Below are 138131 nucleotides of genomic sequence, written 5' to 3'. Positions count from 1 at the left end.
AGGAGTGCAGGGAAGAGGTGCACAAAGGGAGATGAGCAGCACGGGGAGGGAGGTGGGGAAGGAGGGAAGTGGAAAGAAGGGAGCAAAAATAGTGTTTGTTGGAGAAGCCAAGCCAATGGATGCGCGTTTCCCGTGCTCCCCTTCCCTTGCTTTCCGCACCCCTTCACACACGCAGCCGCTCCTACCCCACTCTCACACCCACTGATGGAAACCCCAGGGGTTCCCCCCGCCGGCTCTCCTGGTGTAAATCAGCAGAGTTCCCCTCAGCTCCTGTGGACTTCGCACCATTTCCACCAGCTGCAGGTCTGCCCCAGTGACACTCATTTCATGTGCAGCCACCGGGCCCCGCGGGGGCGGCCAGGACATGCCAGCTCTTGTCTCTTTTCCTCTAGAAGAGAGCTCATCCCTTTGTGTTGGCTTTGTCACCCCAGCGCAAACCCCGCAGGAGGCAGACGTGTCTGAGAGCAGAGCCCAGGCAGGAACCAGGGGCAATGGGAGGGAGCAGAGAGATGCAATGCCTTGAGCACGGCCAGGGATGGGGCTTCAGTGGAGCAGCGCTGACTTTGTGCTGCCCATTGCTTTGCTGACGGCACAGAGCAGCAGGTGAAGTGGTAACACAGTGCAGAAAGGACACGCAAAGTGGTAGAGGGAAATCCTCCAGTGTTGGAGTAGGGGAGTAAAAGAGGACATTCTTTGGTACAGAAACCTGGCCTGGCCTAGCAACCTGAGGGCCAGAGAGCAGCGCTGCGTGGAGCTCTGGATGCATGAGCCAGGGAAGTTGTCAGCCTGAGATCATGGACTGAGAGCAGAAGTCCTGGCTCCTGCTGCCACAATCCCAGTTTCACCTCTGAGGCCAGTAAACAGGGAATCCTGCTGTTTGCCCTGCTGAGCATCCCAGATGGGGCTACGAAAACTTAGTCAAAGACCCTGACAATAGCTTTTTCTTTGTAGAAGTAAATAACCATCCCTTACGCTCTCCATGTGCACCTGCACTGCTGAAGCCTCCTCACTGAATTCCCTTTATCCAACCTAAGCCCAGCTTTGCCTTCTGTGGTGCTGTGCACTTGCAAAGGCACTGCAGTAATACAAGCAATCCCTCGTCACTGCAATTCTCTCTGTGCCCCAGCAATCAACTGGCCTGAGCTAGGACTCCTGGGGTGAGCAGAGGGAGGAAAGAGGTTCATCCTGAGAGCACCCCAAGGCTGAGCTCAGCAAAAGCATCAGCCAGAATGATTTGCCTGGTGTTTGCAGCTTGTTCTTCCTCTGAACCCCTGTCCTCAGACTGCAGGCTGCCTGGGGGGGTGATGTGAGCCCTGCTGCCCCATTGTCAGAGCCCACAGCAGCTCTGGTGTTAATGTTGCATCTGCTTCCTACAAATACTGTTAGCAATGCCTCTGCAGCGTGTCCCCAGCGCTGTGCCAGGAAATGCCTCCCTGTGAATGAAGATAGAAAGGAGCACGCATTAAGGAAAAGCCAGTTCCTTTGGCTGGTACAGGTGGGATTTGCAGTTCGTTTGGTGTCTGATCCAACCATTTAGCTCCAGTTAACAGAAGCAGAGAGCCCTGGACAACAGGTCAGCCTACCAGTCAGGTCCTGTCTTAGGGCGAGACGGACTTCTGCGCTGACAGCAAAGGGAGCCTCCATGACTCTGACACTGGGAGCATGAAGTGTTAATAGGCTGAAGTTACAGGAGAAGATTTAGACCTAAAATACCTCCTAAATTCTAGCCTTGTGCATTAGCAAGATCACTGGGTAGATGGATACCATAATGCCTCACTTCTATCGCTTTGCTCCCAAACACTCCTCTCTCATTTTCCCCTCTCAGCCCTCCTGTTCCTCTGCCTTTTTCTCTTCCCACCTTCCCTCTGATTGCCGAGCAGCTTTGTGACTTTGCCATCAATAAGTCTAAAGAGCATTTGTACCACTCTGCTCCCCCTTCTCTCCTCCCTCCACTTCCAAGTCAGGCAAGCTCATCGATCAGAGGAGCTCAGGAACTATCTGGTGTTTTGTTGTCAGGATGGTAATAACATTGCAGTTGTGAATGGGCTGCTGCAGGCCTGATCATGGACACCTGCAGGGTTTGTTTAATTGCATTTAATGACAAATCCCATACAGAGGAGCATTGCCCGAGAGATTTATTATCCGCCAAAGAGGCAAAGCACAACAGCTCAAAATATAATTTGCACTGAGCATTTTTCCCCCTGCCTCCCTTTAAACCATTGCAATAAATAACCAATCGGGCAAAGTGGGCAGCACTGCTCTGAGGAGGAGGTGGAGGGCAGAGGACGGAGATTGAAACCAAAGGAAATAACAGCAATAAGGCTGCACTGTTCTTTCTCCCATCCCTGTGGTCTGCTATAGAGGAAATAGTGTTTGTCTAATTTACAGCCTGGAAGTGCAGCTGGGGATCACTCCGGGATGTTCAGCCTCGTCTAACATAGCTGGAGGCCAAGCCCTTGAGGCCCCACTCTTCCTACCTAGGTTATTTTCCCCTATGTTCTGTAGCTAAGTTTAGATCCTGTCTATCCAAACAATTACAGAGGAACTACAGCAGCCTCTCAGCACCACGGGGTTACCAGCAGCCATCGGCTTCCGATGGCTGAAAAGGACGGGACAAGCTCAAAGTGGCAGATCCCATCCTGAAAAACATCAGTGGGAAATACGGCCCTATGGAGACTGATCCTCTGTGTGCAGCCTAGACAAGAGCCTCGCACGCCCCGAGCCTGGGATGTGTCTTCTGCTAAACACATTGCTCCAGCTGAGGATGAGGAGCTCATCCCCTGCTCACCCTGAGCAGTTCCTTCTGCCTTGACCGTGCCATGAGTGTCCAGCAATAATCCATGGCAATTCCTGGACCCGGTGGATCGCCGTGCTGGGCAGCGCCAGAACAAGGAGTGGGATGTGTTCCTGTCACCTGAAACTCCAGGTTAGCACTTCCCAAAGCAGCTTCTCTCCCTCCCAAGTTTATCCATCTTTACAATTCATTCTCTCTTCTAATGGCAGAATATTGAATGGATGTGGGCAGCTTATTTCTAAACACTTCTTTCTTGCCCCCCAACCCGCTTTCATTTGAGAACACTCTGCACTGGGGCAGACGGGAAGATACACGATGGTTTAGAGGAAATTCCTTAGTTTGTAAAGTGTGAGCAAGGGGTGCACACTCACTGCTATGTTCAGGTTCAGTTTTGCCCTGTAAAGGATGGTTTGGGGGTGACGACAACCTCGTACAAGCAAACACCACCCTCTGCGGCGCCTGGGCTCTGCTCTGCTGTAGGTGGCAAGCAGCAGTTGGCGATGGCGTTAGGCAAACAGGGTGCAGGGCAGCACCTGGAGCTCGGCTTTATCTGATTTCCTGCACAAAGGCAGCAGCGCTAATACCCCTGTCAAACAAGAGCACCTGGACATCCCCGGCTATCAGCTCCAGCTATCACAAACGCCGGCGCTGCCTCGGCCGGCACCGAGCGCTGTTATCTCCTGAGCAGCACAAATCCCCGGGCTGGAACAGCCCATCTGGAGTCTGATTGAAGCGCCCGGAGAAAGCGCCCAGGTTGAAAAGGGCAAAGAGAGGAAGAGGGAGGGCGGGGGGACTGCGCTGCTCCGGCGGAGCTGCCGTGGGGCAGCAGCAGCAGCAGCAGCAGGAACAGCAGCAGCAGCAGCAGCAGCAGCAGCAGCAAACCTGCTCCTTCGGCTGAACGCGCTTTCTCCTCCTCTGAAAGGAGCCTTTCAGCACAGCAACTCCCAGAGCTGGGGCTGCTCAAGGAGGCTTTTGTTCCTTTCCTTTGGGTTTGGAGACGGGGAGGATGCTGCCCCTTGTCTGACTTCAGTGGCTGAGGTCCATCAGGCTCCCTCGGACAATGGCAGTCGGGAGGAATAATGGAAGATCCTTTCCACGGATGCGAGGCAGCATTGTCCTTTCCCACCTTATTCATGCCATATGCAAGGTATTAAGAGGGAAGAGCCGGGCAGTGGAAGCAAAGCTAAAGCTGGGATGAAAGAAAGATTGCTCATCAAAAACCTCCGAGAAAAGGCAACTGCAGTCAGGTTTTGTTTTTCTCACTTGACTCAGTCTCTCAGTGGGATTCCCGGAAACTCGGCACCATCATTATCCTCTTCTTTGCTGATTCCTTTTCTCCAGCGTTCCCGAGCCTCTATTACATTTGCTTATTTTAGACCAAAATACAACTGATAGACAGGTTGACAGAGCACTCCTGGAGGAGTTCATCACAGCGGAAGGGAAAAGGAGACCCTGCTGAGCCCTGCTATCCCTGCAAACAGCATTGCCTGATGCTTCACACGCATATCTAGCCTCCTGAGCGAGACAATGGAGCAGAAACTCCCAGGTACAGTCACCAGATTGCACGGATGATTACAGGGCGGTTTGACACCGTCTCACAAAGAACACTGCTTTCTTTTGCACTGCAAGAGGCAGCGTCCAGCCCTGAAACGAGAAACAGCACTGAAAGCGTGAGAGCAACTGAGGAAGGATAAGAGGAGGGTGTCCCGGAGGAGGAAGCGCTGCTCTCGTGGTCTGCCTCTGTGTGGAAGACTAATGATTTTGTTGTTCTGATTGATAAAGGTGACAACAAATCATAGCCTGCCATCCAGCACAGACCTGCACCCTCGCTGTGCCGTGGGGCAGCGGCCCTGCTGCCCGCAGAGAGCCCTGCCTGCGACGCAAACCTGGAGGCTGTGTATGTATTTAAGCACTTTGGTACCCTGGAGGCCGTATCCTGACTTCTGCTCCTCAGTTCCCTTCCCCTCGAAGGGATCCCACACGTGGGCTCTGAGCGGAGCAGCGGAAGTGTCTGTGAAGAAGCCAGGCTGTGGGGCTGCTGCAGCAGCCCTGAGCGGCCCTCCCGAAGCACAGCACCCACCTGAAACCCACTGTCGTGGTGTGGATTGTGTCTCAACACCACAGCAGACGTGTGGCAGGGTCAGGACGCACACACCAGCTACCGAGCGCACTGGCTCTGCTCATACCTTGATGCCTGGAGGGGACTGCATTGAAAGTCAGGCCCTTTGCTTCCAACAGGGTTTTTAAACGTGGCAAGAGCCAACGTTCCACACCACCCGGAGCCTCTATTCTCAAAGGTGCTTAGGGGTGAAAATGGAACTGCTGAAGTGCACTGAGGCCAGTGGTAAATGTGAGTGCCAAAATGTCTTTAGAACAATTTGGGTTGTCGGTGCTGTCGAGTATTTTCTTTCTTTCTTAGTTTTCTCCTAAACAGGAGATGCTCAGCATCACCCACGTCATTGTTATGATGGCATATGGAGCCTAAGTCCTTTTGGCTTGACCTTCAGCTAGGTCACTTGGGTTGAAAGCAGAACCCTCTGTGCGGAGCGGGTGCAGATGTCTCCATGGCAAAGGGAGCCCCCTGCCCCCCAGACCTCTGTGCTTCATGCTTAACAAGGACTTTACAGTCCTTGGAGCCAGTCAGTAACATCCAGGTTCTCAGTGGGTCCTAATACTTCCTTGTTGAACAGCAACTGGGCTCCCAGGTTCTATTCTCTGCCACTGACCTGTCGCAGCTTCTCGTCCCAGTGTCTGCCTTACTGGGTGCCTCTGTAAAAGGAAACGGTGACTCTTGCCCTTGAGGAGGATGGCTCGCTTGGTCCTCTTCTAGCTGGAAGTTTGTTCCTCCCTCATCCTTTTCTACTGGAGCTCCTTATTCCATCACGACTCCTGTGAGTCAGCCACAGTTACTCCGGAGAGCTGTGGTCAGGGACAGAGGTGATCACTTGCCAATGCACACAAAGGCAACACACAAAAGCAAACTGAGCCTAAGGTTTAGGTCCAAATCTGATGCTCCTCTCTCTTCCTGTTCACCTCAGAGGCAGTCTTTTGTCCCCTCCGTCTGGGAGAGGGAGGGATCCAAAGCTACTCTTTATCACCTTGGCTAATGCAGAGGCAGGAGCAGAGCAATGCTTCTCCCAGGAAACCTACTGCTGAAAGAGCTGACGGACTCTGACGGACAGATCCCTGCCCTTTGATGCTGGCTGAAAGGAAAGATCCCTGTATCCTCAGCAGGAAGGAGCCAGGCTCCCCCTCTCCCCCACTGATCTATTAAATCCACAAAACCTCAGAGGGCAGCAGTGCCACCATTAACGTTGGAATTGCCAGCCTGGTGCCTAACGTAAATGAAAGCCCATTGCCTGAGTGTGAACCCAGCCTGCCTCTTGTGCAGTCTGATCAGAATCCCTCCTCCCAGCTAGCCGCGGCCTCGTGCCCTGTACGAGCACAGGACACGTCATCCCGAGCCCTCGTGAGGAAGGTGGTTACAGGACAGAAGCCCCTGCAGCAAGTTGGGCACGGGCTCGTTGCTCCTCCTGATGCCACGGTGCCCTTTTGCACTGGTTTTAGGCTTGTTCCCTTTGTACAGCACATTCCTCATGGAGCTGCTTGAGGAGATGGCTCTGGCTTCACTGGGCCCGGCAGCCTGAAGCCATCACCCTCCGGGTGTGGAGATCAGGCAAAGCCCTAAAAGGTTGAGAAAAGCCTGGTACGGAGCTGCCTGCAAAGCTCCCATTTGTCCTCATGCTGAGGACCCCAGTGCTGCAAGTGGGGTCCCACCGAGCAGAGCAGCAGGAGCACTGCCCTTGACGTTGGCTTTCGGGGCTGTGAGCATGGCCTCGGATCCTAACTTCTCCATCTCCTTCTGGAACCCTTAGCACGGATCCAAACGTTCCCCCAGTCGGAGGGAAGGCCTCCAGTGTGGAGCAACGGATGAGGAACTCCTGAGCCTTTCATGCTAAAAACGTCCCAAACCATGTCACTGTATCATTGTCAGCGCTGTACGCTATGGTTTTGAATTGAAGCTCTGTGGCTTTGGCTGCCCTACAAGCCCAGCAAACCCGGGCTGTACATTCCGAGTTCACAGTCTCAATAAGCAGCCAGGTAAAGAGCAGGCGTTATTCCCATGTTATTGGCAGGGAAATAAGCCTGAAGATGAGAGGACCGGCCCAAGGAGTCTCTAGCAAGGGTGAGGTCTCAGCCTGGACCTCTAAAGTCCCTGTCCAATACTTCCGGTCATCCACTCACTTGCTTTTTAAGTACCCTGGGAGGAAGATGCTGCTGCTCCTGCAGCACTGCGTGATCCAGCCTGGCTGAAAGGGGCTCTGAAAGGGCAGCTGCAGACACAATGAACCCTCCTGCCACACAACCCGGCAGCCCTGTCGCAGCGGCTCATGCTTTAGTTGCTCTTCCCTCTGGCGGGGATTCCATTCCCCTCTATACCCTGGGAATACCGCCCGAGGCTTTATCTGCATCACCCTGCCCGGGAGCCTCCGGGGCTTGTGGGGGATACTGCGCAGATGAGGGATGTGAGTCCCGGCCCTGCAGGGAGAGGCTGCTCTGGCTCCTCCTCGTGCTCTTCGCTCTCTCATTGCTCTTTACCCATGGAAAAAGCCATTTTCCTCGCCTGCGTTTCTACCCTGTGATGGTTCTGAGAGCCCAGCCGAGAGCGCGGGCAGGCTCTGGAGTAAACTGGGACCTAAAAACCCTCCCTGGTGTTCCGGTGAATTCCATCCGCGTTCTACGGAGGGGAAATTCATAGGAAGCTTTCGTTAACAGATACCTCACTAAGAGTGCGAGTGCATCTCATCACCATGGCAACACCAGCGAGCCAGCAGGGAGGGGAGATGTCGCCGTGCATCCACCTGAGCAGCCCGAGTGCTGCGGGTTCACAAGCAGGGACGGAGACACAGCCCCCCGTGCACACCAACAGGCACAGGTTAAACCGGACCACGTCTGCCCCAGCTCATTGCCGGCAGCTCTTTACTTGGAACCCCAGGATCCCAGCCTGGTTTGGGTTGAAAAGGCCTCAAAGCTCATCCAGCTCCAACCCCTGCCAGGCCCTGGTCTAAAGCCCCTCTCCAGGTTTCCTGCAGCCCCTTCAGGCACTGGAGCTGCTCTCAGGTCTCCCCTTCAGGAGCCTTCTCTTCTCCAGGCTGCCCCAGCCCAGCTCTCTCAGCCTGGCTCCAGAGCAGAGCTGCTCCAGCCCTCGCAGCATCTCCATGGCCTCCTCTGGCCTCGCTCCAGCAGCTCCACGTCCCTCTTGTGTTGCTGCCCCAGAGCTGGGTCAGGGCTGCGGGGGGTTCTCCCCAGAGCGCAGCAGAGGGGCAGGATCCCCTCCCTGAGCTCCTGCTCTGGGGTGCTCCCAGCACACGGAGGGGTCTGGGCTGGGTCACGGGGAGCTTCCCCTCAGGCTGCTCCATCCTGTACCCCCCAGCCTGTGGCTGTGCTGGGACTGCCCTAACACACGGGCTGGACCTGGCCCCTGTTCACCTCCATGAGGTTCCCATGGTCCCACCTCTCCGCCTGTCCAGGTTCCTCCGGATCCCATCCCTTCCCTGCAGCATCACCGCACCGCTCGGTGCCATCAGCTGAAGAGAACACAGCTGTTGTCTTGTGACCGTGTGCGTGAATTCACACACCCGTGTGCACATCCGTGTGTGTGTATTCACACATCCGTGTGCGTGCATTCACACACCCGTGTGCACATCCGTGTGTGTGTATTCACACATCCGTGTGTGTGCATTCACACACCCGTGTGCACATCTGTGTGCGTGCATTCACACATCCGTGTGCGTGCATTCACACATCCGTGTGCACATCCATGTGCGTGCATTCACACATCCGTGTGCGTGCATTCACACACCCGTGTGCACATCTGTGTGCGTGCATTCACACATCCGTGTGCGTGCATTCACACATCCATGTGCACATCCATGTGCGTGCATTCACACATCCGTGTGTGCATTCACACATCTGTGTGCGTGCATTCACGCATCCGTGTGCACATCCGTGTGTGTGCATTCACACATCCGTGTGCGTGCATTCACACATCCGTGTGCACATCCATGTGCGTGCATTCACACATCCGTGTGTGCATTCACACATCTGTGTGCGTGCATTCACACACCCGTGTGCACATCCGTGTGTGTGCATTCACACATCCGTGTGCGTGCATTCACACACCCGTGTGCACATCCGTGTGTGTGCATTCACACATCCGTGTGTGTGCATTCACACATCCCTGTGCGTGCATTCACACATCCCTGTGCGTGCATTCACACATCCATGTGCGTGCATTCACACATCCATGTGTGTGCATTCACACATCCCTGTGCGTGCATTCACACATCCATGTGCGTGCATTCACACATCTGTGTGCACATCCCTGTGCGTGCATTCACACATCCGTGTGCGTGCATTCACACATCCCTGTGCGTGCATTCACACATCCATGTGCGTGCATTCACACATCCGTGTGCACATCCCTGTGCGTGCATTCACACATCCATGTGCGTGCATTCACACATCCATGTGCGGAGGGGATATGGGGCTGCTCCCACGCACTGCAGCACACAGGAAACCACGCTCACACCGCACGGACACACCAGAGGTGCTCCTTTCCCCGCATGGACCTGCTGCATCCCTGCGCACACCGCACACCTCCGCGCAGCTTGCGTGGAACTCTGCCATGGACATCGCGGCTCTCGGGAGCTGCTCCTGGACTTCAGCAGCTGCTGACGGGAAAACGAGTCCGTGATGCAGAAAGCAGTTTCTTAGCAACAGAAATGCTATTCCATGTCAAGGCAACACGCGTTAGCAGGATAATCCAAGGTAATTCCAGACAGGACCTAAACGGGTGAACGCACTGAATAATGATAATGACAGACGGGATAATAATAACGGGAATAACCGGGCTGGCCTTGTTTTCCTGGAACGGGGAAGAGAACACCTATAAATAGAGCCCAGCAGGAGGAACGCGGCGCCCGGGCCCCACGGAAAGCTTGGAACCGCTTCAGTCCCGTTCCTACCCTGCCCACGGGCCCTGGAGGCCGCAGCCCGGCCCGGCCCGGCCGCGCACTGCAGGGGCAGGGGCAGGGGCAGGGGCAGCCCGGGCCCCCGCTACCCCCGCCCCGGGACTACACTTCCCATGGTGCCCCGCGCGGCCCCGCGGCACCTCCCCGCCCACCGGCCCCGCCTCCTCCCCGCTGCATGCCGGGAAGCTGAGTTCCGGGGGGGCGGCGCCTGCGGAGCCGCGCGGGGCGCGGGACTCCATTTCCCATCATCCTCCTCCCGCCCCGCCCCTGCCCGGGCGGGCGCCATTTTGTTTCAGGCTCCAAACCTAAGATGGCGGCCGGGCGGAGGGAACGGGGTTTGCTGCGCTGAGGTGAGCGGGGTCCGGCCGGGCGCCCCCGGCCCCGCGGGGCTCCTTCCCGCCCCCCCCGAGGCCCGCCCGCCGCCGTCCCTCGCCCCGGGCCGAGCCGTGGGCGCGGAGGAGCCGCTGGTCCATGGCCAGGAGGTGCCCGGTGCGGTCGCCGCGGCCCCCGTCGCCATGGACCTGCGCACGGCTGTGTACAACGCGGCCCGCGATGGGAAGCTGAAGCTGCTGCAGAAGCTGCTGGGCAGCCGGAGCCGGGAGGAGCTGGAGGCGCTGACGGCAGGGCCGGGCGGCGGCGATGGCCCCGGCGGAGGGAGCACCCCGCTGCTGATCGCCGCCCGGCACGGGCACCTGGAGGTGGTGGAGTATCTGCTGGATCACTGCGGAGCCCGCGTGGAGGAGGGCGGATCCGTCAACTTCGACGGGGAGACCATCGAGGGGGCCCCGCCGCTGTGGGCAGCGTCTGCCGCCGGGCACCTGGGGGTGGTGCGCAGCCTCCTGGATCACGGGGCCTCGGTGAACCAGACCACGCTGACCAACTCCACGCCGCTGCGGGCCGCCTGCTTCGATGGGCACCTGGAGATCGTGCGTTACTTGGTCGGGGAGCGCGGGGCAGACCTGGAAGTAGCCAACCGGCACGGACACACGTGTTTGATGATCTCCTGCTACAAAGGGCACCGGGAGATTGCACGTTACTTGTTAGAGAAAGGGGCTGATGTCAACCGCCGGAGTGTGAAGGGGAACACAGCCCTGCATGACTGCGCTGAGTCCGGCAGCCTGGAGATCCTGCAGCTCCTGCTCCGCTCCAAAGCCCGCATGGAGAAGGATGGCTATGGCATGACTCCTCTGCTGGCTGCCAGCGTCACCGGGCACACCAACATTGTGGAGTACCTCATCCAAGGGGGGCTGCAGCAGGAGGAGGAGGAGGTTGCAGGGAGCCAAAACGGGACCTGTGCCTCAGGTGGGAGCCATCAGAGGTGCTGTGGCGCTGGCAAGCAGGCTCCTCAGGGCAGTGATGAAGAGGCGTGTGAGAGATGTTGTGCCTCAGCTTCCAGCCAGGATGAGCAGCAGGTCCCTAACGTGTTCTGCACTCGAGAGGCTGCTGTGGAAGCGCTGGAGTTGCTGGGTGCCACGTTTGTGGATAAGAAACGAGACCTTTTGGGAGCCCACAAGTACTGGCGAAGGGCGATGGAGCTTCGGTGCGAGGGGGGACAATACCTGCCTAAACCTGAGCCCCGGCAGCTGGTGCTGGCCTATGACTATTCCCGGGAAGTGAGTTCGCTGGAGGAGCTGGAAGCCTTGATCACTGATCCGGATGAGATGCGCATGCAGGCGCTGCTGATCAGAGAGCGCATCCTGGGGCCTTCCCACCCGGACACTTCCTATTACATCCGTTACCGAGGAGCCGTCTACGCTGACTCCGGCAACTTTGAGCGCTGCATTAACCTGTGGAAGTACGCCCTGGACATGCAGCAAGGCAACCTGGAGCCTCTCAGCCCCATGACTGCCAGCAGCTTCCTTTCCTTTGCTGAGCTTTTCTCTTATGTGCTTCAGGACCGCTCCAAAGGCACTTTAGCAACTCACCTGGGCTTCTCAGACCTCATGGGAGTACTGAGCAAAGGGGTCCGGGAGGTGGAGAGAGCTCTTGTGCATGGCAAGGACCCTGTAGTTGACTCAGCACAGTTCACCAAGACGCTGGCCATTATCCTGCACCTGGTCTTCTTGCTGGAGAAGGTGGAGTGCACCCCGGAGCAGGAGCACCAGAAGCGCCAGGCCATCTACCGCCTGCTCAAGTGCAGCCCCCGGGCCAAGAACGGCTTCACTCCCTTGCATATGGCTGTGGACAAAGATACCACAACAGTGGGACGTTATCCCGTGGGCAAATTCCCATCGCTCCACGTTGTGAACTTGCTGCTGGAGTGTGGGGCTGACCCGGACAGCCGTGACTACGACAACAACACCCCGCTGCACATTGCCGCCCGCAACAACTGCCCGCTCATCATGAGTGCCCTGATGGAGGCTGGAGCCCATATGGATGCCACCAATGCCTTCAAGCAGACTGCTTATGAGCTGCTGGATGAGAAGCTGCTCACCAAGAGCATGATGCAGCCCTTCAATTACATCACCCTCCAGTGCCTTGCTGCTCGCGCCCTGGACAAGCACAAGATTCCCTACAAGGGTTTCATCCCCGAGGAGCTGGAAGCCTTCATTGAACTGCATTAGGGTGGGAGAGCTGAAGCCTCCAGCCTCTCCCGTCGCTTCTTCCACCCCACAGAGGTCGTGCAGCCTGGGATCTTGGCCCATCCTTGCCTAGATGCTGAAGGCTGTTGCTGTGCTGAGATGGGATGTGAGCTTCGTCCTCATCTGTCACCATGAAGCTGGCGTGTGCAGGACTAGGGGAAGAGGAGGCTCGAGAGCCCATGGCTGCCCCTCAGTGTTGTCACCTTCAGGTACCAGACAGCTCCAGTGCACTGTATCCAGAGAAGGCTGCGGCCCCTGCCCTTTCCCATGCCAACCGTCTTGCCCTGAAAAGGATGGACCATGGAGATCCCCTGGGACCTGCTGCCTCTCCCCTAAGTGCTGGATTAACTGAGCATTAAGCTTTGGAGCAGCTACACCTCACACATGTGATCTAGTGCTTCCCATCCCACATACCGAGCAGATAGGAATGCAAGTGAGGAATAAAGCATCTTCCAACTAATTCTTTCCCCCCCCTTTCTCAGATTTGGGACAGTGCGAGTGGAAGAGCCGGGTGCCTTGTGCTCTGCTGAGGTAGTTGCCTTGCCTGGCAGTAGGGCTGGGTATGCTGAGGATGGTTTTTGTTTCTCCCTTGGTTGGCCAGGTAGCAAGTGGTGGTAAAGGCCTGAGATTTCAATGATTGTGCATAAAGCTGGGTTATTTTTTCTCTTTTAGAGCCAGGCCCTATCTATGCTGCAAGACTTCTTCAGTCCCGTAAGATATAGTAAGGTCAGTTCTGGTTATATAGTTTCATCAATAGATGTTGGGTTTTATGAATGGGGAGGGAAAACTGCTACCTTCAACCCAAAACATTAATGTGGTATTTAGGCTCTTAGCTTGCCCATTCTTCCAGCGTCCACTCCCTTCCCTGCACCAGGGCCCTTTAGCTCCAAGGGATCGAGGTGGATATGGCCAGGTTGCAGAGCCAAACCAGTGCACTTTGAGCCATCTCTGAGGATGGGCTTTGGCAAACCCTCCAGGGTGGGAGGTACCTGTGGTGGGCTGGTGCTTGCACGGTTGGTAAAGCAGGTGAGTGTTGGTGGCACGTTTGTATGGGGGGGTGGGGGGTCTGAAGGGAGAAGCAAGCAAGAAATGAAAGTTAAAGGTGCCTCCTTGTTCTGCTGAGATCTGTTGGTATCAATCAGTTGGGCTCTTCATTATCCCCCTCTGGAATATCCCTCCCTGGAGTGGGTTGTTAGCTTCTGCTTTTGGCTTGTGATTCTTTTTGCAACTTCCCGGAGGATGGTGCTACTTCAGCGATTGAATTGGGAATCTCCCTTGGCTACTGGTGGGGCAAACTCCCTGGGTTAGGGCCTGCACACAGGTGGTGTTTGCCTCCCTTAGCAGAGCCCTCCTTGCTGGTAAGCACTCGGTGTTGGTGAACATGATGCTGCTGCCGCAGTTGATCTTGCAGGGGGAGGGACTGGGCTTGGGCAGCCTTGGCTCAGTGCTTGGCCCTGGGCAGGCTGGAAAACACAGGTGGGGGTGAAGCAGCTGCCTCTGAGCTCTGGGAAAGGTCAAGAACTGGGAGAGCAGCACCCTGGCAACCAACCATGCACTAGATGCTACTGAAGCTTCTCTACTTGTATTTATAAGCCAGCGTATCCACATGCCTCAATAACCCAACGCTCTGCCCCTTCGAGCTGTTGTAGATCTGCCGTTCCAGTTTTGCAGTGTTAGCTATAACATGTATTTATAAAGCTCGGAGGTTTCACTTGTCTGGAGCTGTAAAGTGCAGAGTTAGTTGAGCTGCCTTCTAGTTTCCTTTTGGCTGAAACCTGAACTCAACTGCAGGAATGGAAATTGTTCATTTGTGAGCTGATGAGCGCCCTTAACTTTAAATAATAAACCAACAAATGGCTGCTAGAATGCAAGTGCCTTGGAGTTCTTGGTGGGGAGCCTCCCTTTTCACCTTGTGTCCTGAGGATGCTACACTTGTGGCTGTGGAAATACTGGGTGTGTGCAGTCAACAGACATGGTTGGTTTGTGTCACCCTCCTGGGAGAAGCCGAGCTGTACTGCAATTGCAAACCTCTCTCCTGGCAAAGGTGCTGGAGTTAGTTCCACACAAGGATTTGCATTTCCAGAACTCAGTCGTGTGTAAGAGCCTCATGGAGGCGAGAATACTTTGTGTGATGGAAAATGGCATTTTGTTCTCTTTAACACAGACAGAATGTGTAATGACATAGTGAGGACCCAGCAATACAGTGCTGATGGTGGGAGAAATCCCTGCATGAATTCAGGAGTAATTACAGTGAACAGTCCATACTTATTATGGGTGTTGTCTGGGCCAGCTCCAGTGCATGGGGCAAACCAGAGGGTTGTGGGGAGCAGGGAAACATTCTGGGGGTGGTTTTAGCTGAGTAACTCTTGGGCAGAGAGTGGAGGGTGGTTTTGCACTGGGGTGGCTGCACGCCCTCCTGTAGCACACCAGGAGCCCTTCCATCCACTGCCATGAGCAAACCATCTGCTTTTTCCTCCTTTCTTAAAACCTCCGATGTGCTTTTTCCCTCTTGGATCCTGGTGATTGTCCCTCTGGAGAATAAAGCCTCTCATTCGTGCAGATTTCTTTAGGAATGCCAAAGTGGTGAGGAATTCACTGGGCTTTTCCTGCGGGCAGTTGCTGGTGCTCTTCCGTGGATGTCTTTGGAGCCTCCTAATGCCGTAAGCTCACTGTTGACAAAGTGGCCTAGAGGCCAAAGCTGGAGGTGCCATGCCAGCACTTCCCATTTCCCAGAGAAACCGGGGAAGAACGAGGGGGTCCACAGGCCCACGTGCACTCTCCTGGTGAACACAAGGCCCTGGTGCCAAAGCTCCCTTCCAGGGTGAGCAACGGCAAAGAGGGCCCTGAAAACGGGGGAAGAGTGAACCTGCTGCTGCGGTTAAACCAGGGCTGCGGCTCCTCAGTGGAGTTTGCTCCCAACAACCTTTGGTCTTGTTGAGCTCCACACACACTAAAATCCCCCAACCCTGCAGTACCCCAAGCCTGTCTCCACTCCAAGCAGACTGGATGTGGCTCTGTTGAGGTTGTTTACAAGCTGGAACAGCTTCCAGATGCCTGCTTTTGCATGAGGCTGTATTTATAGAAAGCTGAGGAGCTGGGAAGGAGTGATGGGTATGTCTTCATGGCTTCTCCCCAGGGGAGGAGCGCAGCAACTGCAGTGTGACAGGAGTGCGGTAACACAACACCTAGAGAACAGGGGTGACGTAGAGGAGGCTAAATAGGGATGGAGAAAGAATCCAGGCACTTGGAGGACTCCAGCAGGCTCTCTATAAAGAGTAAATGGGTTAATCCATTGTCACTGGGTCCTTCCAAGTTCAAAGCTGAACTGTTTCAAAGCTGGAAGCCAACAACCGATGGCAGGTTTTAAATAGCAATATTGTATTCGTGGCGTTCTTGTTCTGCTCAGGACAGAGCGGGCTTTGATTTGTCCAAGCCTGGGCTTTTGTTCTCGCCCAGGGACGTCCAGGAGTTCAGCCTCCTTGAGGGAAGCCGAGAAACCTGTGGACAGACCCATGAGGAAGGACCTGTGGCCTCTTTAAGAGGAAATGCTGGGGGATTGAAACCCAGACTTGCCAGCTACTTCCCTGTTGCAGTTTAAGAGCAGGGACAACCAGCTCTGAGCTCCTCCATCTGGCGGTGCCCAGGAGCTTGCACTCAGGTTTGCTCGGTGCCTGGGCTTCTCCCCCATCACCCTGCAGGCACCCTCAGCCCCTTCTGAGGGGCACAAGGTACTGGAAGGCACCAAGGCAGCAATTGCAGCTCTCCCCAGAGCGGGTGGAGGGGACTGGCCCCTTACAGTTACTTGCTCTCCTCTGAGGAGCCAGGGCTCCCCTTCTGTTCTCTCCTCCCATGTCTTGGGAGCTGTATTCAGGAGGCTGCTACTCGCTTGCTGTAGGAGCCCTGTGCTTTGGCTGCCAGACCATGGTGGCTCCTCTCCATCTGAACCCACCTGGGACAGGCTTTCAGAGTGACCTGCATGGAGTCACCTCCCTGTATCCATCACGCTGGCCTTTGAGGTGTCCCCCCTGGGGAAGGACTTGGTCCTTCCTGCCAGGGTGAGCTGACTCCAGAGCTCTTCCAGTGGTGGCTTGGGGCTGACCTCTACTGACGGAGCAGGCAAACGGCTGCAGCAGAAGCTGTTGGAGGAGGAGTGCGGGGTCTGGGGCCTTGCTGCAGCTGCCTCCTGGTGTTGAAAGCTCAGGAGATACCTCCCAGGTGTAGCCTGCGGGATACCTTGCCCATTCCTGCCTTTCTCCACCCCTTCCCTATTGCTCCGCTCAGCACTTTCATTTTCTGCTCAGCACTTTTCATTTTCTGCTCAATCTGTTCATTTCCCCCCCAGAGCTTCCCCTCAAAGGAGGTTACACAGAGGTGGGGAATGTGCACAGAGCGCTCCTCTGTGCTGCCCCTGGCTCACTCCTGCTCCCACCTCGGACTTGTACAAGCAGGCGAGAATGGAGGGATGGACACGTAGCTTCTGCCTCCTCAAACCTCCTCCACATTTCCCCATCTCATTCCATCTTCATGAAGTAGTTTTCCTCCCCGCCCCTTCCAAGCTCTACTGGGCAGATCCTTCTTTCCCCTTGGGCCTGGTGTGCAATCCCACTTCTTTAACAGTTTCCTTCAATACAAACCCATTTCAGGCCATGCTGAGGGGGCACTGGGGAATTCTGTCTTTCACCACCCAAACTGCTCTCGCTGTAGTTCCCAAGGGGAACTGGGAAGTGATTCCTGCTGCCCCTCAGATGTCAGAAGCTGCTTTCCTGAACCTCCCTGGGTCTGATGGGAGCGTGTGCCATGGCCCAGCTCCCTCCACCCCCGAGGTACAGACACATCCCCTGGTTTCCCAGCTATCCCTGGCTGCCCCTTGGGGAGTTCTACAGGACAGAAGTGGAGAAATGCAAATCAATCAATTAAAATTTATTTCTAAACCCATCCAGTGGCCTCAAAATCAAGAGTTTTCTCAGTTAAAAGTGTTTTCTCATTTACTCATAAAGAAGCACAAGGAAAAGTGTCGCAGGAGGCTGCAGCCTCTTTTGTCCAACACAAAAGCAGGTCATTTTCTCCTGGGCTCCAGGAAGTGGCACTTTTAACCCACAGGGAAGTAAGAGTAGTCCCAGTCCCAGCACAATCACACATCTGGGGTTTAAAACCACGCGTGAGCAGCTCCAGCCGTGGCTGAGCTGCTGCTGCTCTCCTCAAACGCTCTGCCTGGAGCCTTCCTCAGGGCCCTCTGCACCTGGTGTGAGGGTTTCCACCTGCATCACGTTGTGGTTCCCGATCTGAACCATTCGGGCGTTCTGGATGATGAGGGGTGGGATCCCTCCTGGACCTGGCAGCACGTTGTAGTGGCCTGATGGGGGCTGGTCAGGAGGAGACCCCATGCGAGCAGGCCCGAGGCCACCTCCAGCCGGGGACCACCACTGTCGGGGTGGTTGCTCCAGCAGCGGGGGCTGTGTTGCTGAGGGAGGGATGGAGCCAAGGTTGAGGGCGGCCACGTTCTGCAGCATTCGGTGCCGCTCCTCTCGCAGCTGGAGCTTCTTTCTCTGCAGCATGTCCCACGAGTCTTTCTTCTCATTGATCCTGCTGGTGGTGAAGGTGTTCTGCACCGTCTTGGAGAAGCCAGGAGATTTCTCATCCAAGGGTGTCAGCCCTCCAAGCACAGCAGGAATCTGACCCCACTCCAAGGGGTTCTCCTGGGGTATAAAAGGGATGACTGAGTCGCCCTTGGATGGATTCATGATGGACTCCATCAGAACAGTGTTTGTCTGAAACATGCAGAGGTCGCACGGGAAGTTCTTGGTCAGCAGAAGGATGATGAAAGCAGAGTTTTCCATAGCATCCTGGAAGCAAGTCATATGGCTGCGTCCAGCAATGGCAAAGTTCTCACAGAGCGTGGCACCATTGGGCACCCCCATGTTCTCCAGCAGGTCCTTGACCCGACGGGCAACAAGCTCATCTTCACTGGCATGCAGGACAACGAAAGTGAAGAACTTCCCACCATCCAGCCCCGGTGTGGGAGCTGGTTCCGCAGTTTGGAGAGGAGGAGGCCAGGCAGGAGACGGGGATGAATGGGAGCGCAGGGGATATGGTGAGCTGGAACGAGGTCCCTCAGGAGGGGGAAGAGTTGAGGCGAAGGAATAGGTAGGAGGAGGAGGAAGTGAACGGGTTGAAATGGAAGCAGATGCAGAGTTAGGAGGAATGCCTCCTGAAACGTGGGGCTCCTCCATGGACACGTGGGCAGGACCAGTGTCCACGGCAGCCCTTGAGGCAGGAAGCCCTGTAGATGGTTGCTTTTCACCTTGCTTTTTGTCTGTGTTTTCTTTCGGTGCCTGAGGTTTTGCTGCCACTGTGTTGGAGACATCGCTGCTTTCCCCAGGTTGGTTCACAGCACCCATCGTGGGCAGCTCCATGTCAGGAACTGGGACTGTCGGATGGCACGAACGGGCCTGTGGAGCATTCATTGCTCGGAAGACTTGGGCAGGCTGAGAGCTGGGGCCGGGGCCGGAGGCTTCCTGCAGGCCATGGCTCTGCCTGTCCCCGTCAGGCTGTTGTGCCCACTCTGGGCAGGAGGCCCGGCTGTGCAGAGCAGCTGTTGGTGATGCGCTGATCTCCAAGTGGCTGGGGAAAGAGAGGTTCTCCAAGGAGCTTTCCACAGAGTGCAGACTCTTTGGGCTTGAGAGGCGTGAGAGGTCTGAGTGGATTCCTATCTGCACCGGAGAACTCCTCACCATGTACTTTGGGGTGGCTGGAAGGAGAAATCCGGCTGCATCAGAACTCAGCATCTGCTCTTTGTCACCTGAGCCCACGCTGGCAGCAGGGCCGTGTTCTCCCTTGTCCCTGGGTGGAATGCTGTGGAGTGCTCCCGGCACTTCCTTGCTGGCGTTGCGGGCTTCTCTGGCAGCCTGGCAGGCCTTCTCCATGGCTTCAGGGCTGCACAGTTTCTCCTTCCCCAGCGCCGTGTAGATCTGTGCCAGAAGCTCCATGGCACCTGCATCTAGCTTGGGAGGCTGCAAATCCTCCCCATCTTTCTGTGCTCCTGCAGCACCCAGTGTGGTCTGGTGGACATACTGGGCTGCCCGGTTATCCCTCAAGACATCCAGACAAATCCTTGCCTTCGTTTCTTGCCCCAGAGCAAGCAGAATCATGGCTTGCAACAATTTGCTGCTGGGCCTGAATACCAAGTTCAGTTTATGTTTGAGGCTCAGGAGTTTTTCTGGAGGGACACGGGATAGAATACAAAGAACGTCCTCAAAGCTGGGCTGGAGCGGGGTGCTCTGCGCCATCTCCTCAGCTGGTGGCCTGGACCAGCGACCAAGGCAGCATGGATGGAATAGGGGTTTCCCAGCACCTGAAGGGTCGTTTCTCTCCGATGCTCTGGCCACACGGCACGTACTGCACGAGCAATGGCTCTGTGCTGCTCAGGAGCTCATCCCAGAACTGGGCGTCTCTGTCTTGAGGAACCTGTGAGGAGAACACAGGACAACGTCCAGAACTGGTGATGTGGGGAGCTGGGGGGATGCTCCAGCTCCCCCTCGCAGCTTTAAAGTACTTTTGCATCTCTCCAGCGCTTGCAGGTCTGCCGGAGCTCCACACGTTATCCCAAGCCTGTTACTAAGCCATGAGCACGTTCTCTGCGTTCCAGTCACATTAATTACAACCGCTTTGAACTAATTGCTGCACTAATAACGCGCTGGGGTAAATCCAAGCGTCTGTTCTCCTCCAGGCAGCCGGCTCCAGACTCCTTGCGATGGGCAGTGAGGAATGAAGCACGCCTAGAGGAAGCCCATTCAGACTCCTCCTGCCACGAGGGCTGTAACCCACGTGCATCCTCCTCCTGGCAGCCTCACGTCACTGTGGACTCTGCCTCTCCCTCTGTCCCCGAGCCCTGTTGAACCCTCGCACTCACCTGGCCTCTGCCCAGGGCGGAACGGACCGGCAGGACTCGTCCGGAGCGGGGCCGCGGGTGCCTGGAGGGTCCCCGCTCGCAGGCGCTCCCTGCGCCCGGCCGAGTCTTCCCTATTTAAAGGGGAGCGCAGCAGCCGCCCCAGAACCGCTGCGGACGGGGAAGTTTCCCGTTCCAAAGGGCGCTTTTCTCACAGAAATCCTCCCATTGCCCAATGCGGGAGCTCAGGCCGCGCGTGAGGAACCCGGGGGCTCTTCCCATGGAAACCTCCCGAGCCCTGAAACGGCCGCACGAGGCGAGGGCGGCCCCGGGAACCCCCCGCCCCCGGCACCTCGGGGCTGCGCTTCCGCCCCTTGACTCACCGCGGAGCCGGGTCCCGGTCCTCGCCCCTCGCTCCGTCCGCGCCCCCGGCCCGGCTCCGGGGGTGCCCTGTGCGGCGGGGCCGGCTCGCCCCGGTGCCCGGGCCGGGAGCGATGCGGGCGGCCGGAGCCGGCAGGAACACGAGGAAGCGGGGAGCTGCCACCTCCTCCCCCCCCGGAAGCTTTGCATCCGGAGAAGCGGCTCTGGCCTCTAGCGCTGGGCTGAGGCGTTACCGACCGAGCCCCAGGGTCCAACCCGGCCTCGAGCCCTGCAGGGATGGGGCAGCCGCAGCTTCTCTGGGCACCCTGTGCCAGCGCCTCAGCACCCTCACAGGGAAGAGCTTCTGCCTCAGAGCTCATCTCAGTCTCCCCTCGGGCAGGTTCAAGCCATTCCCCTTGGCCTGTCCCTACATCCCTATGAAGTGATTCATTAAATGCAAGCTCGCTCCCAACTCAGGCTAAGGGAGAACACAGCAATGCCCCTTTAGACACACACACACAGACGTGGGTAGTTCTTTGGACACAGGTCATGCTTTATTCTGATGTCTGCTTGCCCTTATTCCAGCCTTGGGACAGGCATTACCCAAATAAGTTACATTAGAAATGATTACAAAGCATTGTTCACTGGGAAAATATCCAGCACTTATCAGCCCTGTTTTAATAGCAGGATATCCTGGCATTGTGGCAGAGAGACTTCTTTATGGCTGCAAAACCTGCATGGAGTTACTCACAAACAGCTCATCCCTGAAGGCAAGATAGTCCCTTGCACATTGGCATGCTTGAAGGAAAATCCCACCTCGCTCAGTGGTTCTCTATGAAAGAAAGGGTTGGATCCATAAGGAAAAGTCCCTTTTTGAGGTGGCCTCTTCTGCCATCCGGGGCTGAGCCTCTCTGGAAGCACAAGAGGCAGAAAGGAAGGTAACCTGGAACGTGGATGTTTAAAACTTGCCAGAGGAGGTCAGGCCCAGCCTCCTCTAGAGCAGCTTGCCTGAATAAAACCCAAATCCAGCATTAAAACTAAGTGGAAATCACTGCTTCTCTCCCACAGCTTGTTTCAGCAAGAGCCACCCCTTCCCACGCACCTGGGCTGACTTCAGAAGCCAAAAGGACAGGGAGGGCCCCATCTTCCCTTTCAGGGCAGCAGCAGGGTTTACAAGGAATAGCAGATCAAGGTATGGAATCAGCCCACTTGGGTTTGAGTCTCCTTCCAAACTACATCTCACTGGAGGCTCAGCGAGGGAGCAGGAGGCACTTCTGGCACATGATTAAAAGACCAAGTGATGTTCTAGCCAGGGAGCCATGGCCACAGGAGCTGGAGTTCTTCAGAGATCCTCCTCTGGTGCTTTAGTTTTTACCTCCTTTGCAGCCAGTGCCACCTCTGCATCTTCCTCTGCCTTCTCTTCCAGCTTCTCCAGCACTTCACCCTCTTCCCCTAGGATCTCGTGTGCTCCCTTTGGTTCTTCCGGGGTCTCAGCCCCCTCCTTTGATGATGTGGCCTTTTCCAGCACAGGTGATTTTATTGGAGGCACCGAATCTTTCTTCTGCTGCTTTCTGCTCCCCTGTGACATGGTAGCTACTGCCCTGAAGGGCCCCACAACCCAGTTGAGAGGAGTGTTCTGGGTTACATACTCAAAGAGCACATCTAGGGACCTTCGGGCTTCTGCCACCCGGTCCTGGCTCCGGGTCAGGGTGGTGCTGGAGAGGTCCTGGAAAGACACAGCACTGGCAAAAGATCTGTGGAGCTTGTGGATATTTCGAGTGGCCTGATGCACAGCTGCTTGGATGTTGCTGGGCAGGCCTTGGATGCTGGCTTTCAGGTTCTCATAAATGGGTTGGAGCTGCTGGGTGATGATATGCAGCATAGTTAGAGTCCGTGACTCTACCTGATGGGAAAGAGATAGAGCTCAGTTACTAGAGCAGGTGAGATGCACCAAGAGGCCTGATTAAATGCCCCCTGTAGGGATACCTCTACTTGGGAGGCAGTTCTGACTTGGTTTCCTTTGGGTTGGGTGAGGCTCCAGTCCAGCCACAGCTGACAGAGCTTCTCCTGCCCATCCAGAAGCTTCTGGCCAACCTCCCCTTTCACAGACTCAATCTGATAGGAAAAATGAGAGGAAGAGCTGGACTGCAAGCACACACAGAGCAGCACCAGTGCTTCCCTCCCAGGGAGGGAGCCGAGGTGACATGCAGCTGGTGGAGCATGTAGGAAGAGCTTCCATCTGGCCAGCAGGGCAGGAAGGCTACAGACAGGAGGAAAGAGGGAAAGGCAGGTTTGTACCAGTTTTATTGCCAGCTGGAGCTGGGAGAGAGTCTCCTGGGTGCTTTGCCTGAGGCGCTGCAGTTTGTGCAGGGAGAGGTGGTAGGCTCGGCGCCGCACTTTGGTCGACAGGGAACCCAGGCGCACAAAGTAACTCTTGTTCTGCCTCTGCTCCTCCACAGGAGCCATCCCGGGTCCCTCAGACGTGGCCAGTTTACCTGGAGGAAACAAGAAGAGAGGTGTAGCTGTGCTCCACTTGCCCAGCTGGAGGGGAAGAGGTAAGATCACCCATTGAGAATCAGAATTGAGGCTGAAGCGTGCTGTGCAAACAGGCGAGGTCTGTTGTTGCTCAGATGTTAAAGGTATATGTTGGTCCCTGCTCAACATGCTCTCTTCAGATAAGCAGACTTTAGATAGGTTGAAGCATGTACCCACGGGTTTATTTGCCTTGAGGCTGATGGGCAAGGACCAGCGAAGCAAATGCTTGCTCTGTCCCATGCCACATGGAGCTACCTGGCTGCTTCAGAAGATGAGCCCTGCAGTGTCAGGTGCTCTCTAGTCAGCTGCTCAAGGACTTGCATTTACAGGCGCCAAGCAAGCGTTTTCTCACCTAGTTCCTCCTCTGTCATGGGGAGGTAGTTATCCACCAGGTCTTCTGACATACCCAGGACAGCTTCCACACCACCTCCCACTGCTTGGCTCACTGCCTTGGCTTTGCTTATGCTGTTGGTCACCACCGAGTTGGTCATTTCCACACCCTCCTGGAGGGCCTCTTTGCCCTGCTCCAGGGCTGTGTTGATTTTGCTGGTAATGGTGCCATATGCAGCATCCAGAGCTGTACTGACTGTGGAAGTGACCGCTGATTTGGTCTTCTCAACACTGTCTTGAACAGCCCCTTTGGTCAGGTCCATGGCTTCAGTCACCTTATTGGTCACTAGGTCCTTGGCACCCTGGGCAGCCTCTACAGCAGCACTAATAGTAGAAGCAACAGCAGACTTGGTCCGTCCAACACTGTCTTCTACCATGTGCTTACTGAGGTCCACTGCTTCGGTCACCTTGTTGGTCACTAGGTCCTTGGCACCCTGGGCAGCCTCCACAGCATTGACAATAGTAGAAGCTACAGCAGACTTGGTCCGTACAACACTGTCTTCCACAATATGCTTACTGAAGTCCACTGCCTCTGTCACCTTATTAGTCACAAGGTCCTTGGCACCCTCCACTGCTTCTGTCACCTTGTTCGTCACTAGGTCCTTAGCACCCTGGGCAGCCTCCACAGCACTGACAATAGTAGAAGCTACAGCAGACTTGGTCTGTTCAATGCTGTCCTCCACCATGTGTTTACTGAGGTCCACTGCTTCAGTCACCTTGGTGGTCACTAGGTCCTTGGCACCCTGGGCAGCCTCCACTGCTTCTGTTACCTTGGTGGTCACCTTGCTGGTCACTAGGTCCTTGGCACCCTGGGCAGCCTCCACAGCATTGACAATAGTAGAAGTTACAGCAGACTTGGTCTGTTCAATGCTGTCCTCCACCATGTGTTTACTGAGGTCCACTGCTTCAGTCACCTTGGTGGTCACCAGGTCCTTGGCACCCTGGGCAGCTTCCACTGCTTCAGTCACCTTGGTGGTCACCTTGTTGGTCACTAAGTCCTTGGCACCCTGGGCAGCCTCCACTGCTTCGGTCACCTTAGTGGTCACCTTGCTGGTCACTAGGTCCTTGGCACCCTGGGCAGCCTCCACAGCATTGACAATAGTGGAAGCCACAGCAGACTTGGTCTGTTCAATGCTGTCCTCCACCACGTGTTTTGTGAGGTCCACTGCTTCGGTCACCTTGGTGGTTACAAGGTCCTTGGCACCATGAGCAGCCTCCACCGCACTGTTAATAGTGGAAGTGACCACTGACCTGGTCAGCTTGACACTGTCCCCAACAGCATTTTTAGTGAGGTCCACAGCTTCAGTCACTTTATTGGCCATTGCTTCTCTTGCCTCGCAGGCAGCATCCATAGCAGATGTCACTTTGGTGGAAACCAGCTGCTTGGTGTCTGAGATTACCTGCAACAGTGAGAGGCAGAGAAAGTGACTTTGTTTTTCCCTGAAATAGGTTTTCCCTCCCTGAAGTAGCTTTCCCATATGGCTAAGTTGTGCTTGTAGCCTTGGGGGAGAGCAGGAAGTCTGTACACTGTATTTACATGGACATGCTGAAGGCATCTCTCCAGCTTTCATGAGCTCACAGTGCCTCCTCTAGCCCATCCCAGGGCCCGAGCTGACAAAGCAGTGCTGCTGAAGTTTCTTTCTGTATCCATAACAGTTCCATCAAGCAAGAGACAAGTCACAGCTTCCCATAAGGAAAAGCCTTTCCTTTACCTTATCTGCTGGCTGTTGAAGAAAAGGCAAGTTCTCCTCCAGCTGATCCAGTCCTTTACAGGCATATTCATTTACAAGTGCAACTAGAAAATACAACAGGTATTAGTTTATTCTTCAGTTGGGAGAGGGCCTTTTTACCCTACAATGGCCAATCCAGGATACTCATGAAAGCAAGTTCCTCCCCAGATAATCTTTCTGAGGTGGGTGGCTTGTTGGAAGAGTGAACAAACCCTACAGTTAGGCAGCTTTAAGTAGTCTCCATTTTGCCTTCTCAGCTTTGTCGCTATTGGCGGCACATTGCTCCAGTTGGAGTGCAATACTTGCCCTGGCAGGTGGGATTATCAGCCTAAAGGGTTGGGATGAGACAGACTGAACTATATCCAAGGCAGACACTGCTACTACCAGTTGGGATGCTCCTAGCTTAGAGAGATGAAGAGCAGGGAGGTTTTGGCTGGTGAACTAAAGGAACCACAGACAAGAGGCCAGTCTTTGTTGTGACCACTGAGCAGCTGGCAGCTGCCGAGTGGAAGACTCGGTGCTACAATCAACTAGAACAAGGTGCTATAGGAGGTAGACACCACCCAACAGACACATGAAGTTCCCCTCCCCACCTCCTCATCTGTGTAGAGAGGGTCACTCCTCACTTACTCTGCGGCTCCAGTTGGTTCAGGATGGGCTGTGCCCCCCCAACCACGCTACCTACTGCGACAGCAGCCACGGTCTCAGCCACACTGCAGACACCGCTGAGGCAAGGATGGGTCTCCTTGGTATAGTTGTAGGCAGATGAGACCAGGTTAAAAGCAGAGTTGAGCAAGGGCAAGCTGGTGACTCGATTGACAGCACTCTAAACCCCAAGAGAAATAAATGACATTAGAGACCCAGCCTCAAGCTGGGAGTGAATACAAGCCATGGGTCTATGCAGAAAGGTCCTAAGGAGATATCCAATTCATCTCCTCATCCTTCTTAAACTCGGAGTTGAAGAGACTCATCCAAAACCTGATAGCAAGGCAGTGACAAGCCAGGGTTAAAAGTTCGTGAGCTCTGGGCTCATGAATTCTGAGTCACTCCGAGTTTCAGCACCAAACCCAGATGTGGAAATAGGGCCTGTAACAGCTCATGTGTCAGAATTACTTGAGCAGGCCCTGAAGCTCTCTTGAGCTTCTGAGCCAACCGAGTTTAGATTTAGCCACAGCTCCATAGGGTTAATCTTTGTTTTGAGGTGCTGACAGGCATTAGCTCACCAGTGGGCCTCAGCAGGGAGTTTAACTGTTGCATGTTAGAGTTCTGTCTGCCCTGGCACCTACCCCTTGCTGCTGTTCCTCAGCCTTCAGCAGGTCCTTTTTTGTGGTCTTCTGTGATGCCATAGTGAACACAGCTGCAGCTGAAAGGAGAAACAAGAGTAGGACAGCATATTCATGTAGGACAAGGACTGTGCTCTGCCACCTCCCTCAATCCCCAAACAGCCAAATACTTTCAATAACCATCCCACTTATTTAACTGCTGATAACATTTATCTGGCTTCAAAGCAGCAGGTTAGAAGTGGGCGAGAACTCTTATCTGTCTTGCATTTTGTGTGTGGTGGATTCACCCTGTCTGGATGCCCACCAAGCTGCTCCTTGGAGAGCAAATGTAAGTGAGGAACCACTGGAGGTTGTCTCACTCGATTACTGTCCTTCTACGAGAGACTGACTGGAGATGCTGAAACAGCAGTGGGCTTCTTTCACCTTATTTCACCTTTGATGTTGATAGCCCCTCTCCTCTGGAGTATCCCTTGCAAAGGGCACTGAACCAAGAGTCATTTGGTGACCCCACTCTGCCTGTGTTCATGGTGGGGACCCTCTGGCACCTTCCCTACCACTACCAGCTCCAGCCAGAGGGGCAGATGCAGCGCGGGGAAGGACATGAAGATCCTTTGAAGCTTTCCTGGTGTTCTCCTCCTGCTGCCCAGTGAAGCAGGGAATCTCTCCTCACTTCCTGTGAAACCAAGCCTCAGCAGTGCTCTCATTACATCATGCCATAAAGAACATCAAGTATAAAAATGATGCAATATCTTCAGTGGGTATTGGCTTCCCCAGCACAGATTTAGGCTGGTATCTGGACACTCCAGTATCGGGTGATAATCCAGGATTGCTTCTCATCCTTAGCCAGGCACAGAAGGGATTTCAGCATATTTGCTCTGCAGTGCTTTTCTCTCCCGTGCCAGTGAAGCCCTATTCTTAGAACCGCTGTGGCATTTTCCAATGGAAAGCCCCCAAACCAAAATTCCTCACAAACTGGATTCCCAAGCCAAGCACTGCTCCAGGCTCTGCCCCCCAAAACTTGCCATCTGGTTCAGGAGGAGGCCATTGTCTTGCTTCTTGTGCTCTTTGCCTTGTGTAAGGGTTTTATTTTCCTGTGCAAACAGGAACAGAGAGCCGGGCAAGAAGTAGTGACACAAGCACTTTTCAGGCCTGGCCCTTGGCTGGAGCCTTCTCAGGAGGGCAAATCTTGCTGCTGCTGCGTGAAGCATGCAATTCATCAGTGTTTTAATGGGGCACCGAGTGCTCCGTGTCTGCAGCAAAGGGGTCCCAGGCACTGGGACCTCCAGCATCCCAAGGGAGAGGCTTTAACAGCCCTGCAGAAGCACAGCTTGAACTCCAGCAGCCTGGCTCCAAAGCAAAGCAGGGCTTGAACAGAGTCCCAAAGTCCACAGGCTTTGCTCACTCACTGCTTATTCCTCCTGCTCTGCTTTAGGGCAAGCTGCTTGGTGTTTGGGAAGCTGAGAAGGCTGAATCAGCCTGCAGCCCTGTCACGGGGCAAAGCACAGCTATTTCCACAGCACTGCAAACAGCCCCTTTGCTGAGTAAAACACTTCTAGAAGGGTGGGAGAAACTCAGCTGCAGAGCATCTTACTGGCCTTGGTGTCAGGCACACCACAGCCAAGAAAGGAGAGGACTCTGGCTGCAGCGTAAGTCAGAAGGAACTCCTCATCTGATGGAAAAACCAGTTTGAGGTTAGAACCAACCTCTGAAGTACTAGGAGCCTATCTTAATTATGGATGCAGCCGTGTCTGATAATCCTTGCAGCACAGTCATGTTAGGGCATGGTTTGCTCTCCTCCACGTAGGAGGGATGAGGTGTGTTGCAATGCCAGTATCTGTGGGGCAGGCAAATCTTCCTGAGCCCACAGCATGGTTTTAGTTTCTCTTTTCCCTGCAGAAGTGCTGAGCAGACCTCATTTTCCCTCTGAGCCTGTAGGAAAGCACAGTGCTGGGCACTTCTGGGTGAGCTGCTTCAGGATCCGTTGAAGGAAGGCACGATTTCAAGCCAGTTTCAAGGGGGAATCCCAACAGAGAGACCCCCCCAAGTGTGGGGGGAACCACCAGGCCAGAGAGCACAAACAGCATCGCTGTTTGCTTTGGATATAAATGACAAGCAGATGGTTTCATACCATTGCTACGTGAGAAATACTAGGTCACTACTGGAGAAAGCTGAAACAGGCAGTTTCAGCGAGATGAAACTTCAGCACCCATTTCTGGCACGGCAGAATAGCTCAGCTGCTGGTCCTTGCCCAGTTTGGCACCAGTCTGAACTGGGTGAACCAGCAAGAGCAGCAGGTCCGACTGTCACAGCCAGTGCCGCGCGTTAGCCTGGCAGCAGGACAAGTCCCTTCCTGCTGGGGCTTGGTTCCTGTCACCCTGACAATGACCATCGCGCACAAAACTACTCCTTTAGCTGGGGCAAGGCTTTGCTTTTCCATGAAGATCAGATGTGAGGGTGGGCTCTTGTTGTTTAGGAAGCTTTTCTTCCTTCCAGAAGTGTTTTACCTTGGGAAAACAGACTGGCCACGGCTGCATGCCTGCTCAATAGCTTAACTGGCAATTCCTTAATGATCCTTTAGGAAAACAAAGCTGAAGGAGTGCTTTGGCTATGAGCAGGGAGGGCTAATCAGGGCCCATTGGTGGTGAAAGCACTTATTTACATTCTTCTCGAGATTTGCCACTGATACCCCAGTTCCTAGAGCTGCGGAACAGTGAGGATGGCACTGCCCACAGCCCGGGGAGCCCTCTGGAGATGCTCTGAGGGCAGAGCTTGCTTTAGGAAGAGGATCAGATGATCTTCAGCCTTCACCTTAGGACATCCCTTTGGGAATTGCTGGCGGAGGTGCTCATCTGACCTGTCTGGAAAGCCATCGGCATTAGGGAACCTCAAAGATTAAAGCCACGCTTCCAAGAGAAATCAAGCACCGCAGCCAGTGGCTGCAGGTCAGTAACTCCTGGGGGCAGTTACCATCAGCTATCCAAGCTGCTAGAATTTGGAGATACTTCAGGAAAGAGGAAAGGGGGTTTCATTAAAACAGCTCCTCAGTACTTCCCATTCCCCATCTTTCCACAGAACACACCTCGGCTTCAGACAGAGGCTGTAACCTGCAGAGCAAGCAGCACGCTGCTCCAACACCCACTGCCATCTGCCCTTTCAGCAGGGCCAGCGTCAGTAATTGAAGCCCTTTGGAGCCATGCAGGTTTCAGGCAGTCACCAAGCCACACTGCAAACCTGGTTAGTCTTGAGGAGCACAAAGGCACTTTGCCAAGGGCTCCCTTCAGCAGGGAGCAGAGCCTCCATCTGCAGAGCAAGAGTCACCTTGTCACTCCAGCCACCCCCTTGGTGAGCACCATTATCATGCCTACACCTAAGGATCATGTGAAATAGCTCCAGGCAGGGCTGGAAGCATTGTCAACAGGAAGGGGATGCCCAAGTGATCAGCTGCCTCCTGCAGCACATACCACAGCATCACCACTGCTGATGGCCAGGGTATGCATCCTGCACTGGCTGGGGGGGAGAGCTGTCTCCAGTGCACCCTCACACAGCTTTGGTCCTCTTGTTTAAGAAGCAGAAAAGAGCTTTCAGGCCCAAAGCTGCTCGATCACAGCCACATGGCCTTATTGAAGAGTCTAGGAAGCCTTTAGAGAAGGCTCTGATGCCTTCCAGGCACAGCAGATACAGCATGACACCGTAAGATGTCACCTTTGGCCTCAGAAAGCCAAGACCCCCCACCCCCAGATGGGGAAAGCAGCAGAAACACAGCACACAGCCCTGTGCTTCCCCAGGGAGCTGGAGCAGCCCCTCAGCAGGGGCACATCAGCTTTAGTGCAGCCAGGAGCCAAGGGCTCTAGGATGGAGCCAGCTCCAAGCCCTGTCCGCACCCTCCATCCCTGGGGGGGCCGCAAAGAGCCACGCGGGGCAAGAGGCTGCAGAGCCCCTGGGTAAACAAGGGGCAGACCTGAGGGGTTCCCCCAGCCCTGACCCAAGCCCCAGCCCCAGCCCCACAACCACAGCCCCACAGCCCAGCCTTACCTGGCTCCTTGGCTCCCAGCACTGACAGCACAGGGAGTGCTGGACCTCGCCCGCATAAATACCCCCGGGGGCTGATGGGCAGCCGAGGGAGCCAATGGAGACGCTGCAGGTGCTGCCCCGGCCAATGGGGAGGGCAGGGCAGAGAGAGGGGCGGGAGCTGTGGGTGTGGGAGGCAGATGAGGGCCCCCCCAGGAAAGTGATGGTGATGGTGGGGGTGGTTGGTCCCCCCAAAGAGGACATCACTGCCGGGGTGTCCATCCCCAGGCACTGCAGGGCTATGCAATGGGGTCCTGCTGCCCCACAGCAACCATGGACAGGGAGGTGGTCTATGGGGATGTGAGTTGTGTTGTGAGGTGGGCTCAGCCCATGGCCCTGCAGGCACCGCTCCTGGTCCCATGCTCTGAGCTGGTGATGCTGCTTGCCACCATGGCAGCCCCAATGCTGCTGCCTTCTTCAGGACACTGAGAAAGGCTTGGCCAGAGAGCGAGCTGAGCCCAGGGCACTTGTCAGGACTGGCTCGTGAGTGGTGTGGTTGGGAAGCCCGTGCGCGGGTGCTGGAGCTCATCAGGACAGTGGCTGCTCCTCGCTGGCATCGCAGGGAGCATCAACAAGTGCCAGAGAAGCGGGACGTGGGCTCCGTGGTGTGGAAACCTCACTTGGCTCTGGTGTGCTCTTGGCAGAGCTCTCCTACCCTGCAGCACGGGTGCTGTAACTACCCGAGGAGCAGGGCGTGCGCTCCCGCTCTCAGCCCTCGCCTGGCTCCAGCAGATAAGCGATGGGGAAAGATGCTGCTGCTTTGCTGTGATTTTGAAGATAGGAGCCCCAGCAATGCAGGGCTCTGAGCAATAACACATAATTCACAGTTTAGTCAATGTTTTGCTTTTCCATTTGTGCTTTTCCATCTCCCGATCTCAAAATCTGGTTGGAAGCCATCAATTAAGCTTCCTGTTGTCTGTTCACAAGATCGGCGGGGGAGGAATCTGAGGCACGGGGAAGAACGATCTGAAGTCTTCTAGAGCCATTAAAGCGATTGAGTCACCTTGGTTTTGGCCAGTGAATGCAGGAGACCTCGGGTCTCATGTCTGTGACCCATGAAGGCAGAGCAGGAGCTGTCAGTGCTGTTGGTGACAGAAATGTAGACAATTCCCAGTGCTCAGCTTTGAGGCATGGAGCTGTTGGCTGGAAAGACTCTGGAGGTCAGGCAATCCATCCTGCTGCTTAAGACAGGACCATTGGCAACGCCGGCCCAGCTCTGCTGAGGGCTTTGTCTTGCTGAGTCCTGAAAACTCCCAGGGATGGGGATCCAGCACTGAGGATGCTCCTGAGGAAGGAGCAGTTCCCAGGGCATGGTCCCTCCTGGGATCCGCTTCCCCTCAAGGGGGAGCAGTGCTTGGGAAGTGTTTGTGAGGCTGGTTAGGAGATGTGGCACGCTGGCTTTTAGAGGCTGGGATGAGTTTAGGGGAAAGAATGGGTGTTCTTGTCCGTCCTTGGAAGATCTGATGGATTGGGGGGGTAGGAATCAGGATCACTCCTGTGTTGTCTGAATGTTGGCCTGTCTGAGGAGAGCAGCTGCATCCTCAGGTAAGGTGTCAATGATGCAAACTGCCTGAGTAGGGCAGTTGTGGTGGGGATGGTGAAAGTCTCCTGAGGCAGGTTCTGTTTCATCACCTGAGTGGGGAAACCGGTGCTGTCGGCATGGATCCCCTTCATGTGGCTGGTAAGGAGGCAGAGGCGAAGGTGAGCACCAGTGGCAAATGGTTCGCGTGAGATAAGCAGTAATTAGCATTAATGAGGTAATGTTGTTTGGTATCTGAAGTGGGGCTTTAGCTACTAGGTCAAAAGAGCAACGCTTGGAGCTCCTGCTCCGTGCCAGGACACCGAAAACCTGGAGCTTGCAGTTCCAGAGCAAAGGTTTGCATGCTCAGTCCTGTGGTTCTTGTATGTGTAAGGAGAACAAGGTACATTATATACATGAGCTGTGTGTAAGAACAAGGTACATTATATACATGAGCTGTGTGTAAGAACAAGGTACATTATATACATGAGCTGTGTGTAAGAACAAGGTACATTATATACATGAGCTGTGTGTAAGGAGAACAAGGTACATTATATACATGAGCTATGTGTAAGCAGAACAAGGTACATTATATACATGAGCTGTGTGTAAGAACAAGGTACATTATATACATGAGCTGTGTGTAAGGAGAACGAGGTACATTATATACATGAGCTGTGTGTAAGAACAAGGTACATTATATACATGAGCTGTGTGTAAGCAGAACAAGGTACATTATATACATGAGCTGTGTGTAAGGAGAACAAGGTACATTATATACATGAGCTGTGTGTAAGAACAAGGTACATTATATACATGAGCTGTGTGTAAGAACAAGGTACATTATATACATGAGCTGTGTGTAAGGAGAACAAGGTACATTATATACATGAGCTGTGTGTAAGAACAAGGTACATTATATACATGAGCTGTGTGTAAGAACAAGGTACATTATATACATGAGCTGTGTGTAAGGAGAACAAGGTACATTATATACATGAGCTGTGTGTAAGCAGAACAAGGTACATTATATACATGAGCTGTGTGTAAGAACAAGGTACATTATATACATGAGCTGTGTGTAAGAACAAGGTACATTATATACATGAGCTGTGTGTAAGCAGAACAAGGTACATTATATACATGAGCTGTGTGTAAGGAGAACAAGGTACATTATATACATGAGCTGTGTGTAAGAACAAGGTACATTATATACATGAGCTGTGTGTAAGAACAAGGTACATTATATACATGAGCTGTGTGTAAGGAGAACAAGGTACATTATATACATGAGCTGTGTGTAAGAACAAGGTACATTATATACATGAGCTGTGTGTAAGAACAAGGTACATTATATACATGAGCTGTGTGTAAGGAGAACAAGGTACATTATATACATGAGCTGTGTGTAAGCAGAACAAGGTACATTATATACATGAGCTGTGTGTAAGAACAAGGTACATTATATACATGAGCTGTGTGTAAGAACAAGGTACATTATATACATGAGCTGTGTGTAAGAACAAGGTACATTATATACATGAGCTGTGTGTAAGAACAAGGTACATTATATACATGAGCTGTGTGTAAGAACAAGGTACATTATATACATGAGCTGTGTGTAAGCAGAACAAGGTACATTATATACATGAGCTGTGTGTAAGCAGCATACACTGCAGGCCAAGATAAACTCAGTTCTAAGGAGCCGGGAGGGTGTGGGAAGGACGTGGGAGGAAGCAGAGAAACACGTTTGGGGTAGGGGAGTTGAGCGCGTCCTACAAGAGGCAGCATCCCATCAGTAACCCCAGCCTTTGTGCGAACCCTACATCAGCAGCAGCAGGACGTGGGGCAGAGTCCTCCTGGTGGTCCCCAGGCCTGAACCCCATCTCCTGTGCCCGTGGGCAGCCAGGACCCCCCTGCTGCCAGCTCCCTGCCCTTGTTTCGGCGCCGGTGCTGGCTGGGTTTGTTAGGAGGCGTGCGGACCCACACCGATGTGGGGCTGTTGGCTCCCCGCCGTCAGGTGCGACTCCTTCCCTGCTCTGTTGTGGGTCACAGCTCAGCGCCGTCCCTTCGGGGACCACACGTGGTGCCGCAGCGCCCCGTTTCCGCTGCAGCGGAAGCGGCCTCCTCGTCTCCCGCGGCGCTCACTGCGTGGGGCCGCGGGCACGGGTGATGCCAGGCTGAGGAACGCGCGGCTCCGCTCCCTGCTCCCCGGCCCTGCCGAGCCCTCGGCCCCCGGCCCCCCGCGTGCTGCCGCTCTCGGCCGCCCTCAGCACACGCGGGGCTCGGCCCTCTCCGGCCGCGCATCCCGGGAGCCTTCCCCAGCCCCCGCTGCCCTTCGGGCACCTCCGCCCCGCTTGGGGGCAGGCAGCGCCTGGCGCCGGCTTTGCCCTCGCTGCAGCCTCGTGGCTCCTTGGCTGCTCTCCCCGGCGCCCAGTTCCCCCTTCCGCTGCTTCCCAGGCTGGTTTCTGGCACCCGTCTGCTCCTGCGGGGCTTTACCGCACCCCTCGGGTCAGGGCGGGTGGGTGCCAGCTCAGGCCGTTGCTGAGACCCCTGCTCTTGCTTCCCCAGTAACCATTGCACTCCCCAGCCGTGGAGTTTGGCCGCCCCCCTGCCAAGCAGTTGGGGAATTGGAGGAAATACCTGTTTGGTGCCATAGGGGCACAACTGGGAATGCCCGCGAGGAAGGCTGCCCCCAAAACCAAGAGGTTACAAGTGGGATAAGGCGTTGCTTGAACACTGGGAGCAGGAAGGTTCGGCAGTGGGAAGTTCATGGATGTCGAGAAGCAGAAAGTGAAGGATCTGAATGGCAACGGGAGGCCTCTGTGTCCTCAGCTCCAATGGTTTTGCTTTGGGACCTCTTTTCCTGCACTGATTTCCACATCTGAGCAGTGATTTCCAAGCTCCGAATGATTTCTCTTTGGGAAGGTGGAAGCCAGAATGAAGTTACTGGCACGTCAGGCAGTGACATTCCATGGGGACGCTGAGGAGGGGAGGCCTTGCCTGGCAAAGGATCTTCCCCTATAGCTGCTCCTCTGCAGCTTCCCCATGGCTGGGGTGATCCCAGCACCACAGATGTGGCCTCTTGAGCTGGTGGGAGCCAGGGGGGTTGCAGAAGAAGCCAAAGGTGCAAAGAATTCCTGAATCCAGATGGTTTCCTGTGAGCTGAACCCTGTTAACCATGGAGGGCGCTGGGATCTCGCGTGATGCTTCCTGTGGCTTCATGGGACCAGCGCCCTGCTGCTTTTCCTTCCAAGTGCTGTAAGGGCATTGGAAGGGACGGACTGGGAATCGCGGGGCTCCAACAGCCACCCAAGGATACCTTTGCCCCCGTTGGGACTGCTCGGAGCAGCTCTCAGTGGTTCTTTGCCCAGGCCTTGGTTTAAGGGTGTTCATCAGCTGCCGGTTCTTATGTCCACGCCGGGACTCTTGTTCTCCTCAGACGCCGTGCCCAGACTCACAGGGAACAATATTCCCATGGCCTGGAGAGCGCCTGCGTCTCTGTGCCAGTCAATTCACCCGTGCTGTAGGCTCTCCCAGGCTGCAGTGGCCATGGCTGCTGGCACACGAGCGGGATATTGTTTCCTCCCAGCAGGGGGCATTACCAGATGGCAGAGCAGCGTTTTCCATCCCAGCTGCCCAAAACAATGCGAAAGGGAGGCGACCAAACCGCGCAGCCCTGGGGTGACTGCGCTGTGACCAACTCGTGGTCTGCTCCTTCTGGCAGTCAATGGAAGCCTGAGGCTTTGTCTCTGCAGCACCAAGTTCTCTGGGAGCTTGAAGGGACCTTAAAGCTCCTCCAGCTCCAACCCCTGCCAGGGCAGGGACCCCTTCCACTGGAGCAGCTTGCTCCAAGCCCCTGTGTCCAACCTGGCCTTGAGCACTGCCAGGGATGGGGCAGCCACAGCTTCTCTGGGCACCCTGTGCCAGCGCCTCAGCACCCTCACAGGAAGAGCTTCTGCCTAAGAGCTCATCTCAGTCTCCCCTTGGGCAGGTTCAAGCCATTCCCTTTGTCCCATCACCATTCCCTCACGTCCTATCCCCTAATGAACGGGAAGGAGAGCAGGTATCACTCAACTCTAATGAAAGCAATGTCCCATTACTGGAATGATGTGGAACTGAGCCTTGAGTAGGCGCAGGCGAGCAGAGCAGCGCGTAGGCTGCAGCGTGGGTTTTGCCCTGCGTGGATTCTCTGAATGAGTGGGGTTTCTCTAGGAGGGGGCTGCTTGTTCTGACTCAGCTCTGGGGATGCTGCCGGTCTCCCCGCTGCTGCCTGAAGCCTTTCCCTTGAGCAATCCGTGTCCTACAGGAAGCTCCCTGCGCTGTGGGGGGAGCTGCTGAGGGTCAAAGGACGTGTGTGTGTGTCCCATGCTTGGGTACCTGTATGGTGCTTCCTAAATGGATGTGAGATGGTACCCTAATGGGGGGGGGCAATACCTGAAGGAGGGTAGTAAAAGTCTGTCATAGAACTGTCCTGCATCTCAAAACCATGAGGGATGTGGATTCTGCCCTCCTCTGGCAATGGATGTACGTGGGTGGTGGGATGTGGATCCGGATGGGCTGCTCAGCAACACCAGTTGGAACTTCAGGCCAGGACATCCAGTCCTGGGGCGTTCAGACTGGAGCTGGGCCTCAGAAGGGTGAAAACGTGCTTTCCGATGCTCAGCTTTTCCTCCTCCTCCCGACCAGGTCTGCAGCACCCGGGGCCCCTCAGGCTGCAGGGCCTGGGGCTGCCCGAGGGCAAGGCTGAGGCTCCAGTGCAGGCACACAGGGAAGGCTCTGGGCGGAACGGAGCCGAGTGCTGCCTGCCCTGACACACCCCGCACGCATGGGGCTCACCGAGTCCAGGCCAGCGGCTCCCAGCCCGTGACCTCCGGCTTAACCGAGGGATCCCCGTGGAGCCACGACAGGGCAGGAGCAACGCTGAGGTTCCCGCGCTGTGCTCCGTGTGCAGCCGGCACCGCGCTGGGGGCTGCGGATCCCCCCGATCCCTGTTTGGAGGGGCCGGGGCTGGGGGAACTGGGAGAGGCCGCGTTGCCTTTCCCTTGGCGCGCCTCGCGTTCCCTTTGTCCGCAGGTTGCGGGGTCAGCGGAGCTGTTCCGGCAGCGCCCAACCCGCCGCCATTCCCGCTTTTCCAGCCCCGGTGTCTTCCCCCCTTCCCCCTCCCCAGCCACCAATTTCCATGGTTTTAGACTCATTTTGAAGCTGACTTTCCTCGGAAACCTCTCGGTCCCCCCCCTGCTCGCGGTTTCCCCCCTCCCGCGGCACATTTCCCGTGTGCAGTTTTGTACTTTGGGGGGAAAACATCCTCCCGGAGCAGCGCATCCCATCGGCCCCACTCTGCCGGGTCACCCAGGCCATGGGGTCAGCACACGGGCCCCTGGAGCAACCTGGATCTAACGGCCCGGGAAGGGTTAGAGGCCTCTTGCGGATTGTGTGGATTATTCCGGTTATTCGGATTATTCCGGTTATTCGGATTATTCCGTCCCCAGGGGCTGGGGACCCCTGCGGAGGAGCGGCACCGGGTGGCTGTGGGAGGGGGTCACTCGGGTCTCCGTGGCCCTGTTTATGGCTCAATACTGGCTCCCGGTGCCCGCGGGGGTTTCCCGGTACCGGACCCCGTGCTTTGGGAACCGGGGGGGTTCTGCGCCTCTCGGATCCCCGGTGCAGCCCCCGGGGAGCGCCGGTCCCACCGGGTGTCCATGAACCCCCACCCCGAACCTCGATCCCGGCTCCCGGGAGGCGGTGGCGGCGGCCCCGCCCCTCTCGCTCGTTCCCGCCAGGGGCAGCCAATGGGCGGGCGCCCGCGGCGCACGGGGCTTTTCCGCGCCAAACTCCAAAGCCCGCGGAGCGCAGCGCGGCACCGGCCTCCAGCCCCGCCACGCCGGTGAGTCCCGACCGGGACCGGGGGTAACGGGAGGGGAGCGGCCGGAGGGGCTTTGGTCCTCCCCTCCCGACCGTGTCCGTGCCGGGGCTGCTGCGGGAGCGGCTCCGCGGCGCCCAGGCCGATGACAGCTCCCGGGCCTCGGGTCAGCGGCTCCCCGCACCCCGGCCCGGGGCCGGTCTCGGCGGGGCGCGGCCGCTCCGGTGCCGCTCTGCGGGACGCGGCGGGCGGGGGTTGCGGCAGCGGCGCCGACCCCGCTCCGTGCCCCTGCAATGGGGCCGCGGGGCCCCGGTGAGCGGCGGCGCCGGGGAGGGCCGTGGGGGCATCGCCCCGCTTGGCTTCCGGGGGCGATGCGGACGGGGCCGGGGGCACCGCTGACACCCCCGGGGTTTAACACGGGCGGAGCAAAGGGGCTGCCCCGTCCCAGGGCGAGCGCGCGGGCTGCGGGCGCCGGTGCCCTCCGCTGCTTCCCCGCCCAACCCCTCCGGTCCCCCGGGGGCATCGCTCGCACCGGGCCGTCGGGTGGTGACGGCCCCTTTAAGACCCTAGACGCGTCTCATTTGCATGATCTCGCGAGACTTCGCGGGGGCGGTGGGCGGGGCGGTTTCAATTGTGGCGCGAGATGCAGTTGGCGCGCGCCCGCGGAGGGGCAGGGGCGCGGCCCAGAGCCGTTAGGGGTCAGCGTGGGAGGGCCGGGGGGGCGGGGCTAAACCCGCCAGTAACCAATCACCGCCGGAGCCGGTCGGGGTGTTGGCCAATAGGGTAGTGGGGGGGGTGGAAAGGGGGCGTGGCGGCGGGGTGCGCGGTCCCATTGATGCGGTGCCCGGCGGGCCGGTGCCGCGGCTCTCACCCCGATCCGTTCCCGGTGTCCCCGGCGCGAGCAGGACCGGCGCCATGTGGATCCAGGTGCGCACCATGGACGGGAAGGAGACGCACCGCGTGGATTCGCTTTCCAAGCTCACCAAGGTGGAAGGGCTGCGGCTGCGGATACACGAGGTGTTCGGCGTGGAGCCGCACCGGCAGCGGCTCTTCTACCGCGGCAAGCAGGTACCGTCCGACAGCCCCGGCCCCACCGCAGCCGCTCCGCTCCCCCCCCCGCTCCATGTCCCCGCCATCTGGGGAGCGAGAGCTTCATTGACTTGGCTTTAATTGCCCGCAGGCGGGTGCTCTGCTGCCCTCTAGCGACTGCGGCGCTGCGGGCCCCGCTGCCAGGCTCCCCTCTCAGCCGGGCCGGAGGGGTTTTCGTTGTCTCCTCCGTCGAGCCCGTCCCTTTCCTGCCTTGCCGCCGCCGCTGCGATGCCTGCAGGCGCAGCGCTTCCAGGGGTTCCTGCCCTGTGAACTGAGCCCCTCGGGAAGCCGTCAAGAGCCGCTTTTCCCTTGCAGAGTGGGGGAGCAGCTCGTGGCTTCGGAGTTGTTCTGCCTCAAATCGAAATCTCATTGAGTGAAGAACGTGCCGTGACGTTTCGAGCGTGTTCCCCACAGCACCGCAGTTGTACGGCAGCTGTTCTCTTCCCTCGAGTTCGTAATCCCTCAAAATTAACCTTGAACCCAACCACACCAATTTTACAATGCGGTTTTTAATACATTTTCCCAAATACCCTGCTCTCAAATCCATTTTCCAAACTTATTTCCCAAGCACCCTTTTCCATCCCCTGCCCTGCTGAATCTGCACGTAAAGCAACTCCTGTGCCCGTGCTTGGTTGGTCAGAGACGTTTATGGCAGAGGTAGCAGTTCCTTTGGGCTGCAGCTGGAATCCCATAGGATGGGGGGTGTTAGACAATCTCTCCTAGGCTATTTATGCCCCCTTTCCCTCCATTTTAGGGTGATGAGAGCTGGTGGTGCGTTAGAATTAGCAGGTGTGACTGTAGGATATGGAAACACACCTGGAGTAGCTTTAATCTAACAAGCTCGGGTACCAGCAGTAGTGTAAGAGGCTTGTAGGAACGTGTAGCATCTCTGCAGGGCTCGCACCGCCTCCTCTGTTGCACTGGTGTAGTTGTGGGTGCAGTAATTGCCCATTTGTGGCTGTGGATGAAGCGATCGGGGAGGGTTGGTCCTGGGTTTTGCCAGGGCTGCCCTGATGATCTTGTGAGCGGAGCTTTGGAAGTGATAACTTGTTTTGGTGAGGATGCTCTTGCCTGACAAAGACAGCTCCTCCCTGTGCAATTCCAGCACTCCTTCCTTTAGGCGCGGTTTTCCATAGGAACGTTCCCCCCATGGCTTTCAGCCTCCCTTCAGCATCCTCCCCCTGCTGCGCTTCGCCTGTTTGAATCCTTACAAATCCCCCAGTGATGGTGGGAAAAGCCTGGTCCATGCAGAGCCCCACAGCCTTTGTTTGAGGTACGGCCTCGGCTGCGGGTGCCTCTTCCAGCCCATTCCCGGCGCTCCCATGGGTTTGGGGCCGGTGCCTGGGCTCGGCTTTTCCATCCCTGGCAGCACTGGTGCCTCCGGCGCTCCTTGGTGAGACCAGCGCCGTGTTCAGAGCCGAGTCGTGGTCTCTGTGGTGAGAAACGACGGGGTTCAGGTTTGTTCTTGTGCATCTCGAGGAGTTTTCATCTCGGAAAAGCCCAGAGCTCTTCCTGCCCGCTCAGGTTTCCAGGGGTTGTTCCACAGCCGCTTCGTGCCATAAATCAGAGCTGAGTAATCCCAGTGATTCCCACAAAGGGTGAATTTTTGTGGTTTTGCTTTGTTTCCCCCCCCCCCCCGATAGAGAACAAAGCTCAGGGGCTGCTTTTTCTGGTGCTTTGGGCTGGAAGGGGATGATCATTTCCTGTGTAATTTCTTAGTCAGACGTTAAATATGTGGTGAAGCTCTGCCCCTGCTGTGGGCTCCAGCAGGACGGTTTAACTGTGAAGTGGGAGCGCTCCTCGGAGTTCTGGGGAGGGCACGCAGAGGCCTCGTGGTCCTGTGGACTTCTTGCAGGGGCAGGATCCACAGCCAAACCCACAGCCAAAGCCTTGCCAGACAAACCCGCTGACCTAGGAGAGGCTGTGGAACCGGGACGTGCTTGGGGCGAGGGGGCAGTTTCACATTGAATTGAATCTCTTGATTTTACTCTCAATGGGAAACTTGTGTGCTTGCCCAGAGAGAGGCGAGCGATGAGCAATTTGGCTTCTGCCTAATCCCATGTTCAGCAGCGATGCTGTAACCGTCATCCGGAACGTACACGAGTCCAATATAAAGATGAGTCCAAGGTGGTGTTCTGATGTGTCTGAACTAAGGAATAAAGAACTTCCTTGTCAGTTAGTAAGTAGTGTGGAATTACCTTTAAATCCTGATAGGGAATGTAGGGGATCTAGAGTTCTTTGAGTCCTTCCCAGAACTGGTGTCTTGGGAATGTACTGCAAACCCTTTCAGATCTCCTACAACGCTGTGGCTTGCTCTGGGTATTGAGTCTACCGCAGCGTGGAGGTCTTGTTCTCCTGGCTTGCAGAGGGCTGAGGAAAGAACATTTCTATGGTAAGAACAGCGCTCCATATGGATCTGTGGTGCTGAAGTTCAAGCCAAGTTCCTTGTTTGAAAGCCACGTGCTCCGTCTCGGCACGTAGGGACGATGGCAGCGCGATGGGTGGCTCTGCATGCAATAACCGCCTGGTCTCACTGCTTCCCTGCAGATGGAAGACGGTCACTCCCTTTTCGATTACAGCGTCGGCCTCAACGACATCGTGCAGCTCCTGGTGAGACAAAGCCCCGCCGCGCTTCCCGCTGTCAGCAAGGAAAAGGATCCCGAGCTCTCGGACACAGACTCTGGCTGCGGCTCGGGCCAGAGCGAATCCGACAAGAGCTCTCACAACGGCGAGGGTGCCCTGGAACTGGAGGGCCAGCCCGGCACGGCGGCACAGCCCGACTGGAGCGACCCGGGCTTTGGCCTCTATAAGGTGAGGGGTTCCCGGGAGCTGCACCCGGATGGGAATTGCTCTTTGATGGGGAAGTGACTTTTGTGCCCTCATTCTGTGGGTACTGCTTTTCCGTTTCTTAACCCCTGCACCACCAAGCCGTTCACTGCCTCGTGTTGTAGGTCAGAATGCTTTATTTTTCATGTTATCCTTTTAACTACAACGACAAAACTGACTTCATTTGAATCGGAAGCATTCTGAGGGCCCGTTTTGATTTAAAAACTCTGAATCGTTCCAACCTGGGAGTCGCTGCCTTTGTCAAAGCTGAAACTTCCTTGAATGAACAAAAGAAAATCTCAGCCAGCTGTGCAGAATCCCTTTACCTGCCTGTTTCAGTGGATTTTATTGCAGACCTAGTGCTGCCTTTGCCAGACTATGAGCTAGACCCTTGGGAAGTCTGTTACAGACTGCCTGATAAGGGTTTGTGCTAGATAAGAAGCCTGCTTGTGCTCCTGTTGGTGCAGAATGGATATTTAGCCTTAGGGGCTCAACCTGTATTTCGGTTGGGATTGGAAGGGTGAAGGAGATCTAAATTTTTATGATGATCTGTGAAATATCTTGATCATGGGGTTCTTGGGATGATTCAGTCCTTAATAGCCTTGGAAATGAATGCTTCATTGGAAAGCCCATTTGAGTGAGCCGTGTCCTTTGCTTTGTGTAGATCAATGACCTGGTCGACGCTCGAGATATGAACATGGGGGCATGGTTTGAAGCCCAGGTTGTAAATGTAAGCAGAAAAAAACCCGCAAGTGCATCCGCTGAGAGCTGCTCAGATCCTGAGCAGCCGAGAGCCATTCCTGAAGAAGATGTAATATACCACGTGAAGTATGAAGAGTGAGTTTGGTTCCCTTCTTGTCCATTTGGAGCATGACGTGGATGGGAAATTTGACTGTAGAGCTCCACAGGGTAAACCAGAACTGGGCTGGTGCAGTAACTGAGCCCTGTGAGCTGTAAGTTTGTCTTACAGCTGGAATTCCAGGGGGTTGGAATCAGGTTTTTAGAACTATGAAATGCTGTTATCCAAGTCTGAAGTGGGATACAATAGCAGCAGAGCCAGAGTGCCCCATTCTGGCTGTGTCTGAGTGGGAAATTGCATGTTGCATCAGCTCATAAATTGACCTGTCTGGATAAAATCCATCACTTGGAACAGCTGTGATGTTGAATCTGATTTTCCTTCTCTGTCCCTCAATGCCTTCCCTCTGCTCCAAGCTATCCAGAGAATGGAGTTGTGCAGTTGGGTTCCAATGATGTACGGGCTCGTGCACGGACTATTCTGAAGTGGCACCAGCTGGAAGTGGGGCAGGTGGTGATGGTCAACTACAACCCCGATGAGCCAAAGGAGAGAGGGTTCTGGTACGATGCAGAGATCCTGCAGAAAAGAGAAATGAAAATGATCAAGGAGATAAATGCAAAGATATTACTTGGGTAAGCAAACTGTAAGGTGGAATAAACCGAATGCTCTGCTTAAGCTTTTAACTCGGAGCGACTCCTCAAAAATGCTGCTGCAGTTGCAGGGCATGCGCAATGCAAGCTGTGGAGTCATGGAGTGCCCCGTGTTTGCGAGGAGGCAGAGACTTGTTTGCTGTGTTATTTCAGTAATTTTCACAGGGTTGCCAGAATGTTCCTCTTTTTCCCTCTCCCCGCAGTGATTTTGACTTTGAAACTATAAAATCTGAGAAGAATCAGTCTGAAATTCATTTCTGGGGTAGAACAGTCACTAATGCTGACTGGAATGCTACAGGTGCTGGAGTTTGTTAAAACAAAAAGGGTTTTACACGTGAATTGCATGAAGGGGATGGGATTCGTGGTGATGCTGTTGTGCCACTGGCCCAGCTCACGTGGTGCTGTAGTGGGTTTTGTGTGGCACAGGACTAAAGACACATCATGCACGTTGCTGAGGAGCCTCCACAGCTGTGAACTCTGCTGCTGTCACAGGCTCACCTTTCAGACTTTCCTCCCTTCTCCTCACAGGGATGCCGGGGATTCCTTGAATGACTGCAGAATTATATTAGTGGATGAAATCTATAAAATAGAAGAGCCAGGCAGTGCTTGCCCACTTACTGCTCCTCCAGCAAAACGTGAGTGCTGCGTGGTTCTCGTGTCTCAGTCTTACCTTGGGGATGTTCTGATTGTCTTTGTGAGGTCTGAGGCTTCCAGGACCCCCGCAGTTGTGCCACCTCTGTCCGTTCCCAGTGTATCTCGGTCCCTTCTGGAGCCTGAAGGGGGCTGTGGTTTCTTTCTGCTCACAGGCCGCATTGGACCTGTGTGTAAAGCTTGCAAGGACAACCCGAACAAGACGTGCAGAATCTGTGCTTGCCACATCTGTGGAGGTAAACAAGATCCAGAGAAACAGCTCATGTGTGACGAGTGTGATATGGCTTTCCACATCTACTGCCTCAGCCCTCCCCTCAGCAGCATACCAGACGATGAGGACTGGTGAGTTCTGTGTCTGTGGTGCTGCAGTTACTGTCTGATTAGGAGCAGAAGGCGAGGGCTTCGTGCTGCCCTTAGGTGGCAATATCGTGTCTGTAGAGCTCAGGAGATGCTTGTGTGGTTGGGTGTTTTGGAAGGACTTTGTAGCGTTTCTTGAGCATCAGTTTAGTCAGAGCATGTTCGAAGCCAGTGGCTTTCCAAGTTCTTTTGCTAGTTTTGGGATCTCTATACCTGTCAGAGAAGAGGAGCTACCTATAAACTGCAAGCCTGATGCCAAGAGCCTTAACTTGTGTCATGGTTTTTATGGGCTGCTTACAGGTAGTCTGCAGCTCTGTCACCACATCAGGCCGGTGATACATACTCTGACCTGCAATATATATGGTGACAGATATACAGAGACAGATAATGCAATACATCTGCCTCTATGCATATAGATAGCAATGTACGTACATACTGTGTTGTTCCTTGTCCCGTTTCAGCATTTTATACAAGGATTTTATGGTACAGCTGATTTCCTGCCACACCTGCAATGGTTTAGGAGCTTGTGTAAAGCACTAGCTAATGCCAGTGTAATTCCAGCAGGGAGAGTTGCTTTGGTGTCCTGTCTAGTCTGTAACATAACTCAGTGTGTTTTGAGGAAATTCTCTGTCAATGTAAGGCTTTGCTACTTTTCATTGACTGGTGACTTTAGGTATTGCCCTGAATGTCGAAATGATGCAAGTGAGGTGGTTTTAGCAGGAGAGAGATTAAAAGACAGTAAAAAGAAACAAAAGATGGCATCTGCTAATTCATCCTCGCGGAGAGACTGGGGCAAGGTCAGTTCAAAAGCTGTTTTCTTTTGAAGCATAGCGTGTGTTAGTTCCCCGTCGTTCTTGGCTGATGGGTCTTGCTCCTTGGAACAGGGCATGGCGTGTGTCGGTCGCACAAAGGAATGCACCATTGTCCCCTCGAACCACTACGGACCGATTCCTGGGATTCCGGTTGGCACCATGTGGAAGTTCAGAGTGCAGGTAGGAAGGCAGATCCGGGCCTGAGCCCCGTAGGGAAAAATGGGAACGATCCAGCTCTTAGGAGAAACCTGAAACAGTTAAATCTTGGAGCGTGTGTCGCTGGGTATGTAAGCGCAGAAAGCGAAGAACTTGGGCTTTGTGTCGCTCAAGTGTTCCATAACTAATGGTGCATTGTCCAGGCGTTCCAAGGGTGTGTTTGGGTTTTTCAGTGCTTTTTGGTAACTCAGAAACCCTCACCCAAACCTATTTGTTTCCAATAGTTTGTCCTGGATGTGTGTGGTGCCTCCCACTTGTTCTGGTGAGGGTCTCTCTCAAACACCCACGTTGAACAGGTTGTTTTCTCATCTTGTTAGAACACTGGGGAAGAAAAAGCACTGACCTGTCCAGAGCCTGTTCTCAAGTGTTGGGTATCAGAAGTCTTCTAAATCCAGCACAGTGTTGAGAACGTGCTTTCACCCTGCTCATGTGCAAACCAGAGCTGTGGTAGTACTGTCAGTGACCTTGGTTCCAAGACCAGGGGCAGCTATGCTGGTTGTAGCCTGTGGGCAGCAGTGACCAAGCAAAGGTTTCCCTTTCAGGTGAGTGAATCCGGCGTTCACAGGCCTCACGTTGCGGGGATCCATGGCAGGAGTAACGATGGTGCCTACTCCTTGGTGCTGGCAGGGGGCTATGAAGATGACATAGTAAGTGAACCTTGCTTAGTTTTGTCTGAGAGCCAAACTAACTTGTTCCAACAAAGACTTTTCCTTAGTTCCTTTTTTACATTCTCTATGGGGCACATCACGTCCCCATCTTGACGATACTTAAGCAAATGGAAAGGACAATCCAGTCACGTTTGCCAAGCTGAGAAACGGGGTCCCTGGAATTAAGTTCAATGTCTATTTGTCAGCTTTTATTCCAGGAGTCCTGAGCTGCCTCCCTGGGGTCTCTGTCACACCCACAGCTTGAACAGTCTCCTGGTATATTCTGCCTGAGCTTGGTGTGTCAAAGGACACACAAGGAACAAAACCAGGCAACAAAGTCCTACTTTGATTACATGTCTTGGTTCTGCCAGTCAAACCAAGCCCTTGGGAGGCTGTGCCAGGCTCTGCTCTTCATTCGTGCAGGCACTGCTACATCACCAGCCCGTGCTGCCTTACCCTGACCGCAGCCTGGTAAAGCTCATGTAGAACAGCCACGCACCAATGTAGCCATTCTAAGTCTTATTTCTGAGTGCAAGGGCAGGTAACTTGTGCCTCAGCACTTGCACTGTTATTACATGATTCTCATGTGGAGCATGCCCCTGCGCTTCCAGGCTGGTTCTGTGTGAGCAGCACAGAGCTCTTTGGGCACTGTTTGGGGGTGTGACAACAACAGTTGTCACCCTGAGTCCTCTCTGACAATCTAAGGGAGCACCACGGACTTAAGCAAGGCTGGGAGATAAAGGGAGGAAGCGTCTTTCCTTTTCTGAGAATACAGCATTAAAGCTGCTTGATTAAAAACTCACCTGCTTTTGTTGAATGATCTTTGTGAATGTGTCGAAACCATCCATATACGTTTCAGGATCATGGAAATTCCTTCACATATACAGGGAGCGGAGGGCGCGATCTGTCTGGGAACAAACGCACAGCGGAACAGTCTTGTGATCAAAAACTCACCAACATGAACAGGTCAGTGCCGTTAGCGCTCCATTTCTGACCTCAGAGCTGGCAGTCTGTCACCCTGAGAAGCTCTTTGTCCTGTTTGCATCAAAAGGAATTGGCTAAATGGAAAAAATGGTGAGAACTGGGTTTCCACTATTGTCTTTAGGCTGCAGATCAGCTGCAAGATGGGAATGCTTCTTACAGGGCACTGTAAGTGAAACAGGATCGTAAATGGTCCTAATCTCAGATTTAATATTGACTGAAACTTAAGGACTGGAGGAGTAAATTAGAGTAGAAGTTTTCCTACTGTCTCCTGAAGACCTTTTAGCCACTGGTCACTTGTCATTCTGAACCGTTGCTCTTACGAGTAAGTGTGGACTCGAGTGGAGGAGGTTGTCCGTGAATAATCAGTATATTTAAACGTGGTCCGCAGTCAGGAGGCTCCCACTGTTCCTAGTGTTGACTGGGCTTTCTTTTCCAGAGCTCTGGCTCTGAACTGCAGTGCCCCCATCAATGATAAAAATGGAGCTGAAGCCAAGGACTGGAGAGCTGGAAAGCCAGTCCGAGTGGTGAGGAATGTGAAAGGTGGCAAACACAGTAAATACGCTCCTGTAGAAGGGAACAGATATGATGGAATATATAAGGTAAGAAGGATCTGAATTCTTTTACTGAATTAGGGGGAGATAATTTGGCTCTCAAGGGGTTTTGATGGTGTGTGATGGACCTGACTGACTTTTTTAGGTTGTGAAATACTGGCCTGAGACAGGGAAATCTGGATTTTTAGTGTGGCGTTACTTACTTAGGAGGGATGACGAAGAACCTGCTCCTTGGACCAAGGAAGGAAAGGACAGGATGAAAAAGCTTGGCCTAACCATGCAGGTACTCTTTTGGAACATTCTTGGGGTTACCCTTGGCAATGAACTTGATGGAGAGAAGGAACTTTTCCATCGTATGTTCTTACTGAGGATTATCCTTGTGTAAGAATCAAGACAGGCCCCCCTTACGCTGAGGGGGAAGCAGTGCTTTCAGTCTTGTGGGTTGTTTGTGGGGTTTTTAGGAAGCTAAATGAACAAAACTCCTGTTTTATTCCTTATAGAATTTCTCTAGTCTAGCTGCTTTGAAAGAGCTGGGATCAGTTGTTAGGCAGAGAACCCCGGGAGAAGCTCTCCAGAGGTTGTTCTGCTGACCTGTAACAATCTGAGTCTAAACTGGTGTTGTGCATTGGGTCCTTTTTGTTCTCTGTTTTCCTGCAGTATCCTGAAGGGTATCTGGAAGCTGTTGCAAACAAAGATAAGGAAAAAGAGAATAATGGAGATGATGAGTTTGATACCCCAGGGAAAGGAAAGAGGAAAAGGAAATCAGCAGGTTTGTGGAGTAGGCAAGTGGATAGAGAAAGCCTTGTAGGTTTTTGTGCATTTTACCTGGTTACTCTTTTCTGGTTGCTTTTTGTTTGGGTGTCTAAAAAATTGTTGTGTTTTCTTTTAGGTGGGGAGGAAAAACTCATGACCTCTCCTACGGGGACTCCAAAGAAAACGAAAGTTGAGCCATACAAATTGACAGCTCAGCAGAAATCTCTTATAAAAAATGATGAAGCCAATGAAAAGCTGTGGAATGGAGTACTAGAAGCTCTCAAAGATGGACCGGTATACCATGGGGCTCTCTTTTTATCCCCCCAAAATAGAGACAACTAATACTGTTGTACCTAGACACAAACCTCTTGGCTGCTTTAAAGAAACAGCTGCAGACCCAGAGTGGGCTGTGGGGTTGTTTCTTTCAGAGGTGGTAGCAATAACTTGATGCACTTGTTCTCTTGACAGAAATTTCTGAGTAAAGTGGAAGAGGCCTTCTTGTGTATCTGCTGTCAGGAGGTTGTGTTCCGGCCGGTCACAACTGTGTGCCAGCACAACGTGTGCAAGGTGAGCAGCTGAACTCTCCTGTTGAGCATCCCCCACCTCCTGGGGCAACCCGTGCCAGTGTTTTACCATCTTAAAAGGCTCTTCTGCGTAGAAAAGTCTGCTTTAAAGAAAGTTCCAATGTTCTATTGCTACTCTGATTCTTGTCAAAGATGACCAGAGCTCTGTGGGCGCAGTCATGCCACAGTGTGGCAGAGCCTGGGGGGTTTTGTTTTGTTCTTTTGAAGACAGATGCGTTTTTGCAGAAGTTCCAATGGTCTTTAGCAGCTGCAGGAGAATTCTTGCTCTTTAGAAATGCCATTGAACCAACTACCTCTGACCCCTAAGTAGTGTCCATGACTGAGATGCTCCATTGAAATACATGTAATAAAGCAGCTTGCATGCATCACTCTTGGCTTTTCTCACCTCTTGTCAGTACTTGGGTGAACCAGGATCTACTTTTCCACCCTGGTTCACTTCCTTCTCTCCGGGGGGGTTTGTAGATCAAGCTGCAGTGCATTTTTCTCTCCCTCTTAACCAATTTTGTCCTGCACCAGGATTGTTTGGATCGATCCTTCAAAGCCGATGTGTACAGTTGTCCTGCCTGTCGCTACGACCTGGGCAAAAACTACAGCATGCACGTGAATGAAACGCTGCAGACCATCCTCACTCAGCTCTTCCCTGGATATGGCAATGGACGGTGATTCTGTAAAGCACTTCTCATTTTCTTTTGTGCAAGCTTCTTAATGGGTTTTCAATGGGCTTAATTTAAAAAGAGAAACAAGTAGTCTGTGTTCTCCCAGACCCCCGAAAAGGCTTTAAAGTCTTCCTTATTTGGGAAAAAACCCAAACTATAAAGTTTAAGGAAAATCCTTTTGTATGTCCGTGGGTTTTGTTTTTGTTCTAAACATTGAATTTTTGCATTTTTTGTTTTTCTTTTCTCCCCCTCAAACTTGTCACCCATCAGCACAGAATGATCATGCTTATTTTCAAAAGGATTTCAAGTGCTTCCAGTCAGGCCACTAAAGATTAGGAAAGGTCTCAGAGTGCCCCCTCTGCCCCCTCTCTTTTCTTATTGTATTTGAAATTTTATTCCCAAAAAATGGCTTGGTTGCTAGAACAATCTTCAGTGTTTGGGGATTTGGCCATAAAGGTAGACTTGGGCATCACCTTGGCAGCAGTTTGGATGTTCCTTTTGTACGTGATGGCTCCTGGCTTGTGATCTTTTAACCACAAGTGGGTATTTGTTACATATTTTTGTAAAGAACTGGGTTTTAGACATTTGACAAACTTCTCAAAAGCCATTTCCTGCTAATTTTGTATCTCAAACAAATGAAGCTGCTTGCGGATAGCCAAGTAGCTGGAGCAATATGAAGTACTACCTCAGCTGGGCTTCTTTCTTACTTGGGAACTGTTGGTTCAGCCGGGTGCTGTTTTCTCTCCAGAAATGCCATTATGGAATATACTAAAGCCATTCTTAAGTGCCTTTTGTCCTTTTGCTGAAAGACTGGGCTCTGAATCACCACGTATTATCTATTTTTTCATAAGCACTGAATCTTTTAAACTTGCCAACCGGATTTTAATCTTTGGTTAAAACACAACACTGTAGCTGTACGTGATTAGTACGAATTTGCTGCCGTTCAGGTTTCCTCCTAATGCTAGGTGTATTATGGTAACGTCAGTCTTTTTTTACTTCTTTTTGCTGCGTTTCTACCTGGAAATGGAGAATAACCAATTCTGACTTTTCTATGAACCATTTTTTTACTGTACATGACCCCGAGAAGGCCTCGCTTTTGTGAATGGGTTGTCTTTTTCTACCATTACCAAAGTTTGCAGTTTAATACCTCAACAAGACAGGGATGTTTTTTTAATCACACTTTACTGCAGACAGACTGGAACAAATGTGCCTATTTTTGGTTTTCTTAACGCTTACTCTTCTTAAAATTACGTTAATATACTAGGGGGGAAAAAAGCAAATGTTTTATAGGTTTTTGTGCTGAATTTGTCAATTTTTTGTACAATGTGCAAGTTGAAGTTCTCAAAATAAATATCTTTTCTGATGAAAGTGTTGCCTGTAATTCCTTCTGAAATGGGCGTCCTCATTGCTAGTGCAGGGATTTGTATTTCTGTTCCATTCTGCTAAGCTTTTTCTAAGACCTATTGTTTTCATTATGACTTTTCATTAAAAAGAAATAGGGGAAAACACTAATTTGCTATTATTCTAGGCACCACTGATGTTATGTTCGACTAGAAACAGGGAGATTCCCCGCATCCCTCTCTTTTGGGGGCATAACTTCCGTTAGAGTTCCACAGTACTGAGATCCCAAGGATCACCTGGCAATGGGAATTGTCTGCACATTGATGGAATAAAGCCAAACCTGTTCCAAGTGCCACGGAGCGTATGGGAGGTGTTTACAGCAAGGAGTGGGAGCATCTCTGTCAACTTCCCAAGGCAGAGAAGTACATTTAAACACTGAGGTTTCCATAGACAAGTGCAGATAAAGTAAATGAAGAAGACTTCAAGGCAGTCAAGATGTTGAAAACGAGAGCTGTGAAATTAAGCAGCAGTTTAATCTGCCCTTTTTAGAATGAGTTAATTTTAAGGTTGCTGTTAACATTAAATGCTTATTATTTAAATTTATTTAAATTTCACTGGAACTGCCCTTCCACATTTTATTCTGGGGTAAGAATTTGGGGTGAGCGGCTGAAATTGAGGAAATGTCTGTGCATTGGAATGGAAAAGACCCCCTTGCAATGACCTCCTTGGTCCATTGGTTTTGGTATTTGGAAGCCAAACCGGGTTTTGCTCTGTAGGTTTCAGTGTTGGTGTTTATTTAGCATGAATTAGAATGGCTGCAAATCAGCTGCTTTGTAATTCTGGGCTTGCAGGTCTTAACATAAAGCTCTACAAGGGAAATGACTGCGATAAAGTGAGCTGGGGTGTGGAGGGGAAGGGATTGTGGGATTTAATGGCAGAGATTATTAGTAGGATGCTACTTCCTTTCCTGTACGTACTTGTCTGGAGTAAATATCCAATATGGGATGTGATAAAATGTGTTTTGTGGATCAGGAAGCGAGAATAACCACACTGATAAAAGGGAAAATAACCCAGTCAAGGATGTCCTTCCTATTTTGGGAATTCCCACAGCCAGAAGCCATGGGCTGGAGTTTAATTGAGTGCAAATTAAAAGATGCCCCTGATATTCCTTCATCGTGGCAGGTTCCTGTGGTCCTGTAATTGCAGGCACGCTGAAGAGCGGCTGCTGTGGGGATGGCGACGAGGTGATGGGAGCTGCATTGCACGGAGGGAGCAGGACACGTGCGGGAGCAGGTCCCGGGTAGGGGCTGGAACCGGGCTGCCGGGATGTGATGGTACCACCGCGTCCTCTGGGCAGGAAGGGAACAAGCTGCAGGTAGATCCCAGGGCTCTCACAGAATGCGCTGGGCGATGCAGCCGACCTGGAGCACCGGCAGGAGCTGGGGAACGTTCCTGGGGTCCATGAGGGGCCTCAAACATGGCCAAGAGCTGGAGCGCACCCGGCTCCAGGCTGTGGTGTCCATTTCTCTCACAGAATCATGGACTAGCTCGGGTTGGAAGGGACCTTGAGCTCAGCCAGTTCCAACCCCCTGCCATGGGCAGGGACACCGAGGTGTCAGGGGGCTGGAACCGGCTGAGCTCAAGGTCCCTTCCAACCCGACCTAGTCTATGGCTCTACGTCGCCCACGGCTCTGTCACGAGGCGCTGCGCTCCCCCTGGGGCCGCTCCTCCCGTCACGGTGCCGGCACCGGGGCGATGAGAGCGGGGAAACCCCAGCGTCCCCACAGCGCCCGGGCCATCTTTAACACCTTCGTCCTGACCCCGCCCGGGCGGCCCTGGGGCTCCGGGCCTGCGACAGCGCCGAGTGCCCCAGCGAGGGGCAAGGTCGGGCCCGGGAGCGGGCAGGGAGCGGGCAGGGAGCGGGACCCCAGCGCGGCCGCCATGAAGCGGGGGGGGGGCCGGGGCCGTTCCCGCCCCCCATTGGCGCAGCGCGGCCGCAGCCCCCCCCCCCCCCGCCTCCCCCCCCCGCGCGCGGCTGTGCGGCTCCTCACGTACTCACCGCCGCGCGCCCCCCGCCGGAGCGCGGAGCGGCGCGGCGCTTGACGGGCACCCCGCTCTGCCTATCACAGCCCGCCGTGCCTCCCTCTCCTCCAATAGCGAGCAAGGGCGGGCCGCCGTCTCCCTCTAGGCGCGTCTCATTGGCGGAAAGCGTCGGCAAGACGTGACAGAGCGCGGCTGCTCCGCCTATTGCTGGGCGTGCCGTTACCCGGAGCAACGCGCCAATCAACAGCTGCACTCGCCTTGTTGTTCAGTGAACAGCGCCGCCATGGGCCGGGGCCGCCGCTCCTCAGCGGCGCAGCGCCCAATCGCGATGAAGGTGGTGGCGGCAGCAGCCAACGAGCGCGGCGAGGAGGCGGGCGGCAGGTGCTGGCCGCGGGGCGCTGCGCTCTCCTCACAGCCCCCCTTCCGCCCCGGCCTCAGCGCCGGGCCGCTCAGCGCTCCGCTGACGGGGAGCCCGGTGCCGCCGCCGCCTCAACCTCAGCCGCCGCCGCTGCAGCCGAGCGGTGCCGCCCGCGGGCCCAGGTATGGGGGAGACCGGCGCTTGTCCCCCTCTTTCTCCCCGCCGGGCCCTGCCGCTGCCTGCGGCTCCACCCCCGGACCGCGGCGCCGGAGCCCCCGCCGCTCGGCGCTGCCCACCCCTCAGGGCGCCGGGCTTCGTCCCTGTCCTTCCCCGTTCCCCACCACCTCTCCTTAGCGGTGGGCCCTGGCTATGCCTCTCCCTTCCGGACGGCCCGCCGCGCCTCCCTCCTCCGGCTGGCCCTCCTCTGCTTCACGGCCCGGCCTTCGGTGGCCGGAGGGACCGGTCTGTGCGGCCAGGGGCCGGGCCGGGCCCTCCGTGGCCCGCTTCTCTGTGCCCTCCGCCCGCTTTGTCTTGGGGCGGCGCGGTGGGGGCCCCCCGAAACCCCGATCCCGCAATCGTCCCCGCCGTGTCCCCCCACCGGGCACCCGCCCCGGCCCAGGCCCGGTGTCCGCGGAAGGTTCCTCCGTGTTTCAGCGCAGGATCTCGGGGGGGGGGAGAGGCTGCTCAGGGTGGTCCCTTTCCCCGTCCCCCGGTACCGGCAGCCGGGGTTCGTTCACCGCGGTGGGGGGGGTGGGGGTGTTCGTGCTGTGCTGTTCGAGCTCCCGGTCGGGGGTTTACAGTGAGAGGTGGGCGGCTGAAAGCTGCGTCCGTGATCCTGTGCTCATCGCCGGCAGTGCGCAGCAGGCCCGCGGGGAGAAAACCCGGGGCAAGAGCAGAACATCTGCTCTTTTTCTCTGTTTCCCCCCTCTCTTTCAGAGGCTGTCAAATTTTAGGGCTAAACCTCAATCTTTTCCTCTTTTTACTTTTATTTTTTGCAATATTCCTGCCGTGTCGAACCGCGGGGTCCCCTGCCCAGTCCCGAGCACAGAACCTTGCAGGGTGAACAAGTGACCGGTCCTGAAGCAGTCGTGGGCTGCAGGAGCTGTTTGTCCGGTCGCACTGTGGCTGGGGACTTGCCCTAGGTTTTAGCGGCTCAGTTTGCCCCCTTTCTGTAAAGAAAGAAATCAAAGATGTGTTGGGCTCCTTTGGGATGGAGGAGGTGGTGGAAAGGAGAAGCTCTTCATGAAACCCTTCATTAGAAGGTGATAGTGGGGTTTCCTTTAAAGCTGGGTGTGATTCTTGATGCTGAAGTGGTGTATATAGCTGCTTAGAAGATGGGTGTATTGCGGAAAGGCTGTTTTGGACCCCTTTGTTTTCAAGGGTTGAAGTCACAAATTACATTTGGTTTTATACCTGTTCTTTACCTCTTACAGCTTTAATTAAAGCTGCTGTAGAGAATGGTGCTGTTCAGGGGCACAAGCTGGTTTCACGTTCCTGTTAAGGCCTAGAACATGGGAGTTTTGCTGCGTTACCCGGTTGTCTTTCTGCTGGGACAGTGTAAACGCATGATTGTGTTCTATCAAGCTTGCACCTTCTGAAGTGAAGTGTCTTCTAACCAATGGGAGTTAATTTTCAGGAGCTGTGTTCCTCGGGTGCCTGATGGTGCTTTTATTCCCTCCCCTTTTCACGTACAAAAAGCCACTTGTTTCTTACGAACTTTCCCTGTTTTCTGTTCTGTTTCCTTTTCCTGTTTTAACATTCATGGAGTCAGTAGAAATCTTCAGACCAGAACTTAAAACTTACAGTTATGTTTCAGCAATTACCTGAAATAACTGTTGGAGTGCATTGGGGTAATTGCTTTGTGACAGCGAGTTCCTAATTCTGAGGTTCCCCTGTAATAAGTGAAAGAAGCTGGGGCAGGGAGACAGACTCGTCCAGTGCCAAAAGGAATCTTTGGCTGTTCCTTTCTCATTAGTGGAAGGAGTTACTCCTATGCAAAGTATATATAGGTGGGTAGACTTGATTCCTTGTTCCAGAGGTAATGTTCATGTATAAGGCACTCCCTGAAACATCTTTTGTCAGGAAAAGGCTGTCCAGTGCTCAGCAATGGAGTCTTCTTTTGCCTTCTTTTGCTTATTGAGAAGAGATAATTCCCTTAACAGACCCACTGGGGCCAGAACATAGGTGGTTTTATATATAAGAAGGTAGTTCTCTTAGTAAATTAGAACACAGAGTGAAAGTACACAGGTCTAACACTCAAAGCCTGACTTCAGGGTGAAATGTGGGCTTTTATAAGTGAGAACTTCTATTCACAGGAGGCCTCATGATCAGCTTTTGATGAGAAGTTGATAGTAAAATGCCCTGTTGGGGAAAATCCCAGCGATTTCCTGCAGGTGATGCAGGTCTGAGGCAGGTACAGTGCTCAAAGCTGCTTCTCTGCGCTGTTAACACTGAACTGCTGAAAATGAAGTGAAAACTTGCTGCTGATAGCATCAGCTGTCGTGTGGCAGATAGCACAGAGCAACTGTTTTACAGCCCTGCCAGCACTAAGTGCTTTAAAATATCAAAACCATAGAGTACTCCTCAAAACTTCCACCTATTTCCATATTAGAGGTCCCCAGACATTTTCTGTGAGTTGGGAAAACCAGTTTGTCCAGATGTGCTGGATAAACATGTTAGCTGTGGAGGCTTTTTGGGTACATTTATCACCGGTTACCTATTCTTCTACCCAGGTGTCCAGCTGTAATACAATAAAGAATGTATTGGCATTCAGGTAGCTGTAATTTGCCTTCAAAGTTCACTTCTAATGTCGATGAATAGGGAAGTTCACATGTAAGTAGAATTAATAACCCTGTGTTGCTGCAGGCTGAGCCAGCCATGCAGCAGTTCACACCTTATGGAAATCTCTTTGCAGCCCTAAGAATTAGAAACTTGATTTTCTTTTAATTAATTCTAGGCTGGAGAGAAGATCTGGGGCCTGGTGGATTTTCCACCCTTTCTGTCTCACTTTCTAATGTTTTACTGTGTGCCATTGAAGGGATTTGCAACGCCTGTTCCTGTCTGTCCCTTCGCTGCCATGCGCAGCGTTACTTGTAATATAGCATCTGTTAATATCGAAGATGGATGACAGCTAAATATGTCACTGCAAGTGGAGGATTTGCTTAATGTATTTGGATGCCATCAGGATTCTCTGTGGCTGTGCAAGGCACTGTTTGGACAAATAATTTGTCATCTATTTCAGAATCCAGAGCTGGTTTGTCCATTTGATGCACTAGTAAATGAAAATCCTTAAGTGCTGCAAAATGTTGGCAGAAATCATGGCATTTTCCATAGGTTTAGTGGTATTAATGTTGTGTTCTCATTCTCAGTATGAAACCATTGTGGGATGAGAAAGGTGGTTTTTCATTTTCAGTGTTTTTCAGTAAACTGATCATTGCTTAATAAGTTCTTTGTTTTGGACCAAATATGTTCTGGGTTGTCACAATTTATGAATACAGTCACTTAGTACCAGGGCTTAATTAAGGTGCTTATTCTCATTTATATTTTCATGCAGTAAATGATTCTCTTTTATAAATGAAGCAGTTCCTCAGTTATGTTCTTACTAGATGGCCGCTGCTAGAGGAGAACAAGAACACGTTCGTATTCTGTGCGGATGTTTTTGTGTAGTTCAGGATCCTGACTTAGCCTATTTGTACCTCAGCCATGGCACAAATAACCTGCAGCTTACTTAGTTGGCATTTCTTTACAATTTCTGATACGCATTTGGAGCAGTGGAGAGGATTTGGGTGAGCCTCTGTGGGTTTTGGTGTTGTACATGAGTTCGTGCAAAGTTTACCATACTTCTCGGTTCTGTGTTGGCAAAACAAGCAGCGCAGCTTTGGCTGTGATGCATGTGTTAAGGTTTGGAGCTGTAGCTTCCATAGGGAAGAACTGGAAAAAATTGAGGGAGGAAGAGATAAAATGGTTTGATGTTACCTCGAAGCTGATGTGAAACTCGCTTGGTTTTCTCCTAGGCTTTGCTTTAATTTTGGTTTGAAATTGTCACTCCTTTCTGTTGTAATTCTGGTTACAAGGTGTGAAATGGATCTGGGGTGTGAGGTATGAGATGGCTGACAATCCTGTGGAGTTCCCCCCGCTTCTCCCTGTAGCTCAAGATGAGGAGTTGTAAGTTACTCACAGGTGCAGCTGAGATAGATCCTCCTGCTGAAGTGCACTTGTGGAGCTGCAGGAGCCGTGTCCTGCTGCTTGGTCCTGTTCACCGCTCTCTGGCTTTGGCTCTTGCTCAGCCTCCTCCCCAGGAGCTCACTTTCTGGCAATGCAGCTGCTGTGAAGCTGGAATCTGGGTCAGTGTGTCACACCCACTGCAGGCAGGACCTGAAGCACCTTGTGCAAAAGCTGCAGCCAAGAGTTGGAGGTTTGTGTCTTCAGAATGCTCAAGCCCACTTGTAACAACAGAGCTTGTTCAAATTCTGTCTTTACAAAAGCTGAAGCAACCTAGAGAAGAAGTTGAGCTGCTGCAGGTCTGGAGTTCTGTCAGGTTTGTTCTGGCAGGAGGAAGACTGTTGGGGATCAGTCCTCATGAAGGTATGGAGCTGGTACAGGAATTGCCTTTTCATACAAAGCAGGGCAGTTATCAAGGTTTCCCATGCATCCTTCTGATAAGATTAATAGGCTATGGGTTGCTCTCCAATATTGTAAACTTTGCAGCACTGCTGCCTGGATTCAGGTGGCATGGATTGAGACTTTGAATTCTTGTGCAGACCAAACAGGAACCCATCCAAAAGAGGTACTTTTTTAACCTCATTTGCTCCAGGTCTGGGCAGGAGTTTCCTCCTTTTGCTGTGGTCTTGCAGTTTGAAATGGTGAGCTCCTAAATGCGTTCTTTCTGTTCTGGCAAAGTGACCCCAAAGTAGTTTGGTGTAGATCCAAGTCACAGTGGAGCTGCTGGGAAGCAGCAGTCCAGGTCAAATGCTTTTTAAATTACTTTTTTCATACTTCTATAGCCTTGCAGTAAATATGGTGAAGACAGCAAACATAGCTATTGTGTCATGCAGCAAACTGAACCCCCCTGCTTCTGTCTCAGTAGTGGTACGCTGATTAGTGTGGCTTTAGGATGAGTTTATCTTTCCTATTCAGTGAAACATTGAATTTGAGGAGGGAGACAGCTGGGTATTGATTCTGAATTCAGTCAGAAATAGGCTTTGCCTGTTGCCTACCTTGCTTCAGGCAATGATGAACTGTTTTAATTTCCTCCAGATTTATTGCTTTTAAATCTAGACACTTGTTCTCCTTTTGAATGCTGTTTGTGACTAAATAATTGTGCTGCAGTTTGAAGAATTGTATGGGTAACTGTGAGCTACATGGATGTTCCGAGGGAGAACTTTAATGAGCTACATGTGCCGCTTGGTTTCAAGTAGAGGAGAATCTGGAGTTCTGGAGAAGCCTCGTGGAGTGTATCATTTATGAGAAGATAATTTCTCAGCTCCCAGGCACTGTAGATCTTCATCTGCTTGGCTGGTGGGTACTCACTGTGCCTGCATGGGAATGTTGTCTCTCTGTTCCTCTTCTTCAGAGCTTTCCTCTGTTTACTTAGACCCTAGGAGGGACATACAAACCTCAAAGTGATTTGGAGCTGAAAAACTGAGTGAATTGAATATATGAATAATTTCTGGGGAAAAGGTGATAGTTTAAAATTGTTGCTGTAATCTTCCGGTCATTTCAAAGTGCCCCGAGCATCACCACAACAATCTGCAAATGCACAAATTTACACTCTCTGTCTAAATGCTGTAATCTGATTCTCAGAAATAAAGGGAAAGAAAGTTCTCAGCTGTGCTTGGGAGGCATAACCCTGCTCTAAACCTAGTAAGATAGAATTGCCTGTTTCTGTACCATCTTGATGTTGTGCAGGAGTTTGTCTTTTGTTCTGCTAAGAAGCTTTTGCTAATGCTGGATCCATGAGAATCTCGATGTAAATTGGAGTGTAATTACTTGGCTTACTGAGAAAGGAAGTAGACGGAAATAGAAGAATCTGCCCTCTATGTTCCAGCCTAATTAATGAAAAAAAATGCCATTTCAAATAAACACAGGAGGTTTCCATTAATATTAGTAGTTAAATACTGAGTGAAGAGTAAATTTCAAAGATTCTTTCCTTAGCAGGATTCTTAGCTTACTGTATGGGAAATGCCTCGGAAATACTGAGTGAGTCAGAAGAAGTTTATTCAGGCACATTTAAAACCTGTATTTTGTTGGGTTTGTTTTAATTTTGTAACTTTATTTTCAGTTGAGGGTCAGATTTTTTTCCCCTCAAACTAAATTGATTTTCATTTCAAGTTTGCCAGAGATTTGCAGTAGACTTAGGCAAAGCTCACGGGCTTTCCTCTTCTATTAATGGGGAGCCTGCAGCCTGCGCCTGGGATGTGGCTCCTTAGGCAGAAGTTCCCCCCACAAGCATTTCTCAGCCCTTTTGGTGAGGAACAGAGGGAGGTAAAAACTTGCTAAAAGGCCCCAAATCCTCATTTCTTGCGTTGCTGCTTGGCTGTGGCATTGACTGAGACCAGTGTGTGTCACTGCAGGCCATGGAGGGTGCTCTGCCTCTTCCCACTCCATCAGTGCCTGACTTGGCCTTATTTCCCTGAGAACGGGTGTAAACCCAACCTGGTGGCAGTTGAATCAAGGACAGTAAGGTAAATGGCCAAGTTTAAGTCCTTTATTCAGGTTTTCAGTTTTTCAAGCGCTGGTTGAAGTAGTTGTTTTGCCCACACTTGTGGGGAAAGCAACTGATGTCCTACCAGTGCTCTGGGACTCTGAGGAGCTCTGGGTACAGGTAAGTGGCAAGGTCAGGATGAATTTCCAGAGTGTTGGAATGTTCTGCAGTGGTTACCAGGGAAGACATGGTGGTAGATGCTCAATAACTTGGAACATTCCATGGCTGTTACCAGGGAGGACACAGTGGTGGATACCCAGTAACCTGTTAGAACGTTCCGTGGCTGTTACCAGGGAGGACACGGTGGTGGATACCCAGTAACCTGTTAGAACGTTCCGTGGCTGTTACCAGGGAGGACACGGTGGTGGATGCCCAGTAACCTGTTACAACGTTCCGTGGCTGTTACCAGGGAGGACCCAGTGGTGGATGCCCAGTAACCTGTTAGAACGTTCCGTGGCTGTTACCAGGGAGGACCCAGTGGTGGATGCCCAGTAACGTCTAGGAACATTCTGTGGTTGTTACCGGGAAGCCATGGTGGGAGCTGCATGGAAGCTGGCTGGCTCCTCAGTGACACTGAAGTAAGGCACATCGCTTTGGCTTGGTTGGAACCATGGCCAGGTAATGAGGAGATCTTCATGTGCTGCCCAGCCTGCCCTAGGCTGAGGAATCTTAGCATGAGTCGGACCTCTTCTTTCCTAGTTATCATTGAAAGGGCAGGGGAGGGTTAGATGTGTTTGGACCAACAGACATGAGTTTTCAAGGGGAATTGCCAAGGAAGGGAAGAAGATCGGAGGTTGAACAGTTTGAGCATTGAAACAAGATTTGTTGCCATTGCTCCTCAGTGGTGTTCCACAGTGCTGTCAGGCTTTGTGTGTGCTCTGACACAGAAGGTTGTCAAGAAAACTGGAGGACAAGGGAGGTTTAGAACTTTTGGGTTTGTGATTTAAAAACCTTGCTTAAGATCTGGCTTGTCTCTTTAGCTTTCTAAAGTATTAATCCAGTCCATTGGTTGCCTGATGGCAACTTCTTATCAGGAGCAGAATGCACTCAGAACATTCTTCCCCAAAGAATGAGATGCTGTTTTCAGCATTGAAATTACTAATTTGTTATATATTAATGCTTTTTGTGCTCGGTGATGGAAACGACATCTTCTTTATGTCTTCTATTAGCTGAGCTATTTAGATGTGTCTCATTTAGATCTTCTCGTTGTATCTCCTCTTTTTTCCTCCTCAATATCTGGGACTAAATGCACTTCCTTGCTTTGGTGTGTGTTGTCCTTAGATGGTCTCCTGCGCGGGTGTGTAATTCACTGTCCTTATGTAGTATAATGAGCTGTGTAACTTGATTTTCTTAACTGCTAGCAGTGGTTTTACTGGTGTTACAAGTGCAGTGGTGTTTGTTGTCTGCACTGGTTAGATGACAAGTTTGTGGGTTCAGAGTTCTGTAAAAGGGCAATTTGACTGAAGAAGACCAGTAACTGTCATTCTTCAGGTGTGTACAAACTTCAGATACATAGAAGCCAACAAGTTTGCTTTCTTGTTTGTGGAATAGAGATGATGTAGTTACCAGTTTGCCTCCTAGAAGAGTTTAATCCACTCAGACTTCTCCTCTAACAGTGTCAGATGTTTGAAATTCTCCTTTTTGCATCATGAGGCAGTGGTTTGAGATGGTGGCTTTGTCCTCCTGCTTGAAAAGTCTACAGCTCCATGCTTCTGAAGCACAGCCATGTAACCAGAGTCATCTCCCTGATCATTTTGTACCATGGCACCACGTATCATCATATTTGGCACAGGAGAACAACAAATGGCGATGGTGGGAGCTCAGCAGCTATCCAAGTGGGTACTGCTGTGAGATTTCCTCTTGCTTCAAACTGCGGCCAGTGCTTTGTTTGTTGTGTGAAATTTTGATGGCTGTGCTTCTTCCTCCTTCAGCAGGGTGTGATGCTGGTGCCAGCATGTCCCCACCACCAGCGCAAGCAGGCCACTGTGTGTATTTGCTGTGCTGAGTTGGCAGCAGGTAGCATGGTGCACTCAGGAGGATATTTCCATGTGTCTTTTCAGCCCCTTCCAACACAAGTGAAATCTTGGGGAATTGCTGTGGGCGCTGTATATCCTCTTACAAGGTTATTTTTGCTGCCTGTACTTTCCATGCAGTGGTTTTGTCTACCAGATTTTGAACATCATCTTTCTTTGGTTTTGCTATAGGAGTGTGTTCCAAAGGGTATTTCCCTTCATCTTTTTGAATTTGCATTGTCTGGCTTCAAGGCCTTTGGGGCAAAAAGGCAGTAGGATTTTTTTTTTTGGGGGGGGGGTTGAGGTTAGAAAGCTGCACCTTTTGGAGACACAGGTCATTACAATGTGGTTCTACCAGCTGCATGCTGTGTAATGTATGTGGCAGTTGGGCATACGTTTCTTGGGTAGTAGTTTACCTTTAGACCTGGTGCTTTCTTTAAAGGGCTCTGAAGGTGCATGTGTTCTGGTTTATCGAGGAAACTGAGAGTCCCAGAGAGCATATAAAGTTTGTTCAGCAAATTTAAAGGTAACTCTAGTGTTACTGTATAAACACGGTGAGTCCTCTGCCATAAATTCTGCTGTGGTTTTACTGTTCAAATCCGGATTGATAACGGAGGTTTTAAAGCAAACCAGCAGGTTGAGTTTGCTCTGCATCTGCAGCCGTGTGCCCTGGGCATAGGTACAGGATTTGGCACATTTGTTTCCACTGATAGTCACTACCTTTAGTCAAGGTTACCCCCGACTCCACAGCAGAGGAGAATGAGTTGGCGTTATCTGCTTTTCCAAGATCAGTAGCAGGGGAGCAGCGGGGAACTACTTGGAAGTTCCTGGAGGAAGGATTCCCAGTCCTATAAGTCCTCTAGCAAGCACGAGTCCTTGATCTCTGCTGGGTTTCTTGGGCTTTTTCTGTGCCCTACAAAGGTTTCAATCAACAGGTGTAGGATTTCAGTCACAAAAGTGTCTTGGTTCACATCAGTGTGAGAGTGAAAAGTCTCATGTAAAAGTCATTGAAATGAAAAGCTCAGCTCTTTGTGTCCATCGAGATCATCCCTCTGGAGACAAGTTTAGTGTTTCTGTACTGTGGTTGCAGTTTAGAAGGTTTTCATAATATTTCAGGTTGTTACTCTCTCTTACAAAGAAACTGAATGTGTCCAGCTGAGAAAAATACCTTCATTCTTCTTGCCAAGAACTAATAGGGAGCTTAGATTCTTTCTGCAAAATCATCCCTTTCAGTATTAACAGTGAAGGGAGAAGATTTGTTCATATCGTCACCATCCACCCTGCTGCACGGCAGAGCTGTGAGGGAAGAATGCTTTCACTGTTCTTGGAAGGGTCTGGTTCTGCTGTGAAATAGTCCTCAGTGCTGCTGGTGAGCTCCTGGTAGCACTGCTTAGTGAGGCTGTCTCCTGGAAATCCCGTAAGGAAGGTTGCTGCCGCAGCCCTGAGCTTGTCCCACTGCCTTGCTTCACCTTTTGTCCCCTCTGATACTGTGAGCTGGGTAGGAGGAAGGAGTAAATCCTGCCACTGTTTATCCAAAATACGTTAGAGCTGTGATGCGCAAAGGGATTCTTTTCTCCCAAAACATCCTCTGTGGCTTCGGTGCCCCATTCCTGGCAGCATTCCTGGAGCAACCTGTTCTAGTGGAAGGTGTTCCTGCCTGTGGCAGGGGGTTGGAACTGGATGAGCTTTAAGGTCCCTTCCAACCCAAACCATTCCATGATTCAGTGAAATGTTATCTGGGGTAGGTGTTAAGATGTTCCTTAGAATAAAGAGATGGGATTAAACATGGAAAAATCTGTTGTTCTTTGCTGTCTGCTTTCCAGAGTCACAGTTTGTACTGGGGCAGGTAGGTGCTTTAACTTATTAAGTTTTGCATGAAATAGTTTTCGATCCCCCTCTTTGTTATAGCAGGTATTTTGACTATTTACTCCCAGTTAATTGAATAAAAATTGGAATTGCTGGAGATGATCTTGAGGAAAAGATGGGATAAATCCTTGCTTTGACTGTTTTACTGGCTTTTTTTCTCTCTGGTTGTGGCTAAAGCTGCAAAGCCTGGGAAGGCATCCCTGGAGCAGATGGTGCTGGCACGGATCCTCCTCAGGGTGGAATTCAAGCTCCTTTCCCCGCGCCAGATCCTCAGGAGCAGCCGTGCTGCTGTGGAGCCTGACTCGGTGCTTCCTGCTCGGGTGAACTCTCGTGGCATTTCCAGACCCTGTTTAAAAATAGCACAACATTCTCAGTGAGACAGTGTTGGAATGAAAGTTTGGGGATGGTTCCTGTGTGGGTCCCACTTCTCCACCAGTCACTTCTCTTTTCCTTTCCACTTGTGGCCATGATCAGCTGTATTTGGTGGCCTTGCCTCTGCAGGGGGTTGGATTAGATGATCTCCACAGCTCCCTTCCTACCCTGATGGCTTTGTGTTTTCCTGGTAAACAATGCTTTTCTTCAGCATTTTGGAGGAAAAACTGTAGCAAATGGATGCCTGGGGCTTATCAGCTCCTGTGGTTTGTCCCGGGGATGGGAGATGCTGTTTCCTCCTCTTGTATTTTCTGCAGAACAAGTAACTTGTTCTTGTGGGTATTTATGAAGCCTGTTTCTTACTGTCAAATGCTGACCCTGAAACAGAGCAAGTCTTTTTCTGCCTGGCAAGGTTGGAGATCCCTTTGGGGCAGGGGCACCCTGGAGATGAGAGCTCGAGGGTCAGATGAGCACGAGAGGCTGTGATTTTCTGCATGGGATTCCTTTAAGTCTGTGCTGGGGAAGGGCTTTGACCTGCAGCCCGTTGCTTTGAGACAGATGTGACAGGAAGGGAATTCTGAAGAATCCTAAAATCTTCTCTTTTCTAAAATATCGAGTCCAAACTGTTCATTTATAATAGTAATAATAATTGGTATTGAGTCTTTCCCACTTAGTGTGAGGTTGGGTTTACTTGTAGGGGGCACGTAGAGTATCTGATGTCTCTCTGGAGACGGGTGAGTTGTGTGCACACTCGCTGATTAAAACACTGATAGACCCATTCCTCTGTTTTGTGTTTCCTAACACAGAGAGCATCTGGAGTGCTTCTTGGCTGGTTTGAAATCAATTTAAACCCAAACGTGCTTTGCTTGTGATTTACAGCTCGTGTTTTGGCGTAGCATGGCTGCACCTTTTATTCCTTACAAGCCCCGTGCTGCCCTCTCGTGATAGCTTGAGCACATTGGATGTGCTGCGGCTGCTCTTCTGACATGGAGAATGTTTTTGTAGTTGTATTTCCACTAAAATGCCGTTAAACCATTTTGTTTTAAGGGTTTACCTTCGAAGTTTCCAGCAGAACTTAGGAAGGTCCATTTAAAAACCGCTCATTTCACCCTGAATTGTGCTGATGGTTTCTTTTTGCCTCTGTGAATTGGGATGTAAATGGAGCAATTTTGCTTTTCACCTGGAGAGATGCTTTGAAATCGTACATCTACGTTTCCTTTAAGAATTGTCTGACCCTTTGTTTTGTCTGTATTCACTACACATACAAAACCCAAATCAGGCTGGGATTCTGTGATACAGAAAAGGATGAAGCATTCTGGCTCTGAGGGGCACTAGTTCCACACTCACACGCTGGGTAGATGATGAAGGTAGTGAGAAGTTTGTTGTAGGTGAGCCCTGTTCTGTTGAGACACAGCTTCATACGTTGAATGGAGGGGACAGTGTTCAGGCTGTGAGCTATATTTAGGCTCTATCTGATCTTGCAGATGATGCTGGTATCAGGAAGCTGCTGATACTTGACCCTTCTTAAGGCCCTGCTAGCAAATAGACTGGGTTTTTTTGGTTAATGCTCATCCTATCCATTTTAGAATAGATATTACTTACAAATACTGTCTTGGGGGAGCAGGGGAGAGAAATGAAAAGTACATCCATGCCTCTGTGACTTTCATTAAAGGAAGTAGAAAGAAACCTGACTTTTTTAACCAGTACTGCCTCTCCTCTTTCTTTCTCTTTCCTTTTCTGCTTCCCCTCCAGGTCCTTCCGTCGCAGGAACATGGGGTCGGAAGTGCCGAGCCCGCAGAACCCTGGATGCAAGATCATGACCTTTCGTCCCACCCTGGAGGAGTTCCGGGACTTTGGGAAGTACATTGCTTACATGGAATCACAAGGAGCTCACCGAGCAGGGCTGGCCAAGGTGAGTTGCCCTAGCTGAGGTAGTGGAAAGCTTCCTGAAGGCTGCCTTCCTGAGGCTCTGCTTTATGTAGGGTGTCTGTGAAGTTATATCCCTCAGAAGCAGTTTCTGCTTTTGTGGAGTCACGCAGAGCTTGTTCTTGAAAATCAGACTTGCAACCTGTGTCTTGGTTTACTGAGAGAGGAAAGAGGAGTTCCAGGCCTTGCCTAAGAGCTAAAGAAGGGTTTATTTGCAGGATGGCTTTTCGTGATCCCTGAATGGAAAACGGCACATTCCCAGCCCCTGCAGCTATGGGTTAAGGGTATTTCTGTGTCCTGCTTCTGTTGCTGAGGACACTTATAGCAGTAGCTGTGGTTCTCAAGGGCTGGACGTGGGAGGTTTTCAGTCCTCTGTGTGTGTGATTCCCTAATAAATGCCTGAAAGCCGTTTTGACCTTCAGGAAGCAGTTCTCCAGCCAGCTCTAAACCATCTCTTTCCTTCCTTCCCATCCACATCTTTGCACTGATGAAACTTTCTGAGAACTCTTCATGTGAAGTTTCTCAATTCCAGTGCTTGACATACAACTGCTTGGAAAAAATCAGGACTAACTGAATAGAAAGAGTATTTTTGTGGCTGAGCCATGTTGCACCATAGGCTGAGGAAGATGAGTTGTTCTGACAAGGTAGTTGTTACAAATGGTATTTAGCAGAGCTTAATAAAGCACAGCAGAGGAATAAAGCTGTTAGGCATGAAATAATTTCATTTTTTCTAACCCATAGGTCAATTACTGTTTATGTTACAGTTCTAAATAGAGCTGGGTATTGATAAAAGCTCTCTGTGAAACGTTTCCTTGTCCACTCAAGTGTACCGGCAATTACATTCCAGGAGCCTGCCAGGGTAGATAATTTTAATGATGGTTGTTGGTAAATTCCAGATGTTGTTAAGAAATTGCTCTACTTGTAGGACTAAATCTGAGCATTTCAAGGTAATTTTTGTCACTGTCTCTTGCAACTGCATTTTGGAGCCTCGTAATGGAAGTCGAGCTCATCGTAGCCTGGGGGAACCATGCCCACAAAATCAATAACTTGTCTCCAGTTCCCGTAACTTTTTTTGGCTGATCCTCCCACCACATTAGATTGCAGACATTGTACTTTGTCACTGCACATGCCTGCTGAATGTCCCAGTGATTGTTCTCTGATCTTGAGCCTAGAATTGTTGGCAGCTCTTCTGTTTGAAATTACAGCTTTTTCTTCCAGATTTGGGACTGCTTTGCAGCAGGGTGGTTGCTTTCTGTGCAGCCTCTAAGCGTGAGGAAAGAGTTCTGGACGTGTTCCCCTTGGTTTTCTTTGGTTCTTCTCTAGCTCTTACCCCTTTTCATTGAAGGATTTGGTCCCTGATCTGTCACCTACAAATACAGAAACATCAATTAATAATGCAACAGGACGTTGGCCTTCCTAGTTAAATAAAACCCCAACTAATCCAAAAGCACTGTCCCCTCAAGAAAACCCTCAGGTAAGTGATTTCTAGATGGAATAGTTTACACTCCTATCAAAGGTTATGGACTTGTAGAGATTCAACATGGTGCTGGAGTCTTCATGCAACTTTGTGGAATAGTAGGTGAGCAAGGAATTCCATCTGGAGGGGGAGCATATGCAGTCCTTCCGGCATGCAGCATGCTTCCTTGGTATAACTCTACCTCTTTCTATCCTCACTGCCTGTTTTGTGCAGCTCTTCTGCTAGCAGGCAGGCTGGCAGCCCTCTGTGTCAGCCAGTCCTGTGTCTCAGCAGATGCAGAACAGTTGGCTTGTCATCTGTGCTGGTTATTTGAGCTGCTGCTGTTACCTGATAACCTGCAGCAGTGGGATGAAATCCCGTCCACTCCCACAGCTTTTTCCTCAGGAGAACTGTGTGTGCCTGTTGTGAACATCAAGTAATTTTGTTGTTTGTTTCCCCCCCCAATTCCAGGTGATTCCTCCCAAGGAATGGAAGCCTCGGAAAACCTATGATGACATAGATGACATGATTATCCCAGCTCCTATTCAGCAGGTTGTTACTGGGCAGTCGGGGTTGTTCACCCAGTATAATATACAGAAGAAACCGATGACTGTGGGAGAGTACCGGCGTCTGGCTAACAGCGAGAAGTATGTTGGTGTCAAATGATGGGGAGGAGTTGTGTGGAAAGCCTTTCTTTCTAGAAACAAGCTGAAAAGCAAATGCAGCCTTGTTGAAGAGGAAGCATTTGGGGGGAAACTGCTTTCTCTTGGAAGTTTACATCCAGAATCTCAAATAAGTTTGTAACTTGGTGGCTTTTGGTGTAGCTTGAATCTGCCTGAAAGGAATGACTTTTCAGTCATTTATCTGTCTGTGATGAGCGTCCCTCAGGGGTTCTTGCATCCTTATCTTTTCCATGTCCTTACCAGGTACTGTACTCCACGCCATCAAGATTTTGAAGACTTGGAACGCAAATACTGGAAGAATCTTACATTTGTCTCACCAATCTATGGGGCTGATATCAGCGGCTCACTGTATGATGCCGTAAGTAGAATGTTCCTCATTTATTTTAAAAACGGACACTGACTTCCTTATTGCTTTTCTCTCCTCTAGGAACAGTAATTCAGAATTTAGAAACCTTAAAAAAGCAGGTATCTTTATTTTTCCGCCATTACCAAGGGGTGACTAAACTTCCCACCTTGATCCCGATCTTTATCATACTAGGCTTTTTTTCCCCTTTGTTTTTAAAAGGAATAAAATGTGTCAGGGGAGGTGACAGAACCAGACACAAATGCAGGCTTTAGGAGAAGCAGCTTTTGCAATGGATTGAACATACATTGTGATTCCTTAAGTTCCTGTAAGCAGATATTAAAGAATGGAATTACCAGTCACACCTAAAGAATGCTCCCTGTTGGTGCAAGCAGTGAGGTGTGAGTGTCATGGAAGACATTCTCCTTCTGCATCAGCTCACTTTGCATCTTGCTTTCACCTGCTTCCTTTCTTCAGCCCTTTCCTCCCTGTCCCTCTTCAGGTTAATTTAGACAGCGTGAAGACTGAGCAGCTTGAGTTTCACTGTCTTGCAGTTACTCCAGCCAGCAGGACGAAGCTGGGATTGCTCACATACTTGAGTGCATATTAAGCACACTGGGGAAAAGGGGTGTGAAGGTGACTCTTAGTTTCCTTTTGGGTTGTATTACTCTTCAAGCAATCTCAAGGTTAAAGATTTTGCAGAGGCTTCTGCCGCTTTGGTCATATTGAAGTCTAGTGTTTCTCATCAGCTGATAAGTGTTCATCAAATGAAGAACATCTGGATGGAATATGGCATTGAGAGAAGTGTCTTTTACCTCTACTTGTGTTTATTAGTAGAATGGTTACTTAATGGTAGGATATCACATAGTACAAGTGCCTCTTCAGAGAGTGAGAAGCCAGCAGTCATCCCTTTGCCACAAAGCGCTGGTAGCACATCCTTTTCCTGGTTATTGCTGAGCATTAAAAGTAGGCTTTCTGGAAGCAGATGGGATTAAATTAGCGTAGATGACATCAGGATATCCCCATTTTAAGGCACTGAAAGGAAGCTGTGGCTATTAGTCAGTTATAGCAAGTTCAGATGTGTTCCAGTACAAAACATTTCTTTTGAATTACAGGATGTGGAAGAATGGAATATTGGCAATCTGAACACCCTCTTAGATATGGTGGAACATGAGTGTGGCATTATCATAGAAGGTGTAAACACTCCCTACCTCTACTTTGGGATGTGGAAGACAACATTTGCTTGGCATACCGAGGACATGGATCTCTACAGCATCAACTACTTGCATTTTGGGGAGCCAAAATCCTGGTAAGTGACAGAGTACTAAGCAGATGGTGATTATGTACCTTTACTCTCTACTTTGAGACCGCTGCAGTATCTCTTTTTCCAAGTCCACCTATTTCCATCAATCTGATCTCTCCCCATTTTTTTTTTCTCCTTTCCTATTCCACAATTGAAAAGAATTTTACTTCCTTTCATGCTAACTTGCTCAGAGGCCTGATTCCCATCTTTCTAGAAAGGAGCAGAATTAGGGAGACTTGTTGACTTCACAGGTAAAGCAAGATTTCAACAGCTTGGGGAGTTTTGCAAAGTAATGCACAGGAGAGCCCTTCCACTAATGTGGGAGAGCAAATGGTGATGGGAATATGGGGATGTTTCAGGTGCACTTTAATAGTGAAAGTCTGTTCTGCATGGAGCTGTAGGCAGGAAACATCTGTTACTTTAAAACTTCCAGGATTTGAATGTGCTTACAACTCCCACGGACAAGGTGAGTCAAAGGGTTACTTTTTCAAGGTCAATTCGTAGAACACTGGGAAGCATTTTTCGTCTCTCTGATGCATAGACTGGTTTGAAAGGAATTTTCACCAAAAAAATCAATAGATAAGGGTGAAATGAAGAACCTGAGGAATCTGGGGTAAGTTACCAAGAGCTGGTGGTGTTCTTTCTCAAGCCTCCTACTTAAAAGCATAACCACAGAGACTTAGCAACCCAGAAGAGCTTTGCTGAAGATCTTGATGTGACTAATAAATATTGACATTTACGTGCAAATTGGAGTTTAAATGTCACTGGGAAGCTGCTGTCACTGTGCCCTGGCAGAGGCAGACAAGATCCTTCCATGTCCCTGCAGTATGAGTCTCTAGTGACACCAAGTATCTCCAGGCTCTTAGTGCCTGTGGGCATATAAGAGCTACTGACAGCAAAGAGACTGTAATGAATGGATGTAGTGTTCTTTTACAGTCTAGAAAAGGAGGGGCTGAATCTGTCTATTCAGCTCTAGTCTTCATGTGAACTTTAACAATCTTTCCAGCATGTCAGAAAATCTTTCCCTAGTAGATCTGAATCTTAGTCTCCCTCTTTCAAGCAGATGCACAAGAATTTTGCAGAATCTCTTATGATACATCTGTTAAACGACCTTGATCATCTCTGGAGTAGGAACAGAATGTGCCACTCTTTAGGTACTCTCAGTTTTTCCCTTCATTTTCAGCAGTGGTTCATTGAAACCCGGTTTTATTCAGTCCCCATCTCCAGTAGATGGTGCCACCAGCACACAAGAAGCACTTCCTCTCCTTTGCCCTGGTGACCACCAGCAGTGCCAGTGTCATCTTTGATGTGGTGGTTTCAGAACACAGGGGTTGGCTGCTTTAAGAGTTGTATGAAGAACTGACCTGAGGTTTTTAGGAGGGTCGTGCCATTGTGGCTGTGTCCAGCTGCTCTTTTCATACCTGCCTCTTAATCAGCCCTGCCTCATCTGTCTTCTGCTTGCTTTTTGTTCTGAACTCAGAATAGGGGATTATGGCTTTAAAAAGTAGCAATTAAGAACAGATCAGCTTGAAAAGAGAAGCTGATCCCAGCATGAAAGTAATGGCCGTTCCACAAACTCGCACTGTGAGCAGAAGTTGGAGAACAGGTAATTCATGCATACTTCATTTTGGATTTATACCTCACCTAAACTGGTTTTCTTCTTGCATGCATCTTAGGAACTTCATGCTCTTGTTTGGTATATGTGGATATCCGCATACTGTGCGTATCATAAAGATGATACTCAAAACTCAGTGCGTGAAACTGTTCCCTCACCTTTACTAAACAGTGTTGTTTCCTTAAGTTTGCTGTTGTTTCCATGGGAAGTATGGCTTGCATAGTAAAGAAAGAAACCAAAGAGGACTTCAGTCACTGCTGTTTAGAATAGAGATCATAAAATCATCTTGTAAAGTTGCTCGGGTGTTGGTGGTTAAAACTCAAAGCAGGAACATGCTCTGCACCTGCTTGGGTTTGGGTTTACTATGCTATTCGGTAAGTACTTTTCCCCCAGGGAGGGTTTTTATCCAGCCATTCTGTGTTTGTGTAGTCCTTTTATAGTAACTAGCTCTATAAACCTTACGCAGTTGGGGGAAGATGGGGATTTTGAGGACAGATCATGTTTTGGGCAAAACATTTTCCCTTTCAATGGAGTGTTCTTATTATACAGATGACAGTGTATAACACAAAACGGAATATATTGTGACAGGATGCTGCTGCTGGTTTGGCAAGCCTCTCTGCTGTTCCCTTAAGCATAAGGCAAGAGTATGCCACTTGCCCAAGTCATTTCTTCCATGTTCTTCACTATGACAGCTTCTGTTAATGAGTTCTTAAGCTCTTCTGTGGCTTCTGAGGAGTAAAGCTGAATACCCCTTAGAGCAGATCTGGAACTTTCCTGGTACCCGGGCAATCGCCTGTCTTCTGGTTGTGGTTGCAGTCATTGCAGAGCACAGCTGGGGGAGCTCTTGGACTTCAGTGATGAAATTCCAGTGGTGCAGCCTGGCTTTACCCAAGGATGGCTGAAATGGTCTGGCTTTCTGGCACCATCTCTGTGGAAATTTCCCAGCTTTCTTCATCCTTTTTATAGTCTCTTTGACTCTAACAGTGATCATCTGAGAAGCACCTCAGGGGATAGCAGGAGTGTGGAGAGTTACAAAGCCTACCACTTTGGGCTGAGCTCTAAAATAGGAGGCAGAGTTATTGTTTGGCTGTCAGAGATATTTATGTAGTGAAACCAAGGACTCTGTAGTATTCTGCTTAAAATTGTCTGCTAAAAACCATAACTCCTCTTCATGTCTCTCATAAGTTATCTGAGGCTACTTTAACCCAGGCTGTGCATCCCAAGCCTTGCTTTGCAGGTAGTGTGTAGGAGTGATGAGAAGTCACCAGCTCTGCTTTCTTGTGAAGGAAGGTGAGAAGGGAATCTGGCCAATGGAGGTTGCTGAGTGGGTTCTGCAAGAGTTTCCTGTTCAATTGCTGTGGAAGAGGTGCAGTACCTTCTTGGGGAGGTCTGCAGGATGTGTTTGGACCATGAGAAGCCACCTCAGTGGACAAAGATAAGCTGAGAAAGGAATCTGTCTCATGAGTCAGGGAGGATAGTTACTGACATAGGATTTCATATGGGTCTTTCATTTCTGTCTTTGAAATTCTGGGTTACAGCTCTTACACAGCATGTGCTTTGGGGACTGGGATTACCAATGAAACAAATATCTGAAGATGGCTTCTTTGTACAGCTTAAAGAGCATTTGCTTGGTCATACAGCTCCTTGATTAATGTGTTGCTGTCACTGCAGAGAAGTCCTGCTGCCAACACTTTCTTGTACTGTTTCTTTCCATAAGCAGAGTAGAGCAAGCTGCAGCAGTGTGAGCTGTCTGCACAGAGCTGTGTCACTGGGGGATGCAGGTTAAAAGCAGTGTTCAGCACTAAGTGAGGTACTTGAGCAGTAAAGGATCATCCAGTGATGAGGCAGAGGAAAGGGAGTGATGTAAGTCTCATTAAATGATTTCTCTGTGCCTGCAGATTGCACTCCATTTATTTCTGAAGTTCTTCCTTGTACTAAGAAGAATGAGCACTGTTACATATCTTTCTTTAGCCACAATGATTGCTGCTGCACAGATACCCACACTACCCCTTCCGGGTCACACTTGCCTTGCATCGAAGATGCACAGCTTTTCTGATGTGCTGTTGCTCACACGTATGCAGCTGGTCCATGTTGTAGCCACACTGCTGTTGGTATGAACTGGCAAATCAGCCTGACAGGCTGGAGAGGTCACGCAGGAGGTGTGGGCACTTTGCATCAGAGCTGTTGTGTAACTCGGTGTTGGGCTGCTCAGGCAGGGAGCTGCCAGCTTGAGGCTCCTGCTTGCTTGTTTCCCAAATGACAAAAGAATGCCCCTCTCCCATTAGTAGTTTAATTACAACCTTTTCACAGTCTTTGTTTTTTCCAAACTTTGAATGTATTTCATTTTGCAGCCCTGTATTAAACCTCTTGTGGTAGGAGCTTTTACTGTATCAATTATACATATTATGTATAATTACCTTATACGTTCGTATGCCGAGAGCTAAAATAGAGCATATTGTCAAACGATGCTAAGAGAAGATTTTTATAATGACAGAAGCAACAAAACTGAATGCCAAGCCTCATACTTCATGGTTATTATGGCATTTTATTGAGGAGCGTGTGTGTCTCAGCCCTTGCAGTTTCAGAAGTGTATTTTTAAACCCTGCAATACCCCACCGTTGCTTTGTTTCATCTCTACCAACATGTGCAATAGCCACCTGAGGGGCTTCCTGTGGGAGAGAAGTGCTGAAGGAAATGTTAAATCTCACTAATGGGAATGTGATGGATGTTCTTTGGAGGTGGAAAGTCTCTATCTTGTTTTGTCAACACCGTAACACCTGTCTGGGTAAGAAGGTATTTTGTGGCTGATCTTGCTGTATAGCAACAATATTTAATGTACCTTCTGTAAGTACTAATGGGCTCTCACACTGTATTGGTTCAGAAGCTGCAGGTGTGAAACCAGAGTGACACTGGGGACAGTAATTGATTTTTATGAAATGTCCCTGTTTCCTTATCATGATGGATGTTTAATCCCCTTTAATTAAAGCAGGGAGCCAGCTTTAGCTTTTAAGTTATATGGTCTTCTCTCCAAAACATTCCCTTGCTGAAAGTGGATCATGCCTAATCTGTTTGCCTTTGCTATCACAAAGTGTGCTCTATGCCAGAACGGCAGTTTATGTGGAATTAAGGACAAATTACCAAAGGCATTTTAAAATGATGTGATTAGCTGAAAGCAGTGGTCAGAGCTACAGTTACCTGTTAAGAAAGCACTTCTGGACTTCTGTAGTGAAAGCCTTAAGACTGCTTATTTGAAAGTCCCCAGTGTTACTGGAAGGCTTTGTTGGCTGAAGTACTATGGAATTCCTGCCTACTTTCCTTCAGGAGTAGGGCGAGTCTGTCTGTAGGAATCAAGGGACACGAGTCCTTGGGAGGACTTGCTTGTCACATCTACAGTTAATAAACTCGTAGTATCTGTTATTGATGGAGATTAGGGAAATCTCCCATTTTCTACCAGTGTTAGGATGGGGAGATTGGAAGGAAGATGTGATTGTTCCCCTGGGAGAAGGTTGTAAAAGGAGCCCTCTTTATTCTTGGCTACAAGCATACACCAAAGCAGCAGCAGATCTGAAGTGCTGAGGGTCTTGCTGCTGATTTCAGTTGTCATTGTTGTCTTAGGGAACATTGCAGCTGTCTCAGAACTCTTGTCCTCTCTTCCCCCCAGGATAGAAAATATTAATCCCTGGAAAACTACCTTGGAGAAAGAACATGACCTAGTACTATCCCAGAGCGTAACTCTTCCAGCTTGTCTTCCTTATCCCCATTTCCCCAGCATGGTATTCCGAACCATCCCTCTGCTTTGACACACTCTACATACGTTGCAGTTTTCTGGGAGCTGGATGTCCTCTCATTTAAAGCAGATGGGCTTAATGGTTGATTCTGAATTGTATGGCAGCAGCGGGGAAGGACACTTGGCCTTTGCATCATTTGCTGCCTTTTATTCTATTGCCTCAGGGGGCCAATGCACAGGGTGCTTGAATTGATCAGATGTGACTCTAAGTGTTGATTATTGGGATCTCTCCCTTGCACCCTGGAGATCCTGTGAGTTCCTTAAAGTGAGGTTAGCTGGAATCACAGAGCTGTTTTGCCCTTGAGGGGGCTGAGGTCTCTGAATTAGTTACACTGACTTTTTGTTTTGCTCCATATGGGTAATTCCCTCCCTCCTCCCTCCCCCCCCCTCCCCCCCAAGTTTTACTTTTGATATTTCTTGGCATTAAGGAATTCAAAAGAAGATTTTTGCAGCCTTTGCTCCCTCAGTGCCCAAGGTCTGCATCAGCCTTCTGTGTGAAATGTGTGAGTGAGGTTGTTTTGCTCTTAAATGAGTGCACACATTTGCTGTTTGTGTGTTCCACTCTGACAGTAGAGATTTATAGGCTTGTTGGGGTGGAGTGGGGGAGAAAGGAGGGGCACAGGAAGGCCATTGGGCTATGATGGGCTCCTTGCAGCTCACAAATTTCCTTCCTGCCTCTGCTATCCCATGTAATCTGTTTTACAGTCCTGCAGCTTTGGATGGGGAAAGAGGAGAATTTATGGTGATGGTTGATTTATAGATTAACTGCAACACCATTTGCTCTCGGGCAGCTTTGGCAAAACAAACCCCTTTTCTGATGATAAAGGGAGAGAGGAAGGCACAGTGATACCCATTAAAGGAAATAAAATGAAAGGGAGAGAGAAAGCATGGCTGGGCAGAACAGCTTTTCACTCTCCTACCCCTTCCAAAACTGTTATAGGTGAAAGCTGCTTTGGAACAGGCTTTCTGCATTGAGAATCCACGTGCATGTTGATCTGCTCAGAGGTTCATGAAAGGAGTGATATATCGAGATGCAGAGTTGTATCCCCCTGTAATACCCTGCTAAATGGGAGCGGTGCAGCAGTGAGTTATTAATACAGCCTTTCGGCTTCATACACCGCAGTCATTAGTTAATCAATACAAACCACTCTACTGCTAATACTCAGGCGAGGCTGCCCTCGGGTCTGAGCTGGGCTGTACCTCCTGGAGGTGGTGCTGTGGGTGAAGGATGATGGAAATCTGGTGGGGAAGGGAACAGTGCTCGGTGCCAGGCTGCTCTCAATCCCAGGGGTCAGCACATTGTACAGAGGCTGAAGGAGCTCTGACCTGTGTTGTGTGGATTATCTTCCCCATCAGGTGCTTGTGATTGGAACAGTGGAGGTTTTTCTTTTTAATAGATTGTTGTTGTGTTTTATTATGCTGTTGTAGACAGATTATGGAAAGGTATTTTTTTGCGATGCAGAGGAGGCACAGTGTTCTGGGGGGGTAGGACTCGTGTTGTCTGTCTCCCTTCAACCTCATCAAACACTGAGAGGAAATGCCAGGAAGATCAAGCCAAAGTCTTGGACTGATGGGGACTGAGGAGGGACTGTGACTCTAAGAAAAGAGATGAAATTTGCTCAGCAGCCAGCTGGATGCTCATACCCATTTGGTCTCCCTCCTCCTTTCACTCAGCTCTGTGCTGTGTATGTGCTTCCTCCTCCAGAGTCCTCTTTCTGTTTCTGGTCCGAATCCACCCCATGCAAGGGGCATGGTATTAATCCATACTTCAGTGCCATTTTTGTTTCAGTCATGCATTTTATGTCCATCTTGATGGGCCTGTTTAGTTAGTTTGCTGAAATGCTAAACTCTTGGAGGCTGGGGTTCACCTGTGACTTGTGGTACCTAACTCAGCGAAGTGGAGATCCTTCTGATCTGTGCTTTGTAGCTCTCCATAATGATCTTGGAAGGTGGTAACGCTGCTGTGTGATCACATCCTCCTTTGCACAGCAGTGTCTTCAAATGGGCTCCTACTCCACTGACAGTGTTTAAGGCATGCACTGCTGTTTCCGCCAGCACTAATAATTCATCACAGCTCAGTGGTCCCAGGCTGGATTGTGAGAAGCACGTCTTTGATCCAAGAAGGCTCTTGCTGCAACTCATTCGTGTGTTTTGAAAGTGTCTGCTCAAAGCTCAGGCCTGATTTGAAATGAAGATCTGTGGAAGTCTGACAGGATCACAGATTGGTTTTAATAACTGAGGCTTTTGAACGGTGTACTCTGCCACTGAGACAAGATGGGAGGGAGATGGGCTTCCATGCTTCATATAACTCTTTCAGCCTGATCTGACTTGGGCCCTGGGGGAGAATGAGCTTGCAGATTCTGCCTTGGCATGGCGCTGAAAGCAGGGGCTGGAAGCACCAGAAGGAAGCACCAGTGGTGCTGCAGAGCTTTGTCTTTATTCACATTTTGTCAACGCTTTGGCAGAAATCAGCAGGGATTTTTTTTTTCTTTACTCAGCACAGAAAATTGACATTGGGTGATGCCAAGTGCAGTGCAAGTGGAGTTTAAAATAACAGAAGCCTATAGGAATGACAGTACTTAAATAGCACTCTGCATCCTGCATCCTCTGAGTGCCACGCAGTTGTTAACTAGTTAATGTTCTGAGGTTTCCATCCACTTCATTTCTCACTAACCAATCAACATGACAAAGGGGATCAAGTAGAAGAAATAAAGGAAACTTTACACACTGTGCCACTGATCTTCATCATGTCTTAGCTGAAACAGTTCTAGCTTTGATGCTAACAAGAACATAGGCCCTAGCTTCAGAGTAGTAGCTGTAGTTTGAAACAGTGCAGCTGGGTGGGTGAGGAGCATTAACCCTTTGGAATTTGTTTTTCCTCAAGAAAAGAAGAGTGTCAGTGCATTGTCATGGCAGTGGCATTGTACCGCCAGTGTAAGGGGGTGCCTAATCCAAAATACCTTTCCTTGCTAGCAAGCAGATTCCTTTTGTTCTCCTGTAAGCAATTATCCGTAAGTTTTTCCAAAAGCAGCGAGCAGGAGCGTGGCTGTGCCTCTGCACTGTGAAGGAGGCCAGTTGGTACAAGGCAGGAACATCTGTGATCTCCCCTGGTTACCTTCTTTCCCCTTGTTGCTTGAGTTGCAGTGAGGTAATATAAGGTCTTTGAAGCCTGATCTTCACTTGTATTTAGGTTTCTACAGTGTCCACTGCAAAAAGCAAGCAGGAATTAATAATGGTGCCAGTTTTGGGAAATAAATCTGATGTGAACAGGTTCTTCAAAACAAATACTAGAGAATGGCAAGGGATGTATATTGTAGTCATTCATCTCTGTTGGATTGTGTAGTAATTATCTTCTTGGCCAAAGTGAATGAATAAATGATTTCATAATGTTTTTCCCCAAACACCTTTTCTTAGCAAAATGCCTTCTTCATGCTGCTCATTCACTGCATGCAGAAGCAGACTATGGCTTTATTTGTATGGGTGGAAGGAGAGTCACTCCAGTGTGATTTGTAATTGTGTGCTTTGTGCCTGGCATTTGTTGCGATGAAGCTAACTGGACTGGTACATGGGTACCATTTCCAGGAGCAGATGGCTGTTCATATTAAGCTCTCTGCTTTAAAATGGTATTTAAAAATTGCATTAGAGTTCTGGAAAAATCTCCTTTCTGTCGTCATTGAGGTTTGGGTTAGTGAGCCCCTAGGAAAGCAGCCAAACGTTCAGTGGTTTTGTGCAAATCTTGTAGTTATGACTTCAGGTGTACCTCTTAAACTCATATATTTAATACTCTTTCCAGGCCATGGTGACTTTAAGGGTTAAGGAGTCTTTTAGCAGTGTGTGATTGGCACGGGTTAAGTTTGATTCTGATCTTCCAACAGTCAATCCATAAGGATTTGATCCCAGTGCCAGAGTAACCTGAGAGAATTCTGCCCATCGTCACTGGAAAGCAAATGGAGAGTTTGCAATTGCACAAACTGTAGTTTCTTAAGGGAAGAAGGAAATTCCTCATCTTACTTTACTGTTCTGTTAGCAGCAATCCTGCTTGTTGGTTCTTCATGTTGTGCTTGGCAGTGGGGTTGACAATCAGGCAGCACAGAAGAGATCTTACCCAGTGAAATAAGCCCTGTGGTCCAAGCGCTGGGAATGCTGACTGTGAGCCAGGCCCTTTCTGGGCAGGTTTGGTCCTGATTTTCTTCCTGCACTGGTTCCCAAAGGATTGTATTGGAGCAGCTGCCTGCAGAGCTCATTTTTCCCCAAGCTTTAGAAGACAGGTTGATTTGGTGCCTTGTGTGGTTGTAATCTTGTTCTGTCATTACCTATTTACTCCTTAGTATGGCTTTTTGAGCAGATACTCCCCAGCCTCTGTGTTTATCTTTCTTCCTATGTGTATTTCAATAAAAATGTCATTATTTGAAATCATTGACACTGCTGGTTAAAGATACTGAATTCCATCATCCATTGTCCTGTGAAATGATCCATTAAAGATAAAACTGCAGACACTCGATAAAGGTTCTTTCCTAGGAACAAGGAGCTCTCTGATCCATGTGTGATCTTATCTCCAGAGCATGTGTTTGCATCCTAGATGTAAAGGAGCCACAAAAGAAGGGGACAGACAAGAGAGGCCAGAGATTTTCCTTTCCAAATAGTGATCGTGAAGAGGGAAATTGGATACTTACAGCGAATTCACCCTGGGATAACCTCAGATATTGATGAGGAGAAGAAGAAAGGGAGTTAATTTCTGTCTTTTAACAAACTGGGAGGGAGACACAGATCAAGGGAGGTTAAACAGGGAGGAACAGAGAAGTGACCACGAAAGAGAGGGAGGTGACAGCAATATCGACAAAGGACCAATCCGTTCTTGTTGAAATGCCTTTTTTGTTCATACTGGCTGCAAACTAGCTTAAAAACAGTGTGGAAAAAACTACTTTTGTTGCTCTGAGCTTTTATTTGACACTGTGAGGAGATGTCAGGTTCTAAGAGTTTTACCTGGTAGAGAAATTAGGCTGTAGAAGCAGGATATGAACTTTGCAAATGAGGGACCACCTCTCTGCAGTGATGGTTTTTAACAGCTTCTATTGAGTGATAAATACATTCTTGATAGACTAAGGGATTTTCTTTGGAGGCATTTCTGCTGTTGTGGGGGGCTAAAGATGTTGAAGATCAGGGTTCAGATTATGCATTTATGGACTCACTTTGTCTTTCAGAGAGTGAAATAATAGCTTTTTATTCTGCCTGTCATGTACGAGAGTAGGCTGGCATTTGAATCTTCAAAGGGTCGGTATTCTTGACACAACTAAATCTGCTTTGAAGACACATAACTGACCTCCAGTTTGACACATGGTCTTAGACATTTAAAATGTGCTGTTCTCTTGGTTTCTGTTCCTTATTCCAGTAATTAGAGCATGTTAAACTGTGTGGGGCCTGTTTGGCCAGACCTTGTGCAGACCCTGTGAAATTAACTTTCTTACCTTCTCCTATGGATTGCGCTGAAGTGACATTTCCAAGGCCTTGTGATTGAACCCCCTCCTGCCCAGGGAGACCAGAGAATGGGTGCACAAGATTTCCTAATCTAAGGACTGCTTAATTGCTCTGAGTTGGTGCCTCAGCTTTTGGGAGGGGCTGAGCTGAGGGGCAGGATGGCCAGGTCCTCTACCAAAGCCATAGCTTCAGGTGAGAACAGTCCCTCTTAAACAGGAAGACACCAGCAGAGAGGGCATGAGCAGGCTGAGGATTGCCTTTGATGTGGAGAAGGTATTTAACAGCTTTCAGTGCCCAAGAAGAAGAACACATTGACTTACAACTCCTTTGGAGAAGCTGCAGTGAGGAAAGAATCGGAGTTTGACTGCAAAGTCCCTGAAGAGCCTCTGATGCTGGAAGTTGCTGCTGTAGTGAATTCCCTGTTCTGTTATCCCTGGGTGACTTCGGAGCTAGTCCTTGGATCCCAGGATGGCCTGTCTGCTCTTTCTCACTGACACACTCGTTACATTCTTAACTCACAAGACATTTGCTTATTTTCATTGTTCCTGATAATAATTCTTAGCCATTAGAGGGGAAAATTGTATTCAGAAATGCTGTTTCACACTTTATTTGTTTGATGATTTAGAGCGATAGAAAATAGCACATTTGCTGGCTTTTATAGTCTGATAATTATCTGCATCCATCAAGCCAGATTCCAGGGGAATAAACAAAACACCAAGAAAATTACACTATTAATGACATCCTTTATGGCAGATAGGAAGGATCTTGCTTTTATGTTAAGGATAAAAAGGGGACTGTCCAGTTCAAGTTGTATTAACAAAAGTCACCACTGTCGGGAGGTGACTGGCCAATGCATTTGTTGCTTTAGGGCAAATACCATGACCCTGGTGTCTAGGAATTGCAATCAGTTTTGCTCAGGAACTCATCAAACTATACAGGAGTAGAGATCAGAAATGCTGGGAATGGCTTTTGTGAAACAAGTGGGGAAGCTGAAAGTCTTCTCACATACCACAGCAAGTTCTGTATTAATTCATTTCAGGGAACTGCTCTTGTTTTTGTAGAAGGAGTAGCAAAAGGTAATTTAGAAGGATCAGGATATTACTTTGAGATTGTTGGCTTCGGGGGAAGATGACATTTGAGTCATACACCTATAACTTGAGATTCGTTTCTTCCCTGTTCTGTAAATCTTGTGTTCCCTGGCAAAGCAGCAAGCCATTATTCATGCCTAATGTGACAAATCGCTGAGCAGCAGGTTTTCAGCTTAAGCTCAGCCCTTTGTCTTGGTCAACCACTGCAAGGCTGGCCCTTGGAGCTCCATACTTAAGGCACTGGTGCCTTGGTTCATTTGCAAGCCCAGTTGCTTGCAGGTTTGATAGGTCTAAAACCCGTTGCTGGTTTAACACTACATTGACTTCTCTTTTACTGGGGAACCAGGCTGAACCAGGAGGGGCAGATTCTGCACTCGAGGACAATGAGTATTTTCAGCAGTGTTGTGTGTTCTCTTGGCTGTTGCAGATGTTTGCTCTGATGCAGCAGCAGTCTATTAAAAGATGGTTATTAAGAAGGGCTGTTAAAATATTGATGCTGCCACATTCACTTCCCTTTGGTTGAGCTTGTTGGGGGCAATGGAAAATCCTTGCTCTGTCTTTGCTGTGGTTTAAAGGAAGCGTCTGTTGGAAGCTGTGGTTCAGCTGGTCCTGCTCTGTGCCCAATTCAGGCTTGCCCAGGCAGAGGGATATCATGAACCTGCTTTATAGTCCATACTACTGGTTGGGAAGACCCCACCTGAAAAGTATTCCCAGTCATGCATATAGAAAAGAAAATGATTGGATGTGCTTTACCAGGCAGCATCTTGTCACTTGGCTCTGGAATGAAAGCCATTTTGCTGTGAGCTGAGCCCCAGCCTGTGGGTGCAGGAGGGGTGGTAACAAATCCTACCGGATGACAGCATTTTGTCAGTTCCCTCTGCCAAGGAGGTTTGTCCCCAACAAGTGCCTGGCAGTTTTTCATGGTGAAAGCAGGAGGATGATACCATAAGGTTGTGCACAAAAGCCAGCCCTTGGTGGATGCTGATAATGCTCAATAACAGCACTCCTTTGATTGCAGCAGTTTTTAATCTTTCCGTGTCACCTCCATTGTTCTTGTACCTTGTAATCAATCATTTCATGTCTAGATTGAGCAAGCTCAATCTGTGCCATGCTTGCAGGAGCCTTCTGTTGCTCTTGCTGGTTTTAAATAGCAGCCCAAAGTCTTCCTTTATTGCCTATCTCTATGTAAATCAGTCGGATCTGTGAGTTTAACTTAAAACAGAATTTGACCTACTTTGAATTCTCTTCTGCAGTTGGTATTTTGAATTCCTAAGAATAAATGCAGAAGGACAGAGGTTCAAAGACTGGCCCAAAGAGAAGTTAATTTCTAAACCTGGAGCCAACTGTTACCAAGAGGCTGTTGTGTGGTTGGGCGTTCTGATTTGTGTATTATTCCATAGAGTTCTTCTAAAGAAGCTGGAATTCCTCCTTCCTTGCTGGTTTCTATCCAAACAAGTCCTTTTTCTTTTCTCTCTGTGGACTGTTCTCCAAAGCTCAGCTTGGCTTTTTGCAGGCTGCAGTCTCAGATAACACAATAACCATGTTCCAATGTATTAAACTTTGAACATCCTCAAGATTTAATTAATCTTATCTTTACAACTCCCAATTACAGGCACTAATGAAGTGAAGGTTGCATTGTAGACTGGGGATATTACATTAATCATCTGCAGCCTTGGAGCCATAAATGAGTCCTTTCCCAATCCTTCAGCACTTTTCCCAGAAGGAATGGAATGTCTCATTTCCCTGTTTTAAGGGATGTTAATCCTACAAAGAAGCTTTGGATCGGGATTAGTTTTATCACATTTATGTAAGTGATGAATGGGCTTTGTAAGGGGAAGGTTCTGAGCTTTGTCCCAGACAGATGAAATTGAATTGTTTGATAATTATGCAGTTGCAGGCACTGTCAAACTTTGGTCAGAGGATGTTGGGAGACTGTTGCTGTATTTATTATTTTATAAGATTAGGTGCTACATAGTGTTTTCCCTTCGATTTCATTTAAGCCATCAGTTGAAATCGGCTTAATGTCTAAATCTTGAAGCATCCTACGTATGATTTCTGTCCTTTGTTATCCTTCCTAACCTGGCAGAGCACAACAGGTAAGCTGGGGTTTTGTACAAAAGCAGTACAGGAGAGGGCTTCTATCTGTTTTGAGACATCCTGATGTAAGTAGAGCAATACTGTTCACCTGTGTGGTTGCCCACTGCAATATCCTGTTTGCAGCCTGTTCTAATGAGCTGTGAGGATTTTGATGTCTTTATTGGAAATAACAAAAATAATGGATGTTTTATTATTCGCATTGAAGCAGAGTTATAGCTGGCAATAAATGTCAGTGAGGGAAATGTAAATTCTCAAAACTCTGTTACAAGAAGTGCTACAAGCACCACATTTGATTTGATGCAGTGTGTGAACAGTAACTCACAGAATTCCATTGACATTAGAATGTGTTGTCATGTTAAATGTGTCCCAGGATCCCAGCCTGGTTTGAGTTGGAAGGGACCTTAAAGCTCATCCAGCTCCAATCCCTGCCACAGGCAGGGACATCTTCCACTGGAGCAGCTTGCTCCAAGCCCTGTCCAACCTGGTCTTGTAGGTACAGCAACGAACACATCCCTCCTTCACACCTTTCCAGTCCATCTGCAGTTAGTTGTGTGTTAATCTGTATCACAGGTTTTGTTTTTCAGGTATCTTCCCAGCAGAAACCATGGCTGCTCTTCCCTGTACTGATTCGTTTCTCTTTTGTCTAGTGCTGTGTCATCCCTTTGTCTTCTCAGTGTTTTCTTCTACCTTGTGAACTCCTGTGATGCTGTTGGGAAACATGAAGGCAAATGACACACATAACCTGTCTGAGGACTTTGAGTGAATTACGGGCCTTCTTCCGTGTATGACGTGTGACTGATACCTTCCAGCCTTAGGAAATACTGGTGTTATTTCCAGCCATTATTTGTGAATGTGCCGTGCTACAAGTTCTGACCACACTTGTTTCCAGCCTTTGTTTTCTTTTGCTGTTTTTACATTAGTGATGATTTTCTTCTGTGTCAACTCTCTCCCAGGTATGCCATACCTCCTGAGCACGGCAAGAGATTGGAACGCCTGGCAAAAGGTGAGCTTTGCTTCAGAGAATCACAGAATCCCAGCCTGGTTTGGGTTGTAAAGGACCTTAAAGCTCCTCCAGCTCCAACCCCTACCACAGGCAGGGACCCCTTCCACTGGAGCAGCTTGCTCCAAGCCCCTGTGTCCAACCTGGCCTTGAGCACTGCCAGGTATGGGGCAGCCACAGCTTCTCTGGGCACCCTGTGCCAGTGCCTCGGCACCTTCATTGTGTTTGGACTTGTACCTTCCTCCTGTGTTTGGACCAACACATGGGTATGTTCTTGGTGGAACCCAAAGCATGGCAGGGGAGAATCCTGCCCTTGTTTGAAACAGATTGATAAGGACTTGTCTTCAAACTGGTTCTTCCAGTTCTCGTGCGAGAGCTGCTTGGTGAACCTGCTGCATTGGTAGAATGGCTTCAGAGGCAGAAAACCTGTGGCTGAATTTTCCTACTGGTACAACTTGCCAGGTTTTCTAAAAGTTACTTTTTAAGCTATTAAGAGCCAGTAAATGCAGATGACCTGTAGGATGTGCAGTACCAGTGTCTGACATAAGTAGAGCATAAGTCTCTTGCTCTTTGTAACTTACTTTTACTGATGATCACTATCTAGTGGTTGGCGATGTATCAACCAGAAGCAAATTATCAATGATCTCATCTTTACGTTAGTTTTCTGTTGCTTAATACCTTTAGTAGTTGGGATGGGTGATGTTTTGAAACAACAGTGAAATAGAATTACTACTGCTTGGGCATTCTTCCTGCCCCATGCATCAGTGGTTTATACTATGAGGAAGTTTACTATGGAGAAATGAGTGTGCAATTAATATGGAAAATGAATAGTGGAGCTGTAAATGGGCTCACTGGGAGAGCTGTGGAGCCCATGGAGAGAATGTTAATGTGTTGCCATGTTATTGGTGCTAATCACTTAAAATGTGCTTCTTTATTAGTAGCCTTAATGAGAGCCACTTAAACTGTGCATTAAAAAGAGAAACTGCAGAGAGGGACGACAGGCTGGTAGCAGACAGTCATAATTCTAATGGAAATGCTTTTAGGACAAAAATACAAGAAAATCTGGAATCCAGTAATCCTTTCCACTTCCTGAAACCCTTTCCATTGCCTTTCATCCATTAGTTTTGTTTCCAGACCTTGGATTATTTATTTTCCTCAATGGTGATGGGTGTTGATCCTTGTGAACACATAATTTGTTACTGAATCACCCACTTGGAGTGAAACACATGGTCTTGAAGCAAAGGGTGTTACACTGGTTGAGCTGCCATTCCTGGGAGTAAAGTGCTGACATCAAGGGGTTTATTTAGGTTTTATATTGCAATTTGAGTGTGTTTAATTATTTGTGATGGGTGTGATAGCTCAGTGTGGCTCTTGTAGCTCTTTAATGGTGCTGAGATGCTGAGTCAGCTCACACTGGCTCTGCGAGCATTGTGAGTGACCACTGTGGCCAGCGAATGTGTGTTCCCCCTTCCACTGCCTTGTGAGGAATATTAACATCTAAGCATTAACATGCTTATTTTTTTCCTTTAAGGGGGTGATACATAGGGCAGATTGGTCTGGAACCATAGAATGGTTTGGGTTGGAAGGGACCTTAAAGCTCATCTGGTTCCAACCGCCTGGACGGGCAGGGACATCTCACACTAGACCATGTCACCCAAGACTCCATCCAACCTGGCCTTGAACACTGCCAGGGATGGAGCATTCACCACTTCTGTGGTTCCAGTGCCTCAGCACCCTCACAGGAAGAGCTTCTTCCTTATCAACCTGAACTTCCCCTGGTTCAGTTTGAACCCCACCCCCTGCCCTGTCGCTCCAGTCCCTGATGAAGGGTCCATCCCCAGAATCCTTGTAGCCCCCTTCAGACACTGGAAGCTGCTCTGAGGTCTCCACGCAGCTTCTCCTCTCCAGGCTGACCAGCCCCAGTGTTCTCAGCCTGGCTCCATGCGGTGGAAAAGGACATGTTCATATTCAGAGGAGGTGGTGCATACTTGTTGCTTTTGCCTTGTTCGTATTCAGAAAAAGGCTGGCCCAGGGGTGAGGTCGAGCCAAAACTCGAGCCAGACAGGTTCTGGTTCTTAATGTGCTATGCTTTTACGGAGATTTTGGCCAAGATACTCACTCCCAGACACAAGAGACTTGGATTGCTCTCAATTTAAATGGAATTTAGACTTGATGTGCCTCAGCGTGCAAGGCTTTGTCACAAAATTGATGTGGTATTTTAAGCAAGGAGGGATGTGCTAATTACAGCTTCAGTTGTGTGCTTGTTGTCTTGATCTATATATTTAGGCAGGTTTTGATTTTGTCAGCTTCTCTCTACTTAAATCCTTGATTTGATACAAGATTCCTTTAGCGCCTGCTCCTCTTTTATTGTCTTTACAGGATTTTTTCCAGGAAGCTCTCAGGGATGTGATGCTTTCCTCCGTCACAAGATGACCCTCATTTCACCCTCAATATTGAAGAAATACGGCATTCCTTTTGACCGGGTATGTACAAAGGATGCATTGAACACACTGGTGGGTTGTTGAGGTGCACAAAGCACCGCACCCCTCTCCTAAGGAAACAATTTGTCACAGGCCTGAGGAGCAGCTTGCTTCATTTCTAAACACATTATTATGCTGAGTGTATCCTATCAGTTTAAACCAGGTGCCTGCCTGTAAATGAGGATTTGTGGTTTGGCTGAAACACTCGCTGTGAAGTGCCTCTCTTCATAAGAGCTTTCACTAGAACTAACTTTGTCAACTGGGGGGCCTCTGCAGGTGGAGAGGGGCAAACTGTAATGCAAATGCTGGGGCTTATCAATGGGCAGCATAACTCACTGGGAATTTTGGAACACACTTTTTTCTCCTGGATCCAGTATGAACCAAGAACTGGAGCTGGATGTACTGGTTCAGTTGTATAAGCATTCACTGTACACCAGGCCAGTGAGGATCCATGAAATCTCTTAAGCGCTCTTATTTGAAATGAGGGGTCAGGTTTATTTGGTCTGATCATTTTAATGTGCTTATTTTTAAAGTCTTCTGGCAAGAAGTAAATGTCTTCAGCCAGGTGTGCTTACTGTGGACTTAACACAATCAAACAGCTACTGCTGCTGCATGCTGCCAGCACAGAGCCTGTCCTGCCTTTGGATGTGGAAAAGGAATTGAGTTAGAGGTACTGGGAGTCTTAACTCCAAACTCCAACGGGAAGTAGCAGAGGATGCTTGGTTCAAATTGATTTCATCCTTCCCCATCCCCTTTGCATCATCATCTGTGGATATTATGGCTATTTTTTTCTAAATAAGAGCTCTTGAGTTCTGGTATTTCTTTTTTACATGGTTTTTTGGAGTTATTCCACCTGAGACAAAGTATTGAACCTATTTGATGAGCCTGGTGATTCTTTAAGATGGAAGTAAAAGATCTGGGCTCTTTTATAGCATAAGAGCTATGAATTCATTCAATTTACTGCTCCAGGGACTGTTTCATTTTTCCTAGCGGGAGGCTGTGATGAATGAAATTTGAAGTGTGATCAAGCAGTTTATGAGATGAGCTCGCTGTCAGGGCAGGGGAGAGTAGCATGGAGCAATGTGGTGCTTATGGTTCAACATCAGTGGCCAGACTTGGCCTGGTTTGTACATGATGGTTGATATTAAATTGTTCATAGAAAGCCACAAACCGTTTTCTTTCATCATTCTATCTGTGGAACCTGATTCCCAAGTGTGAGAACACAGGTACCTGCTACCCATGGTTGAAAATAGTAAGGAAAATACCCAGCTGTGGGCTCTGACTTTGTGATAAGGATTTTCACTTTACAAATTTCAGGAAAGTGGGCATGTGGATTGGAATAATGGGGGACATCTCAGTTTATTGCATAGATGCTCCTCTGAGAAATGACTTTGGAGAGAGGAGAAGGCATTCTCTATCTTAACCATATACAGAAAAGAATACATAATCTGTAGCCAGCGCAAGCTCCTGAGACATCTGACTTGAACTGTGAAGTTTAAGGCTTTCTTATGCTGCTTTCTACTTCAGTATCAGTTGCAGGCTGTGTCTTGCTGCTTCTTGTGGTGTTTATCTTGTGAAGTTTGTTTTAACCAGAAGCCAGAAGTGGTGCAATGGCTAAAAAGCATGCACTGCTTGTCTAAAGATGCAGCTGAAAATGAATCTCTGCCATTTCATTCAAGAAGTGTGTTGGGGCAGTGCTCTTGGGTCTGTTGGAGCTCAGAAAACAAAGGAAGTTCTTACAGGACTTCAAATGTTTGAATGTTGTCGGTGGGCATCATTTTCTCCAGCATAACCCATTGTTATATGTTTGCTTTTCCATCTGTCTGAGGAAAGCACCATTGACTTTGTATACTGAGTGATTTCTCATCAATAACCAGGTAAGGCAACCAAAGGAGGCTGTCAAAAGGCAGTAGATGAATACTTTCCTTCCAAGCTTATCCCAGGTCATTGTTGGTGAGCTGTGTGGTGATAGGGATGTGATACAAAGTGGTTTAAATAAGGGAGTTTCTAATTTATTGCTTGGTAGAAAGTCCTTACCTGCTTTCTGAAGCCTAACTTGGCTTCCTGCTATGAACCTTTGATTTGTGACATGATGATTCTTTGCAAATTGATGTCTGGGGTCTCCTCCATGCGGAGTATATGTAAATGCTAAGAATCTGATTTCTGTCTCCCTATTACTTACACACAGACACAAAGGAGAGGGCAGTGTACACGTGGAGGATGCTATTAATGTCAAACCCAAACTTTCTCTTTTAAGGCAAGAGGGATTATTAACATGTTACTTAAATGCAGTTCCTAATCTTGACTTACAGGAGTGTGTTTTTTATGGTGGCTTCTTTCTTCTCTATGGCACTCACTGGAAGGATGCTCTTACATGCAAAAAGGAGGAGGAGATCTCTTTAGTCTGAGCAGCCTATATCTGAATACCTCCTGTCCTGAAATAGTAGCTTTTGAAGAGGATCGCTATTATTCAGAAGCAGGGAACATATGCCATTTTTCTTTAGAAACAGAGATAGGATCCCTTCATCTGAATTCTTGGCAGATTTCAATGAAGTGAATAGGCCCACATTTATAAATCTCTATAGTGGTATTCTGTGGGAAAAAAAAAAAGAAACAGATCCATACTGGGGCTTTTTAATAATTAAAAATGTGTATTTCTGTAATCTCCTATTGATTTTTCCATTTATTTCTCAAGAGCTTGCAGAAGTCAGTAAATTTAGGGCTTTCTCCATGAGTGGCAGTTTATGCTGGCTTTCCTTCAATAGTTATTACTTTTCTGCATGGCCTATCCATCATCTTGAGTGCTTTCTAATTTATGGTAGGGATAATGTTGACAGCAGTGACATAGAGGACATACACTGTGGGCTTGAAATGAAGACACCAGGATGTAGATTTTCTGACAGAAACATAATCTTTCTGTCTTCTGAAGTTAGCAATCTACCCCTCTGCCTTGATTGATGGATGGGGTGGGTGGAAGGATGCTCCACAAAGCTGGGTACGACCGGACTTCAGCACCTCTCATCCAGAAGTACTGCAGGAGCTTCTTGTATCATAGCAGCTTGTATTCTCTCTCCTCTTTTACTCATTCTGCTAATGCTAATGTCAGCAGCAAGTTCAGGTGTTGGTGAAAGTTTTGACTTCTGTCTGCTCACATTTTCTGTTTGGACCCATCCTTGTGTTTGTGAGTGTAAGTTGTTTGAAATCTCCATAGGCTCAGAACTGCTGCGTGCTGAGTTACTGCTGGTGGGAAGGGATCCAAATGGAAGTGCTTTGGCATGTGACTGCTGTGAAAGGTCTGTCAGCACTTCTGGCTTGGAAAGACAGGGAAGGTCAAACTTTGCCTCTTTCACACCCTGTGGAAGGGAGGTGCTGGTGAAGGCTTGCTAAGCTGGAGAGCTGGGCTGGAAGGGTGGCTCCAGGCACTCTGCATCTTAGGATCTGTGCTGTACTCAATGACAGCCCTATTTTCCTCAATGTTGTGTCTGCATAAGATGTAAAAAGAGGATTTTTTAGAAGCATCACAGATTGATTGGCCTGTGATTACAGCTGTAATCTGTAGAGGTTTTAACCCTTATATTGATAATGTTTATAATGCTTATTGTAGTTTTAATTTTACTGCAGTGGATAAATGGTGGGCTGTAGCTTTTAGGGTGTTTGGCTTTTGGGTGTAATGGAAGTAAGACTGATAAATGTGAGTGAGGAAATAAATGTAATGCAATGTAGCATGTACTTCAGTAGGACCCTGCAATGCAGAGTGCATGTTAGGAAGGAAACCCAGTGTTCTTGGCTCCACTAGCCTGGTGGTAGGAGTGTAGATTTGGACTTAGAATGAGCTGAAGTGGTCATGATCTAAAGATTTGATTTTATAGGTGTCTGCTCTCCAGCTGCTACATTAACTGATCCATGGGGTATCTCATCCTTTTGTTTTTCAGATCACCCAGGAAGCTGGGGAGTTCATGATTACATTTCCTTATGGATACCATGCTGGCTTCAATCATGGCTTCAACTGTGCTGAGTCTACCAACTTTGCCACTTTGCGATGGATCGACTATGGAAAAATGGCAACCCAAGTAGGTGTCTGTTGGGATGAAGGGCTCTTTAAAACCATGAGCTCATGAAATACAAAGGAGAGTGGGACGCCTACCCTTAAGAACACAGAGGAAAGTGCTATTGTTTTGATGATGTGCTCTTTCAGTTGTGCTGGTTTATGCCTGTTGATACCTCTTGTCATTTTGAGGGCAAAGTAATAACTTTCTCAAATGCTGGATGTTACACACACCTTGTAAAGAGGTTGTTTTGAGACTAGTAGGTTTGGATTAGTTTTCTCATGCATCCAAACTGCTTTCTTCTCAGTGAATAAGGTGACTGATGTAACTGAATACAATTCATTAGGTACACACTGAAGGAGAAGGAATAAGCTGGGAATACTTTTAAGCTTTAATAAGACTATGGTAATAACCTTCTGAAAGAGTCTGAGTTCCTCTAATCTGTGCACTCGGTTAACTCTGAAGAACAGAGTCATGTTGAAATGCCTGTGTGGCTATTTCCATTTGGGCAAGTGTCCTGCACGTGTTGTTACTCCTGGCAGTTCTGGAGTCAGTGACAGCTTTCACGCCAGCACATGCACGCCATTCTCTTGGGTTTAAGTGTGAAGTGCAACTGATTCAACAGCATCTGTGAAGTTTTTAAGTGGGTGTCAGTTCCACGTGGTCTTTGGGGAAAGGAGAGATGATTGCGAGGGGGGGCATTTGGAAATTGCTTCAGATATTTCTTTCCAAAAAGGCAGGCTCACTTTTTGCTTTCCAATAGCATTTATAACCTTTTCTGCATTTATTTTTCTTCTGTCCACTCAGCTTGACTCTGTAGCTTTTGTAATGCATCCTAACGCTTTCCTCTGGACAAAACCAGCTCTGTTCAAAGCAGACTGCAAGTCCATCTGTGTCTCAGTCTGTGGAGCAACGTGGTGATATCCATTTTTCCTTCACAAAGCTTTATACTGAGAGTAGCAAAAGGCAGATGATTGCTGCCTGTCATCATTCCCTTCTCAGGGTTGGGATCCTGGCATCTCTTTGACCTTCCACCTTTTTGCTGTAATGCCTTTGGGCAGTTTGGAGCCAAGCTGGATTTTCTGCACAGGATTATATTGGGCAGTGATCAATGTGTGTTGATCAGCCCCAGTGGCTGCTTTGTGCCTAATGTGAGTCACTGGGTTTTGCTTCCGGAGGCTGGTGCTGTTCCTGGCACTGCAGGCTTCGGGGGATCTTGTAGAATCACAAAAACCCTTGTGCCATTTCTTCTCATTTTCCCTTTTAATAAATGAAGAGCATTAAATTGCTGTAATGGCAAGTGAAATTCTCTCCCAACCAAAAAATCCTCGTGCTGAAAAGTTACTCTTTGTCCTGTGTCCACTGGTGTTCAAGTAGTGAACTCTGCATTGGTGTTTGTATCCCACTGTTCATATTCCACTGATGCTGCAGTGGAAATAACCGAGGCTCCAGGGCTTGGTGGAGGCTGGAATGGGAGTCATACATTGAATTTGTGCTGGAGTTAAAGGGATGGGTAAGAAAAACCTAGAAACATAAAAGGCCTCAAATCGGTGTTAAGTGTCTTCAACTCAGAAACAGCCAAGCAAACTTGGTTTGAAAAGGTAAAGGATCGTGTTTGTCTGCTGTGACCTTGTATAGCAGGTTTATCTGTGGCAAATGGTCATGGTATTACACCCCAGAAAATGGGGTTTATCGTCGGAATTCTGACAGACCCTTAACTACAACAGTGCCAGCAGGCACCGCTCTAATATTAAAAGCAATTTTGGCTTCAGCCATGTGTTCACAAACAAGTGACATTTGGGAAGTGCAGCTTTAGATTGAGCCTCCATGCTTACATTGTTAAGCAGCGTAGCGTGAAATTACTGAACAAGCAGCACAGAGAGCTCTGAGCAAATCTGGGCAGAGAAAGTTGAAGTGTGGAAGGAGCTGCCCAATTTATTTCCATTGCACTCTCTGACACTTGCCTGTTCAGAGGTTTCTGCTTAATATTGCCTAAAGCACACACTGCACACGTGTTAATTAACCCTTTGGTGCTTTGCTCTGGGGTTCCAGATGAGGTATGAATGCTGTTACACTGCAAGGGCAAAAGGTTTGTTTAAATCTCATTTGAAGTTAAACAGGATCTGAATGAAATACCAGCCGACTCTGTGCACTCAAGCTGGGGAGAATTCATGGAGAAGGGGGGCTTCCTGGAGAGTGTGAGTTTGGTTAACTGCTGCAGGTTTGCTGAATTTAGGGAACGGCTCTATTGACTGCAGTGCTCTCAGGCACGAATAGATTGTCCTGCCCCACATCAAAGCAGGATTTCTTCTTCTTGTCACACACTCCTTTATAAAGTTCTCAAAGTCTCGACTGTGCAGCACTCTGCAGGGACATCCTCTTACTACCCCAAAGCCACTTGGCTGGAAGATGATTCCTCTCCTTTCCTGAGGTTAGCAATACAGCTCTCATGTCCTGCCAGCACTCCTGAGACTGGGGACAAGGTGAGGTTCAGAATTAGCCACTTGTAATGTTCTCCTGAACATTATCCTGGGGATGAGATTTGGATTGTGCTCCACTGAGAGCTATGTAAGTCAATGGCATAGCACGAGAGAGAGCTCACATAGGAAGGTAATGGCTCACCTCAGAGAAACATGAACAGAGCTCTGCTAATTGCCTGCCAGATGGATGAAATGTTCTCCTAACCACAGCAGAACCTGCCGGGGCTGTAAAAATACATAATAACCAGAGTGAAGTTTAAAGATCAGCTTCTCAGGCACTGGTTCTGCTCTAATTGTACAACAAGCATGAGCATTAGCACAGGAAAGAAAAGCGATGGCTGCAGGGTTGTGTAGGAAGGTAATAGTGGGAATTTGTGCTTGTGTCAGTGCAAAATTGTCACCAGGATGAACAGATGCTTCAAAATTCCAGTAGAAATTGCTTTGGTGAATCCTGAAGTGAAAGAACTGCCTGTCCTGGTTGGCTCAAAGCTTTTTGAGAGCCTGGTGGGAGTTGTGGAGTCTCTTTCAGAACTGCTTGGCAGAAGTTGATGGGAAGGAACTGGAAGGGGACACTGCGAGGGTGTGTGCTCGTGGGGTTCATGTCCTTAGGTTGAAGTTGTAACCATTGCCTCTTACTGTAAGAACATACTGACCAAAGCATCCCTTTGATTTGCTGATCCTTCTCATAATTGCTTCTCTAGCCTCAGTGCTGAGTGCTGGGATGTGACAGACAAAATTCATGTCATCTCTCATGCTGGGTATAAATCCTCCACACTGATTGCTCTCTGTTCCCAGTGAGTGTCAATCTCCTTACATTCAGAGGAAAGGTATAACATCCTCCTTCCCTTCAGGTTTCAATGACATGGTGACAGACCACTGGGAAATAGATGCCTTGCATACAGCTGGACATTGTGCCCAGAAGTCTAAGAATTAAGAGCTCTTTAACTGTTACCCCATTTACTGTCAATGTAAATGTCTCCATCTGTCCTCGAGGAACCTCGTGTTACAGCTGACTTCTTTCCAGCCAAGGTGACTTGGAGGCCAAGCACAGCTTGCCTCTGCCACCTCATCAGTGTGAAAGGCTGTGGTTGAACAGCACATCTGTCAGTGCCTTGTCTCGGAATGGGAGAGGGACCTTCAGTTAATCATGGGGCTCCCATAGATAATCCTGGTGTGCTGTCACTAGGTCTTCCCAAATACGTGATGGGAATTCACGTTGGCATCCTTTGCGGATCAAATCCGGGGAATGCTTTTTTAGAATACAGCACTGTTTGACCAACATGAGTTTGTCACACCTGTCACAGTGTGCAAAGTAAGAAGAGATGCAGAAGGAATGAGTTAAACTTATTTTAAATCCCAAACATAGTTATAAACTGCTCAGGACTTGATGCACGGTAACCGGGACGTTCCCACCTTGGGCTGGGGTGACTTGGGGCACCTTGCTTCTGTCTGTGCTCAGGGCTTGGGGTAACCCTTGGAACACTGACCTGGGAAGGTGCTGGGTTTTAAACAGGTATTTGTTAAATGGATGAGGCCCATTTATGCTTCTCAGCCTAATTTGCTTAATTACTGCAAGGTGTAAAGCATGGTCTTGACATTTTGAATGCTGCTTAATAATGACTTTGCCAGGCCAGGCTGACTCTCCAGGAGCCCGTGATGGAAGTGCTGGATCTCTGGGATGGAAAGCTGCCCTGAACCCTGGAGTCCTGACGTTGCTGGGCTGCCACAGTCTCCCATTCCCTCTCTGCCTCGCTAACCCTGTGATTTATCGTGTGGAGGTTGTGGTGTGCTTTGTGGCTGTGGTAAATAGCGACATGAAGAATGTGCTCCCTGCAGCTTGTTCATTCAGCTTCTCTGTCGCATGGGAGACCCTGATAAAGTGTACCAGCCCCAATCATTCATGTGTCAGAGTGGAGGCTTAAGGGTCGTCTGGCTTTGGGGCTGCTAGTATGGCAAGGCCATCAAAAACCCCTTTTCGAAGCTGCCATAGATTGTGCTTTCATATGCAGCTGGTGTTGCTCTGTTGGAACTGCTTCAGGGCTGACACATGGGGGCATAGATAGGAAGAGCAGTCTTACATTCCAGCTAAGAACAAATAACTGTTCTGTTCAAGAATTGCAGAAATGGTGATGTTAGAGCTCTGAAAGGCAGTGTGAAAGCATAAAGAAGCTGTGAATGGACATTACACTTTCTCATCAGGTACCTTTCCTTTTTGATGTCCTCTGCAGCAAGTCCTTCAGTATACTGAAAGGCAACATTTTTTACCCTTCGGCCCCTTCACTTTGTGCATGAAGAGCACTTTAAAGCCCACTTTTTATTACAGTGCAGTGGGAGTAGATTGCTTATGAACAACCTCTTTTATTGTTTAACTCCATTTGGCTTCATTACTTGCCTTTCCTGATAGCCCATGCTGCTGACGCCATCTCCCACCTTGCTTCCCTGGTGGCAGTTTGCAGTTTCAGCGTTTTCCTGGGGCGGCTCATAGCTGGGTGCTTCTGAATCCTGATGTCTGAGGTTGGGCTCTTGCTTTACCAGGCTCTTTAACTGCTTCAGAAATACATGCAAGTGGGTCTGGATTATTACAGGAGAGAGACAGAAGTGCTTCATTTGGGGTGCGGTTCTCAGAGGGGTCTAATCAAGGCACTGATACACAACCTCTTGCCTCAGTATGCATCAGACCTCCCTTGATTCTAAATCATAGCATTTAGAGTTGCAAAAGATGTATTTTAGCTTTGTATCCTTTTGAAAAATGTTGCTGTGAAATACTTGCTATTACCAGGGCAAAGAATTGGATGATGTGCTAGAAGCAAACCTGAGGTTGTCACTTCATGTACCGACACGTCATATTCCACCAAGCATCATTATTCATGTTCCTACAAACTGCCTATAGATCTTGTTTGTCATCCATGGGATCCAAAATAGTGGATTTTACTACTTCATCTGTTGGTTTACAGATGTAATGCAGCACAGCATTCGCCTTTCTGTTGAAAAGAATAAAGAGCAGACGATCAAACCAGAGGATAAAAGGATATCTTCAGTCACTTAGCAAGAATCGTCTCGTGTGCCTGGCACTTCAGAGCTGTAGCTCTTCACCAAGCCATGTCAGTTCATGCTTTCTGAGCAGTTCATGCATGAGCCCAGGTTGCTGACCTGCAGCAATGCCATGGGGTGGTCAGGGTAGGCTCCTCTCACCAACTGCAAGCCTCATGGTGCAGAAGAAATGATACCTTGGGATAACCTCAGAGTGATGTTCACTATAGACAACATCATAACCCCTGGATAAAAGTCTTACTTTGTTTATTCATTGTGCTGGAATGAGTGTCACAACAGAAGGGAACTAATACTTCATTGAATCCCCTTCTTGTAGTGCTGCTGAGAGCACTGAATTTCCCTCTGTGTTCTTTCAGCCTTGTCTGAGACATGTATATAAACCAGGACCCCACTGAGATGATCCCCTCCTGCCCCACCGCTGTGGTTGTGTTTGTCTTGCAGGGATGAAGATTACATATGTTTGAAAGATTTGGGAGTATGTGGCATCCTTACAGGTATAGCCTACAGAATAGGAAGAGGTAGAAAGGAATTCTGGTGGAGGCTGCAAAATAGCTTTGCCAAACGAGAAAAAGCCAGCTCTCTACCCACAGAAATCCACATGGAACGTTATGGAAGCACATTAAGGAAGCACACAAGGAGAAGTCATGCCTGCAGCCAAGGACCAGGGGGAGTCCTTGGAAATCTTTCCCTAATTGTTTTGTTTATGAACCTCTGCAGAGGATTTCCAGTGGGTTTCCTAATGAACTGGTTTGTTGTCGAGACTCACGGCAATGCTGATAATTACACTAGAAACAGGGGGTCAAGACTCATCTTCTTTCCCACAAGCTTTCAACTACCAACCATTAAACATGAAAACTACGTGTTTTAGGTTTTTCTCCTTCTCCTCAAAGTTTAACTCCTCATGCACTTGCAGGATCCCTGCTGCTCGTGTCAGGCCTGTCCTTGGAATCTGAGTGCTTGTGTCGCTTCTGAAAGCTTGGCTAGCTGTGAGAGCATTGCTGTGCAGGACAAGTGGCTTTGAGCTGAGTGGGAGGAAAATGAGACTGGAGCCTAACCTAGTTTATTCTGTCATCGTGGCCGAGTATTGACTAGATCTCGAGTACCACGTCTGCACTGCACTAGCGAATTGGATAACTGTTCAAGAGTATTAGACTGGGAGGACTTTGTGTTTCTTCCAAAAGCTGTCGTTCTTGCCTCAGCCTGGAAATGTGTGGAGAGCAGCTTAGGAGTGTCATCTGCATTAGCAATGTGTGTTCCCATCAGTCCAGCAGGAATTTCTTAGCTGCCTTTTGCATGTAATCATCTTTCTCTCCCAGCAGCTTGCTTTTAGGCTTCATTGTTATGAAAAAGCAGGTAGGAAAAGCTTTAAGCACAGTTTTTTTTTTCCTCTGGCATTTAATGGTGCCATAATAGCTGGAAGAGCCTCAACTTGGAGTGTGTTGGGGGTTATATGTTTTAATTCCCATTAAGGCAAAGTGGGAGGCTACTGGGTCTTAAACAGCTGTGCAGTGGGCCCTGATTCCATCTGAATGTGAGGGGGTTTTCTATGAGAACCGGAGGTGCCAATTGAAGTACATCATTTTGGTGACTACTTCTACATAAGGAGAAGGGTTATTTTACATTAACGTTTTATGTGTTATGGAACAGATGGGGTTCAGTTTAGTGTTAATAGCTGGGAAGTGAGGGAAATAGCTGTACAAAAATGCTGCTGCTGAAGGTTGAGGTTGAATGAGGCTGCATTTTCCCATCTATCCTTTGATTTTATTACTTGGAGGAGACAGTCTTTTCGTTTGACTGTTATTTTCTATAGACTTATTCGTGTTTTTATTAAAAGAAAAACACTGCAGAGAAGATAATGGTTACACATCCAGTAGCCACAGATTTCCCACTATCAGTTTTGGAGTTCTAATTGATGAGACAGGGCTCCTGGTGTGGTCAGATGTTTTACCACAGTCTCCAACTTTGAGTAGCAGAGAATAAAATAAGAAGTAGAGGAAGAATGTTGGGTTTCTGTGTTTGAAAAGTGCTTCACTCTGCGTTTTCTTACAGTATTTGAGCTTAGATTGCAAATTGCCTTAACATGTCCTTATCCGGGCTGGTTAATAGTCATTAGCTCATGAAAAAGGAGAGGTGAGGCCAGGGTAAGCCTTCAGAGGGTGGAACAAATTAAGTTCTTGCAGATTTGGTGAATATATGGAAGCTCTTATTGCTGTTTTGGGTCTGAAATCCCTGGAACCGAAGGCAAAGAGCTAACCCTAAAGCTGTTTTGATTTTTGTCTTGTTTTCCACCCCCATTTTCAGGACTTGCAGCCAGTCCTTGGAGATGCCAAGTTGGGAATATTCTGTTGTTTGCTCTGTTGCTGAGACAGCTTTGTGGTTCCTGAGCACTCTGGTGTGATGGTCTGGCTACCAAATGGGGAGCAACAGAGAAAAGATGGAAAGATACTTCATTAGATCTCAGAGTTCCGTACATTTCTCACTGATCATTTGGAAGGGATGGGTCTGTCCTCCAGGTAGCCATTTAGTCATGCTCTGTGCTTTGGGTGACCACATCGCTCTTCAGTCTGTGTTTATGATTAAATACTTTGAAAGAAATAGAGCTCTCTGTATGGAAGGAGAGGCAATACATGGAAATGGGTATCATTGCCAGGGAAACACAGGCTTACTGCTTTTGTCTTGCTCTAATGGATAAAGCAGGTAGTTCATTGCAAAGGGAATTTCTTGCCCTTCTCTCTGCCCACAGTCTCCTCCTGATCTTCTCCCATCTCCTTCTCCTCCCTCTCCCACCCCTCACACACACGTGCACGTTCCCTTTTGCAGCTGTGGGAAGCGTCTGCTGTACTAAGTAGGATTTTGCTGCTGGGTCTGAGGGAAGGGTATGGAAAAATACCTTGACCATTATGGGAATGTGAATGTGACACAACTGCAGCAGCTGAGGAAATATAGCGGCATGGTCTGGAAGAAGCCCCAGAGGGAAGAGGCTTTGTGCATTATTCATGCTTGCTAGTATGAAAGCAATAAAATGAAATTAAAATTGAAATATAAACATACATCATGTTAGATTTGTGTAAGGAAAAGAACTTGGGCTACTGCAGGCTCCTGGAGATTGCAGCCCACAAAGGCATTTCTCTGACGAGCATCCAGATAGCTCAGCGTGTGCTTTCTTGATGATCTCTGTACTCTTTACATCTCTGTGAGACTCTTAAGCTGCTGGTGGTTGGAGCTGTACTGGAGACCTTTAGCCCTGCCCAACTTGGGATTTGCTCCACTTGATTTGAAGGCATTGACACAAGTGTGCTGCAGTGTGTCGGTTCGAGGGTAGGATCACAAAGCAGGCTGTTGCCCTTTTAAGCCATTTTTCATCCTTTGCTAAAGGCAGAGGAGGTCAATCTCCATAGCTCATTGATGATGTGTGCTGTGGGGTGCTCTCCTCTATTCCTCTTCGTAGCAGTGCACAGGTGCTTTGAAAACGTCTTAAGGAAAAGGGATGGAAAATGTGCTCAATACAAATCCCTTAAGCCACTCTTGCCGGTGATGCTGGTGAGAAGCTTCTGCTTGGCCAGGGATTTGAAGCATGGGCACCATGTGTGTTCCTTCTGGTCTTTGGCCAAATTGCATTTCCAGCCTTTCTGTCCCGCACTAGTTTTCATTAAATGAATTGGGTTTTCCTAACAGTGCTCTCCATAAATCCTGCTTCCCGCTCTGCACACTCCCAGGCCGAGCAGCATTGAAATAGCCAGTGGTCCTGTGGGACAGTAGGTGAGGAGTCTATGGCTTTCAGTCACCAGAAGGTTTTAGCTTGCTCTGACCTGCTGTTGACACGTGGTTCTTTCTTGCAGTGTACGTGCCGCAAGGACATGGTGAAGATCTCCATGGATGTCTTTGTGCGGATTTTGCAACCGGAACGTTACGATTTATGGAAACAAGGAAAAGATATCACTGTCCTGGACCACATGAAACCCACAGCTCTGACTAGCCCAGAACTAGATGCCTGGAATGAGACGAAGGCGGAGTTGAAGACTAAACTGCTTCGCAGGTAAAGAGAAAAGCCAGGAAGGCAGAGAGCTGTGCCTGAGCACTGTGCTGGATTTCTGTTGCTAGGATTTTCAGCGCTGTGATTCCTAGTCTGGGATAGTTCAAACTCTCCTTTTGTTCTGTTTGTTTTGAATGATTCCTCTTGTGATTTTTCTTGGGTAATGTGCTCCCTCATTGTTCTGTTTCCGTTAAATGTTAGAGAAGCACATGTTTTCTGAAAGTAGGCCACCGTGTGCCCCCTCACATCTCATCTCTTAGCCTGCAAGACAAAAAAATCTATAGGAAACATTTATAGCTTCACTCATCAGAATGCAGGAGGACAAAAAAGCCCCATCAGTTGCAAAAGGGATTTTATGCATGCCTTTCTGTGCTTCCTTTGATCTCTGTATTAATTTTCTACACGTTGGCGGGTTTTGTGTGTTACAGCATGCTGGAGTTGAAAAATTGGCATGCTAACCTTTTACTGTTGGAATCTTGCTTTTATAGGATAGGAGATGAGGAAGAGGACAACAAACACCGGTATGTGACTTCCCCCATCAACTCTATGACTTCATTCTTTTCCCTGTCAAGTTTCTTAAAGCAGTCACTCTGAAAGCGTTTTTCACTTCGTTTGGTCATGTCTGCTCCCTTAAGGGGGCACAGAAAGTCTTTGGGCATCGAGGTTTCTCATACTGCATCTTGGGTTTGTGTAGTGTCCTGAGGTCTCCTCTTGCATCATTAGAGGACTCCAGCGCTCTCATGCCTGGTCTGGTTTTCCATTCTTGAGAGTACAGATAATCTGCTGAATTGGTAGTGGTGTGTGATGGTGAACTGGTTGTGGATAAAGCTAACTGCTCACCAGAGCAGATAAGGAAACGCTGCTGCTGCTGTCTCAGACAGTGGACTTGACCTGGAGTGTTGTAGACATAGGCTGCCAATGGGAGAACTTCTCTTCCTTCCTCAAGCTTGCTTGAAAAATGAGACTGTATTCTAGGAAATGGCATTATCACAGGGCTTTAATGTACTCAGATATAAAGTGTGTGCCCATCCATATGCTGCCTTACCCTTCTTTTTTATATCATTCCCGTTCCTGCTCTGCCTGTTACCCAAATGCGTGCAGTGTAGCACATAAGCTTACTTCTTTCTGCTGTCATCTAGTATTTGTTGAATTTCTGGGTGTGAGTGTTGGCAGTCTCTGGGAATTGTGCTGCCTTATCCAGATCCAATAGCACTTCTCTGAAATCCAGGGAAAAAAAGCTTTACAGAGACTTTAGGTTTCTGGGACCATCTTTGATAGGGACTTTGAGTAACAGTCTGAAAACTGTTGACCTAGTAATTTGATAATAGCTGATTTATTTAGGCCTTCTAGCAATGAATAAGGTAACATACCAGCTTCTCTAGCACTGGGGATTGTCTTCCAGGAGTTTTCACCCACTGTGGCATTGGACTGGTGCTCCTTTCTTTGTCTTTTCTATGTGAAATGATTCATCCATTATTTTACAACTGCTGCAGTGGGGAAGCCTGTTCCCTGCTAAATCCATGCTCCAAAAGGCATCATAAATACAGTATTTGGCAGGTAACTGACCTCTGCAATGTCGCTCCATTCCAGAGGTTATATTCCTGAAAGGTTTTCAACTATTCCATCTCTAGTGAGCTCCAGGAAAAGCAGGGCAGTCTCAGGGGCAGAAGTCGTGATTTATGCTCTGTGGGCAGTGATTCTCTGAACTCCAGTGGGGCCCTGCATCTTTTTCTTCCTCATCTGGAAACTGGGAATCTCTTTACTGCCTGTGGCTATTAAGGGTTACTTAGATAGGTGTAATGTTTGCAGTGTAAGGTGCTGTATGAGCACCAAGGATTATTTTCCCTTGTTAAGCCTATGACTTAGTAGAGAAGCCTCTCTCTTAACCTGAGCCTATTGCAAGAGATCCAGGTATTTATTTTTCCTTATCTATCCATTGTTTCCTAGACCATTTCAGTATTATCCCGAAGCAGTTCTGAAGCTGTTGCATGCTGCTTAGCAGTAGTATCTCTCCTATTCTTGCGTCTTGGAAAGACATAATTTTACTTGAAGACTGACTGTTCTCAGCAGGATGGCCTTTACTGGAAGAATGGGGTTCACCTCTGCCCAAACCTCTTCACAGATGTATCTACTTAAATTACTTTGTGGTCTGATCTTCAAAGAGAACAAACGCTGCTTTTTTTGCCAGCTCTCTTGGAAAATGGAGCTTTTAAACTCTGCAGAGAGATGCGTTATTTCTTCTCTAAGGTCATTCATCCTTAGTTACCTTGAAAAACTCAACTCCGTTTACTTTATAGCCTCAGCAAAGAGACTGGTTTAGTCTGATCCACAAAAAGCCCGGTTCTGATATGCAGATTGTCAGCTACAGAACAGCTTCATTTCTGGAGCATACAGCCTTCAGCATGCAGTTCTGGAAGCGCAGTTGCTTTCAGTAATTTGCTTTTTGCCTCTCTTCGTTTCCCCCCAGCTCCAGAGTGAGAAGAGCACTGCAAAAAAATCTTTTTTTATCTACTGGGAGTATAAAGCTTTGTGATTTAGTTCTTTTTTTTTTTGCCTGGCATTTCTACACGGCAGGAATAAAACACACACTTTACTAAAAATAGCTTCTAGCACTTGGTTCTGCTCCAGTGCTTGCTTCACCAGCTATGGAAAGTTCCAGCTGCAGTGGAAAAGTCTGACAGGTTTAGCTTCTCCTCCCACCTTGCTTTTCTCCCTGGGAGAAGGTGGTGTGTTCTTAGACTATGGGTGAAAAGTTGATGCTTCTGGGTTCAGCTCTGTGTTCCTGCTGATGAATGCCTTGCAAAGTTCACATCTCTACTTGGAGGGTTACCATATGGGTAGAGTCTGGCCATTATAAATTGCTGCTCATATTCTGTACTATTAATTCGGCTCAGGTTGAATTTCCTTCTTCCTTCTTCACTGGCCACCTGACGAAGGGCTCTGGATTCCAGTGTGCTCCAAATCTAATGAGCGGGGTGGGAGGCTGAATTCTAGAGTTTGGGGCTGATGAAAGCAGCGTGGTTGTGTTCTGCACTTGGTTACAGGGTGGGAGGTGCAAAGCCATGTGGAAGATGCAACTCTCAACAAGTTTACTTTCTTCATAGAAGCTTAGGGGGCTGCTTGGGCTTTGGGGCTGATAAGGCCCTGATGTGTTGGCTGTTGCTGAAGAGTGCTCGCACGATTCAAGGCTTTATTTTTGCCCCACTCTGCTCCCTGCCCAGTGAATTGGATGGGGCTGGGCAGGGGCTTGGGAGGGGACACAGCTGGGACAATGGGCAGAAGGATGTTCTATGCCATAAAACATTACACAGAGCAATAAATGCTGGGGTAGAGAAAGAGGGAGGGGGGTTGGCTTCCAAGGTGGCTGTTTGGAGGCTGGCTGCGCACTGGTCTGCCTGTAGGAGCTGGTGAGTGGGTTTCCTTTATGATTTATTTCTCTTTTTATTCTTTTCTGTCTCAACCTACAAGTTTTCTGACTCTTGTTCTTCCTCTTTTTCCCTCCCTGCCCCACTTGAGCAGGGGGAGGGAGTGAGTGAGTGCCTGTCTGTGTGGGTGCTTTGCTCCTAATGCAGTTCCTAACCAAAAGACATTATCCTGCATTTGGTTTTTGCATTGTGGCTGCTGTAATCTCCTCATCTCAGTGGAGCTGACTCTTTAGAAAGAACAGCATCACTCTTGGCTTGTTAGTATTAGTCTGATCATATTAATATGCAATTTTCTTTTAGTTAGACTTGTTCATAGGCCTTGGACCTTGTGGATTATACTACTGAAAAGTCACAAACTGCTTACTGATGATGCTATAAGCATTCATTATGCTGTGTTTTTAGAAAGTGGGTAATGCCTCAGAGCTGGATGGTGATGGGGAGGCATGTACAGAATGAAAAGAGATGATGGAATGGAGGCAGAAGATTAAAGAAAAATTTATAACAAGTTTTCATCTATATTTTGAACTACAAGTAAAGCAGATTTAAAATACAATTAAAATAATTCTAGCTGCAGCTCGTGGGCTTACATTAGTAATGGTGGGAAAAAGCTCTTTGGGAAGCCTGGACAATTAATGGCTGCTGTGAATGGGTCATAAATGTTGTGTTATACAAGGTTCATCTGTTTCCATTCAGATATCTGTTTTGCCCTGTAGCTACTGTTAGCTACCTTGTGTTTTCTCTCCAAAGAAGGTCCTTTTGTTTTGTATTCAGCTAAGTCACTGATCGTTTTGTGTATTGAAGGCTGTTCTTTTATGTCAAATCACACTTCTGTTCTCCTAGGTCTCAGCGAAAAAGAAGTCAACCCAGAAGACACAAAACAGAGGATCAGAAATCTCTTGGAGATGTCATGGCTATGGAAACTGCCTTGGAAGACGTGAAAGTAAAAGAGGAACTGAAAAGAGGGCCAGACCTAGAGGAAGAGGACAGAAGCAAAATGATTGAGGGAGAAGGTAAGGGCCCTGCTCACTGATGGCAGATCACTTCAGTGAAGAATTAGGGTGAGCTACCTCTCTAAAACACATTTGTAAATGACTTGTCTGCTGCTCTTTATTTCTGTTGAAATAGTAGTGGAATCTTTCCCAATATTAGAACTATGCTCACTGAAATACACCATCATTTACAACAGCCATTGATTTTTTCCCCTCTCTTTAAGGATTTGGTGCAAATAGCTTTCTTAGCAGGGCTTGAAAATTCTGCCCAAACTGTTCCAGGTTTGTAAAACACATTTATTAGGGGGGGAATGTTTTAAAATATGTCAGAGAGAAACAAATAAATATATTTTGTGTCCTCCTCTGAAAAGGAATGAAAAGTGACCTCCCCCATGCAGTTAATCTTTCCTTCTCTCCCTCCCCATTTCCCACAGAGACTGAACCAAATCAGCCTTAGGTTGTGTGGGATCCACAGCTGCTCCATGAGTCCAAGTTGCAGCTTTGTTTTTCTTAAGGCTTAGCTGAAGGAGGGAGGCTTTTGAGCTTTCTTTGCATGGCTGAGATTAATACCAGTCCTTGAGAGCTCCCAGTCCTTTCTGATTCCTTCTGCGTATGGATAGTCCAAAGGCCTGACCTCAGCCTTGGAGCCTGGGTTCTCTTTCTGTGATACCTGGAGGCTCTTCTTGTGGTACCTGTTTTTTTCCTTGCCTGTCTATGAAAGGTTGCAGTTCTTGCTGGCAGAAAGATGCTTTCTCCCCCTGATGTGTGTGGTCAGGTTGTTGTGTCTGTGAGGCACTCTCAAGCATTTCATACACACTGGCAAATTCATTTTCATCTATTGTATATATCCATTATTTGTTTAGTGCTTGAAGGAAACCGATGCTGGAAACTGTTTAGAGAGCCTTGATAATGATCTGAAAGGAGATCTGTGGAAGCTCTGGGACAAGAATTGAGGGTTTTGTTCACTTCCAGAGTCTCTTTGCTAGACAGTGGATTTCCTCTTTTCATGGGAAATAAGGACTTTGGAAATGGTTGTTGTACAGAGCAGGAGTGGCACAGTGCAGATAGTTAATTTCTATTGCCCTAAGCTTGGAAGTGTCAGCAGTGTGTTAAATTGTCTCTTGTACAAGTCTAACAGTTGGTGCTTGTAATAAATGGCCCGAAAATGCTGATATCCCTTCAGAGAAAAGAGATAAGTGACGGGGACAGATCTGAGATCATTAGAATGGCAGAGGAACAATAAAGGCTCTGTTCTAGCTGACTAGGTTCCAAATTGTACACTTAGACTACATGTTAAGAGGTCTTTAACTGTTAGCACAGGAGAGAAAAACTGATTTTCAGCACCATTGCAGAAAGTGTCACTAGAACGGGGCTATTTGCTTTGCAGTTGTGGAGGGGTCTGGTGCTCAGTGTGGCTGTGAGCAAATAACACAAGGTTCTTCATGCAGTACAGCAGTTAAATACCAGTGAGTTCTCTAGTTGTCTACATCCTACTGTCTACTTTCTCACAAGTCTATTACAGTTTCATCTTGACACCCCTTCCCCTCAAAGGGGTTGTACACCTGCAAGTTCAGCGAGCTCCCTGTAGCGTTTCACATTGTCCCTAGACAAGCAAGTCTTCTCACCATGAAGAAGCATCATCATACTACTGCTCTGCTATGTGTGTGTGTGTTGTCCTCAGCAGCAGGGCAGCTGGGAGGCATTCCTCTTTTAACCTACCACATCCATTTGTGCATAAAGGTCCCGTTCATGATAGCCAGATAGGGACTTGGAATGTTACCTTCCTTTTTCCTGACTTTTAATTTTATGGATTTGCTTGCAAACTCCTTCATTCACCTTAATGCAAAAACTTTGTTTCAGAGTTCTTCACACCAGCTGCTGTCAAATTGCCCATTTAGAAGTTAATGAAGTTGGTGAATGGCTTTTGTCGTGTTGCTGGGTAGAGAGTTTTTGGAGTGTACAGGGAGTGAATCTGATCTGGTTTTGTGCGACTGGGGAAACATCCAATTTGCCTTTCATTCAATGTTGTTGTTTCTCTAAGGAAATTCAATATTCCTTTCTCTGTGATGGAGCAAACCAGTTTATCTGAGGGACTGCCTGCACAAGTACAGCAACAACTATTTGGGCTGGGCTTGTTCCCTTTCTGTAAATGAGTGTAAATAAAGTCATCAGAGCAGACTTCTGGATAGCAACGATATGGAGGAGATTTCAGCAGGGATTTTAGCACGCAGTGTGGGATTATTCACCTTCTCTTTTCAAGCCCTTTCTCTTGCAGCTGCCTCATCATATGTGATGCTTTGTCTGGTTTTCTGTTCACTGGTTTGGCTAGTCCTTACTGGAGGAGTCTCAGTAGGTTGGAGTTGGTCATGATTAGGGTTAGTGGTCTTTTATCATCAGCAGTTTTCCTCCCCACCCTGTTGGAGGGAAAATGACCTTTTGAAGAAGTCTCATCTAGTCGTAGCGTCTGCGGGTGAAAACCAATCTCTTATGAAATAAATTAAGCACTGGCATCTGTCTGTGGAACATCTATTATTTGCTTCCCTTTGAGTGAATTGATAACTTCATTCATGAAGTGAGGGAAGTGTTGGGCAAAGGGAGCATCCATCATTCTAGATGGAATAAGGTGAGATGTGAAGGCATTTCCTGCCCTAACTTCGCTCAGTGGCCGGTAGGAATTCTAATTACTGCTGTAAAATCAGTGTATAGGGGTCCTTTAACAGATTTATATTGGGAAGGTAGGCAGGAAAGGCTTTTATGGGTCATTACTGCCTCTGGTAAAAACACCGAGAAGTCTTATCTGTTCAAGAAGTGTTTCTGTTGTTACAGCCATGTAAGAGACCTGCAGTGCTATGCAGATAAGATGAATGACAGTAAGCTAGGAGAAACAAGGACAAACAAGGGTGCTGGAAAGGATATCTCGGTAACCACCGCTGGCACTGTGTCTGTAATAAGCTTAGCTCAATGCTGTACTTGAGTTGTGCTTTAAAGGCATCTTTTAAAAAGACCTTACAGTGGAAATCTTTTGGTAATAATGATTCAGGTATCTTTGTTCAATTCCCCATTTCCTAAGGCTGGTGAATGCATCGACACGCAGTAATGCTCAGATAAGAGCTGCGCTTGCACATAGAGGGAGGAGGAAATGGGGGTGGCTCAGACACTGGAACAAACTGGTGACTAGAACAGCGTGTGCCCCCTTATCAGCCAAAAACTTTGGAGCACACCTCCTCATACATGTAGATCTATTTTTCTTTCTGTTCTTATTTAGTGTTTAGACTTTTAGATATCATTATAATAGAGTTGTTATTTATAGCTATTCCTGTGCTCATCTCTTATGTCTGTTATAAAACATGCACAAAAATAGAGATTAAAAGAAAGGATGAGGGAAAGATGACATAAACACTATTTCAGAAATACGTTTTGTTTTATTTTATTAATGGGTGAAAAATATTTTCCTCCTGCAGCCCCTTGGAGGGTTTTGTGCACCCCATTTTGGGGACTGCTGAGGCAGAAAACTTGAAATACAGAGTGAGGGCTATGTGGGTTTCGGCTTCTTAAGGGTTTCTTACGGGTTTAGATCTTTTCCCTTCAGGCAGCTCCGCTCCAGTCAGAGATTCCACAGAAATGACACAGGTCTTGTCTTCCTAAAGTGGACTTGTCTAAGTCAGCACTGAAGTACAGCAGAGTTTGTCTCCAGGTTTCAGCCTGCCTTGTTTGAAAGGAGCAATAACACCAGGATGGAATCTGTTAGCACAGAGCTGGAGCTTTTTGATGAAGGGAGAAAAGTACCAAAAGCCTGGAGCTGTTGGTGTATGAAGCTAAACGTTGCCTTTGTCTTGGAACAGGTGACGGCAAAGTGAAGGCTCGTCCTCCAAAGGTGAAAGGGGAGAGGAAGAGGAAGCACCTTTTCCACCAACACCAGCACCATCTACAAGCACCTCCTGCTCCGCTGCAGCAGCAGCCACCGCTGCCACCACCTCCTGCAGCCCGGCAGGCGCTGGCAGAGGGCGAGGCCTCGACAGCACGGCCACCAGTGCCCCCGGCAGTGCCCACCTCGACCGCAGCAGGGAAGAGCTTGTCCCCAACTCCCCTCAACATCATCCAGCCCTTGGAGGCACCAGTTGAGGAAGATGACTTTAAACCTCGGCCGATCATTCCCATGCTTTACGTGGTTCCACGGACCAAAAAGGTGGTGTTTGACAAGGAGCGCATGTCCTGCCAGCAGGCCTTCGAGCAGTTTGCCACACAGAAGAGTCCGAGTTGGCAGGAGCCGGAAGTCCCTATGGAAATCTCTGGGAAGGAGGAGGAGAATGCAGAAGCAGAAAATCGAGAGGTTGCTGCAGAAGTCGGTGATTTACAGGTACGTGTGGGCAAGGAGGTGGCAATAAGATTTGCTGGTTTTAAGCAACCACTCGAGGACCAAACTTGGAAGGAGAGGATGACTTGTGCTTGAGCCTCCAGTGGAATGATGTTGTGTTGGTGAGCCAGAGTGCTTTTAGTGGAAGAGATGGGTTATTTTGTCACTGTTCAGTCCATTGTTGCATTGATGCTAGCTGATAAATCAAACTTGTTATTGTCTGCAAAGGATAGAGAATCAATTTTTGTGCTACAGTAGTACAGATACTACTGAAATGATCATCTCAAGCAAAAGGCAGGAGACCTCTGCTGCTGCAGAGCACTGAATTCTTGAGAGTGGTAAAACCAAACAGTCCCCAGGGGAACTTTGATTGCACCAACCTTTTAATAATTCTTCTCCATTGTTTTTGACTTCCTCAGCTGATGTGCTTTGCAGTTCTCCAGCATGAGCCTTATGCCTCCGAGTGCTGGCCTGCTACGTGGTGTTGCCTAGGGATCTTTTCCATCATGAGATCTAGCACTGGAAAAGTTGGCAGAAAACTTTTCCGTGGACAACACAGTTCATGACACGTAATCTGTCTCGGGCATCTCTTTTCCTTGGGGAGTACTTGCCTGAAGACAGTTTCCAAAATAGGAAGGAGGAAAATGCTTAGGACTTAGCAGCAAGTCGGAGCAATGTGATGTAGCTCTTGTTTTCCTGCACGATGCTGCTGAAAGAGCCAATGGAATGGCAAAGCAGTTAGGGTTTGTGGGGGCAGGGAGAGATGTGCACTGCCTTACCAGCATGGCACAGAGCCTACCTTTCATGTCACTGTTTCAAAGACATAATGGCTGCAGATTTGAGAGGCAAAAACTGCTTTGCTGTGCTGCTGTAAGTACCTTCATTTCTGCTCACTCCTGTCTTAACATGGAATGTTCTTGGATTTCATTCTTAATGCTGCAGCCCTGCTGCTTGTCCTCATGTTTGTGAAGCAAAGCACGTGGCACTGTCAATTCCTAATGCAAGGGAACTCACCTGTGATGCAGTCAGTGCCGTGCACCAAGCAGACTGTGAGCCCTGTGATTAGACTGCAGTACTTAAAGTGCTCGCTGTTACAGGGGCAGTGGGTACAGCACAGTGTGACTGTGCTTGTCAGGAAGCACACTGTAATGTTCTGGTTAAATGCTTCTGGTCCTGTGCACTCTGTACATCATTCTTGTGCTACAGTTCCTCTCTGTTGATGTGATTGATCAGACTTCATAAGCTAATGGAATTGGCAGCCTTGAAGCTGGTGGGAGGCTGCTCTGATTTTAAGCAACACTGTAGTTTACCTTTACGTGACATCTCAAGAGATAGCATTGGCTTTATCTCCCACAATAATTGGCTCACAAGGCTTTATTGATCGCAGCCAAAGGCGGTGAGCAGTTTGCTGTGTAAATCCAAGAGCCTTTTCTGACAAGGATACAGACTCTGCTGTCCTGTTCTCTCCTTTGCTTGCCAAGATGTTCTGGGGTTCCCATCGAGCGTGTTCTGGTTTGTTACAGACTGCTTCTGCTTTCTCAAAAATGAAGATGGAGATAAAGAAGAGTCGTCGTCATCCCCTGGGCAAACCCCCAACCCGCTCCCCACTGTCGGTGGTTAAACAGGAGACTTCGAGCGATGAGGGTGAGTGCACAGGAATGTTCATTGCACGTTGAATGCTCCAGTGTCTTGTCTGAGCTGAAAAAGTGCTGAAGCCGTTAACAGGACTGGATGGCCTGAAATGTTTTGTGTTACACTTAACTGGTAGAAAATGCAGCATGTTCCCATTTTGATAACCCAGTTGGAAACTGCATCCACGGGAGGTGTCCCTTCTCACTTCCTACCCCTTTTTTCTCTCAAGAAGATGATTTTGCTTTTTCTTCCAAGAAAAAGATTCTGCTGGCTGCAGAATGAGGCAGTATTTTGGGCAAAAAGGAAAAAAAAAGTTCAGAGAAAATAACGTCTTAAAGTAAAAGCTCCTTCTTGGATATTGCATTAAAATGAGGTCTGTTCACCTCCTAGGGTGGTGGAAGTTAGGTCTGCTCGTAGGTATATCAGGGAAAGTGAATTCTAACTTCTGGTTGGCTTTTTAATTGATGTGAATGTTGGGGTCCAACTTTTCTTGGCAGATTCAGAAATGGGAATTAGAAAGTTGGTGCTTAACTGCACATCCCTGGTTTTATTTTTCCCACATTCCAGTCACTTAGAATGCCCCAGCAGTCTGGATGAAGTGGTTGTGTGATGTAATTTACCACTTCTGGGTCTGGCCTACATTATAAAGTACTCAGAATATTGAGAAGTTCCCAGTAAGAGGCTGTTGCATGCTGGGGCAGGTACGTGAAGGTGTACCTGTCAGTCCCTGCCTTCAAGGTACTTACCACTTCACATTCAGAGGGACACCTTTCTTGTTCATTTGCCTTCAGAGAATATGGCCGTTGATTTTGGAGAGACTTTGCGTAGGAAGGAGCTATTCTGTACATGCTTAACTCCATTTCCTTACCAAGGATGCTACATTTGGTGTCTTGCATATGTGGAATATGAGGCAGTGAAAAGGAGTTGAGACTAGCTACCCTGTTCTGGTGTGAGCCCTTGCAGCAAACTTTGTGCTGAAGGATCCTCATTAGAAAGATCCTTTTCCCTGTTCTGACTTGTTGGATGGTGGTGTACAGGGACCTTGCTGCCTGACTCAGGAGCAGCTTTCTGTGGAAGCTGGCATTTCTTGAGGGCTGATTTACAGCACTGTTGGGCAAAATCTGATCAAACACATTCTTCCCTTCCCAGCCTGGGAATAGCAGCAGCTTTCTTCACTCTGTGCTTTTTCAGGACTAAGGTAGAAGGATGAGCTGGAGGCTGCAGCAAGGAAGAGTGAGCATGGAAATGAAGGGAATGCACATGCTGCACTAAGATTCAGTTGAGACAGATCGTTAGACTTTTCTACTTGCATGTAATTTGCTTGAAATGTAGGAGCCATCCTGAACACTGTGTCACCTAGAATCCATCCTGGAATGAGGGAAGGTGATGATAACACACAACAGTCATTTCCTTTTTCTCTCTGTCTGTCACTCTGGATTAGGCTGTCAGTTCCATTGATTTCACAGGTATCATAAATCCTTCCCTGTCTCCTGATGTGCCTTGGCTAACATGTGGTTTGGTTTTTACTACAAGTTCCTTTTCTCCTTTCTGATAACCTCAGAGCCTGAAAATCTTAAGAGGGAGGTAGGAGTGAGGAGGAGCCTCAGACTTGTTGAGAGCAGAACACTAACTACATGCTTCCACTAGTGAGCAGTGAAGCAGTGAACTCTTTGGTTTAATGTGCTGAGCTCTGGGGATAATGTTGCACTAAGATGTTTTGAGTTGCCTTGGCCAAAGCTGATCTTTTGGAACCTTTGCAGATGAACAGTGCAAGGAGTGATTTACATTTATCTTGGGTGGAGCATTTCTTGAATACTTGTAATGATTCACGATTCCTTAATAAGCAATGGCAGGAAACGTGGACCCCCAGACTGACACAAATGGATTCTGTGGAAGTTTCATCATAAAATGCCAAAGGCCTTTTAAAGGTTTTGTAGAAACAGAGAATTGGCAAAGTAATTAGCACAAGTGGTAGCTATCAGAGCTCTGGCAGGAGAGGACTGGTGGTGGATACAGATCAGAGGCTTAGTGGGGTGAACTGATGGAAGTAGCTCTGAAGCAGCTGCAGGAAAGTAAAATGAAAACTTGAACCCAGGGTATCTCATAGCCAAGATCTGTGTTTGCAGAAACAGGTATGGGATGCACTTTGGGAAGGTGGAAACAGACTTGCTGCTGACTGGTGGGAATTGGGAGCTGCATTTGTGTCTTCCAGGGAATGCAGCTCCCAGCTGGAGAAAAGAAAGGAGGATTTCCTTGCACTTGAATCACACATTTTGAACTTGGCTTCATTAAAATGATGTAGTAGGTTTCTACAGCCAGAAAGTGGAGAGTTGTGAAGGCGTTAAATCTGGATTCTCTTCCTTCTTCTTCCTCATGGCTGGTTCCATTGGGTCATCAGTGTCTCTCTCTTGCCTACCTTCCCCGTAAAGTGGAGATTATATCAGTTCAGGGAAGTATTTGAGGCATACACATGGATGAGTTGAATGCTCTTTATGGCACTCTGCGTGTTGTCAACACATGAGCTGTTTGACCCTATCTTGCTGCATGTTGTCTCTCCTGTCTCCGCACTGGTTTGCATCTGCTGACTGTCCATGATCCTTATTTTTATTTTCTAGAAACATTTCCATTTTCTGGAGAGGAAGATATGAGTGACCCGGAGGCTTTGAAGTCCTTAATTGCCCTCCAGTGGAAGAATAAAGTACCTAATTTCCTAGCTGAAAGAAAATTCAATGCAGCCGCCGCCCTGAGCGAGCCATACTGTGCTGTCTGTACCCTCTTTTACCCCTATAACCAGGTAATTCCTGATGCTGCTCAGGTGGCCGTGGCCGTGGTGGATGCTGCGTGGTGGGGACTGGCTAAGTTATGGTGCACCCCTCTAGAATAATGAAATCAGACCCAAAGGAGTGTGTTTGGATTTGGCTGAGGCAGTGGATGGAGCCTTTGTTATTCTCTTCCCTGGCTTCTCTGCCTTTCCCTGCTTTCATTTTTTAACTCCCATTTAAAGAGCTTTGCACTGCACCCACTGTTTGATGCAGAGAAAAGATGCCATGTCAGGCATGTGATCACTCTTGTTTCCATCTCCCAGACTTCTGAATATATGCAAACAAGCAACAAAATACAAACTTCCTCAGTAAGCACATCATTTCTTAGAAACTACCAATATGCTTTGGGATATGTTATGAGCACAAAGGCAAAATCTATCAGATGAACGACTTATTTGTTCAGTTGTGTATTGATTTGTTCTTGCCTGCTTATAGAGCCAGATCTGGCTTTGTCTGTCCACTAGGAATACGTGCTTTAGATGCATATATAGATATATATATATATGTCTTGGAAGCTTTTCCTGAGAAAAGCAAAACCCACTCCTCCTCCCCCCCCCCCCCCCCCCCCCCCCCTTAAAATCCCGTGATTTATTACACAGACTGAAAATAAAACACCTGTTCTGATTGCTGGATGTTGTATGATGGATGTGAGGAAGCTGGGTACAGCTGGCCTGGTTTAATCTGTTGCTTTTAACTTGGGTCTCTTACCAGAAACCTTGAAGTGCCCTTCAGGAGAAATCCCGGTGGGAAGAGTAGGGAAGGATGGCAAAAGGATGGGAGAGGTGAAGGGAAGGTCTTGCTTTTATTGATAGGTTCCTCTTTTTGTGTTCGTTGGTGTTTCCAGCTGCAGTTTAGGAATTCCCATTTTCACAGAAGAAAACCAAGGAAGGCTTCTCCTTACTCTGATGCTTCTTTGAGCTTTCAGAATAAACCACAGATCCCAGTGCAGGCCTAAGGAGTAAAGGGAAGGAAAAGGCAGGGCTGGGGGTGTGCATGACAAAACAGGATTCAAGTTTGTTATTGGTGCACTTTGCGAGGGGGGTGCTCAGATGTTAAAATTCCAACTGTGACCAGGAAAGAGGCGATTCCATCTGATGATGTTTTCTCTTGAAGTCCTTACAGATGGATAAAGAAGCTGTCCCGGTCTCTGCAGCAGAGACCTCCTCTTTCGTCCACCTTTCCAAGTGTGGACAGAAGACCAAGCCTCTGATCCCGGAGATGTGCTTTACCTCAAGTGGAGAAAACACGGAGCCGCTTCCTTCAAATTCCTATATTGGAGAAGATGGAACCAGTCCCTTGATATCCTGTGCCAAATGCTGCCTGCAGGTTCATGCTAGTGAGTGTTTCCTTCTTCACCAAAGCCTTTTGGGCATTGAGAAACAAGTTTCTTTGCATGTTGCCTAGATTTGAATTCCTTCTTGACATTCTTACTATACCTGTCACTGAATAGTGATTCAGCTGTTTGATCCTGACAGATGGGGGATCTTATTTGACTTGCATCAGCAGGAATTACTATTGTTGTTCCCATTTTGTAGTCTGTGGGTCACCGTGCAGCTTGGCATGACTATGTATGCAACTGTTACTTCTGTACTGCATTTGTGATTGGGGTCACTTCTGGCTCAGGTGATGCAGAATGAGCATGAGGACAATGACTGCTTTCACTGCACAAATTGCAGTCTCTGTAGTGATCCAAACAGAGATGCTGCATCTTGTACACGCACATTTTCAATAGTCCAGTCTATCCATATGGTTTCAGTGGCCAAATTCTCTAGGGACAGAGGAATGTGGGCAAGATGTTCATCTGCAGTCTCAGGCAGGGTGCAGAGGAATTTAGCTTTCTGTTTTGCCTGTGCTCTACCGTGAGGACAGGACAGAAGTTAAATCTAGTCTGCTGTAGTCTCCAGTGTCTTGTTGCTTCCTTGTCGCTGTTTGTACTTCTAGACTGCAATATCCCTTTGACTTTGCTGCAGAGATTCCATTTGCTTTTATTACAGGGTTGCAGTGTTGAGGTGTGTTGTGGTTAAGCTGGCAGCATGCTGTAAAACCAGTTGGCAGCCTGCTTGTTCCGAAGAATTGCTCTCACCCAGCTGTGCTGGGTCACACCGGGAGCAAGGACAGGCAGAGAAGAAAGATTTGTGGAGGTTTCTGGACTTCTAAGGTGTTGGCAAGTCCATAATGAGGCAGAGTTGAATCCGCTTTCTTGATTCACCATATGATAAAAAGAGACTTCAGGCGCAGCAAGCAGCTGTGGATCTATATTATTGACTTTTTTGGATGTAATGTTTATCTGGTTAAGTGGATGATTTTTATGTATCCGGTTCTTGATACATAAAGTACTCAGGTGCTTTCTGAGTAACTCCGTGTGAGTTGAATTCAGTCATTTGATACTTGTTCCCCCCTGAAATATTATGGTTTTGTTAGGATAGGTACAGGCCGTGGGCTGAGCTTTGTGGTACTTAGGATGCTGGCCAGCAATTTGTGATATGTTTAGTTCTCTGCTCACTTTGTGAGCTCATGGGAATTGTATAGATCCACATCTTCAAAACTATTTTTGTGTCTTTTCCCCATTGTCTTCAGTGGCAAACCTCAGTGCCTTCTCCAGCATTTTAAGGGCTTTTCTTTGTCTTGCTTCCCTGCCTTTATCAGGGGTATAATACCACTTTCCTATTTTGGTGCTGCAGAGAAGTATGTAGGAGGATTTGATGCTTGCATTTTACAGTAATAAATGCTCTGTAAAGTCAGATGTTTCTAACATTAAATATAACTAGAAATTAGTTTAAATACTGTTAAATACGTGAAGTGCATGTATTTAATTTCTTTGCAATAATACCACTTAGCAAAGATGACTGCTTCAGACAGGCTAAAATTCACTGGTCTTATCTGTCTTAGTGCGTGAGTGCATTCCAGCAGTAGCAGCATCACTCCTGAGCCCAGATCTTCCCTTAGGGGTCAAAGTACTGCTGTTGTAGCTCTTACACAAGAGGGGGGAAAAATGCTGAGGGTTACCTGTGTGTGGTTTTCTGTTTGTTCAGTTTTAAACCTGCTGGTCCCAAATTCTTCCCCGCTTCCCAAAGATGACTTTCCTTATGCCTTTTTTTCTGCGCTTAGACTTAAATGTAGTGATTTAAATGCTACACCTGATTCCAAAGATGTTTCTGAATTGAAAAGTCAGCAGGTCAATTCTACAGCTGTTTTGGCACAACTCTGAAGGCTGTAACTTGGTTTCTTTCAGGCTGTTACGGAATACGTCCAGACTTGGTGAATGAAAGTTGGTCTTGCTCACGGTGCTCAGCCAATGCATGGGCAGCGGTGAGTGTCCATCCTCTCGGGACAGAGATGGAGAGTGGGGGGTACAGTTTGCCTTTGTGCCATTATCTGGGATAGACATACAGTGTAGGAGAGGCTTTTGGTCCAGTTCTGAAGGAGTTTTATTCCTACAGGAGTGTTGCCTGTGTAATCTCAGGGGAGGAGCTCTTCAGATGACCACTGATGGGCGGTAAGTTTTTCCTTCCATACTGCATACTTCTGTTTCTAATCTTGTCATGCTGTGAATTTGGCCTTGATGCTCAGTGTAGCAGTTAGTTTTGGCTTTATGGAGGCAGCTGCTACTCACTGACTTGGCAGGATGAGCTTGGCTAACTGTCTTCCACTTTGCACCAGGCTTCTCAATAGCAGAGGTTAACGTGGCTCTGAGCACTTGTTGAATTTGGTTATTTCTCAGAGAAAAGTCTCTTCAGAGAATGTTTAGTTTCATGCAAGATCAGATGAATAAGAAGGTGGATCCCTGTTGTTCGGAGGCATTTACCGTGTGCAACCATGATTAACAATCAGTTGGTAATGTTGCCAAGGCTGCCAACCACCATAAATATGCCTTGATGCTAAGGGAGTCAGAGAAATGTTAAATACCCTCTTGAGTATTTAATTCAAATAATGCTAGACTGATTTGTCCCTTCACTTTTTTTTTCCAGGTGGGTCCATATAATCTGTGCTATTGCTGTCCCTGAGGCCCGTTTTCTCAATGTAATAGAGCGTCATCCTGTGGATATTAGTGCTATTCCAGAGCAGAGATGGAAACTGGTAGGTGTCTTGTGTCTGCAGAGAGTGTGAACAAGAGCCTGAAAGAAAAAGGTTTTAAGTAGACAGCTCAACATTATGTGAGGTCATAAAGTAGTCAAGATTGGAGGTGATGTTCTCTCATTTCCAGCAAGTGCACCAGGAAGCTGAATCATTTGGATGTCTTCTGAGGTACTGTCTCAGTGCTTTGGCACACAAACAGGTTGTGATTACCCTTTCCTTTCTAGGAGTGTGCTGTTTTGCTGGGCAGAGCCTAGGACACTTACCTACATGGCAGTCATGTCTAAACTACCTGAAAGCTTCATTTCCTGAAAGTACTGCACAGTGGGAGTGTGAAGGGTTGTGATAACTGGGAAGAAGCTGATGTATTGCTCCCTTGTTCATCTGTAGTTTGATTTGTCTTTCTTTACAACATTTCTCATTTTCTATCAAGAAATATCTTTTAGAAATGAATAAACATTTCTTTTTGACCATGACTGCAAGGGGAGACTCTGCAAAGGTTTTAATCCAAGTCCAGCTACAACTTGTTATTTAGTTGTATAGCCTCATCTGAGAGATTAGTAATGGATGATGCATTAGCTCAGAGCAATTAATCTTAACGTTAGTTAATGGCCCATCACTATAGTGTGTTATTGCAAAATAAATTGTGCTTTTGCTGCTTTTTTTTTGTACAGAAGTCAGCTGGGTGTTGGTTGGGACTGTGGTACAGGAAGGTGGTGGAGCAGTGATACATTGGTTAGCATTGATGTATTTGTTAACTGTGCAGCTGTTTAGTGCAGGCAGCCCAGGCAGGGCCTGGATGAGACATTAGGAAGAATCTCTCTCTGCTTCTAGAGTTATTTCTGTGTTGTGCAAATGGGTTTTGTACACAAATGTGAATGTAAAAAGCATTCATTATTCAGGTGGAGTGACAGAGCAGTGGGATGTGAGAGGGATAACTCTTGCAGCAGTGGTTCTTTATGGATCATCTGACATTTCCAGCATGCATCCTCTTCATTACAAGCACTTGTAACGATGAACTTAAAAATCCTTTTACACAAGACTCACTTGTATTGCTTAATGGAGCCTCATAAGGAAACATGACTTAATTCTTTAACTCTTCTGTGGCTGCCTTACAGCCCTATAAAGCTAGGGCAGTATTAATAGACATAAAACTCTGTGGCGTCACTCCGCTCTGGAGCGTTGGCTATGCCATGCACAGCCCTGCTCCACATCTTTCTGTTTCATTCCTGAAGTAAAGCTTCAGTTTTTTCATTTCTTTTCATTGTGTTCCATTTGCACCTCCTGTTATCTTCATGTCTTGGGGGAAAGGTGGAGAGTTTTTATTTGAAGTACCTTGACTTACACACTCTACTGATGTGATTTACAGGCAGCCTCAAGTTCAGGTCTTGGTCTTGAGTTTCTGTCAGCATGTTAGTGAGTAAAATGTCTTGTGCCCCAGCTGGCTCAGCTGTAGGGATGTAAAAAGTAGACTTTAATTACTCTGTGTTCGAGAGCATCAGTAGGCGAGTCCTGTTGTGTTTAGTCTGATTACAGAAACCTTTCCTCTCTGTGTTGGTCTTCAGTTGTGAGCACCATTACAACATGTGTGCATGCACCAGCAATGTCTGTTGAAAGCCGTTTGTTGGTGGTGTCACCACATACAAAGTGGAAGAAAGCAAATAAATTATCTCAAGCAAAAACCGAAATGGGTTTTAGAGTTCTGAGGTTAGATAAAGTAAAATGCATTTGGATGGCAGAATGCAAAGGCAGTGATGCTTCCAGTAGCAGCATTGGGGTGGTGTGTGGAGAAGTACAGAGGAAATCCAAATTGCTTAAGATTGTGCAGAGAAACACGCTGCCGTTGTGGAGAGTTTTGGCATTCCTGATAGGAATTCTTGGAGCACGAAGAGGAGTCCATGGAGGAGTTGGGGGGTGTCTGATGTGGAGGTGTGCAGCTGCCTTTAGGAAGATAAATTGAAGATGACTAAAAGGTGGTGGTGCAGGACCTGATGCTTTGGCAGTGACAGAGATGCTGCAGAATGAGATGAAATTGGAGAGATGGCCTGTGCTGAAAAGATAGAAAAGGAGGGAAGGAATTATCTGAAAAGATGGAAAAGGAGGGAAGGAATGATGGGGAGGTTGAGGACAGCTGAAGTGAAGGGATGGAGACAATGGAGGAAAGAGGGGTGGGGGTTGCCTTGATTATTTTTCTATGGTTTTAAATATGTCTGGTTTTAAGTGACTGTGACAGGGAGTTGCAGTGATCTCTAAAGGTACCTCCTGTTCCTTGAGTGTGGGCCAGGCCTCCCCTTTCAAACACAGAGTTTTCAGTCTGTATGTGGGTATGGCTTCATTTTAACGAATGCCGTTTCCATGCTCCCTGATGAATGGTGGATTCCGGGCCGGGGCGTGTAAATTATTTATGGCGTGGAAATTTGGAATAATGAGCTGTCATTCCTCAGTGGGGTAAATGAATTGCAGTGCTCATCAGGCAGGAGACAGCCCATTTCTTACTCTCAGCTATGACCCGACTCTCCGCTGTGCGTTTCTCCTGGAGATTTGTCTCCTGTGCTTTCAGCCTTCTCTCTTCCTGCTACCTCTTCTCCCATAGTAAATGGCTCTAAATCTACACATGCTGCCTTCCCATGGCACTGGTGCTTCTGTCCATGCCTTCTCCCTCTTCTGCATCTTTATAGAATCCCAGACTGGTTTGTGTTGGAAGGGAGCTTAAAGCTCATCCAGTCCCAACTCCCTGCCACAGACAGGGACACCTTCCACTGGAGCAGCTTGCTCCAAGCCCCATCCAACCTGGCCTTGAACACTGCCAAGGACCAGGACTTCTTCACCCCTTCCACCCTCTTCTGCAGTTCAGTCTCACTGTAGCTCACACTGGTCCTTACCTTTTGATCATATTTGCTGGGAATATTCTGTTGGTGTAGCTCTTTTGCCTGTATAAGGAGTTTTTCTTGCCACTGGGGTGTCATGAGATGCGTGCTAATTCTTTTGGCTTGGAAGAATCCTGTTTGCATCAGTAAAGGCAGATTCCTGATACTGGAGGGTTAATGTTCCCTTGTGAGGCAGTATTGAGCACACTGTAGATCAGCAGTTGTCCCTGCCGGCAGGAGAATTAGGTATTGACAGTTTAATAATGAGATCTCATTGCTATTGACTTGCTTTCAGTGCCGTGTTCCTGCTGTGCACTTTGCTGTGGTGCTTATCTGGGTTTTGAAGAGGGTTTACAGAGCGATAAAGGCACAGCTTATTAAATACTAAACCCCACGCTCTGGCAACACTGGGGCTCTGCCTTTGAATTTCCTGCCTTTTGTTAGTGTAAGTAAAAAAGCCAAATGAATCTTTGGTGTAAACTTAGTGACTTCAGTTAATTCACAGGAAGTGAATTTGATTCAGTTCAGATACCTGTGGGGCAGACCCCGGTCAGGGAGGGGGGACACTGCACAGAAATAGAGAGGAATCCATCCCCCTTTCTTTAGCGTATTTTGCTTTCAAGGAAGAGAAATCCTTTTTGGAGAAGAAATGCTCTTTTATTTGTCTTGGCTTTGGCTCTTTGCTATGGTAACATAAAACCTAACACTGAAATGTGGTCATTCTTATTTTAATTCACTGCATAGTTGATAGTGTGGTACTCCTCTTATTTTTGAGGGTACATTTTAAAGATAGCTCAGATCTAGAAGCAGAGTGACCTTGTATTTCTGGGGGTTGTATTGGCTTATTGTGTGATCTCAGGCAGCTTATGTTATATTTCTGATCCTATGGGATGCAGCAATTCATATGGATCTTAAAATTTAGGTCATGTATTGTGTAATGTTGCATACTTCGAGCACCGCTTTAATGGGAGCGAGGTGAATGAGGGGCCATGAAGAGTGGAAGAGGGGAAGAAAGATTCTGTTTAATCTCAGATGCTGCAGAAAGAAAAAGAGCCTGTTATTCATAGTATCCCAGTATGTTTATAGTGCATTTATGTTTAGGTGAGTGCATGGACTGGGGGGAGGCAGGGGTCAGTCCTGAGGGCAGTGGCTGGCGCAAGCCAGCGTGGTGTGCTTTGGAGATGCTCATCTGGAAATGGGCACTAAGAATCAGTTTCTTCTTTCCTCCTGGTATGTGGAAACCCTTTCTTTGTAACAGATAAATTACATGGCTGCATAGTCAGGTTCGTGGGCATATAATATCCCTCAGGATCTTATTTATGTGGGCTGTTCATTCTAACAAGTAAAATGCCTTTTCATCTCAAGCGTGTGATAGTGAATGAGAGGTCATGAAGAGGGGAATGTTACAGACTTCTGCCATGTAGGGTGACAGTGCCATACATTGTGTTGAAGCTGCTGCTTGCTGCTGGCATAACCCTGACCTGCGTTTCCTTGCAGAAATGTGTGTACTGTCGGAAACGGATGAAGAAAGTGTCTGGTGCCTGCATCCAGTGCTCCTACGAGCACTGCTCCACCTCCTTCCACGTCACCTGCGCGCACGCAGCCGGCGTGCCCATGGAGCCGGATGACTGGCCCTATGTTGTGTCCATTACCTGCTTCAAACACAAAGCAGCTAACCAGAACGTATGTCCGTTGGGTCGGGGCTTGGTTTTTGGTGGTTGCTGGGTTGATTGTAGAGCAGTTTCCCTGCACCCATATTTTTGCTGCAGCTTTTATGATTGCAAATGACAAATGATTCCCTTTTCTCTATCCCACAGATCCCGTTTCGAAGGGAGGTGACTCTCGGGCAGACTGTGATCACAAAGAACCGGAATGGACTCTACTACAGATGTAAAGTGATTGGCATGACCACACAGACTTTCTATGAAGTAAACTTTGACGATGGCTCATACAGTGACAACGTTTACCCAGAAAGCATTATTGTAAGCAGCTCTCTGTGGAGACTATTCCAAATGAGTACAAAGTGCAGTGTGTGCATTCCTCTTCTCTGTGCTTTGGGGTGGAACAATGAAGTAAAACTTAAAAAAACCCCGTAAAATTAAAAAGCGAAGTTGCTGCTTGCATAGAAAACCTCATACTGCTCTTCGTTACTGTTCTTCTTCTCTATGACATTCTCATTTCATGGTTTTTGTTCCATCACAAAGATGTGATTTTGCTATATGCAGATGACTTAACAGAAAGCAATGTTTGTTTTAAGTTGGATCTTTGTTTTGTGGTTGAATAAGCTCTTATTTTTCAACTGACAAGCGTGATTCATGGGGGAAGCAGATTGTTTGTAAGCACTTGTGGTTCAAAACAGGGAATTCACTTAATAGAAGGAATGTCTAGAAGGGGCTGACTTGTCAACTCATACATTCTTTTCCTGATTGTGCTTTTGATTCACCATGTGAAACAGAGCAGGTTACCCTGCTTCGTTTTGTGGATATAGAACCATAGGATGGTTTGGATTGGGAAGGACCTTAATCTCATCTAGTTCCAACCCTCTGTAGTGTTATGTAGCAACTTTCATGAGCTTTGCCTAGTTCTTGAGCTTTGTTGGCTGACCTCTTTCACCCTGTGTCTTTAGAGCAGAGACTGCGTCCAACTGGGACCCCCTCCAGAGGGTGAGTTGGTTCAACTGCAGTGGACAGATGGAATTGTCTATAAGGCCAAATTTATTGCAGCCCAGATCAGCCAGATTTACCAGGTGAGTATGGAAGAGAACCCATGTGTTGCATTCCCAGAGAGGCATTTGCATGCTTGTGTGAAGCTTGATGGTGACCAGCACTGGCTCTCTGGTTTCTTGTACTGCCTGCCTATATCCACCAGTCACCTCTTATCCTACATGCAGGGTACATATACTTTGAGACAAAGACTGAGATTTTTAGTTGTGTGTTTAGATGGTGTCTAGCAGTAGGGCTTCTGGGAATGATAATAATGACAGCAGCAAGAACACTAATAAATTAAGACTATAACCCAGGACTTGCATACCGCGTGGTACAATGGAACCAAAAGCCATGGCACACAGTAGCAGCTCCAACTTCTGGTGACCAACACTGAGATGTTGTCTTTTCTCCTCTTCTTCTTGTCCTCTTCATTTGATTAAATCCTTTTTAAATGGTACCAAGGCATTGAAAATTACAGATTTGAGAAGTAGACTTTGTGCACATAATCTTGAAAAATATATGTTGAAATTTGTAAATTAATGTTATCTTAAGAGGTTTTTTTTGTCCAGTGCCTCTGGACAAAAGGCATAGGAAATCCCATATCTTTTATTTGTTTAAAATGGGTTCTGGTTTCTATCCTTTTTACACAGTGTTTAATATCTGTGTGCAAAGAGCATAATAATCCATGTTGACAGTTAATGGTCTTTTTGGTGTGTACAATGGATGTCAACTGCTTGAGAGAAGATGTGATCTAAGGTGACCCTGGTTATGAATAAGTACAATATATGGTTCCATGAAGATCTATTGTTATGCATGCTTTCCAGTTTAATCACAGCACAGGAAATTGTCATTGATTTCTTGAAGGTACAATAATTTGAAATAGGCTATTCCACAGATAGTGCCAGATGACAGAAAAATATGCATGAGTCGTCTGTGGTTTTCAAATCACACAGTAAGCTTTAAGTAAAGCTCTTATCCATGGGGAAAATAGCCTGAGTAGCTTTCCACGTTAGTTCCCTGTGTAGGTACTTTTTCAATACATCTCTCTTGGCTGTTCTGGAATAGGATTATATTTAAAAACACAGGAACAGCCTTACTCTGAAGTAAGTTGTAACTTGCTCTGATGTGTGCTCATAACAGTGGTCTAGCCCATATCAGTAATTTAGAACTGAAACAAGGTGAGGCACTCTGTGATAGTTGAAGGTGGCACTGCCTTCAGTACCAAATCCTGCCTTTCTACTAGGAGCTGAGCTGGTGTAGAGGAACCGCAGACAGCAGTCTGCCTCAGCTCCCTTCTGACTCTGCTCTGGTAAAACCAGAGTGGGTTTATGGTTTAAAAATGGGACCAGTAACATCTGGAACTGGCTCAACAGAGCTCACCTTTCCAAGCCTGTTCTCCCACCTGCATGGTTTCTCCAGCTGCTGTTTGCTGCACACTGAGCTTGCACAACTGAGGAGCTGCAAGACCTGGGCAGGGCAGGAGGAGTTGTTCAGAGCACAGATGCTTTCTTCTTTATGAATTGGTCTGTTCTGAACCTGACATCCCATATTAAACTGTGGTGTTTGTCCTCCTGCATTAGCCAGAAGAGTGTAGTCATTCGTGAGCAAAGGAAATCATAATCTCTTAAAAACTTTTAATAGTTCTAACATTTTTAGGTGCACGATTTCATGAATAAACATTGCTGGAAGATCAGATGCATAATTCATGAGATAATCAGTGCTTAGCAAAAAGGTTTGATGTGAGGAGTCACCACTGGTTTTTTGTACCTGGCTTTCTATTTCTTGTTAAAATACAAGTGGATTTTAGTAGCTGGAGTTGTTTTCTTGTGACATGTGAAAATGCTTTGTTTGAGATGAAAGAAATTCTTATCACCATATTGGCCTGGATACAGAGCTCCCTTTTACTGTCAGTGAAAAGATACTTTTTTCAGGCTTTGAATCAAAAATCAGTAGAAATCTGCAGTGATCTGGTTGGGAGTGGGGAGCAGAGGTGTAGTAAAGGCATTTTGGGACCCACAGGAGCACTGAATGACACAACTTGTGCTGGATAAGACAGGGGTGCCTAGCAGCACTGAAACCAGCACTTGTGGGGTTCAGCATCCTTAACACAGCTTAGGGATGCTCTTTCTACAGCAGTCCTAGAGACATGCACTGCCAGGAGCCAGGGAATCATCCATGGGAGCTGGCCCCTGATGCTTCCTTGGTATTCCCATGAAGGAACTATCATTGTCTGGGAATGGACTGTTTGAGTACAGTAAATGTGGACGCCAAGTTCTTACTTCATCCTCTGCCTACTCTACAGGTTGAGTTTGAAGACGGCTCCCAGCTAATGGTTAAGCGTGGTGATATCTACACCTTGGAGGAAGAGCTTCCCAAGAGAGTGAAGTCTCGCCTGGTGGGTATTAGAGTAACAGAAGCAGTAAAGTGGCCGTGGCTTGCAGTCCTCGGTCACGTTTTCTGAGCATATTTTAGACATTAGGTGAAAGCAGCCTCCAGTTGCTGTGGCTGTAAAACCACTTGTCATTCACCAAATAGAGTAGAAGAAAGCTTTGGAAATGCTTGAGAAGCATTTAAATGATTTTCCCTTTTGCATGTTCAGGGCCGAGTTTTGTTTTCTCTGGTTAAAAGATTATGCTCGGATCACTTTACACCATATGAATTTAGTTTTATGGACTGCCATTCTGGCTGAATACTGCCTTTCATCAGAAGTGAGGTGAATGGGTCTATAGCTAAGTGGTTTCTGGAGAACTGATTAGCAGCATGGCACCAAGCCCCCATTTCTCACCAAGCAGGAGATTCAGAACACAGCTCTTACCTATAAAGCTCTTAATCTCAAAGATTAGGCTGTCTTTAACCACATACAGTGAAATTATTGAGCCTAGAAAATAGGGAGTTATTTCGTAGCTTTCTTGGTTTCACACTTGCCAGGTGTTTTCAAACCTGGTGCTTTAACCTTTAAAGCCATCTCATCTAAACAAATGATGAAACTGGGTTTTATACAAATGGAAAACAGACAGTTTTCGTCTTCATTCTGAATGTCCATCATGTCAGCTGCTGCAGGACAGGGATGGATCCACAGAGTTAACCTGTGCTAAGGAGCTCGGCTTCTGTCTTTTACAAGATGACAAGAGGGTGGTCCAGCCTTCCCTTAGGAGTGTCTGAATTGCTGTGCCAAGTTAAACCAGTGATTCACTTTGAATCCTTGGCCGCTGGCAGAAGTGTGTGATGCACATGGTAAAAATGGCCTGGTGAGAGGCAGTTGTGTGGAAGGACTGGTGACAATTTGGAGGCAGCTTTGGGTGCTCATTCATAAACTCTTCAAGGGTTTTACCCCAGAGTACTTGTAACGTGTTTTCTGTAGCATAGCTCTGAATGGCTTCTCCATCTAGTTTGAGGTTGCTTATCTCAGTAGGACCTCATGGCAGAGACTGAGAGGTGAGGTTAATAATTTACTTTGTTATTCTTGAAAGACTCCTGGTGGCCAAGAAGCACCTTAGAATTAATTTCTAAGATGTGCACAGTGTTCCATTTTATTTCAGCTTGTCTAATAATAAAGACAACAGATTGGAGCCCTGAAACACAGGATTTGGAAAGAAACATAATCTCTGCAGTGAAGACATTAGGTTTTATAACAGTTCCAGAGAAAGGAAGGCAAGCTGGAAAGTGAATAGGAAGTTTCAAGCTTGATTGAAAGCTAAGGCTTTTCTCATGTACTTTCTGCTGCCAGGAGTGTTAAGCTATGCTCTGTGGACGTGATACTCACAGTGTTTTAATGTAGTACAGCAGAACAAAGGAACAAAGCAATAGGAGATAATAATTTCTACCAAGAAATGCATCTTATTTGAGAGTGGAAGAGCAGGATGAGCAGAAGCAAGTATTTGTGCAGTGATCCCCAAATGCTCTCTTTGGGCCTTTTGGTTTTTAAAGGCATTAGGGAAGCCCCAATTTCTTCTGTGCCTTCTACTAAGAGTGAATAACCTGAAGAGGCAGAGGAGGATAAGAGTATACAGAGAATTGGCAAGGCAGGAGCTGAAGTGAAAGATACTGTGAAACAAAAAGAAGGCAACTTGCAGGTTTCTCTTTCCAGTTTGGTTTCAGAAGCCCAGAATTTGTAATTTCAGCTGTTTTGCATGTTTTGGAGGTCACTTGTTCTACAGAAATACTCTGAAGCAAACCTTGCTGCCCCTGTTGTCCTGGGACACAGGCGTGCTCTCTCCCTGTTTTCCTGCTGTGCCTCTAACCCTTGTACTTCTGTGTCTCCTGCAGTCCCTCAGCACTGGGGCCCCTCAGGAAGATGTGTTTTCGGGAGATGAAGTGAGAGCAGCCAAACGTCCCCGGCTGGGGAATTCACGGAATCCAGACGAATACGGACAAAACCCAGATTACTTGGCCTTTATGGAGAGCCTCTTGCAGACACAGTATCAGCCAGGAACTCAGAGCAACATGTTTTAACCAGATTTAATAAAAGTTATTCAATTAACCCTTTTCAAGTCTGTGGATAAATAACCAGGAAACTGTGGAATTGAAGACCACGCTTGTGCAATAGCCTGCTGTGAATCTCTTTTGTCTGCTCTTGGTTTGGACTGCAAAGAAACCCTGGTCTGGCTGCACACTACCTCTACTTTGCCAGACGATGCTGACCAATGGAGTAGGGAGCTTGAGAAACCTTTAGACAGCACTTGTAGACTTTGAAAGAGCTTTGTCCTAAGGGGCCTTTGGGACTCACTCCTTTTTCTGAGGCTTGGAAAGGGTTAACATTTAACAGAGTGACTTTTTACACTATGTCAAACTCTTTTGTCTTTCAAGGTGCTATTACACTGACTACTGAAGCAGCCTTTGGAATTGTGTTTCCTGTACATAGATGTCACCTTTGTGAAGTTTTCTATGAATGAGCATTATTAAAAAAAAAATAATCAAAAATAGGAAAACAAAAAGTTTCCAAAAAAAAAGAGAAAGAAATACAAAAACATTTTTCTAGATTATGGCTTTAAAACAGAAACAAAATCCTCTCCTCTCCCCCCATCTGAAACGTGACAAAGAGAGCGGGGAGAGAGAGGGCAAGAGCAGATGTCCTGGGCAGTCCTGGGTTCTTTTTCTTTTTGTAAAGAAACACTATCCTCTTTGTAAGCTGGGGAAGATGGGCAAAGAAATGTTTCATCACTGGGGTGTTTCTTACCATTAGTTCTCTTAAAGACCTGTGATAGATGTGCGTGTTTCTACCCTGTCACCGGGAAGGGACTTGGGGGAAGAAATGGCCAAGTTCTGGTCATTCTTGTCATCTTCCTGCCCCATCTTTGCCATCACAGTTGCTTTCTAGTTAAAAATCAGCATGGCTTTCAGTTCCAATATGCCACTCCGTTTTGGCAGGTGTTCTGTTGCTGCTGCTTGTGTTAGTTCCTTTACGAGCCATCCCCCTTCCCCAGCGGTAGGCTAGAGCAGCGAGGGGTTGCTCTAGCTCTCTGGTAGGCATGTCTCCCATAGGAACCTTTTTCTTTTCTTTGTCTCCTAATTTTTATTTTATTTTTTAATTATTATTATTATTATTATTATTTTTGAGTTGTGCTCCTCACAGTGTGAGAATCATTCCATGACAGAAGCCTGGGAGGTGTTTGTATGGGTTTTCTTTTATTCTATTAAAGAAGAAATTCCCCAAATGTCTTTGATTGGTGTGACCTCCTTTCCTGAAGTAAAGACTGAGCCTTTGAATGACTCCTGGGGAAGAGGAATGCAAACTCTGCATTTGATTGGACTCAGTTCACTGAGAACTGAGCGAGCGTTAAAGGCAAAACCAGATCCTAAAGTATTGAGTGGGCAGCTCCCACTTGAACACTTGAAAATCACCTCCGGTCAAAGAGCTGTTACGGAGCAGTGCTCTGTAAAAGAGCCTGAGCCAAAACCCTGCTGAAGTCACTGGAAAGTCTTCCACTCTCTTTGGTGGACCTCTGTCAGTTCAGAGGGAAAGAAAAAGGAAGCCCTAGCACAGAGTTGGGACGGGGACGTGGCAGAGCAGAGCTAGCCAGAATGCTGCACATTTTTTCCACTTAATTCCCTGCAATTACTGGGCAGAAAGAGACAATGTTATTACCATGTTTTGGTTTTATTTTAAGCCCCTTCGCAAGGTGGTCAGTGCTCGGTGGAGAGGGTTTTAAACAATGCTAGAGCTGGATCTTAAAGGGAATAAGTGGGAAGGATTTGTGGGCTGGCAGATGCTAGATTAGCATCCTAAGAGACTTGATGAGTATTAAACTGTCCTAGTGAAGGAGTGGAGATAGAATCAAGCCATTTCTTTACATTTTCTTTTGGTTTTTGCTCTCCCTTGAGAAGAGACTTGGAGTTCTCTTGGTTTCTTCCTGCCTCTGCTATGGGTTCTTTCCTGTGGGGGGGTTTGTGAGCCGTTTGAAGCGGGTTCTCTTTGCGTACCTGACTTTTGGATGTTTGCAATAGCTGTGTCCAGGAATAAAACCAAACCGAGACCAATGAACGGTTCCCAATTGGGCAAGGTTCTTCCAAGCCTCGGGTGTTGCTGCTGCAGAGCTGGTTCCTGTCCGTGATGACACGATGCAGTGGAGAACTTTGCTTGGATAAAGGAATCACAATGTCGCCAGGCCGCAAGAGAAATAGTTAAAACAATGGCAAGGGAGTTTGTAAGCAGCAGAGGGTTTGGTTTTGGAGGTGGGGAGGGGAAGGGTGGGCTGGGATGAGTGGTTGGGAGCAATGGGGAATTGCCTCTGCATGTTGAAGTCCTGACTGCAATAGCACCATTGCTGTATTCATATGTAGTACCTTTTAAAACTAACTATTTATATTGTAAAAAACCCAAGTGTGTTTCCTCACCCCATATTCAGATTCTGTTGAAACGTGACCCTGGAACTGTAGAGAGCCCTTCCTTGGTGCAAGGGTGCTCCCTTTTTGTTGATTTTTCAATCCTTCTCTTTGCTTTAGGAATGACTTGTGCAGATCCTCTATAATGACCGTATTGATGGCCTCTGTGCATCAGACTGTTGAAAAGGAAAGAGGAAATGCACATTCCTCCCCTTCCTCCAGTGAAATATATTTGTAAGTGTCTGATTATGTGCTAAAAAAATAATGATTTTTTCCCCCTGTCCCCTAGATAAAGGATGTGATGTATTTTTTGCATATTTTCTCCCTCTGCCTCTAGGTTCATAATGAATTAAAGGCTGTTGAGCACTTCAGAATGACACTTTCTGGGGGGTTGAAGTCTCTTCATTTCTAAGCTTAAAGTCTTGTGTACTGCAGGAGAAGGTGGCTCCCACATCTGATGGGTAAAGCTGGCTGCTAAAACTGAGCCGAGAGGAGCTGAGCCTGATGAAGACGAGCGTGGTCCTTTCCTTCCTCTCTGTTAACCATGCAGGAGGTTTGTCCTTGCACCCTTCCCAAAATGAAGAACCGAGCTTGCAGTCCATTTTTGTCCAAGGTCCAGGACTTGCTCGTTCAGGAGAACCATGGTTGTTCAATAGTGGTTCTAAACCCCTTTGTCTTTTCAATCACCACTTTGCTGTTCCCCTCTTTAAGTAGCATCTTCCTGAAGCTTCATTTAAACCTTTCTTTCCCATCCTGAGCCCTGATACTTTCCTACAAATTCCTCTCCAATTATTGCAGGATGAGGCTAATGCTGGAGATCATGGGAAAGAAATCTCCAACTTCCACTCTTCTGCAGTTTAACAGTTGGTTTGGAAGTAATCTGCGGAATCGCCCTAGAGGGAAGAAGCTGCTGCTACAAAGTCAGTTGGGATTCACACGCACGCCAAGCTTACCTTTGAATTTCAGATCTGCGATGTTGCTCTGAAATCGTATTAGTTCTTATTAAAGATGTCTTAAGAAGCAGCATGTGAAGTAACTGCCTGGATCAGTGATCAAAAGGCAAGGATCAAACCTTCCCGTCGCTCTAGCACAGCCTTGCAGGGTGGAATAGACATTTCCACACAAACCTCGCGAAGTCACAGTGAGTTTTTGTTATTTCCTGAGGTTTCTACAGCAAAATAGAGGTGATGTAGGGCTATAGGAAATCCTGCTGTGCCCAGGAGTCCTCAGGGAGACCATGTGAATGACTCCTGTAGTGAAGTGCTTTGCTTCCTATGCTTTCCTGTTAAGCATCATTCGGGGCTGGATGGAAGAGAGCACAACTCATTACCCTCTTTGTCTAACCTCTGCATCTCTTTTTATCCGTGAAGAAACTGTATGTCTGTGTGTGTCTGTTAAACCTAAGCAGCTGAGCTGCATCTCTTCCTGAAGCATGTTTCAATTCCCTCCTTTTGCTCTTCCACATTCTCCGTTTGAGCCAGCTCCATCCTCTTGAGGTCTTAAGATTCCACCTCCAGCCCTGGGCAGCATGTTCATACAGCGGTACCTGCTGTGCAGCTCCATCCTGCCTGGTGCTTGCCTCTGGAGAGGGTTTTGCTTAGGACTTGGCCACTAATGGACCTGGGTTGCCCAGGTAGGGCTGAGCTGCTTTGTCTTGCACTGCAGTTTCTTCTTGCTGCGTTGCAGCAGTCCGGCTCGTTGGGCTGGTGAACAGCAGGGTGCCTTCACACAAGCAGATGTTTTGAAACCCGGCACGCAGGAGCCGCTAACACTGCCTGAGTCAGTGTCACCAACTGTCACAGGCACAATGAAGTCATTTTGTGGTCATTGCTGGCAGCAGTGGGAAGGTGGGGATCAACAGCCTGCTCGTTCCTCCTCTGAGGCCAGTGGAGGGTGGAACAGTGGATGGAGATTCATTAACTCCTCCTCTGGTGAGAGAAAGATCTTGCTGAGAAGAAATGGAGGAGGGAATTCCCTGCTTTTCCTTTGTAAAGGCCAGGATTATTTGGAAAACTAAAAATGGTGGTGGTGTTTGGGTGGAGCTCTTCAGTGGTGGGCTCCATTCATGGAGAGCCCCAGCTTCCAGGAAGCTTGTTTAGTGTCTGCTTCTTGTTCCAACAGGACTAGAAGATACCACAGTTCTTCTTGCAGATGCATTTCTGCAAGGCTCTGGCATTCCGATCCCTGGGTGCATGTTCACACGTGGGGTTTTGTGGCTTTCCCATTCACTGTTGCTCCTCTGGCTTCCAGTTCCTCTGCTTGTCCATGGGAGAGCATCCCAGGCTTTCAGGCCCTCCCTGTTTGGTGTGCTCGCTCCTTTCCTTTTTGCTTTGCTATTGGGGCTGTTCAGTTTAGGGAGGGAGCAGCTGATGGAAACCCCTTGCCGTGTGCTTTGGGCAGTTCTGCAGAACTTTGGTTCCTTGAGCTTGTTCTGTGGGTTTTTTCTCAGTTCCTCTTCCCTTGCTGTTCATATTGGTTCTTCACCAGTAGTTCTCCTTCAGCTTGAACAAATCACACTGGTTTAATAAGTTACTCATAAAACAGGTACACTTCCCATTGTTTTGCTTGCAATGCTTTACTCGGGGTTTTAGCTTAAGGTAGTCAGGAGCCATTTAAAACGAACTTTGCTTTGAGTTGCTTTGCATCTGGACATGCTATTTTAGTTTAACAGCAATTTCTGTTGAACTAGTGGGATTTGTCACAAGGGCTTGTCTTCTGTGTGGTGGACATCACTCAGCTGAGGCCTCAGAGGTAGATGGTAGTAGATCAGCACATTGCTTGCGTCCATTCTCTGTCTGGTTTCAGTTTCTTCACAGCATAAGGTGAAGCCTTCCCTGCAGTAGGTTCCTTTGCTAGGGCTGCAGTAGGCAGGTCTGTGTTACTTTCCTTGTTTGGGCTTCTTTTCCCTGCTCTACCTATAGCTAAAGGTGGTCTAATAAACTTTCTGCACCCTTTTTGTACTAAAAGAGCCTTGAGCCCCCTGCTCTACTGGAAGGTAAATCAGGTAGAGCATGGCAGGGGGTTGGAACTGGATGAGCTTTAAGGTCCCTTCCAACCCAAACCAGGCTGGGATTCTGTGCTAATTAAATGATTGCAAAGTCCTGACGTGCAAATAGACCAAGCTGGAAAGAGCGCAGGTTTGTAGAGAGCTTTTTCCAGGCGTGCGGTTGTGCTTGGATGGATGAAAGTGAGGAGCAATGCTGCCAAGTGCCTGTGCTGCCCCTCTCACCAGGTAGGTGTGATAACAGCTACGTGCAGCTATTTCCACACTCTCCCATCGTCTCACACCCTGCTGCTGCGTCCCGGGGTGCCCGTGGGATGTGTGGATGGAGCCTTGTGATGAGCACCTCCCATGGCCTGAAATCACCTCCTGTTTCCTGTGGCATTAGTTTCATATTTCTTGGGTTAGAAGGACAGTTCATCCCTTTATCTCATTACAGGTTAATGAGGAGGCCCTACAAATGAGTTTAACCCCAGGATATTTAAATGATGTCTGCGTCAGAGTACCTGGTACAGGTGATAACTGCCAGTGTTCTTTGCAGCAGAAGGTGAAGCCTTTCCTGCTCCTTCAGTTTGCCAACAGGAATAAAGATGGAACAACTCCCTTGAGACTCCAGCAGAAAACACTGAGTTCCTGTAGGTTCCTGTTGTCCAGCCCCACATTCAGGTCATCTCTCTTGCTTCTCATCCCATGGAAACTCTACTGGCACACACACACACACACACACACACACACAAAAGCAAATTAACTTTGGCAAAATACTGTGATTCAAATGAACTGGAGATGTTGAGCTAGAATTATTTGGCAGCTTTGATAGCAGAAAAAGATAACTGCTTGCTTGACTTGCACACCAATAGGAAATTACAGGGAGTCATTTATTCTGCATGAGAGGAGCAAAAGAATTAATTTCTTTTGTTTCCAAGAGGGGAAATGTAAAGGTCGCTGTGCAGATACTGTTTGGAATCACACAGCGACCACAGCTCAGCCACTTTTCCTGTGGGATAAATAAGAATTTGGCTGTCTTTCAGCACAGTTGACTTTGGCTTACCTCTATACCTTCGCTTTGCCATCTCAGATGCCAGCTGCTAATATCCCCCAGCAAATGAGCTTGTAGCCAAGCTGCCTCTGAAGCAGGAGTGGTTCCCTCCCCTGTGCCCCAGATCATGGTTTAAAAATAAGTCAATGGACAGATCCACTGCTCATCTGCTCCATTTAACGGAGCCATCTCTCGGAAACACAGCAAATTTCCTTTGATTAGGGCTGCATGGTCACTTACCCGTGATACAGGCCAAGATGCCGCTGCCCTTTACAATAGCAGGGATTCATCTGCCTGCCTAAAAAGATCAAATGTGAGTTGATTGTGGGTACAGAAGGGTCACTGGGCAATTTTCTGTGTGGAGGAGCAATGAGACAGGGAGGAAGAGCTGTTGTGCAAGTCTCATTTCTTTCAAGGTTTAGTTCCTTTTGTTATCTTCACAGCTTGGAGTCACTAGAGAATATGGAGGTTGAAGAAGTGGTGCATCTGATTAAGCTGGGATTCAGATAGGACATGGAATTCACACTGCAATCCAGGAGCTTTGTGTCCTGGGGTGGGTGATTGCTGTGATGGGAGCTCTCCTGTAGGAAAATGGCCCAGGGATTTCCCAGCAACTGTGTGTGATAATGCTGGGAAGGGGACCCTGACATCGAGCCTCCCAACCCCACTGTGATTTATGCTTACGGGTGCTTTCCTTGACTTTGGACATCACTTTGTGTTTTCAGATTTACTCTCAAAGCTCCAAGAGCAAACTTCATGTCTGGTTGTGGCCCTGCAGCAATCACTGCAGTAGTTCACCAGGTGATTGACTGCAAAGAGGGGAAACAAAACACCGTTTCCTTGGGCACACTGGGGTTTTCTGTACACAGTTTCCATTGCAGCCTGGGCTGCTTTGGGTGCTCCTAGTCCCAGAGCAGAGTATTTCTAACCTCATGCTCCTACCTCTCCCCCTCACCAAAAGCCCAGGAAAAGGGAACATCCCTTGGGTTTCTTCCTGTGGGATAGGACCCAATGCAACATGAGTACAGCCTGTCAGTGTCTTGTCACTTCTCAGATGTGCTTCTATTTACTGCCATAATCAGTGTCCCTGACAGGCAAGGCTCAACCACTGCTCTTGAGTAGAATTGTCATCATGACAGGTCTGTTGTGGGAGAGAAAATGTGCGCCTTTCAGAGTTGTCTCTCGGATAAAGAGCAGCAGCAGAATTGGAGATTAACCCCCTGACACAGGGCTGACGTGGGGATTGGGGCAGGGGCTGCGCTCCCCTTGCCTTCAGCGGCGGGCTGCTGTTTTCTTCCCTTATCCCCTCTTGGAACAGAGAAAGGCAAAGCATTAACTGTCCTCTGTGTGCTCCTCTCCACAGATTTGCACACCTTGGATGTGTTGGGGGACACCCACACGTACCTGGATCAACTGGGCCACCTTCTAGGCTGAGCTTGGGACCCAGGCTGTGAGCTGGACCCACCGAGAAGGTGCAGTTGCACAGCTCCAGATGGAGGTAAGTGAATTCTCTCCTGCTCCTGAGCTCTTGGGGGATCCCTTCTGGTTGTGTCTGGTGGACTTCCCTCGCTGAACACCGGGAGGAATCCATCCTCCTCTGGGGACCTGGACTGAGGCTCTTCCCTCATCGTCAAATGATGGCACTTCAGTTAAAGGCGAGTTGGCACAAGCTAGTGCTACCAGAGCACTAACTATAGTTCCCTTCCAGCCCTTGCTTCAAGCTGTTTGTTCCTATGTGAGCAAAGCAGCACTGAGGCATCTCGTGATCTTGGGCCTCAGATGTATCTTGGAGACACGGGTTGGTGACATTCAATTGCTCTGCCGGTTTCCCTCTCCTGACGTCTGCCTGGATGCAGCTGAGCACAGAAACCCCTCAGCTGAGTTCCTGTGGATCTTTCAAACAGCTTCTCCTAAAATACTGGGGCTCAGTCACTGTGTGAAGGAAGAGCTTGGGCGAGCCGGGAGCCGCGCGCAAACCGCCTCCAGCATCGCACCTGGGACCCGGGCCCCCGTCAGTGCAGGCACAAAAACCGGGGTAAAAGGAGCTCCTGGAGGCCCAGTGGAGCTCAGGAGCAGGCGGGGCTGCCCGCCCCGAGAGCTGCTGCGTCCCAGCGTGGCTTCCTGGTACCCGTGTTCATCCTGCATCGCCTTCTGCCGTGGGTACCGCAGCTCGCTCTTGTGGGCCTCAGTTCCTGCATCTGTCTGGCGATGCTTAGAATCCTGCCATCCCTTTCCTTCTCGTGTCTATCTCAGTTCTCAGCAGGGGAAATTCTTTCTTTTGAGCAGCCTTGCTTTCGGTTTAACAGCTCTGCTTTCCTCCAGAAAATTGCAAATACATTCACTCCAGCTGCTTTGTTCCTACACTGGGTTCATTGCTTTCCTCGGGACTTGACTGCACCGTGTTGGGTGAGGAGGAGGGAAATGCCTGCCACGAGCAGGCCTTCAGTGCTGAGCATCTCCTCTGAGTTCCAGGCATTTCCCTTAGGGCTTTCTCCAGTCTACAGCAAGGAAAAGAAAAGTAACTCGAGGTAGTGGATTGTTGGCAAGCAGCCCTTGTTTTCTATTTCAGTATTTTTGTGAGGTATTAACTCCAGAGTAGACCAGGGAAATTCACTGCATTGCGTTTTTGTGTCACAGGAGAATCCTGCATACGTGATTGGGATTAAGACTATTTGACACAGGAGTAATAAACCACAGTTGAGACAGGCTGGTGCTCTGGAAAGTGTTTGCAGTCTGTTGGGGAGATGCCGCAGCTCTGCCTAGGACACAGTGAAAGGGGATGATGGTGAAACTAATGGGGACATGGGGTTTGCTGTGCCTGGAATTGTGAGCCTTCTGGCTATTTGATTTTAGTGCTGCAGTAGACAACAAGCTAATAAAGCATCAATAACACTTGAGGCAGTTGGCCACCACTGATGTGGTTGTGGTTGCTCTTACAGGAGGGTTTGAAGGTTACAGTTTCAGGGTCAATTTGGGCAAGAAGCAAGAATATGACATAGTATTTCTGCCACCTTTGTAGCTGCCTTCTTGCAGTGACAGGCACATGTAGGGTGCAGTGAGATTAGGAATGGATAGATTTGTTTGGAATGCTTTATTTCTTTAAAGTGACGAGCTGTTGCCACATCTGTAGACATACACTGAGCTTCCAGAGATGTGGAGAAGCTCGGAAGAAAACAAAATAAACCCGATTGAATGGCTTGTGCATTGTAAGGGTTTCACGGGTCGGGGCTG

General features: G+C 48.4%; 5 protein-coding genes and 1 long non-coding RNA gene across 11 annotated transcripts; 4 read left to right on the top strand and 2 right to left on the bottom strand.

Annotated features, from left to right (window-relative positions):
- The first annotated feature begins 10159 nt into the window (after nt 1–10159).
- On the top strand, nt 10160–12870 carry FEM1A (fem-1 homolog A). The gene has a single exon (XM_061466938.1). It carries the CDS (start codon nt 10344–10346, stop codon nt 12390–12392), a length of 2049 nt encoding a protein of 682 aa, XP_061322922.1. The 5' UTR covers nt 10160–10343; the 3' UTR covers nt 12393–12870.
- A 4480-nt stretch (nt 12871–17350) lies between these two features.
- TICAM1 (TIR domain containing adaptor molecule 1) lies at nt 17351–20731 on the bottom strand. The gene is made up of 2 exons (XM_061466937.1): nt 20679–20731; nt 17351–19874 (listed from the first exon to the last, which is right to left on the bottom strand). The coding sequence occupies exon 2, from the start codon at nt 19694–19696 to the stop codon at nt 17609–17611; it is 2088 nt and encodes a 695-aa protein (XP_061322921.1). The 5' UTR covers nt 19697–19874; nt 20679–20731; the 3' UTR covers nt 17351–17608.
- Nucleotides 20732–21543: 812 nt separating this feature from the next.
- Nucleotides 21544–26851, bottom strand: LOC133276254 (perilipin-4-like). Of its 5 annotated transcripts, none has more exons than XM_061466921.1 (7): nt 26597–26851; nt 25941–26136; nt 25293–25375; nt 24489–24980; nt 23543–24344; nt 22642–23150; nt 21544–22558 (listed from the first exon to the last, which is right to left on the bottom strand). In XM_061466921.1, exons 1-7 carry the CDS (start codon nt 26654–26656, stop codon nt 21998–22000), a joined length of 2703 nt encoding a protein of 900 aa, XP_061322905.1. In that variant the 5' UTR covers nt 26657–26851; the 3' UTR covers nt 21544–21997. The 5 variants fall into 5 exon arrangements, with proteins under 5 accessions (XP_061322905.1, XP_061322906.1, XP_061322904.1 ...); XM_061466922.1 differs by having other exon boundaries at nt 22642–22770; nt 22954–23150; nt 23543–24980; nt 26597–26850; XM_061466920.1 differs by having other exon boundaries at nt 23543–24151; nt 24275–24980; nt 26597–26850.
- Nucleotides 26852–37916: 11065 nt separating this feature from the next.
- Nucleotides 37917–50983, top strand: UHRF1 (ubiquitin like with PHD and ring finger domains 1). Its single transcript, XM_061466909.1, has 17 exons — nt 37917–38067; nt 38949–39111; nt 41680–41943; nt 42623–42795; nt 43171–43386; nt 43933–44039; nt 44211–44397; nt 45086–45209; nt 45297–45404; nt 45983–46087; nt 46947–47053; nt 47508–47670; nt 47768–47905; nt 48280–48391; nt 48512–48669; nt 48844–48942; nt 49476–50983. The coding sequence occupies exons 1-17, from the start codon at nt 37973–37975 to the stop codon at nt 49620–49622; spliced, it is 2466 nt and encodes an 821-aa protein (XP_061322893.1). The 5' UTR covers nt 37917–37972; the 3' UTR covers nt 49623–50983.
- A 15092-nt stretch (nt 50984–66075) lies between these two features.
- Nucleotides 66076–130528, top strand: KDM4B (lysine demethylase 4B). 2 transcript variants are annotated; one of them, XM_061466907.1, is made up of 22 exons: nt 66076–66222; nt 68164–68339; nt 68619–68733; nt 69834–70027; nt 85037–85086; nt 87463–87566; nt 91496–91633; nt 100980–101176; nt 101662–101694; nt 105439–105608; nt 109430–109944; nt 111465–111585; nt 114189–114367; nt 115509–115731; nt 117628–117704; nt 117836–117891; nt 118364–118472; nt 122834–123019; nt 123154–123318; nt 123963–124082; nt 126344–126436; nt 128308–130528. In XM_061466907.1, exons 1-22 carry the CDS (start codon nt 66082–66084, stop codon nt 128491–128493), a joined length of 3348 nt encoding a protein of 1115 aa, XP_061322891.1. In that variant the 5' UTR covers nt 66076–66081; the 3' UTR covers nt 128494–130528. The 2 variants fall into 2 exon arrangements, with proteins under 2 accessions (XP_061322891.1, XP_061322892.1); XM_061466908.1 differs by lacking the exon at nt 101662–101694.
- Nucleotides 130529–135025: 4497 nt separating this feature from the next.
- On the top strand, nt 135026–136404 carry LOC133276133 (uncharacterized). Its single transcript, XR_009745793.1, has 3 exons — nt 135026–135213; nt 135344–135453; nt 136264–136404. It is a non-coding gene; the product is annotated as an uncharacterized LOC133276133 (long non-coding RNA).
- The last annotated feature ends 1727 nt before the right edge of the window (nt 136405–138131 follow it).

Source organism: Pezoporus flaviventris, unplaced genomic scaffold, assembly GCF_033815535.1.
Source record: "Pezoporus flaviventris isolate CSIRO_AGI_PZ_B2104156 unplaced genomic scaffold, CSIRO_AGI_Pfla_v1 ptg000043l, whole genome shotgun sequence".
In the NCBI taxonomy this organism is placed as follows: Eukaryota; Metazoa; Chordata; class Aves; order Psittaciformes; family Psittacidae; genus Pezoporus; species Pezoporus flaviventris.
Note: the sequence above shows the minus strand (reverse complement) of the source record. Positions and strands in the feature narration are given on the sequence as shown.

Coding starts and splice junctions, on each gene's coding strand:
- UHRF1 (XM_061466909.1), top strand. CDS start 37,973: ATGGGCGGGCGCCCGCGGCGCACGGGGCTTTTCCGCGCCAAACTCCAA. Junction 38,068..38,948: donor CCTCCAGCCCCGCCACGCCG/GTGAGTCCCGAC, acceptor CGGCGCGAGCAG/GACCGGCGCCATGTGGATCC. Junction 44,398..45,085: donor ATACCAGACGATGAGGACTG/GTGAGTTCTGTG, acceptor TGGTGACTTTAG/GTATTGCCCTGAATGTCGAA.
- TICAM1 (XM_061466937.1), bottom strand. CDS start 19,696: ATGGCGCAGAGCACCCCGCTCCAGCCCAGCTTTGAGGACGTTCTTTGT.
- KDM4B (XM_061466907.1), top strand. CDS start 66,082: ATGGGGTCGGAAGTGCCGAGCCCGCAGAACCCTGGATGCAAGATCATG. Junction 105,609..109,429: donor CAAAATGATTGAGGGAGAAG/GTAAGGGCCCTG, acceptor GTCTTGGAACAG/GTGACGGCAAAGTGAAGGCT. Junction 115,732..117,627: donor CTGCCTGCAGGTTCATGCTA/GTGAGTGTTTCC, acceptor GGTTTCTTTCAG/GCTGTTACGGAATACGTCCA.
- LOC133276254 (XM_061466918.1), bottom strand. CDS start 26,656: ATGGCATCACAGAAGACCACAAAAAAGGACCTGCTGAAGGCTGAGGAA. Junction 25,376..25,940: donor GAACCAACTGGAGCCGCAGA/GTAAGTGAGGAG, acceptor TGTATTTTCTAG/TTGCACTTGTAAATGAATAT. Junction 22,559..22,641: donor GAACTGCCTCCCAAGTAGAG/GTATCCCTACAG, acceptor CTTTCCCATCAG/GTAGAGTCACGGACTCTAAC.
- FEM1A (XM_061466938.1), top strand. CDS start 10,344: ATGGACCTGCGCACGGCTGTGTACAACGCGGCCCGCGATGGGAAGCTG.